Genomic DNA, 144,179 nt, shown 5'->3' on the forward strand with positions numbered 1-144,179 from the left:
CACTGACCAGAAAGCAAGAAGGAGGGTGGTGGGGCCATGCCTTCTAAGAGATCTGCCTGAGGTTTAAGGCATTTGGAAAAGTGCAACTTATCCTCCATCCCTAGACCATATTGACGTGTGATCTAGGGCAATGAAACAATGAGAAAAGGTCTGATGAAGACTTCTGAAAATGAAACTTTACTAATTGTCCAAAAGATCTATCAGAAGAGATGTTCTTTGTCACTGGATGTGAACAAGCAAGCATGTGACCCTTGGATTATTGGCAGACATTCAATGATGAGAAAAGCTTGCTGAGATTACAGCTAACACAGGAAAGAGGAGGTGAGGAATCATCACAAGATCCCAGCCACTGGCTCAAACTATACCAGCACCAGTCAGCCTACCTCTGGATTTCTCAACCTGCAAACCAATAAATTTACTCTATTCTTTAACTCATCTTCAAGTTCCCCAACAGTAAAATGGCATTAATGATCCTAGAATCTACCTCATGACAATGTTTTTTTTTATTTTTATTTTTATTTTATTTTGGTATCATTAATCTACAATTACAGAAAGAACATTATGTTTACTAGGTTCCCCCCTTCACGAAGTCCCCCCCACATACCCCTTCACAGCATGACAATGTTTTGAGACTAAATTGTCAGTGTATCCCATACACTGGAAGTGTCCCATGTCTGTTAGTGACTCATGGCTTTCAAATCCCGTGGCTGATTTACATAATGGACGATAATGTGGTTTCCCTTACCACGTTCCTCAAAGGTACAAAGGTCTTTACAGGACAACTTCTGGGACTTTCCTTCAACCTGTAGTTTGATCTTGATCCAGAGCTGAGATTTAAAATATTTAAGCAGTGCCATTTTTTATAAAATGGAATCTCATGTGGAAACCATAGATATGTATAGGCATGATAATAATCTAAAACATGTGTTGGGCACTTGCTGTGTGGAAGGTTCTGTGCTTAGCACTTTACTTTTAGGTTATATATGAGTACTTGTGTTATATATGAATTCACAGAAACCTCCCAACAACCCTATGAGATATGCATTATTATCTCTTATACTTCTTGGGAAACCTCTCAAGTGCATTCACAGCAGTACAGAGAATGTTGGAATTTCATAACTATGACCCTTTATTTATTCTGAATAATGGTGCTTTGAATGCAGTTTTGGGTCACAAGACTTTTTTTTTTAAAGCAGGAAATACAATATAGGTAACACAAATACTCTACAGTAATAACTGCACACACACAAATATATTCATTTCAGGCTTTAGCTGGGTGTGTGTAGCAGAGAGCAATTGTTGAGAAATGCAGCAGTTCAGTCACAGGCTTGTTCATACTCCAAACAGGCCTGAGAAAACAATTTGAAAGGAGAAAGGGGAGGGGAAGGCAGATTAAGGAGAGGAATGAATACTGCCTTATATAGAAATGTGAAATTTTATATTCACTGGGGATAGCTAACTGTAAAAATTATAGGGTGTGTTAGGAAAATGTTTTGTTTCCTTTTTTTGAGTTTAGACTCCACTGTCTGAGTGTTAATGTCTGTCTTTGGGACACTGTTTGTGTGTTTGTGTATGCATGACCCTTAAGTTCCCTGATGGGCAACTAGGAAATTATGAGTTGTATCTCCAGCTCTGCTGGTAGGGAAATTTGAATTTCAAGGTTAGGACTGAGGCACCTATGTCCATACTGAACTCTTGGAAGGGACTTGGAATACCAAAACGTTCAAGAACTTTCCTGACATCCGTGACTCCAAGGCATTGATCCAGGGCAATTAAGTCAGCCTCGAGGCTGTATACCACTCAGGGAGGAACACTGATGAGGACCCCAGAGTAAGTCCTATTGGGTCTTGAACAAGCAGAAGAGCTATATAAGGCAGAGAAAGAGAATATTTTATGGAGAGTGGAAGATCAGTTGGTGAAGGCAAATTTAGGAACTGGGGTGTACCAAAAAGAAACCCCAGTGAAGAATTGAATGTTTTGGAAAGTTTTTCGAGTTAGAGGAAAATTCGTATAGAGTCTCATTTTAAATTGCCTCCTTCTTATGTTTCACATGTGGTGTGAGTACTCCTCAGCCATGTAATGAAATCTGATACATCTGCAAACCTTGTGCATGATGGTGATTTGTGGGGGACAGGACATGGGGGAAAGGCTGCAAAGGGTGTGGTGGTCCAAGGCAGAGCAAGGAGGGACAGGTCCCTTGGGCCTAGGGTCTGGTAGGGTCCATGGGGTGGATGTCCAGAACTTATTGAGTGCCCTGAAAGAAAATGCTGGCCCTTAGGGGTCCAGAAAACTGACCCTTGAGTTTTAAATGGGGTCCAATAAGTTTCTTTCCTTAACAGAGAGTAATCACAAGTCCATTCCAAACATTTCTCTACAGAATTGAATATACTTGTTCAATATTTCTTGTGGTGAAAATGTAAAATCAAGTTAGCCATTGATCAAAAACGCATGTAAACTGCATATTTCTTAAAGAAAGAAATTCCTACATGCAGGCCTAACATCACTCTCTGGGGAGAGTTCTTTACAAAAGTACCCCAGGTCTACGAAATCCATGTACATTTTTTATCAGATATTGCTGCATAGCAGAACATCTGGGTAGGAAGAAAGGCCAGTGGTGTGGGGTGGGAAGCCAAGAGCTCCAGCTTCAACCTGCTATCAACCAATGGGGCAACCTCAGGCACATCACCTTGGCCTCTCAGAATCTCATATTTCTCTTCTTAAAAATGAGAGGTCTGCAAGTTCCACAATTAGAGATTCATTCTTTTGGCCTGAAGTGTTTCCTCCTGCTGAAGCACAGATACCTTGGGGTTTTGTCAGAAACCATAATTAGGTATTTATGCTAAAGTAAATTTTTCAAGGACAGTCTTTGATGGAGGAGAAAGGAGATACTTGGAAGGGATCACTGAGGTAGAGATACATCATAGAAAGGGAGATTGCATTTGATATTTTTGATTAGAGCTAATCAGCCTAAGGGAAGAAAACTGAAGAGTTGACAGTGTTGCCCTGTCAAGGTAAGAGGGAAGTACAAGCCATACATGTCATCACAGTAAGTTTTGCTAAACACTGGATTTTACCAAACATTTGTTCCATTGATAAACAATTGTTAGCAGTCCTAGTTAAAACCCCAAAGTACAAAATCATCACCTTTGGGTTTCTTCCTGGGTTGTGGTGTGATTGCCAGGTATACTCCAGAATGGGAAAATTAATCCCTTTCTTACAGATTTCCCTTCTAAAATGGATGTCTGGTGATCAATTTCTAATTAAATCATTTGTTGAGAAGGTCAGAAAATTCTACTCTGTTTAATCAACTCCAAAATAAAAGATTGGTCAATGATTTTAGACAAAACGAGAGCATTGGAAGACAGAAGACAATAACTTAGGTTTCTTCCAGCTCTGAAATCTTTTGGATGTGTGTCTTCCTTGCTTCCTGAAAGTGAAGGAGTTTGAAGGAAGCCCGTGCCCATAGGACCCAAGTAAAGGAGAAGGCACCATGCTCAGGGCTGGCCAATCTGGCTGACTCATGGAGAGCAGAAACGGACCATGTTGGCATTTGTTGAACAATTTTTTTAAAGAGCTGTGTCTTGCAGCTTGTGGCATCTCATAATTTCTCCCAGAAGTTCAGCAGACACTATGAATTAAAGATGAAACTGATGTCATTTTCTACATAGAAGTCAAGCTGAACAACTCATTGCAGGGCCAGAATAAACAACTCTCTTTAGAAGCAGCAAAGGACATGGTCTTAACAGCTACAGCTTGCTTGGAAGGCTGAGAACAAACTCTTAGCTCCATCATTTGACCCTTACAATTCAAAAACAAAATAAAAATGTTTCTTTCCACACCATTTTAATTTTTAATGAGGTCCTGAATAAGGACTATGTAAGTGGCAGGAGAAAAATATAAAAGGCATTTCATTCTGAAATAAGTTTTCTTCCTCAGAGAAACAAACATAGTGACTGGGCACATTTCCTCCTAATGCTTCCTTAGGGACAGATGAGCCTGGGATCTTTGATCCTGGTGGTATGTGGTGCTTCAGTCTCTATCTACAGCTATCTTTTTAACTGTCTGAAGATGATTTGCCAATACAGGCTGTTCCATGCAAAATGGATTTCTTCTCTGAGAATTTTATCTATCCACTTGCTGTCTGATGATGTATTCTGAAGCACTTGAAACATTACTGGTTCCTTGGGGGGTGGTTTGAATTCACTTAACAGAACTTAGGCTCCTTTGTGAGCTAGAATTTCAGGATCTATAACTTGACAAAGGTGGTTATAGCTTTTATGAATGTTGGAAAGTAGGAGCTTCAGTGGGTTCAATTTCACTGAAAACTTGCTGGAGATTTGTACCCAACATTCAGTGATTTATTAATAAAATGGAAGGCTGTTTAAGGTATTAGAGCAGAATTCAAATTCCTAAGCAAATTTGCCAAGTAAATGACAACTTCAACTGCATAATTATTAGGTCAGTTCAGTGTATATGACATAAAGTCTCAATGTAGACATAAAAGTGAGAGCTTCATGGGTATATTTTCTTAATGTTGATATTTTCTATAAATGTATTTTTAAGTGCTGAAATCTAATCTGGAGTTTCATTCATGCACTCATGCAGAAGAATTTAAGTTGAGTTCAAACATTCTCTTACTCTATCAAGACAGGTCTATCTCTTGGGACTTTGGTCTTAGAGTAGGGAAAAAGAGAACAACAATAAACTCTGATGAGAAACACAGGAAATGAGACTTTTTGTGAGAAAATTCTTCCAGCCTCTGCATGTTAAGTCATTGAGGGCTGAGACTGCAGCAAAACAGGAACTGTTTAGCTGAACACTTTCCACTGAAGGGGGTCTCAAGAATGCCTTTATTTTTGGTTTCAGACAGACTGATTCACCTTAGGTATGGGTGCTGCTGGGTGTGATAGGCCATCCAGCAGGATTCCCAAGTTAGGAGAGAAGTAGTTCATTATTTATGTTGCCTTTGATTTGTTTCAAATCTACAAGTTCCTTAAAAGTCTCCAAATGTTCTTATTTGTGGAAAAATTGGGTTGTCATTGTAACTATGGGAATTACTGTAATGATGGGAAGAAAAAGGAGCTAAGAAGAGAAAAAGGGGAACAAAGGGGCTTACTCCAGATAGGATGGTCAGGGGAGGCCTCTCTGAATGGACAATAATTAGCAAAGATCCAAAGGAAGAGAAAGATTCAGCATAAAAAAAGTAGGGAACAGCTCCTAGGAAGAGGGAACAGCATATGCAAAGGCCCTGAGACTGGAGAGGGCTGCTGTGGTGTGCTGAAACAAAATGAGCTTGGGAAGGTAGGTAGGAGCCAAGTCCTATAGCAGATTAGAGGGCTCTGCAAATGTACATTTAATTCTAAGTGTAGTAGGAATCCAGTGAAGGATGTTAAGTAGACTGTCGTATGATCAGATTTTTATTTTAGATCAACCTATTTTCTGTGTAGAGAATGGGTTGGATAGAGCAAGGAGACTGGGTGGTAATGGAGATGGGCAGGTTTGAAATGGGCTTTAGAGATAAAATCAACAGCAGTTCTGGTGAACTGCATCAGAGTGAGGGAAAGGATGAATCAAGGTAAAATGAAGTTTCCCCTCAGAGTGACTAAGTGAGAAGTGTACCATTTACAAAATAGGTAAGGATTGGGGTGGGGCAACAGATTTGGAAGCTGAAGAACCAGGAGTATCAGGAGATACACTGTGATGTCTGTGAAATTGCCTAGGGGGGGATATCAAGAAGGCATTTGCATATGGGAGTCTTGAGTTCCAGGAAGAAATCAAGGCTAAAAATATTAATGTTGCCTATTGGTGTGTAGATGGTATCGGAGCCATGTGTTTGGATAAGGTTATGCAGAAGGCGTGGGAAGACAAGAGACAAAACGGTCAGGATCCCCAGCACGTGGAGTTTGGATAGTAGAAACAAAACTTACACAGTTGGCAAACAAGGAGAACAGTATCCCACAAACCAGAGGGAGAGTGTTTCCAGGAACAGTAGGGTGGGCAAGTGGGTCAGCAATGCTTAGAGAGCAAGAAGCACAAAAACAGAAAAATGTCCAACAAGGTTTGGGCAACATGGAGGTCGTTATTCACCATGTGGAAGCAGGTTTGATGAAATGGTGGAGGCAAAAACCAGGCCAGAGGGAAATGGGAGAGGTGAAGAAGTACAGGCAGCATTTAGACGGCATTCTTCCAAGAAATTTAGCTATGATGAAAGCAGTCAAAAAACTCCACTTCCCTATGTGTTGTGAAAGAACAAAGCGCTAAGGTTCTTGTCATATTACAGTCTGGTTTTCCCTTCCTGTTTTGATTGCAAAGTTCTCTTTGCTTCAGTTTTCAATTGGCACTAACTGGAAAATCACCTCTTTTCATCCCAACATGAAACCTGGACATTATTGTTCGGTAAAGTAACTATTAATTACATTGGCAAAGTAAACTTCCTGTAAGACTGTGTCCTTTCTGAATAAAGATATCATTTAAGCGACCCTGATTTCTTGTTAGGAGCTGAAAATATCCTTGTACCTTCATAAAACCAATTAGTTTATTCAGGAGAAACATTCCCCTTCCAGTTCAGCTAAGAAGTTGAAAGTAACCTTTTAAGGGCAGGATCAGCTTGTTTACCATTAGTTTGTGCAGGAATAACTTTGGGAGAGGAGAAATTGGTCTGTTTTTCATCTCACCTCAGTTCCATGTCTTACCTTTAGCGAGATGTGTCAGGGACTATCAGCTCTCAAGACTTTCTATCCCATTCCCAGCTATGGGACCCATATTATTGCTTGACTTTTCCTTAAGATGCTCCTGGCTCCAATACTTCATACCTCCTTAGTCTCTTCTTTTCTCCACTTGCCATTATATTTTCTTTGGCTTAATTGAGTTCAGTTTCCAAAATGGCCTCAGTGATTCCCCACCTCCTACCATTCATGACCTTGTGGAGTCCCCACTCACTGAATCAGCTGACCTCTGTGACCAGTGGGCTATTACAGAAATGACAGAGGATGACTTCTGAGGCTAGTCACAAAAACACTGTGTCTTCCACCTTGCTCTCTCTTGCTTTGCTCTCTCTGGGCAAAGCAGCCACCATGTCATATGAACAGCAAAGCAATTCATGGAGAGGTCCTCATGGGAAGGATCTGAAGGTTCCTGTCTGTAACTAGAACTATGTGAGTGTGTTGTCTTGCAAATGGGTCTTCAAGCCTTCAGTTGATTACAGCCCCAGATGATAGCTTGCTGCAGCCTCCTGAGAGACCTGGGACCAGAACCACTCACCTAAGCTGATTCTAAATTCCTGGTCCACAGAAACTATGGTATGAAATGTTTATTGTTTTATGACACTGAGTTTTGAAGTTACATAACACCGAGATTGAATTATTGGGAGCAGTTCCACAACCTCCCAGAAAAGTTTACAACATATTCTAAAGAGGGTTGTTTTAAACTCAAATCTGTAATTGACAAACTTCGGAAATTAGACAAAGTTCAATTAAAGATTCAAGGCAGGGAATAAGGAAAGGAGACAGTTTTTCTGTGCACATGTGTGTTTTAGAAAGTAGGAGAGAGCAGAAGATGCTAAGATATAGTTGAGCAAGTTCTGATAACCTGCCTTAAGATCAAATCCTTCCTAAGCCTGTACTTCCCTTTAAAAAAACTATTCCTTAAAAAAAAAGAAAAAACTATTCCTTTAAAGTAGGTTGTCATGGTAGATTTAAAAGAGCCACTGGTGGGGAAGCCAGACACCATGTAAGGTGTCTGACTGTCCATAGACCACCACGCAGGGAGGAAGCCCAGGCTAGCCACCTGGAGAGGTACGTGAAAAGAGAGATGCCCGACCAACCCCCCTAGCTGGTAAGAAACCCTGAGCCAAACCTCCCAACTGAGCCCAGTCAGCCAACAGAACTGAGAAAGACATTGAAATAGTTGTTTTAAGCCACTAAATTTTGGAATGGTTTGTTCTGCAGGAAAAATAATCGGAACAATGAAAGAGGGAATATTTAGGGAGAACACTAGGAATCCTTGTTAAGGCTAGTGATCATCAGTTTGCAATGGAGCCACAGGTCTGGCAGTGTGACTTTCTATAGCTCAGCTTCTCAGATTTAGGAACAGAGGCAATGAACAGCAGGGCTTATGCAAGTTTATTATTTGGCCACATGGCATGAAGAGACATCAAATGCTCAAGGGGTAATAAATGGGCATTAAATGAGACGGGGTTTGATTTAAAAAGGAGAAAATGAATCCAGAAAATGCAGGTGTGGTTCCAAAAACTTGTTATCTAGGACCCATGTTTTTCAAAGAGTTATGTTGTTAAAAAAAAAAACAGAACCCTAATGGTTGACTATTAACATTTTCCCTTCTGAGCTCTTGGCTGCTTTGTTTTATGCATACTTTTGTATCTTCTGTTGTACTAACTTAGGCACTTCCCAGTAAGTGCTATTTCCAGCTATGAGTTGATGATACCCAATAGGTCAAGGGCCATCTTATTCCTTTAAACAACCCCTTAGCCCCCTTTACTTCAAACAGGCCTTCAATAAAAGTTTGTAGTGCTGCTAGGTATTTCATTTTTAAGAAAAAGCATCAACAGCCTTGTTACATTTTTCTTTATTGTGCAGCAGAGTGCTGGAAACTTCAAAACCACTGGAAATATGCCTCCCATCACTGTCTCCAGTCCCTTTGATGGCTCTTCTTGGTCAGATCAGCCTCCTCACTCCTGGGGTACCTCTTGAGTTTGGTGAAGGCTTCCAAAGGAAAATTCTTCAGACTCAGATGCTAAGGCTACCACTGAATAATGAAAGTGCTTATTCTTCAGGGTAAGGCAAGATGATTTTTTTTTCCATTATGAGCCTTGGGCAGGTGCTCTGGCTGGCCATGAGATGGCATCTGAGAGATTAGAGAGGGGGCTTTGGGGCTGAGAGTCCCTAGTCTTATCAGGTGGATGATTTCTAGTAGATAGTCCAGAATAAGGGGATTTATTTTCAGAAAACAGAGACATGCTGGTAAGTGTCAGTAAGACCCAAGTTGATTCTCTTGACTTGCACTACCCGCAATTTTGAAGCTGTTCTTGGAGAACAAAGTATGAAATTTGCCGCCTGGCATTTCTGTAGACACAGCCTCAGTCAGTTTTATGAATGACAAACTCCACAACAACCGCTCCCGGACCATTAAAACAGGCCTGAACCTGTCCTGTTTTGTAAGTAGGTACAATTTCACAAAATATAAGTGAGAAAAGTAAATACAGATAGAGTCCAAGATTTCATCTCATGATGGTGTTGACTGGGCATGGAATTGGTAATACACAGATGTCTACAGAACTGGGTTTTTAATCTCACTAAAAATCCAGAAATTCTCAAAAGATTTATAACAGAGACAATCAGATGTAAATACTCTACCACATCACGCCAAAGCCTAAGGACTTAGGAATAGGAAACACTGGCTTCCATTTTTCTATGTAAATGGAAATGTTATGACAAATGTTATTTTCTACCTACCTTGAAAAAATTTTTTTAAATGACTTAATATCTTGAAGATCAAAGTAGCTGTAATTCTGTAATTTTGCTACATCAAATAAATGCATAGGATATTTTATGAACCTATTATTGGACTTGGAAAACTTTCTTTCTGATTTAAAAGACACTTTAAAGAGGGACCAGTATGTCTCTTCCATATTTATTTTGTTAGCAGCTTTTAATCCTTTTGTTATTAAAAAATGTGGTATCATGAAATTAAAACAGGTAGATTTTTATGGCAATAAGCACAAAGCAGCTAAATATCTTTGGAAGGTAAAAATCCATATTAAGTAAAATGAATTTTTAAAGTTATGAACTAAGTGTTCTGATAAACTTTCACCTAATTATATTTCCATTTGTTTGATTGATAACATTAATATATCACATTGCAGTTGTTTGAATTCTAAGCTGTACCACACATATTTAATACAAATGGCTATTTTTAGCAACTGAGACTGGAAATGAGGGGACATTTTTTCCCCAATAATCAAGTTGTATGGGATCTACAGTAAGCTCAAAAGAAAGATCTGTGTAGGTGAAAATGATAATTTACTTCAGCTTAACACCTACTTAACTTGGGAAATATACAGAGTTTATCTCTGTATTTATGACTTCCGCATCTAGCTTTTACCAAAAAAAAATTTTTCTTTTTTGGAGAGAAATCACCCAGTGCACATTTCCACAGCATCGCTGGTGGGTTGTAAATATTATTTTCTTTGCTTACTAGCCGTGGAAATAGCACGACAATTTAAGTGATTTATCTGAGGCCTCCACAAATGTGGTGTGGAAGGGTAAATGAAATAGGAACCAGCGATGTTAAATATATTCTTGATGTTTGACATTTGCCTTCTGTGTAAATATTTTTCCACTTTTGGTTTGCTTTCATGAGTCATTATGTAAAAGCTACAGCACTATTACAGGGTGTGGATTATCAGCTGGCCTCAGCTTGCAGGGGAAGCAATTTAAACCCAGGACTGCAGCACCAGGTCTTGTACAGTGAATTGTGCTTTTTGTTAAAGAGGTGACCCTATGATTTTTCTAGTGCCGTGTAGTTTTTGATGACCTGGTTTGGCATCACCTTGAAGTTTGGTTAGTGTTCCACTATCTCGAGCTACTGAAAAATATGATCTAACCCAAGAACAAGGTGAGAGTTGGAGCACAGCTGTCAAAGTCCTATGAAATGATGAACTCTTTGAGCTTTGCTCCGCTGTGGCTGAACTGTGGTGTGCCTAGCCACTCAAAGCCTTGCTATCCAAAGAGATTGATAGCATCAGTGTCACCTATGAACTTGTTAGAAGTTTAGAATCTTTGGCCTGGGACCTGCTAAATCAGAATCTGCACATTAACAAGAACCCCCAGTGATTTGAGGGTAAGTTAAAGTTTGAGAGGCACTGATCTAAGCCTAGATTCCAGGGCATTCCATAGTTGTATTTTATTTCTGCAAATAATACAAATGACCCATGACACCTCTCTCCCTCTCCCTTCTACCCACATCTCTCCTCCTCTTTCCTTTCCTTTCTCCTCCCTCCATCCCCTTTCTCCTCTCACCTTTAGAATATATGCAAGGCAAATAGAGACCTTCAAGTCATACATGTATTTGCACTGTCAAAACCAAGTGAGTCTACCTACATGGAGCATAAAGCTGTAAAGGAGCTGAGACTGGTTATGGAATGGCTGTGGATAATGTATAGTTCTTTCCACAGAATTTGAGCTGCTCTCTCTTCAATGCAGCAAAGCAAGAAGGAGAGATGGCAGGTAAAACCCGAAGGTGCGTGTTTTGCCTCCCGGTCTCCTAGTCTGAGGTTGGTCACTGAGTTCTCATCACTTACTGAAGCTGTTGAAGAGGAAGCAAGGCATTTTTACTCTGCCCCTTGCTTTCTTTTGTTACCATTTTATTTTGAAATAATTTCAAACTTAAAGAAAATTGCAAAAATAATGCCAAGAACTCCTGTATCCAGCCTTTATCCAGATTGACCATTTTTAACATTTTGCTATATTTGCTCACTCTCTTTTTCTCTCTGTACACATATACAGGCAAATTACTAATTATCTGAACCATTTATGAGAAGGCTATATCCATCAGTCAGCTTACTCTCCTCCCCTTTTAAATGTGTGTGTGGGGGGGAGGATGATACAATATTTTCTCAAACTTATGCTTTGAGTCTTATGATTCTGGAGATTATATTGATTGCTTAATAAGAAAAAAGAAATTCAAAATTTTCAATATTAAAGATCTTGCCTTGTCTGTGAATTCCACCCTTAGATTTAATTAGGGTTTTGTTTTGCTTTTTTTTCTGTGCCTGCTTAAATACTCTGTCATCCTTGGGAATGAATGGCCATATTTCAATATCTTCTAGTTATTTTTTATGTATGACTATTTTTTTATATGTCTGTAGAAATAACTGACAAGGGCTAACCACCTTTTGAGTTTAAGTACAGGTTTTTTTGCCCAGCCTTACTGAGATACAATTGACATACAGCATTGTGTAAGTTTAAGGTGCCCAGTGCATTGATTTGACACATTTATATATTGTGAAATGATTATCACCTCCCTCCTGTCACTATGCCATTTCTTTTTTGTTATGAGAACATTAAAGATCTACTCTCTTAGCAAATTTCAAGTGTACAGTACAGTATTATTAGCTATAATTATCATGCTACACACTAGATCCCCATGTACATCAGATCTTATAACTGCAAGTTTGTACACTTTGACGAATATCTTTCCATTTCCCCCACTCCCTAGCCCCTGATAACTACCACCCTACTTTTTGTTTCTCTGAGCTTGAATACCCCTTACCCATAATACTTCAATGTATATGTCCTGAGACCAAGGATATTCTCTTATGAAATCACAGTGTAGTTGTCAAATTCAGAAACATAACATTGATATACTACCATATCTAATCTACAGTCCATATTATAGTTTCATCAATTGCCCCCAAATGTCTTTACAGGAATTTTTTTCTGGTAGAAGAGCCAATCCCAGGGCACATGCTCTATTTAATTGTCATGGCTTGTTAGTCTCCTTTAATTTGGAACAGTTCCTCAGCTTTCCTTTGTCTTCCAAAGACAAAGAAAGGTGGAGAGACATTTTGGAACAGTATAGGCCAATCATTATTTTTTAAATTATTAGATTAGATTATCCATTTTTGGCTTGAATACTCCATGTACTGTTGTGCCCTTCTGCCTTTGTTTTCTACAGTACCATTGGTGAGTTTTAGAAAGCTCATGCAAGAAATGTTTTGCCAGGATTGAGACTAAGGGCCCAGTATAAAAATTTCTGATTCTCCATCCCAATACTCTTTCTCTTATAGGTTAAAATATGTTCATAAATTTGTATGGTGGAAACAGTGTGTAATGGTGCAGTTGTGCATCTCATCCCAGCTCAGCATTCAGTGATGTCACTTTCCTAACTGAAAAAGGGCCACAGGGGGAGTATTTATACCATGGAAATGGGCAAATGCTACAAATCACATTTTTTTTCCTGGAGAACCAATTGTTAAATGTTTACCATCATGCCATGAACTTACACATTTTTTAGTTGGCTTTCTCCCTTCCCTGTCCCCTTTCCCACTCTCTCACCACACTCTATGAGATCATCATGCAAATAAACTATGTGTACACAAATCTTTGTCTCAGAGTCTGTTTTTGGAGAAAGGCAAACTAAAATAATAGGAAAGAAAAATCTGATTGTTCCAAGTGGGCGCTACTGCTCAATTAGCTGCAGCCAGGGAAGCTGGGCTTCTCAGCACACAGCTAGCCACCGAGTAACCACCCTTACAGACAAGTGCAGCTTCCAAGCAACGAGGAACTGTCACTGCAAATCCATAGTCACCGCAAGGGAAGTGTGAGGGAACTCTCAGCCTGCTGAAAATTTATATGGAAGGAGACATTTGGGGGAGAAGAAGCCATAGATAAAGAATTCATTAGAGAAAGGAACTGAACCTCCTATTCATTGTAGCTGAATATATGTGTGAAACTTGGCTTTGGCACATTTTAGGTCAGTGGTTATAAGACTTTAAGAAACTTCGACCTGACAAAGTGAATTTTTTAAATTCTGGGTCTAGACATAGAATTGCCAGCTTTTAATTTTGCCAAACAGAATTTTATAAAACATCTCCCATTTACTAGCTGTGTGACCTTAACCTCTCTGTGCCTCTGTTTCCATCGCCATAAACTGGTAGGAACAATTTATCATTGGTACAAGAAAAAAAAAATATTATAAAACAAAGCAAAGTCCTGTTGTTTCAAATTTAATGGCTATTTTAACCTTTAAAAAGTAGAAATAAATGGGATTCAGAATCATACGGCATCTTTTTATGGGATACTTTTGGCTTCATGGAGATTTATGACATTTCCTTGGTACTTCTTATTTTTCTTCTGGCTGGCCAATGTGTTCTTCAGGAATCACCACCCTGCACACTGACTTTGGGGATCTCACTCTTCTTGGCTGGGGTTCTAATGGTTTCACAGTATATAAAGAGAAAGCCTCCCACTTGAAAAAAAAAGAAGGGAAAGAATAGTTTGATGGAAGAGATACAGTGGGGACCACATTCTCCATCTTTCAGATTGTTCTCTCTGCTTCCCTCTGTACATCTGCTCTGCCTGTCTCATCCTGTTCCTATTGCCTCTCCTCATCTTGGACTCGGCTTGATTATTTTACAACACCCTGGGCTGAATACATAGCAGTTACTGAAGACATCCTTTTCAGTATCTGCTATGGCATGAACTGTGTTCTGCAAAAAGACATGTTCAAGTCCAACCTGCATAACTGTGAACATGACCTTATTTGCAAACAAGGTCTTTGCAGATATGATGAAGTTAAGATGAGGTCATTAGGGTGGACACTAACTGATGCAATATAATTGGGTCCTTAGAGGAAGAGAAGAAACAGAGGGACACACACACACACGACAATGTGAAGACAGACACACACAGAGAATACTATGTGAGGATAGAGCCAGAGATATGAGTGATGCACCTGCAAGTCAAGGACAGTCAAGGATTGCTGGCAATACCAGAAGCTAAGAGAAAGGCAGCTGCAGATCCTCTCCCGGTGCCTTCAGAGAGAGCATGGCTCTCCTGGCACCTTGATTTTGTATTGCCGGCCTTCAGAACTGTAACTATATAAATTTCTGTTGTTTTAAGCCACTAAGTTTGTGGTATTTTGTTATAGGACTCCTAGGAACCTAACACAGGATCCTAGTTGAAGTTGCTGAAAGAAGCTGATTAGGCTCGGACCCACTGGAGAAAGGCCAGTGAGCGTTCCCACTGGCTTGAACACACAGACGGGAAAGCAGGACTCTAACCTTCAACCCCACATTGTGTCGAAGCTTGACTTTCAGGAGGGCACAACAAACCTCAGCAAAAAGTTTTCCATTTCTTCAACCCTAATGAGGGAGCCTTGATAGTTTATCACAGAGGAAAGAGAAGATTTCCAGGGTCAGACACTAACCACTGAACTAATGTTGACCAACACTGCCTGCCTTATTTCTTAATGTCTCCATGCCAGCCATTCTGGCAAGATACGGTTCCTCAGGAGAAGCAACACTGGCTGGTTAATGAACTAGTTACTCTGAGGCACAAGTATGCCATACAAAAAGGGCTACTCATAAAATCATTCATCTGGGCCCTTAATGACAGCAACAGGCAGAATAGAAATTCGAAGAAAAAAAAAAAGCCCACATCAATACCCAAAGATGTTATATGTAGTATGTTGTGTTGCCCTAATCAGATTGAAATAGCTGAAGAGGGAAAATGCTGTATTGGGGCTTTTTTTTTGCCATTCTTAAAATTCCTTCACGCTGCAGCTGGGAAAATAGACCTCATGACATACACAGCCAAGCTATGAATCATTCTCCCTAAATAAATAAATAAAACCTGGATTTGAGCCAAACCAGTAAATCCATTCTCTCTCCAGCTAGGGGCTGTGGTGTGCTGGTGAACTGCTAACAACCAGCTCTCCAAGGGGAATGTCCCTGATCTGCATCATTAGCTGGATTCTGACTCCTACTGCGGCTAATTGCAAATCACCAAGCAGAGGATGATGAAGTTGGGAGGAGACGTACCTAAGCCAAATGCGAGCTAGTTCCAGTATGCTGTTGTTTAGGACTTTTATATTTGTACTTGACATCTGCAGAGAACTTAGAAAAAAAAAGAGTTTTCTTTATACCAGATGTTTCACATAAGACCTCTTTCACAGCTGACATTCTTTTTTAATCCTTACCCTTGACGAGGTTGATACTATCTTAGTTTTATAGGCCATAAAATTGAGAGCCTCAGAGATGAGTAGCTTGCCTACATCAGGTAGTGGAACTGAACTAGGCCAGTTAAGCTTGGCAGCCCCTGTTTCCTTTTCGGCAAAGTGGGTAAAAAATGGTCCAAAGATGGTGGGAGGATTTAATAAGATGATGTATGTAAAATTCTTATCACCTTGCCTGGTATGCAGTTATTTTCTATTTCAAATGCAAATATTCATTGTAGAACAGAAACTACCAGTATGCAAAAGAAGAAGAAAATTTTAAATACTAACTGCAAACAATCTTAGTGCAAAATTCTGGTTCTGGCTAAATATGACTTACGAAGGGTAGCCCAAGCATCTGAAATATTTTTTCAGTGATGAAGCATTTGAGCAATTCTCGAGTGCAGTTCTATTTGGATCATGATGGAAGCTTAGGTTGCATAGTGATATATGCAAATTACTTTAAAAAATAAATTAGAGCAGGAATAATAATGTCATTGCCACTCTGAGTATGCTATGATGTTCTCTCTGGAGTGGGAGTCCTAAGAAGGAGATGCAGACAAGGCTCAGGGCCTTTAATAACCATGAATGGGATGCCCCTGGGGACATGTGATATCTGTAAATTTTATTCCTCATATATGCTTCAAGAGAGATGGGGAGAGAACTGAATTTGACAGGTTCACAAATAGGGAGAGCTCACATTTTTCTTCCATTCCCAGTTATTGGGGAGTACCCCCTGGACCACAGTGTTACAAAGGACAGTGGGGCCTCTTCTCTGGGGGTGCAGTGGGTCTGAGTGTACATCAGGTCCACCATGGGCAAAGAAGGGGAGTGCTGGTTTGCATGCCAAGTACATGCTATTTTCAGTAGATGGCAGTTCTCTACCTGATTTGACTGAGGATTTTTAGTGGAAATAAGCAATGCTTTTGATCCAAAAATTTCCTGTACTTTTGTTTTATTTTTGTTTCCTTTGTTACCATAATTCGGTATTCATTAGATGGGCTTGCAGTTTAGTTTACTTAAATAGGAAAAATCTTTTCTATTGTTCTCAGGCCCAGTTAAAAAAATAATATTCACATGGAATATTTGAAAAACTGATAAAAACACAAAAAAGCCACATCTTTGCATACCCCCCCATGTTTTTGTGAATTTCTTCATCCTTTTAAAAAAATGCCATACCAACATGTATTGTTATAAATATATATATATATATCAACATATACTTTTTAAAAAGTGGGATCATATTATACACTCTTATCATTTGCATTTTTCCTTACCAATAGGTACATAAAGTATAATCAGTCTTAGTGGCTGTGTATTTTGCTTGTAAGTAAATGAGCATCATTTATGTAACCATTGTCAAACTTCCCATTGAGGAGTGCTTATTTTGTCTCTACTTTTTAATTTTGTTTTTGTTTTCTTGCCAATTTCAAGCTATGCTACATGAATATTCTTGGTATATCTTTATGCACCTGTATTAGTATTTCTGAAATATAAATTTCTAGAAGTACAATTTCTGTTGAAGGGTTGAAGGCTATGCACACTTAAATTTTTCACTATGATGGAAATATTCTCCAAGAGTGTTATCAATGAACAAACATCCTTAAGATTAACATGCCAGATAATTCATTTCCTCACATCCTTTCAATCCCGGGTGCTACAAATCCTTGCTTTTATCATTGATAAGTTTCTATGGTTTCCTTCTTGGTAGGAATCCTGGGAAACCATGGAGGTTAAAGGCCACAGAACTGGAGAGATGGTGGAGCTGATTGCTCTGGTGACTGTGAGGAGACATCTTTGGAGCTGCAGTCAAAGGGAACCATCCTGGGATCAGGGCAGGAAAAGACCCATGCTTGCTCTCAGACCTGAAGGACAAAAGCATAAGCCTGCAGTGGCAGTAGGGTAGTGTAGTAAGACTGCAGGCCACTTCTTTTTGACTCAGGACAGCATCCTTTGTACTGGCACCAGCATAGTTCAGTGTAAGGAGTTTAGGGCCCAGCCCTATGCCATATTTAAATTATCATGAGAGATAAAAGGATTAGTGATTCTGAAATCTCTTCAAACTCTACTAAAGATGAAATGATGATCTTTCAGGAGGCTGAACTGAATTACAAGAGAGGATGGGTTTTAGAAGTCAATCCTTCACTTTTTAGGCAACAGAATTTATCAAGTCCATTTTACAGCCATTGTACTAGATACTGGGACTTCAAAACAGAAATAAGATTCATGACTTCAAGGAGTTTACAATCTAGTTGGGGAAGCTGGGGGAAATTGAAAACCAGAAAACAATACCTTGTGCTGGCCATTTGCCTATGCAAATTTTCCCACATAATTTTTGTTATGCCCACAAAGGAAAAGCTAAGAAGGGAGAAAGGTGTTTTTGTAAGGCAATGCTTCCAAGATGAGTTGCAGATTACTTGATTGCTGCTTGGAGCTAATTTTACAAGTGGCTGGGTGGGTGGCCAGTGAAGAAGGGTCTTCTAAAGCAGATCTCAAACTTGGTGTCCACATGAATCTTAAGAAATCTTGTTAAAATGCAGATTTTGGCTTTGCAGGTCTACAGTGATTCAGTATTCGTACCAAGGTCCCATGGCATGCCAATGCTGTTGGTTTCAAGGACTCCGTCTGGAACTTTGAGTGGCAAAGTCCCTCAGTATGGCTGGGAAGGAAGAGTATGGCTTGAGCAAGAGATAAAGTTTGAAAGGTAGGTGAGACCCAGTTAATGAATAATTATCTAAATACGGAGAGCCATTGGGATACTAAAAAGAGGAGTCGTTAAATGGGGGAGGTGGTGGAATCTAATCCAGAGAGGCAGACTGTGGAGAAAAACCTTCTACCCACTCCCTTTCCTCTTCCCCTACCCCTTTCTCCCCCTTCCTCCTCCTTTTGTATTTAAGCCATGAAAGTGGAGAATTAGGCCATGGAAGTGGAGAATTTGAAGCAAGCAAAGGTGAAGACTTCTAAAACTATAGATTCATAATATAGTTTATGACATGAACTTGGCATTTAGAACACAGACAACGTAACACCAATGGTATTTAAATGAAGAGGTGAAAAAAGAGATATCCTTGAGGAAATCTTGGTTTGGCTGAGTTTGGCATACAGTAGAATCAAGCCCTGGTGGGAAGTGTTAAAAACAAAACTCACTCAGGTAAATTTGAATCTAATTGGTTTTATTAATGAATCAGACAGCACCCCCTCCAGCAAGCAGAGAGATACCCTGATGGGCAACAGAAAGAGAGGTTTTTAAAGGTAGGTTGAGGAAGAAACAGAAAAAGGGGATTATTTTGGGTGAGGTCACTTTCATCTGGGGACAAAAGGGTCATGTTAGGTGAATTCTTTTGGGGGATGGAGAGGACACATGTGACATTATCTTATCAGTGCTGACCAGATTATTCCTATGTTTCTGGGGGAGGTTGAAACTGCATTAAATTAGGTGTTAAGCCCCAGTTTGGTGACCTGGCCCAGCAGGAGTGACATCATGTTGGGACTGTGTCTTTCTTTTTAACAGACCTTTGAAGTAATCACTGGTTTTAATGATGTATTTTATCAGACTGTGATGCCATTTACCTATAGAACTTTTCTGTAATAAACTCCCTACCTGGAACTTCTCTCCCTAATCCTTGTGAAGTAACTGTGTCTAAAACCAATTAATTTGTTGATTTATCGATGCTCCTGTCTATGGTTGGCTGGGAAATAAAATAACTTGGGAGATAATTTCTGAAGGGCTTTGGTTGACTACACACACTATAATGTAGCCCTCTAGCCACGAATCATAGATATGTTTGTATTAAACAAAAGAAGGCCACTTATTCAGATTTTTAAAAAAATGCCTAGTAGCTAGTTAAATCTGGAGAAAAAAATATGGCCTCAGAATTCTAACTGCTCTCACTTCCATGGGTCCTTAGGGTTTTCTTCCTTTCCTTTGGGAAAACATTTTGATTATTTTAATTTGTGATGTCTTAGCATTTTTATATATAGTCATATGATTTGATTGCATGGTAATGTTGATGAATCCTAAGTGGTCTGGGGGTAAGACTCACATCTCTTTCAGCAGGAAAATTCAGTAAGGAACATAGCCAAGGCATCAGCCTATTTTTATGAATGGAAGATAATGTTCCCTTTAATCCAGCAAAGCCAGGATAATTGGGAATTTGTTCTGTTGTCCTGGAACTAATCCAGAGGCTTAGCTGGGCCAGGCAAGACATATGCTATGTATGATTAGGACAATGAGTAAGTAACGGAGTGGTGGGGCTCTGTGTTGGGTAAGGGTGCATTCAAAATTAAAATAAAAAAAAATCACTGTGTGGGTCATATCCCATGGCAATGGGTGAGATACATCATCTGACGACATGTCATCGTTGATAATCAGAGCAGTACTCTTACAGGACAAGATGATGTGGGTACAGGGGAAACCATGCAATGGAACCCACAGCAGTTGAATCCCTGCTTCTCTAATAGGTATACACAGCATCATTTATTATTAAATATTGAAATCTAGAAGTGACACACTTAATACAGTTTCCTGAAAATTTCAGTGATTTCTATAAGAATGTTTATACCTGCTATGTGCCAGGCACTATGCTAGGATGTGAAGATCAAGAATACATAGTCCTTGCTCCTGGGGCCTGATTATAGGAAGACCAAAAAAGAGACAGAACAGATACAAAGCAACCAAGTGCTAGCTCTCACTCTCATTTTCATTCTATAAGTAAAATAACAAAGGTATGATGTGAGCCAGCAAATCAAGAATAGAAGAAAGAGCAGAATCATTGCCTCTAACCTCTCCACCTAAATCATTCACATAGTAAATGCACCACCATTGCCAAGAACTTCTGCCTTCCTGACTCCAGTTTCAGCTCGCTTTGGCCCTCTGCCAGCCTGGAGTGAACAGCTGGGTTTTTGAGACTTCTATATGGTAGCACTGTTCTTAAGAGTTCATTTGTTCAGAGTAAGGATCTGCCCTGAGAACAGCAGCTCGTTCTGCAGACAGTCATCAATACTTTTGCTAAAATGATAGCCAGACAATTGTGGAATAACTTGAGCAGTAAACGGAACTCCCTTGGGGGATTCATTTTAATACAGAATGCACAAGACCGAGAGGCATTTGGAAAGACAAAAAATAAAGACAACAGGCTGAAAACAAAATGGCTCAGTTCCCTGTTTGCTGATATACCTTTGCTTCTTAGTTGTACAAGGTTTTTACTCCTAAAGATCCCATGGGACAGATTCCTTCCTGAGCTGCCATCATGTTAAATCATGTTAGAGGTGGTAGTTTTTCTCTAGAGATCACTTCGTGCTATTAGTTTCACAAATACACTAGTCGTTTACAGATGGACTCTTACTACTCAAATATGAGAATTTGAACTAATACTTATATAGGGCTGGTGGTCCACAAATGACTTATTTATAGATGAAGAGTTTCATTAATCAAAATCGAAAAAATTTTCCCAATCATGAAAAATGGTTATTCTACTCTCCCTTTTTTTGTGGGGAAGAAAACTCTATATAGAAATTGATAAATCTTTCTAGATTATTCTATTAAATGAAAAAAATGTTCGAAGCACTCCCTTTTTGATTATATAGATTTAAAATATGAGTAAGGGAATCTCATAGGTAAATAACCTGTATGTTATCTATCTTTTCAATTAGCTTAATTGTCACAATTCTGTAAGTTAGGGTGGGTATTACTTAATTTCACCCTTCCTAAGGTCCCCTTTTTAAAATGTTAACCCCTTGGAAACCTTTGATTTCGGGCAGCAGCTCTGACATACTTTTCATCCCCTGGGATAACACTTGAATGTGGTTGTTTTCTTTGCGGCATGACCAATGGCTTCAACCCCTGGGTATTTCAGTGGACAGACCATTTGCATCATTTCATTATGGAGTAGGAGTCTTGTCTGTTGTCTGTAGACCTTTGTTGACATCTTCTCTTAGGACCAAAAATAGCAATGACATCCAACTTGCCCAACTACTATTGGTGGCTTGGAAAAAATCTTGGGGATAATCCCTGAGCATTTAAAAAGGTGTGGCACCACTAGTGTTATTGAACAACATTGTTTAGAAAAACAAGGACATTGCAATATGATTTAGGGTTCAACTGTAAATTCTGAAAAAGTTTGAGGACAACCTAAGTAATCCATTTCACTTATATTTTCCTTTTCACATATGCACAAGAATGATATATAACAAAATGTATGTCTAAGTAGGTGTAAAAGAATGCTTTCAATAAGTAAAACGAAACATTCTAAATTGTAAGAAAGAATTATGACATAAAGGGCAGCATTTTTTTTTTACTTATTTTTATTAAGGTATGATTGATATACACTCTTATGAAGATTTCACATGAAAACAATGTGGTTACTACATTTACCCATATTATCAAGTCCCCACCCATACCCCAATGCAGTCACTGTCCATCAGTGTAGTAAGATGCCAGAGATCCACTATGTGCCTTCTCTGTGCTACACTGTTCTCCACGTGATGATCCCCCACACCATGTGTACTAAACATAATACCCCTCAATCCCCTTCTCCCTCCCTCCCCACCTGCCCTCCCACACCCCTTCTCTTTGGTAACCAATATTTCATTCTTGGAGTCTCCAAGTCTGCTGCTATTTTGTTCCTTTAGTTTTGCCTTGCTGTTACACTCCACAAATGAGAGAAATCATTGGCACTTGTCTTTCTCTGCCTGGCTTATTTCACTGAGCATAATATCCTCCAGATCCATCCATGTTGTTGCAAATGGTAGGATTTGTTTCTTTCTTATGGCCGAATAGTATTCCATTGTGTATATGTACCACCTCTTCTTTATCCATTCATCTATTGATGGATACTTAGGTTACCGCCATATCTTGGCTATTGTAAAAAGTGCTGCGATAAACACAGGGGAGCATATGTCTTTTTGAATCTGAGAAGTTGTATTCTTTGGGTAAATTCCAAGGAGTGGGATTCCTGGGTCAAATGGTATTTCTATTTTTAGTTTTTTGAGGAACCTCCATATTGCTTTCCACAATGGTTGAACTAGCTTACATTCCCACCAGCAGTGTAGGAGGGTTCCTAAAGGCAGCATTTTTTGATTCTTAGTATTGTCTTGTAATTAACTTCGCAGCTTTGATGAAATGGGTAGTTCCTTCATTGAACTGAGGTTCAGAAAAGGCCTGGGAGGGATGGCAGCATTAGGCAGCAGCAGATACTGTGTTTGGTTGGGTGCCTTCTCACACTTCATCTGAAATAACCTGTAGTATTTAAATTCTCACTCCACTGATGAAGAAACAGGTTGAAGAAGACATTTGACCTTAGCATTTGAAACATTTTTGTTTCAGACATTTTAATCCTATGATACATCCAAGAGCTTGGAAAGCAGTACCTCAGAAAAGCTGTAGCCATTTGAAACTGGTTTAAAATTTCACATTTGAGGCACCTAAATAGCTTTGGAAATCATTGTTTCCTTGGTTTCCTCCACATAGGGTTGATCTTTATATGAAAGAAAAATCAATAGCAAAAACTAAACTATAACAATTTTGTCAGCTGCAAGAAGAAAAGTAGTGCCTATTGCAATTTGGAAAGCTGTTCATGGACTTGTGCAGAGGAAAGAAAAGGCATAGATAGTACATTTCAAGAGCAGGGCCTCCAGCAAGGTGAATGAAACACACAAAATTGATAGTGTTTTGAGTGTCATAAAAGATTCTAATAGTAGAGCGATTGTGGAATATCTCAGGAAGATATTCCCAATATTTTCATGGGTTGATTAAAAGATTAGTACAAACAGTCAGTCTTTTATCCAAGTCATAATGAATATTTCTGGGAGAAGAACCAGCAAAAAACAAAGCAGGTAGTTAAAACTGCCGAGGTAAAATGTACTATGACCTAAAAATTGTTGAATTAATTCTTTCTTTGTGACAAAATATAGATTTGCAGAATTAGAGTTGGTAAAATAATGGCCACAAAAGAAACCTCAATGGTAGAAGCAGTTAGTTTAAAAAAATGATATCAACATAAAGCAATATTTTTGTAGTAAAATGCATAAGAAAAAATTGAGTCCAATAAAAATAAGTTTAGTAAAATAAAAAATAAAATAACAACAGCTTAACTGTACCATCTAGAAAAATTCATTAGAGAATTTTCTCCTGAAATAAAGTCTCAACATTCATCAAAAGCAGTAACATTTTAACCAAATATTTACATTAAAAATGTCAGAGATAGCGTGGGGTAAGATTCAAATACAGGTCTGGCTCTTACATTTAGAGATTTTTCCATCAATACCATTACCACCTTAAAAAAAAGAAGGTTTAAAGTGAGATCATAGAGCACTGATTTCAGACAAATAAGATAACATAGTTCATTCTTTAATCAAATAAGATAATTCAATTCATATGGAGCCCTTTTGGAAATAATAAATATACGATGTAATCTAAAATATGTTGTGCTATCAAAGTGTTTCTAAGCAGGGCTGTGCAAAATGGCATCTCCAAGAGTAGTTCTTTCCCTGTTTCTGGGTCCAGGTTTCTCCATTCTCATTTTTTTTTCTAATCATATAATGCTGCTTGATAGAATCTGGACCTGAGTACTACCTTTCAAATAAGCTCACCCATCATCTTAAAGAGACCTAGGTTTCATCTTACCTAGGCTACAAGCATCTTACCTAGGACACGTCAGCAAGCCACAAGCCCACCTTTCCTCTGACCCCTCCCCTCAAAAACCCTCTGAAAGCCCTGGCCATAAAAAGCCTCTTGACCTGTTAGGGCCCCTTTTTTTCCTTCCTTCTGCTGGCAGGAACCAAGGGGTCCCTCTCAGGTTTGGCAATAAACCTGCTTGGACTGTTGAGTTCGCACCCCCCTTTTTCTCTTTCATCTATCCCCTCTTTTTCTTCTTTCACTACTGGCTTGTTTCATATCTTATAGAAATTCCTCAATTTCTGGCCCACAAATAGTATCTTTCTAATATATATATATATATATATAAAATTTCTTTATTGTATATATATTATTTTTATATATATAAATTTTTTTATATATATAAAGATTTTTGTATATGTATATACAAAATATATTTGTTGTATTTATTAATACATTTATTGTATATATATATATAAAGATATATATATATCTTTATATATATATTATTATATATATATATAGTTCTTCTGTCATTTTAGTAGGGTTTAGAGAAGGTCCATCAACTTGAACTGTAAGTCAATAGCTTGACTAAGTGATGATTACAGGAAAATAAAGTTCTACTATAAACATTTAAAGGAAGCAGACTCATAAAAAGAAATCCATCACTGAAGTGCAGCTAACAGCAGAGGGATGAAATAAACTCCAAGTTATTAGGAAATGTACAACAGCAGGCTTTAGCAGATAATGGTACATAATCACAAGGAAATTTGGGGTTAAAAGGAATGCCATCAAAAAGCCATTGCATCTTGTGCCTAGCACAAAGCAGGCACTTAATAATTATTTATTAACGGAATGAATGACATCATCAGAAATACCCTGGGATCTAATCCAAGCTCACATATCAAATGTGGTTGTGAACAATCTGGTATCTAAAACTAGAAGCTCTTTCTAAAGCTTGAGTTTATCTATTTCAAATGCTTTTTCAGTAGGTCCATTTCAACCAGCTTGCAACTAGAACTTTCTCCTTCAACGTCTGCTAAAAAATTGGTTCTTTTTAGTTTTCAGTATCTCACTTGATTTAAATCTGGTAACATAATTTCACATTGAAGGTTAACCAGAGGTTAACCTTGATGATGCAAAGTTTAAGTTAGGTAAGTGGCAACTGCTGATTAATTTTTTCTGGGACCATCAAAGGAGAATAAAAATAGGGCCGATTTTGCAGAATATAAAAGACTACAGCTTTTGTAGAGAGGGCTTATCTCTCAGAAAAGTCCTTTCAAATTTAAAGTGTATACAGATAACGTGGGGATCTCATTACATGAAGATTTGATTAGGCAAATATGAGATGGTCCTGAGAACGCAATTCTGACAGCTCCCCGGTGGTGCTGCTGCGGTCTGGACACCTTTGCTCAGCAAAGGTATGAAACTGAGGTCTGAGGCCACCTAATTCTCGTTTTCAACTGTGAAGATTTGATCCACGTGTACGTGTTGTTTTGTAATTAAGAAAGTTTACATAAAACATTAGGCTTGTTACTTTCCCTCGTTTTCGAATGGGAAAAAGTACAATCCAGAACTGCAGCTCCAGCCTCCACACCTCTCCTAAGGCGGCTTTGGGGACCACAGTATGCGCCTCTAAACCCAGGCCAGATATCCCCGGCCACCCGCTGCGGCTCCGGGTGTGCGGGAAAGGCGGACCGCGGGGACCCGGGGAATGCCCGGCAGCTCTCCGCCGCCGACGCGAGCCCTTTCCAGGAATGCGCGAGCCCGCCCGCTGCTCGCGGCCTCCGATTGGCCGGGCCGGCGCCGGGCGTGACGTAAGGCCCCGCCCCTCCGGCCCTCCGGCCCCGCCTCGCGGGGTGGTCGGGCGGTTTGTTCTGGAGCAGCTGAAACCGGTTTGAGCGGAGCCGCTTCCTGCCGCTCGGCGCCGCTGCGGGCTTCCTCGGGGAACGCTGGCGAGGCGCCGACGGCGGCCGCCCGGCACCTCGGCCCCCGGCCCTTATTCTCGGGCGCGGCGGCGGCATCGCGGACCGCGGATTTGCGGACCCTGTCGGTGAGGCGTGCGGCCGGGCGCTCGGTGCGGGGGCCGCGGGGGCCGCTCACGTGGCGGCTGAGCTGTCAGGGCAGCCGGGCCAGGGACGCGGCGGGGCCGAGGCGCGCGGGCAGGGTCCCCCATCTCGGCCGGCACTGCCCGTCGGGGAAGCAGCGACCTGGACGTTCGCTCCGGTAAGTCGGCAGGTAGCAGCTATTCAATTAGATTTTTGTTGTTTGCCTCCACGCTTCCACTGGGCTGCCTGATGGTTAGTTCCCTCCTTAAAAATTTTGTAAAGTATTTTCGACATATCAGACTGCGTAGAGCTTTGGACCACCACGAGTGTGCGAAGTTCAGGAACGAAGAAACAAAAAATGCAGCCCAAGTCCTCTGTCCCCCTAACCCACGCATGCCCCTCGCCGCCACCACTCTCGATCTGTCTGTAAGTAATTCATGGTATTTTGACAACTGCTGGTGTGCCGAAATTGCCTAACCACGGAGTCTAGGGCATGCTTGTATAATTCAGTTATTCCCAGAAACCAAAGTGCCTTTTTCTAGAAAAAGGTTGCAGGAATAGACATCACTGACCACCATACAGTTTTAAGACGACAGCCTGCCGCTCAGCAAAGCCCGACTTTTCCCAAAGACCTTCCAATTGCTTTGATAACTTCTGGGGGAGAGCCTCAATCAGTAAGAAGCTTCGCCAGCCCCCTTTTGCACCACTGCCCGGTTATAAAGGAAATCAGGCACGAATTCCATCTTGAATTGCAGAGAATTCTTTCACCTTGAGGCAGCTGTCCAGTCCGATGTAGCACCAACCTAAAAGAACCTTATCAAACCAAGCAAAATGTTTGGACCTGATGTTTTCTTCCTACTCTTTCTGTGGCCCTCTCTCTCTCTTCCCAGCTCCTACCTACTCCTTTACCCCTTCATGTTTCTCCATCTTGCTACATTTCTGACAATTGCAACTTAAACCTAACTAGTAAATACAAGCTGCCAGTCCTTTTTCTAACTCCTAACGTTCTGGGTATAAAAAACACAAGATAGAGCAAACAGATAAAACTGCAGTTGGCCCAGTCCATTCTTGATGTAAGAACTAGGGAGAACCAGTATTCTCAACGAAGTAAGACCTAAGAAAGTTGGAATCAGAAATAATAACCACAAAAGAAACCTTTTGTGGCTTAGAGTAAGTAGAATTTGATATGTACAAGAAGTAGGTCGAGGAATCAAATCTTTATGTATGACTTAACCAGGATAAATACATATGAAAATAATATCAACATGAAGTGGGAAATATTTGGAAAATTTTTACTGCATTGTTTAGAAAGTTGCCCAAGGAATTAATTTGTGTAATGAAATCTCCAGAAATGCTTTCTTAATAAACATCCATTCTTGTCTGCAGACATTTGATTAAAATATTGGCTCGAAGTATACTAGGGTCAGGATAGTGGGGTCATGATGATCCTCCAGCATGATGAACAGAAATTAATTTAGGAAAATGTAGACATTTCATATGTTATTTTCTTACAGCCATTTATGAAGATCAGAGCTGTTAGAGTCTAGAAGACAGCAAGGAAAATTTCCTTCAAAAAACTTGGGAAAAACAGAGATGTTCTTTTTGGCCAGAAATACACATTTTAACTAAAAATATCTGTGACCTCAATTTAGCTCTAAACCAAATGTTCCTGTACCTTGGTTCCTGTACCCTTTTGTCCCCAAGCTGGTAAACCATTAAGGTCATGTGTTAGGATAATTTCTTTGACAAAAAGAACAGAGTAAAATTAATTTTGCCAGGTAGTGTAAACTCTGAAATATTTTAAATACATAAATAACAGTGTCATATTTTGTTAATTGCTTAAGCCTTTTTAAAAAAAAGTGTTAAAACAGTGTTAACTGTTACTCGAAACCTCAGAAGAGAATGGCTGTTTAATATTTATCTTGAAAAAGTGCAGAGGAGAGGCTATATTTAAAAACCAAACAAAACCAAACCAAAACCCATCTCAAGAAATGTAGTACTGAGGTAGTAGGTGAGTTGGTTAAGTTACATTTACAGTCAGCTTAGGTACATAAAAATGACTAGCATTTTTCATCTTAATCTTGATTTATGTTTATCTGGAAGACCTCCTCCTTCCAAATTGGGACTTCTTTTTTTTGCTTGTTTTCAAGAAGACAAAGTGTTGGCGGGTGTGTAAGTTTTGTGTTCCACACAGAACGGTATTTTATTTTGTCACTGCTGTTTTGGTAGCTGGGTGCCAAAATTGTACACTTCAATCCTGCACCAAAATTTTGGCCTCTGTCCACGAGCAAGTAAACTACTGTCAGCTCCCCAGGCTTTTACTTGGTACAGTATTACATTTGGGGGTGGGAGAGGAGCAAGAGTGGAAACTAAATCAGATTATGACTGTTGGCAATCCAAGAGGAGGATGACTCTTTGACATCTGGGGAGGTGGTAGTGTGTGTGTGTGTCTATATAGAGCTTTGCATAGTACATTTACTGTAGCTGTTTACAGCCATGTTACTAGAGCCACTCTTACAAGCAACCTTAAGAATGAAAAGCTCCATTTTAATCATCAGTTTTCCCTTTTATTAAATTTACAGAAGTTCCCCATTTTTACAGTAGGAATTTAGAGAGAATTTTGTACCAGTTGATTTTAATACATAAGAATAATTGCATCTGGTTTCTCTAAAAATTGGTTCAAATGGTTACTTAAAATTGATGAACAAGTATTTGAGTACCAGCTATGTATTTATGTAGATGAGACTGCCCTCAGTAGAGACCTGTGGCAGTAAACGCAGGTTGGTCATACTGACAAGTTACCGGGTGAGACTGAGATTGGTTATTCAGCAGTTTTACTGCAGATGATGGGGCTCTTTGTTGCGTCTCAGCATTAATTCAGTAACTTAAAAGCCAAGCTTTTTCCAGCCTTAAGATTTCTTCTTGGGAAATAGGTAAATGTAAGATTGCAGTGCTTCCATGACCATTTATTAGAAAAGAAAATATTTGTACACTTAAGAGTTATACTCAGATTTATATCCAATGGCACATTAAAAGACAACTGTTAAGATTTGGATAATAGTTTAATGGGGGGTAAAAATCTAGAGCTATTTTTAGATTTAGAACATTGAGTGGCAGTGCTAGAACTGAATGTATATTCTTTAAATAGATCATGTTTCCTCTTAGACCCAGAAAGTAGATGGAAGTATCTTAGAAATTACTTTGTTCTGGGACAAGTCTGTTTTCCAGTACAGTGTTTTGGGTTTTCAAACTGAAATTGTAGAGTTGCCAAATAGGGAATCCTTTTTCAAGTGATATGAAACCACATTGACTGGTTGCTTAATACATGTATTCAATCTTAACATTTTATAATTGATGTAAGTGGCATGATACAGAGGTGAGAGCTAACAATCGTGGGCTCCTGACCCTCATAGCAGGCCCCTAGGGATAGATATTAGAGATCAGGTTTCTCAACGTCAGCCCTATTGATATTTGGAACCAGGCACTTGTTTGTGGAGAGCGTTCTGGGCATCGCATGGTGTTCAGCAGTACTCCACGCTTCTCCCTGCTAGATGCTAAGAGCATTGCCCCCAAGTTGTAATAACTAAAAATGTCTCTTGACATTTCCAAACATCCCTTGGAGCAAAATTGCCTCCCAAGAGAACCATTGATACAGATTTGTGTACCTTGACTCAGAAGTGTGATTAACTATAGGTAGCAGTGTTGAGTGAATGACCATCGCAGAGTTGGGGGTGTGTTTCCAGGAAGGGGAAGGGAGCAAAGGGAAAATAGAATGAATAGCTATGAAAGGCACATTTTTAAAAAGAGTGTTTCGATGCAAATAAAATTTAAACTGGTAAATTAATGGAAATGCTTCTGAGTAAAGACATGATCGGCATTCTTTAGGAACATCAGTGGATTGTGGTGCAAAAGTTTTTGGGGTATTGAAGAAGTTGTGTAGAATGTGATGTATCTTTGTGTGGAATCTGTATCCTTTATATTTAAGTTACATAACCTTCCTGAGAATTGCCATTGTATTTTTTTTTTAATCTATTTCCTATCTTCCCTCAGGTATTTAAATTAGGGGATTGTAAACATTGTTTTGGCTGGGAAAAACAATGAAGAAATGAAAAATCAGCTAGAGAGTAAATGTGGATAAGCAGCAAAGGACAGCAAAGGCTTAGGGGTTTAGATATCTATGAGTAATCAAAGTGATCCAATCAGGGGTGTGAGGAAGAATATTCTAATTGGCATAAAATGTATTATTGGGAAGACATTTAGAAGCCAAAATACAGGTAGGATACTGAGGATTTTGAATGGAGTTCAAGCCTTAGGAAGACAGGCATATATATTAAGATCAGTTAGAATCAACAGGGTTTAGTAATAGATTACAGAGTGGTGATTCAAAATCTGAGTGTAGAGAATTAGAATAATGATGGTCCTATGGTTAAAGAGAAAATCTGGAAAAAGTGATTTGTATTTTTTTTTTTAAAGTAATCAGTTATGTTACTTAGATTCTCAGACTTATTGCAGAACACAAGTAATTTGTTTCAGCGGGTGATACCTAAGTTCTTTCATTGTTACCTTGTTATTAAAGTTGAAACCTTATTGCTAAAGTAGAAATCCTCCAGTGAGCCAAGCTTTTTTCTGTGTAGTTTTTTTTTTTTTTTTCCTTCCTTCTTCCACCATAACATCAGCCTGGTCAGGAAAGATAGGCTGAGTTCAGAACAGCTGCTTATCAGAAGGGAAAGTATGTAACAAGACAATCTTGAACTCTTAAAAAAAAAAAAAAAAAGAGTTTGGATACATTTGTCTTGTAATTTTTCAGGTCCCTACAATCTTGCAGAATAGATTTGTAAAATTAGCCCCTAAAACTTGCCTGGGTACTTCTTAATTATATTTCTTTACATAAGGCCTATGACATCTTTTGCTCACAGTTGAGATTCATTTTTGTTCTTTTGCTTTTTAACTTGTTTCTTGGTAGTAGCTACCTAGAGCTAATATTTTCACATATTATTAATGACATCTCTTTTTCTTCCTAGCACGACCTCCTAAAATAAATCCATCAGAATGACACCATCTCAGATTACCTTTGAAATAAGAGGAACCCTTTTACCAGGTACTGTAAGATTTTACTTTAAAACAATTTCTTAAATTAAGAGACTTTTTCTTACCTAGATTATCTTAAATATGGAGTTATTATTAGAGTGGGCCCAATCTTTAGATGAAAATATCTTTAGGGCTTGCTTAATATCAGAAATGTGATTGGGGCATAGTAAACTCAAGAAAGAAAGAAAGAAGGAAGGAAGGGAGGAAGGGAGGGAGGACAGAAGGACATATTGTCCAAGAAAGCTGTGAATTTATATAATTTTGTGCAGGAAAAAGGTAGTTGGGCTATGATTTTTAAATAGCATGAAAGGGAAAATATGCTAGTGCATGAAGTTGGTGAAATACTTGGCTAAGGTAACCTTGTTTCCTGTTTGTTTTGTTTGTTGGTTTGTTTGTTCCTTCAAGTATTTTTTGCTGTCTACTGAAGCAGTGTGAAATAATTTTAGTGTAAGAAAGCATGTGAAAACAGTGTCACACCTGGGTTATATAACTCCATGGTTAATACACTCGTGACTGTACTGGCCAGTTCCTTGCTTCTGCTGCATTCCTTCTTTCCCTCCTAGGGACTATCCAAATTGTTTCCTCTGCCCAGATGTGTCCTCCCTACCCCTTTGACAACATACTCTGTCAACTGCTGTGATGGCTGCTGGAACAAAGATGCTGGATATACAGAGCAAATCATTTATTCATCTATCCCTGGTCTGAGCCAGGCACTATACTAGCTACAGGAATTCAGCATTACATGACAAAGTCACATTTTGTAGAGCTTACATTCTATACACAAACAAAATTACTCAAATAATTCTGTAAAATCTGTAAGGGTTACTGCAAAAATCAAGAAGTTCTAGAACCTTGAATTTCACAGGGACCCTAACCTAGCTGAATGTGGGATGTTGGGATAAGGAGAGTAAAAGGGGTAGGGAGGACACAGATCTGGGCAGAGGAAACAATTTGAATAGTCCCTAAGGAAGATCTGGTACAGCCGTACCCTGGCAAGATTCTGCAGATTGAAGATTGCTAGTCAGCTGATGGTTTGGCTCCCTGGGATTAAGTGCTTGCCTCCAGTACAGTGTGTATCCTCCTTTGTGAATAGAAGACTGTAGAACTATATTGTACCCTTTTAAGCAGTTGCACACAGGCAGTTTAAGCTAGAAATGCTGGCCACTTCAGGCAAATGGACTGACTGCAGAATTAGCCATAGAAGGGTCAGCTTGATGAGGGGGGATTCATTCTCAAGGACTAGAGGGAAGGTAATGTAGATGAATCTGTAGGTGGGAAGGAGAGGAGGTAGAGGGACAGACTTTCCCTCCCCCAAGTCCCTCATCACCTTGATTTCTTCACCCATGCAGGAAGAAGTGTTCTCTGCTGAATGGAGAGAGTGGGGAATGCAGTCGGATGATGTTAGAGGGAAGAACAACAACAGAATATGTGGGGGTGCTTTTTGCAAATTCTTTAGCATTCCAGTCTTTATAATCTTTATAAATGAAAGCCGACTTAAAAGAGGTCTGTTTTTCTAGTAATAAGTTTCCCTTTTTGTCCTGTTAGAGCCATATTCAAAGGCAATCAGCAGAAAGAAATAGTAACATTGCAGGGGGGAATTGGTAAAATGCATGAGCACATACAGGAGGAAAGTGACCCACCCAGTGCCCAAGTTTCACTTTCTCCATGTGGTGTACATGTTCTTTCTGGAGCAAAGAGTAGCTGCTGTTTTGTATGGGGGTAGGTCCCTGAAAGTTTTAACAAGACTTGTTTGTAAAGGAGCTGTAATGGACCTGAGTCAGTGATTTTATCATCATCTGTACTTTGAGCTGGGATCCATAGCCAATGTTATGCATATGCATAGCCACATATACTATCTTGGGAATGAATATTTGTGCCCCATATTTAGCAACGGTGCTTAAACTTTTTTTAATCCAAAAAGGCGCTGATAACCTAAGTTAATTGCAAAAAATCTGGTTACTTTTAATATTTTGACATGAAATCTCTATATGTAACCACCCTATGCTTTATGTACATGTATTTAGAACCCTGAAAACTCCTGAATGGCTATCACACTTGGAATTTTAGTTAAGTTATATACAGCCCAAGCTCACAGAATGTTTAAGCAGGTGGCTGAAGCCAACTATAATTTTAGTCTTACTAGAGTAGTGCCTAAAGTTTAGTGCCTAAAGCTAGAAGCCAAACTGCTCTCAGAATTTGGAGGACTTTGTCTTGAACTTTGTTCATTTGGGCTCAGTTCATTATCTTTTCTTTATGAACTTTAATTATAAAAATTCAGGATATGCTGATAGACAAGTCAAAGGCTTCTATATACTTAACATCCAAGAAATTGAAGACTTTTGCTAAATATACAAGATGTAGCAAATATAGGTGGTAACTATGTTTTGGTTTACCTCTTAAGTACGAGAAGCATTCAGATGAGAATGTAGGTATTATTTTGGTAAAGAATATTAGATTTTTCACTGTGTAAGATTTTTCACTCTTTGTTTTATGAATTTTTGTTGTGGTGATGGTTACATTGCTTCTGTCCTACTGAAATTTTTCTTGATCTTTAGCTTGTTAATAGCTGTTGTTTGAATTCCTGGGAAATACTGGTTAATATTTCTCTAAAATGCTTATATGCATTTAGTGTTTGTCCCTTTAAATTGGAAGCTGCCCTGAAAGCAGGGACTGTGTTTGATCACTGTCTTCTTGGTGTTTATTATTGACTCAATAAATAGACTCGAACAATGAAGAGAAGTTATCCCTACACATCCTTCCTTTTCACTGCCTCTGGTTCTGTAGAGGCAAGCCAGGTTAATAATGCAGGTTCTGGTGTGGTATCTGATCTACACCCATGTCTCTGGTGAGGCTCCTCCCATCTCTGCTGAGGGAATCCTGCATCTGGTTGAACTAGTGCAACTGACCGCTCTTTTCTTGCTTCCTAAAACTAAAATTTGAAACTTTCCTACTTATCCTGCTGTAACTAGCTGTGCTATTTCTTTAGGAGAAGTTTTTGCAATATGTGGAAGCTCTGATGCTTTGGGAAACTGGAATCCTCAAAATGCTGTGGCTCTGCTGCCAGAAAATGAGACAGGTGAAAGGTAAGCTTGGAAGTGTCAGGGTATAGAATAATTGTGACATTCAGATTATAAACTTGGGGGAATTCTAAGCTACCTTGGTATGCTTTTCTTCTTTTAGTTGTGTCAGATTACCATATGTGCATAATAAAGAATGAAATCGTTTTACAGAGCTTATTGTGGAAAAAAACAAGTTCCTCTATTGCTAAGTTTCCACCTTTCAAGCAACCATTTTCAACTCTTGGCTGGTTCTTTTGGTACTTACCACCATATTTCTAAGTAACAGGCTATATTGCTATTTCTTAATTTAAAGAGCTTTTTTAGGCATTATCTTTTGGCTTCTCAGTACATATTCTTAATTGAAGATCTTATTTTTGCTTTAGCCTATAAAATAATTTTCTTGGCATATACAGCATTAATTAAAAGTAGCAGAGAGTGGGACACGTACTTAGATGTCTTAGCTAATGTTATGAAGTGAGTTCAGAGCACTAAACTTAGTTTGGGTGTATTAATGCATGGGACCAGGGAAAGGAGGCCGCAGGAGGTACCAGTTTCAATTCTGCAGTTAACTGGGATCTTGGGCAGATCTAACATTTCTAGGTCTCAGTTACCTCATCTACATGGTAAAGGGGTTAGGTTAGAATCAGTGATGTCAACAAAGGTGGTACTCTTCCCCTTGGGGGATATTTGGAAGTATTACGGGTTGTCAAGATGTATGTGTGGAGTGTAAGGAAAGATGAGATTCTTAATAGTGTATGTAATACACACACACATACACACACAACACACACACACACACACACGGCCCATAGTGTATGTAATACACACACACATACACACACAACGCACACACACACACACACACACGGCCCTGTGGAGAGCTGGTCATTAAGTTAAATTCTGTTTTCCTGTGGAGCAGTGCCTCTAAAAACGTGGCTGTGGACAGTGCTAGACAAAAAACTTTTATCAATGTGTGGTGTGAGAAATACAGAAATTGAGAGCAAGCATTTAGAATGCTTGTAACAATTTGACATTCCTGGGACATCCACACATGTGATCATAGACTCATTTCATTAAACTCCATATCTAGAAGTATTGGCCTCAGGACAGGATGGGTAAAACAAACAAGAAAACAAAACCAAGTCCTTCCCAGCAGATAGTTTGAGGGGCACTGATGGCAAAGCAAAGGAAGATTACAAAGAAAATAAAACAATACCATAATGCAAACTGAGCAAAACAACACAACGAAACACCCTTTTCCCAATTTGTCGCTGGTGTGACCCCTTTTCTTAGCCAATTCTCAGCTATTTTTATAAGTAAAGTTGTATTGATAAATGATGTTGGAATCACAGAAGAATGTGATGTCTGTTTCACATCAGCCACTCCTGACTGAGGTGAAACCTCATGTCTTTCTGAACTTGTTGCTAAAATGCACCTCTCTGCTTTGAACTCTTGAGCTGCCTTGTCACCTCACCTGTCTCAAGTCTATTTCAGCCAGCCTGGTCAAAGTGATGAGAACAGAATGAGGGAACACTTAACTACTTAACTCTAAGGGACCAGCCATTTCTACATTGCCATGTCTTCACATATGGCAGAGAAGCAGTGTTCAAAGGAGAAAGGAAGATGATACAAAAGGCAGTTTGCCTTTGGATACCATTCTTGTGTTTTAGAATTGTGTTTCTTTGGAATTTCAGTGTGCTCTGCATTTAAGTCTCTGTACTGCTTTTTCAGAGTCTCTTAAGCCTCTCCATACCCGCAAGGCTTGTGAGGATGAGCTCTGTTGGAATTGTTTTCTACTTAGAGATAGTTTTACGGTCGTGGTATTATTCCCTTATAATGCAAAAGATACAGATTACTTGGGGTTTTATTTGCTCCTCTTGTAGATTTTATGGTATTTTGGAGGAGAAATGAGGCTGACTGAGTAAGGCAGGTGCACTAAACCTCACTGCCTCTCTCTCTGGGTTTTGCTTGAATTTCATCAGGCTGTAAATTCATTCTTGAAATCACTGAAGAGTTCTGCTTCATTTTTCACTTTGCAACATTTGCTTAGAGAAGAGAACTATAAAGGCATGGCTTTGCTCTCTCTCTCCATCTTTTCTCTTGATTAGTGGTTCTAACCAGGAGTGCACATTGCAATCACTTGTGAGAGCCTTAAAATAAATAAATAAATAAATAAATAAATGAAATATATATATGTATGCCTGGATCCTACTCGTGGAGACTGAGAAATAGTACATGAGAGACGGGCCCCAGCACATTTTTCAAAGCTTCCCACTAGTTCTGCTGTGCCCATGTGGGGCTAGTTTCACATATTCTGGCGGCAGTTTTGTGAATGAAATGAGTACTGGAAATTTGACTTGTTTTTGGTAACAGACATGGGAAATAAATTCCACTTCTGGGTTGGTAGAGTCTGCCTGCAGCCCTGTGTTGAAAAGGATTCTGAGGCTTACCAGGGAAAAGTGGTGGACACACAAGCCAAGTGTTTGCCCGCCTTACTTTACCACAGTGATTCTCAATCAGCCATTTACATCCTGACGCTCTGGTGAAGTTGTGTCAAACTCCACATGACCAGCTTCCACCCAGACCTATGAAGTCTGCGTCCTGGGGTGGAGCCAGGGCATTATTTATTTTACTACTACCAGATTAATCTGATAGTTGAAGCTAGGACTGTAGGTGAAAGCTGGCAGTAGACATCTTGTTAGGAGCCAGGATTGAGTCAGGGTGAGTCAAAGCCCATCGTGGCAGGGCCAGGTGGGGAGCAGTGCTAGCCATCTGGTATCATGGATAAAGATTTGGAGTTGCCTTTTATTCACTGAACTACTCATGCTGAATTAATATCTGGGTAATGGTCTGTGACAGTGGCTTTCAAACTTAAGTATTCATCATCAGGGTCACCTGAAGGATTGTTAAATTACAGATTACTGGGCCTCACCCTGGAGTTTCTAATTAGATAGGTGTGGGTGTGGCCTGATATCTGGTGTTATGACACACTCCAAGGTGATACAGGTAGTCCAGGGACCATGCTTTGGATACCACTGGTCTATGATCTGAAGCTAAATATCAGTTACAGTCATGAACTGTAGTGCCTTCTTTGTCTAATGACATAGCATTGGAATATGTTGGAATAGCAGAGTTCATGCTTGGCTGGGGTAAAAGCCACAGGCTGCATGGGACAGCTAGAACAAGGGACAATTGGGAACATGAGTGTAACTTGCCAACCTTGGCTCCAAAGCCGTGTAACATCCCTAGCTAAGGGGGAAGTCAGAGAAAATTCTGACCGGCTTACACTGCTTGCTTTTTGTGTTTGGAATACATCTCCTGGCTCTTTATATGGCTGGTTCCTTACTACCCATTAGGCCTCAGCTCAGACAGTTCTTCCTCATTGAGGCCTCCCCTGCAAACCTTGTTATCAGGTTGGAAAGGGCAAATAGCCCTTGGCATGTTATTCCGTTGGTTGGTTGTCTACCCACGCGGGAAAGCAGTCTCCTTGCAGATGGGGCTCCTTCTGCCTCATTGCTTACTGTAACTCCAAGGGGAAAATACGTTCCCAGCCCAGGGCAAATGACATTTGAAGCCGAAATCAGTGAAAGGGAGACATAAAGTGGGAGAAATCCATTCATTGCTAATAAACAATTGTCCACTTCTGCTTGCCCATGTCTCTTGCAACCTGGCTATAAAAAGGGACCCCACCAAACCTCTCTGGTCCAGGTATGCCCTTGCTCCCCCAACCCTTGTAATCACCTGTTGATATGGAGATAGACTACTTCTCTCCACCCTTTAGAAACACCTATCAATATGGAGATAACTAAGTCTAGGCTAGAGATTCTGGAAATATTGCAATTTTACCCACACTTACTGTGCTTCCAGTGCCTGGTGCAGGTTAGGCCTACAGTAAAAGTTTGTGTGGGAATAAATAAGTGGTACTGGTCAGAGATCTGACTCGAAGGGTTGTATAAATTATGAAGTCTTTATGCAGTTTAGTTTGATATTGATGCTGTCCCTTTCTTTTTCCTTACAGTTTGTTATCGAAAGCCACCATTATACTCAGTAGAGGAGTATCAGTTCAGTATCGCTACTTCAGAGGGTGCTTTTTAGAACCAAAGGTACGTTTTCTTTATCTAGTTTCCAGTTTCTTTAGTAAACTTCTTTCAAAAGCAACGACTTAAGTGTGGAAACACTGAAAGTAAAATGAGTTTGTCTTGATGAAGTAAGGCAAACAGAACTCTAGATTAATAACATTTTGTTACCAAAAAGCAAGGAAGTAGCCACTTCTGAGGCAGACTATGTCTGCCATGGAATTTTAAAAGACTAATAGTAAGTATGTTCTGCAATATTCTTATCAAGGAAGTGGTTTTAATAAATAGATGTTCTGGGTAGGTGTGCATTTTCTGTAACTTTTCTAAACCAGTTAGTAACAGTTGCAAGGGTTTTTCTTTTTGTTTTGTATTTTACTCCTTATGTGGTATAAATACATCTACACTATGAGCCAGCTTTAAGTGAGTAATTGTTTTTAAACATTACTTCACAGCAGCCGTCTCTTAGTGGCTGCATTGCTTAACTCCTATCAAAACTGAAGTCCTTTCTCTTAGATTTTTTTTCTCAACGATGTTGTTGATAGACCAGGATCTTTTCTGAAGGCCTTTGGAGTATCTGTTAAATATAAATCTGCTTGCCTTACAGTGATTTATTGTTTGGGGATTATTTTCATATTTAGAAAAGAAAAAAAAAGTTGATTCTTTCCCTCTATTTTAAAGATACTTATTTCCTGAAAGGATTTTCTTCCTTCAGATTTTTACCTTTGAGCACACTTGTGCTGCATGTGAACAAGGGCTTAGGTAGGAGTCTAGGAAGCTAAACATGGGTTAAACCTTTTAAAAAAAGTGTATTTCCCTTTGGGGTCTTTGAATACTTGTTAAATATGAAGAATGCAAGCAGCCACTGTTACCTCATTCTCTTAGCCACCATTATAAAAAAGAAAAAACTGATGAACTTCAGCTGTCTTTTGCACCTATTACGTTTCTTATTCCAAGAATATATTGTTAATACTCAGTAATTAAACTGAAATTATATTATGGTTGATCATTGTGTTGACTTATCTTGACAATAGTCTCACTTTAATGACTTAAGATCATTAATTTGGCATAGGGGTTATGTATCATGGCAAAGTTCTTTAGTATAAATTGAGCAATTGTGCATAGGTATGTAGGTCATAACACACATGACATCGAAAGCTTATTTGAGGCTCCTTGTATATGAAATTTATAGCATGAAATCAACTAAATTTTACTTTAAGGGGCATTTAGATAAGAAAAACATAATGAGTCCTTTGGACATAGTTCTCCAAAGTAAGACTATTGTCAACACAGGTCAAATTAAGCCAGCCTACAGTATTTTTCCATCTTCATTGAAAATGTACCCAAAAGCAGCAAATCAGTCCAAAGTGCCTTTCTGAAAAAATTGGCAAGAAGTCTGCTTACAATAAAAAACAAGTTTTTCCCCTTGTAATACTTGCAAAAGTTTACAGTATGTGTTGGTGAGTGTGTTTCTTTAAGTAGGTGCTCTGTATCGTGTACACATGTACCGTGTGATGCAGGGGCTGCCATGGTAAGTATGTTTTTCATGGACTAGAGTAAATAGCTACATAAAATTCCCATGCATATAGCTAGGGGTTTTTGTGGGGTTTTTTTGCCCATGCCAGCTTCAAGTGACACTTCTTTTAAAAGTTGGTGGCACTTTTTAAATGAAACATCATTTTTAATAGAAAAAGTTATGAAACTTTGTCTCGATGCATTGTCAAGTGATGGAACTAATGTTCAAGGAATCTTAAATTGTGAAATGATGTAAATTACTGGTATATATATGTTTTGTGTATATAAAGGCAGGAAAACAAAGTAATTATGAGAGCCTTGAAAAGCTGAAATGGGTAGTAAGATTAATTTTACTGGGTCAAAAGTTTTAGGAGGCAGTCTCCCCAAGCAGTTGTAGAGCCTAAGCTAAAAATCTGGTGATCCTGTCACTTGACCTTCAGACCTCAGCTTCCTCATCTATAAAATGAAGGATTTGAACTATAAATTTCTTGGTTTCTTTCCATTACAAAAATTTTATTGTAAGTAAATAAAATTTTACCATTTTATTTGTCTTCCATATTTTGCTTTTTAACTTATTCCTTTTAGAGTCTTGAAGTCCTTTTTCTCATAATTTTTCATAGCTATTCTCTGAAACCTTGTAGAATCAGAGTAAGGTATTAATATGTTGAATTTTAAAATAATTTTGCAGGTTACAAATCAAACTATTATCTTATTTATGTATGGCAAACAAAGGTAGTAGATATTTCTAGAATGAAAACATTGGAATGAGCCTGCAGATAGTCCACTAATTTCAAATCTTCACCAAAGATAATTTTTAGTTAGCATGTAATTTAAACTTAGAAAGAAAATCCATGTCCACCTTTCTACTTGTGGCTGGAATTAACGATGTTACCTCATACTGAAGTGTTGATCAATTTTAAAATATATTGTCTTTGAAATTTTTCCTTCATTTCAGTGGAAATAGCTCTTTATTTTTCAGTAACATCTGTTTCTGATTTTTATAGGTGTTAGCATTCACTCATAATTGCAAACTCATATACTTGTTTAGTTTCCCTTGATTTTTGCTTAAATCCTCTAATAAAGGAATCAATCACGTGGGATAGGCATATAATTATTTTCAGAATAGTCCAGATTGTCATTTTGTACAATGGTTTCTTAATAATAAAATTGTTGATGCTCTTAACTTCACATTTGAGCCATCTCAGAGATAGATGTCTGTCCAGCTACCTTTCTTTGCTGTACTCTTTACTCATTCCTAATTGATCATTTTTCCTATTGGTCTTATTAAAAATAGTGATCTTTAAATAACTGTGGGTCTGGCCTCTGACATAGGTAAAAATTTCTTAGAGCCCTTTACATGCACATTTTTTTAAAAATTGTGGAAAGACAACAATCAGTAAAATTTTTAAAGCATTTACATTTTTCATAATATTTAAAAAGCAGTGGTAATTCACAACTAGTTGATAATTTTCTTGGTGGTTTGTTAAAAAAAGAAACGCGGTCTGCATGTTGGATAATCTTGTTTATTTCAGTGCTTGATGTTACTGAGTGATGTCAGTAACTTTAAGAAAGCAATTATTACGACTTTTTTTTACAGAAACATAGGTTTTTTGGGGGGTATTTTTGTTAATACGCCCGTTTGAAAACTTTCTACCAATTATCTGATTTAATACATGTGAAATTGTGAAATAACTCTACTTGGTACTGCTAATGGAATACTACTGTCTTGGACTGATATTGTTACTTTTTTCTCCAAAGATCCACCTTCCACTTCACTCCCAAAATATTTAAAATTGTGGCAGCCTTTTACAGAATGGAACTGTTCTTTTGTTTAAGATCTTGAAGAATGAGTTATTATATTTGGCATGTTCAAAAGGATTGCATGTTTTGGAGTCATCTCTGAGATTTTTAATTTCCCAATGCTCAGGTCTTAATTTTTTCATTTTTTCAAGAACTTTAGTAAGCTAAAATTTAAGATTACCTTCTAAAGTTTAATAAAATAGTCAAAATAATTTTGGAAATTCAGTGTATTTTAAAACTTGGTTCATTTTTCAGTATTATAACACTGTATCAATCAACATGGATTTGTAGTGTGAATGCTAGTAGACAGAATTATAAGTCATGTGTTGAATTGTCCCTTTGGACTGCTCCTCAAATAATACCATTCTCTTCAAGCCTTGGTTGTTTATGCTGTAAGTAATGGGTTTGTTACTAAAATAGATGAAGGTAGTTAAAAATTACACTAAAATGTGTTTCCTATCAAATATTTAATCCAAAGAGCTGTTCTTCCTATGATTAAGTGTAGATACTGCAGTCTACACTTTGTAAAGTTCTGCTAACACCTGAATTAAAACAAAAACAAACAAAAACTCTCTCTTTTCCTCTACCCCCTTTTTACTCCTGCCAATGTTTAGTTAATATTCATGGCACCCCTTCAAGTCATTTTTGATTAGTAACTTTTATTAAGAATACATAAGCATACCATCTTTGTAACAAGGAGGATTTTTGTGTGTGTTGGGTAGGGGAGGGTATGGGAGACATGGGAGCAGTAGAAGAAGGGAATAGGTTACTTCTTTCTGGCTGCTTATTATTGCTAAGACATATTATTCCTATTTTTAATGTTAAGACATTTGCATCATTTGGGGATCAGAAAATTTGATGTTTAAGAAACAAATTGAGAAAAACATGACAAGAAAAAGTTGTAGGAAAAACATCCAGCATATGTAGGATTAAATGTGACTTTTTTAGTGTAATGGAAATTAAATTCACCGTATGTTAAGATGGGCAATTTCACATTCACATTTTTAAAAATCATCTTAATTTGCCAATTCATCAGTGAACCCATATAACAAGGAGGTATTCAGCCAGAGAAAATGAGCATTTCCTATATTATCCCAAGATTAATGATTGAATGAATATCTAATGCTATTTTAGTTTTCAAACTTCCAAAGTTTGCAAGTTTAAAAAAAGGTTTTAGCCTCTGGTTATTTTAAGTGGCAGAATTATCTCTTATGTGTAATTAATAATGGACCTATGTTGATACATACTTATTTATCATTTGATACACTTATTATTAGATATAATCAATGTCGAAATCTGTAAAATGTTAGAGAATAGTAATAACTGCCATCTCAAGATGTACAATATACAGAAGTTTATATGTTCCAGGCCTAGAAAAGGGCTTGACTATTGTATGTGAAACATTAAGTGATTAGCCTGAATGGTGTAATAATGGGTGATTTTTGTCTTTCTTTTTCGCTTCTCTGTATTTCACTGAAACTTTGCTTTTAAAATGTGTACCTAAGGTTTTATTTTGGCACATACGTTTTTTCTTTTTTTAAATTAGAAGACTTAGAAAGCATTTAATACATAAGTCTTTTACGTATATGCAGGGAATCTTTGTTGGTAGTTCATCCTTCTTAAGTTGCTGTAGACATTATCAACAATGATACATAAAGCACATTTATTTTCTCTTTTAGTAAGAAACCTTGATAAGAAAAAATGTTAGGAATTGCCATATTGTATGAATTTATAAACTTTTAAGGCAAAAAGGGTAAAACTGCATGTTCCCCTTTTCTCAAACTTGTTTTTCAAATTTACCCATGCATGTGTCCTATTTTTTAGACTATCCTGTGCTCTTCAGAAACACTGGTTACTGTGAGAATGAGAAATCTGATGTTCTTCCTGTCATCTACTTACTTTTCTTAAATACATATAAAAAAGAACCTTATTATGCCCCTAGTTACTTGAGTAACTTGTGATAATTGATTTGGAAGTATTTGTTCCTACTATTCCAATGATCACAGTTTAGGCTTTTTCCAAAAACTTGGAGTTACTTAGGGTGAAATACTTTATTCAGTAATACCGCATTGACTACTGACATACCAAGCATAAAGTATATTGGTATTAACCTTAACTTAGGATAGAATATCAGTGAAAGATTAGAATTGCTTTGAAAAAAATTGAGTATTGTAGGCAGATTTAAGAATGAGTTTAAGACGGCTTTATGTGCCAGATCATCTCATTTTTCTTTGTTTACTGCCTCACCTTATTTTCTTCCAGCGCTCATCATGTTTTATGACCTGGTACATTCCTGATTTTTTTGGCATATAATATTGATGATTAACACGATGAATCTCTTGGTTTCATATTTAGTATAAGACTTAGACCACAAACTCTAATGGAATCATGGGTAGAAAATAAGATATAAGAAATTATTGCAGACGTTTAACTTTTAAATTGCAGACTATCGGTGGTCCATGCCAAGTCATAGTTCACAAGTGGGAGACTCATCTACAACCACGATCAATAACCCCTTTAGGTATGGGCATTAACTGCATCTGTTTGAGGCATATGCATAAAGTTACTAATATGCTGCACAATGGCTTAGTGTGGGATTTAATAACTTTGTATTCTAAAGTTCAAGGTCAATGCACTGTCAGTACTACAGATTTCACTTAGCATATTGTGGCTCTTTTAAAACTAAACAGTTCTCAATTCTTTATAAGCTTTGTTAGAAATGCTTGCCTAGTCATTTTTATTTCTTGGGCTAGATTAATTTATTGTGGAATATTTCATTTGGAGCAGTTATAAAGTTTATAAAGTACATCTTTTTGACTGAGCATCCATTGTTTTATTTGATTACTTGCTCACAGAACTTGAACAGTTGGAGAAAGAATCTGAAACAGATTCTTAAATTTTTAACTTTGAATAATAAGAGTAATAGAATAACTTTCTATTCTGTTTTTTTAGAACTAGCAAATACTTGGATAAACTTGTATGAATGAATTCATATTTCTTGGTTGTAGCAGATGTTATCTTCCTCCTAATTTACTTAAGTACTGGTGGCTATGTTAAAATTAATATACAGATAGTTTCTTTTAAAAAATTAGTTTTCTTATGCCTAAAAATGGCATTTCTCTTCATATAAGTATTTTTAAATTTCCTTTTCTATACTGAGATTAAAATTGAAAGTTCATTTCACATACGTTAAATTACTCACTTGGATTCATCTATAAATTGACTCTGCTGAGAAATGTATCTTTTAGTTTCTAGAGAAAATCAGAACTTAAAGATTATAAATGGCTTGGTAGTTGAGATAAGAAAGTAGTAGGAGATTCTGCTTTACCCTGCAGCAAGGACACATCTTGTTTATACAGATATCTCATTCCATCCTCTTTATTGGATCTTCTTTTGATATGTTTGTTTTAATACATTATTGATAGTATATTTAGATTTTTATGATAGTGTACTGTAGAATTATAACAGTCCGACACTGAGGTTGGAAATTATTAGGTATTAAACATTTAAAAAGTAATTTGTGTTTTGAGGTATCTTCCAGTTAAATATATTTTCTTATTCTGAGAAGCGAGATGATTTTGTTTCTGGCCTTTTAAAAAGAAATTTATACTTTTGGAAAATATAACTTCTAAACTGAGACTGCATGAAATCTATCAGAATCTTTTTTGAGAACTATCACACTTAAACTTTGACAAAGATTTCAGTCTTATGTTTAAAGCAAACTGGGAAAGTAAGTCACAAAGAAGAAAATAAGTCATTTTTTCAGAGGGTGGTGCTTAACAGCTGTTCTCATTGAGCTGAAATTTCTGTTTGAAGGGAATGTGCTAGTACTTACTCTTTTGGTAGCTCTTCACAGCTCTGTGTATACAGGTAAGTTTATGCTATTTGTAAAGCTTTTAGCTGGCTATGGAGAATAGTTGGGATTGGAGGAGAATTACATTTTAGATAAGCTCAGAATATGCACTACTTAAGAATAAGCATTTTAATTGTGCCAAGACCTTTGTTGAAAAATCAACCAGGAGATTGTGTCCAGCAGGTTGTCAGTCTCACATATTAGTGGAGAAGTTTGTCCCAGTGCCTTTAGAGCACCTCTCTGAGGAGTTTTCTTTCTCTTCTGTAACATCATGAATAATCACCAAGTCTGTAGAGAATACCACTGTTTGATAGCCTGCTTGAAAGGGAATTCTTTATTGAGGGCTACAATAAATATGCTTATTCACTTTGGGCTGCTTTTAAATTTTAGATTAACTATTTTAAGTCTTCAAGGTGGGTAATTTCTCAATTGTTCATTCTGTATACATCATGAATTTTAACTAGTTTCCTATTTTCCTTCAATTCTAGAAAGTGAAATTATTATTGATGATGGACAATTTGGAATCCACAGTAAGTGTTGCCTTACATTTCACTAGAAATAGCACAGAGAAATACGACAGAGTATAACACTGAAAAAGAAACTAGATCCAAGAAACATAACATACTGTTAGGAAAGTTTCCAGTACAATTCTTATACTTAAAATTTGTATCCTTGGTTTTTGACTGGTGATTTCAGATATGTGCATTAGTATAGATATAAAAGTATTATACTTAACTGTTAATATATCATTACTTTTTAACACCATTATGTTTAGAAATACTAACAGTTCTAAACATTTAATGTGTGAAACACTACTTAACATTGATTTAATGTTAAGGTCTCATGTTAGTAAGACAAACATACCTTAAATCTCTTAAGTTATGTTTGTATATTTTGTGTGTCTGTATATGCATTTACAGTACTGAGCAGATTAAGCGGAATGTGCTAGTACTGTGGCTGAGTCTTTAACAAGTAGAGAGAAAATCCTTTTATTTCTGAATATGTTGAAAGTGTTAGACATTCCTCTGCCACCCTGCCTCAGTAAATATCTTATCTTGAGGATTCAAGTTTTCTTCAAAGAATGGAAGTCTCACAGCGTATCAGCATTATCATGTTAAACTGCATTTTCTCTGTAGATAATATACTATAGGAATCAAAAGGCGTAAAGGGGGTGGACAGAATGTGTCCTTGCACTGACTGTAAGCCAGACATAATTGCTGATAACCAGTTCACTTTCCTGTCGAGTACAGGAAGGAACAAGGCCTGAATGTTTTGGTTGTGGTTTTCCTAGGTACCTATGTTTATGCAACTTTAGAAATGTACCTGCTTTAGCAGTGTTTGGGTAGGAATTTAACTTACTTTCATTGATTTTGTTGGGTGTTATTTATTTTAAATCATAAGGCTGTCTAAAATAATTTGAATAGCTCTGCTGTTTTAGAATCTTACCTTTTTTTTTTTTTTCAAAAGATGACATTTATGCTACATGTTTTGGAGTTTTCTGTATAGAGGAGTAGTTCTCTCATTTCTTCAGTTGTAATGTATGACACTGTATCCCCTCTGTTATATGTTAATTATTATGTATGGTTATAAATGTATGTTTTTTTCTTCGTGGTGGTGGTTATTGTCCTAGTTCAAAATTCATCTTTAGTTACTTTCAGGATGGAAAGCCATTTCCCAACTTTGTCCGTTTCTTAATTTTCTTAAAATTAAGAGATGACAGTAGTTTCTCTTTATTTTTAAAACTTAATGGACTGACTGTAATGGGGTGTGTGGTGGGGACTTGATAATGGGGGGAATCTAGTAACCACAATGTCGCTCTTGTGATTTTATATTAATGATACCAAACTTTAAAAATGCAAAAGAAAAAAACTTAATAATTATTAAATGTTTTTAAGTTATAAAACTTAAGGTTATAAAACTAAGGAGAAAAGTTTCTTGTTTTTTTTTTTATAAATGTCTGAAGATGAAAAACTTAGAGGTCTAAAACAGTTGTCAGCTTTCTGGCATTTATGAAAATTTTATTACCTATATGTTAGAGTAGGAAACTACAAATTAAAAAATGTTAACACAGTGTTATCACAATCATGCAGTTTATTTTTTATGTGAGGACACAGAATTGAATCACAGTTTTGTTTTTACCTCTTGTATCTCAGCCCCCAAGCATTGTGGCATAAGTAATCTCAGCTGAGTAGCTCATCTGAAGCTTTGGAATTGTGATAGGCATTCCCAGTGGAACTTTTGGGCTAGAAGCTATCTTGGAACATGTACTCTTTCTGGAATAGATTTGTATTATTTCAGTAATGGATTCAATAAGAATATTTTAATTTACTGAAGTTGTTAAAGTATGGCTAATTATTAACACTCATTTAACATTTTCCCCCTACTTAATATAAAAGTTCTTTTTCAATGACAAATTTAAGGCTACTTATATATTTGCTTTGGAGAGAAATAGCATTGATATATAGACTGAATGCACTTAAATATTAATGTTAGCTAGAATTGTCAGTGTATACTATACTTACTGGATTGTTTAAAAAAATGTATAGTAATTATTGCTCTTCATGTTTACTTTGTCAGATGGTGTTGAGACTCTGGATTCTGGATGGCTGACATGTCAGACTGAAATAAGATTACGTTTGCATTATTCTGAAAAACCTCCCGTCTCAATAACCAAGAAAAATTTAAAAAAATCCAGATTTAGGTATGACCATAAGTGTTTTGTTACGCTATTTATTTTCACTCATGCTGTGGATTTCTAACCTATTTGGTTTTAGGTTTTAGCCTTTAAAAGTATATAAAACCAAGAAAATAACACACTTACAGATAATGTCACATTTTCTTGTAATTACAGGGTCTTGTGAGAGTGAACTGCCACTCCACCTCAGATTGCTAGTTACATGTATTTATGTTAATCTCTAAACTTGAAACCAGAAAACTGTTTCTATATAAATAAGAGATTTCCAGGCTTACATATTTTTGTAGTTTCCACCATTTAAAATTCTTTTAGTATAGTAATAGTTTGTTTTAAAATTTATATAATGGAAATGATTTTGTGCTAAATGAAAGGAAAATGGCATAAACAGAGAAAAATGATTGTTGGAAATACCCTTCAGTGTCCTAAATTTTCCTGTGGCTTGAAAATAAAAAAATAAAAAAACTTTCCATGAAGAAAGGTAGCAGTTATCGCAGCAGTTACAGATTAATTTCTTCTTAATCCTAAATTAATTTAAGAACTAGTTGTCATGCTTTGTGTAAATAGTAAATGGTAACTTAATTTTTCTGTACTATCATCATATAAATCTTTGTGCTTCTCAATGATCCACACAGCCTTATCATTTGAATTTTTGTAACTTCGGGACTTAAGAGTTACACTTCTTGATATGCAATGTAACCTTTTCTGACAAAATGTCAAGGCTGGGCTGAAAGGGCCATTCAGTAACTGAAGTAATTAATAATACAATATCTATTATTGTCATAATAAAATTCACAATGATACTGGAGTTTGTAAATCCATATATGTTTTATAGTAGCTGCTATAAATATTACAGTAGTTAACTTATCCTAGTCATAAAATACATAAAGGAAAGAGTGGATAATACTTCACAGTCCTGTGCATTGGCTGTTCTGAAAGAGAGTAGGGTTTTGAGTGTACCCTGTCTCTGTGCATTAGCTTTTCTAAACCTCTACTTCACTTTTGAAAAACCAAGGTAATTGGGCCACATGGTTGATCTACAAAATCCATTTAACTGCACAGATTCTGTACCCAGTCATACATAATTGAATATTTTATTTACATGTTAAAAGCTAATAAATTGTTACAGCTGTTGACAGCTGTGTCTTACTAACATGAGACCTTGAAATAAAGATAGCAGTAGAAGATTAGGTAGTTGGTTGGGCTTATGTGAATTTTTTTTCCCCTTGATGTTAGTTAAGAAATTAATAGATGACCAATGGTTGGGGTTCTGATTGGATTGCATACTGAATATTATACTGGTCTTGTTTATATAGGAATTATTTTGAGTGTTTGTACATATTATTGTGTTGCTTAGGCTTAAACTGGAATAATTTTGTATAGCCATACTTAGTTGGGCTGTGCCAATTACATAACTGTTTCTTATTGAAGTAACTGCACATAGCTAGAAATTGTTGTTCTGACAGGTTTTTTTTCCCAAATTCATGTTAATATTAGACTGAACTTTCATGGTTTAGGAAATAAATTTATATTTAAGGATATCAGGACTTCAAAAACTTTGCAACAGCTTATGCATTTTAAGTTGAATACTAGACATGCTGTTCTATCTCTTTAACACCAAGTTTTAAACCAAAGTTTCTCTTTCAGTTGGCTCTGCCAGTAAGTGGAAAGCAAGGTTTCTTCTTGATGATAGACTATAACATTGAAATAGCTATTTGAAGAAAGCTTTAACATAAATGACCTGACTTCTTTCATGGATACCTTTAAATTTGATTTTTTTTTCCTTTGGTAGATGAACATTGGTATTGGTATTGGCAGAATAGCCATTTTTATCTTCCATGCTTTTCTTGCCTGTTCATTCCTGTCCATTTGTGATCTCTTCATATGCCCAGTAGAGAATGTTTGTTCCTTCAGACTTACCAGCAGAATCAATTCTGCTATTCCTAAGAGTGTGATTTCTGAGAAGAGCTGATGAGTTTTGTTTGGATTATTGAAGTGTTACTTTTGATTTTATAGTGTGGTTACAGAACAATATTACTAGCTGAATAGTCTGTGTAGATGTTCCCTCTGGGTGACCTCAGAATGTGGCTGTAAGACAAGCCTCAGCAGTGGTTGGAGGCAGGAGGTAATGAAGAGAGAGGAGGCCCCTCTAATACCATTCCTGATTTGTATTATCAATCAGATCCCATTTAGAATGAAAAGTTTTTGTAGCTCAACTGTTAGCTCTGTGCAGTAACATTGTTTCCTACATTAATAGTATTGAAATTGTTTAATATGTACTCATTTCAGTTGGTGCAAGAAATTTTCTGGAATTGAGTTGACTTCTTGGCATTACAAGTGCTCTGAAAGTAATTGCTTCTCATTGAGAGTAGAATAATCTGTGGCCCTATGGCTTGGGTAGCTGCTCTTTGTTTTCACTGCTGTGAAGTTTTAGACCCTTGGTTATTTTTCTGTTCATTTGTTTCACTGAAAAGGTACATTTATATAGGTATATATGCATACATAAAAAATATGCATAAAAGTAAATATATTTAATACAGTATTTTTTGCTTAATAATATGCTTTTGACAAAGTACCTGGATTCACTGTAGTAAGGTAGAAGAAAGGAGAAAATTTTAAATTTACAGCCTCCAACTCTTAACATTCTTTTAATGCACAGTAACAGAAATGTGGTTCGGTTTTGTGCTTGTTTTATATATATATACACTTGTGAACTTCTCAAAAGAAATTGAGATAACCAGTTTTAAATGGGATTTTAGTAAATACCTCTTTAGGTTCATTTAAAAAATAACAAAGAATTAATTAAAATAACCTTAGGCATAATGAGCATTTGTCTCATTTTAGTACTTAGCAGAAATATATGCAGATTTTTATAAATCAGTGTGTTTTAAACATAATCAATGCAATAACCTCTAGTATGTGTGGTCTTTATATTATATATTTTTGTTATTTGAAGATAGTCAGGGAGCACTTTTAAATTCAGCAGTTAGGTAATACTTATATGAGTTTTCCTTCTGTTCTCCTTTTTGCATGTCATTATTTTGTCCTTTCTTGTAGGGTAAAGCTGACACTGGAGGGTCTGGAGGAAGATGACGATGATAGAGTGTCTCCCACTGTTCTCCACAAAATGTCCAATAGCCTGGAGATATCCTTAATAAGCGACCATGAGTTCAAGTGCAGGCATTCACAGCCAGAGTGCGGATATGGCTTACAGCCTGATCGTTGGACAGAATATAGCATACAGACAATGGAACCAGATAACCTGGAACTAATTTTTGATTTTTTTGAGGTGAGTAGTTTCATGGAAGGGGTTGAGGAAAAATGCAGGCATGAGCACATTTTTACATACACTTTGATTTTTATGTTAGTCTAATTTGTGTAAACCTGCAGCTCATACAGCTTTGTAGATGTTTACTCCTCTGTACATTTTAGCAGACTTAAAAAGCTTGGAGTTGGCAGACTCGAGTACAGTTAAGAATGGAATTAAGAGAACTTAAGCAGAATTGATGTATTACATCAAGACCAGATGGCATGATGTCTGTGTCTGTTCTAAGCATAGGTAGGTAGTATCCAAAGGGGCCTCCAAGGATAAACAAGGGGTGGGCAGGCTGTACAACCCTTGGTGGGCAGCCTGATGTAAGGAGCTTGCAGGAGCCCTCTTAATGGCTGAAGTCTGTGGTTTTTCAAGGCATTTTATTGTAAGAACTCATTGTAACACTGGACTCATTTTTGAAACTTTACTTGATAATTATAAATTTGTAATGAAAAATTGTTGCTGTGAACATTGTGCCAGGCTATTCAGAGTTGAAGCTGCCAGCTTCCCAGAGCTCCTTGTCACTCTTACACTAGAGCTCTTGGCTTACTATTCAGGGGCTCCCCGTGAGTGGGTCCTCCCCTGGGGTCCTGGCCCTGTTGTGCCAGGCTCAGTGGCTCATGGGTGCTGTCTTAGGCCCTCGCCTGTTGGCACTTTCACTTCCATTTCCACTAGGTTAGAGTTTAAATCTTTGAGAATAAGGACTATGCAGTAGCACCTAGCCAGTTTCTTTGAAATAGCTAAATTCAAGATGGATTTAAACCCAGTGAGTGACACTTGTTACACATAATTAAAATTATATTCTTTGAATTGTTTAATTTGTTGACATGTTTAGACATAGCCTTTGTGACTAGCTTTTTGGCTATCTTGCATTATGTGGAATTTAAAGATTTCCTTTAAAAAAGCTGTGATTAAAAACTTTATTGTTAAAAGCCCCACAATTAGGTCTTACCTAAGTAATAAGACCTATGGGACTTTATTATAAAAATGTGAGGTTTCCTTATTCCTGAAAGACCTGCCTTTTAATTATCTTTCAAACAGCTTAACTTCCCTTTCCTTTGGTTAGCAGTTTGGGAAATATTATTTTACCTATAGACGAGGCTGATAAAATCCAGTATGATCTAAAATGAGCTTTCAGTTTCCTGGAGAGTTACTGTCCCTCTATGTCACCTGTGTAGACACATTTCTAGAGAACATAATAGACTTAAGAGCTCACCACAGGTATATTTTAGTCTTTGAGTATAGAAGCACTTAGAAACTTTCAGTCAGTGCTTTAACTTCACCTAATACATGTTAGAGGATCAAAAGTGCAAGTCCACAGTTATGATTAATAAAGTATTATAGAAAATCTTAAAATATGATATACTGTATATCATTGTTACAAAGACGCTATCTAAATTACCTGAATATAAATTTGGTTGTGTTTCTTACTGATCTTCCCTGTCAATTCTGAGTTGACTTTAGGAGAGTTTTTTATCTTTAAATGGAAAATATTGAAGCCTAAGAATGTGGATCACTGTGAACCTCATCTTTTTCAGGAAGACCTCAGTGAACATGTAGTTCAGGGGGACGCCTTCCCTGGACACGTGGGTACAGCATGCCTCTTATCATCTACCATTGCTGAGAGTGGGAAGAGTGCTGGAATCCTCACTCTCCCCATCATGAGCAGAAATTCCAGAAAAACAATAGGCAAAGTGAGAGGTGAGCCTGGAGAAGCAGGGTAGCCTAGACACGTAAGCAAAGGTTAGAATAGAATTTCAGTTACTTTCAAATTGAGCTTTTGAGAATGGCAAAGATAAAGTTAATGATTTGTTTTAGAATATTAGCTAACATAGTAGCAGTAAGGGACATACCAAATTTCCTGGAAGCTCTACTTTGAGTCAGTTTTGACTTGTTGCTTTTTTCTATTTGATGGAGATTGATGAAGCTGGTTTGAGTGGTACTTAAATATAGCTGAGCTGATCATGATCTTTTTAATAATCTTTATTTTTGTCCCTCCCCCTTTTTTCCTGCAAAAGTTGACTATATAGTTATTAAGCCATTACCAGGGTACAGTTGTGACATGAAATCTTCATTTTCCAAGTACTGGAAGCCAAGAACACCACTGGATGTTGGACATCGAGGTGCAGGGAATTCTACAACAACTGCTCAGTAAGTTGACTGTTTGAGTGGTGTCAGCATTTGGTAGTTTATGCTTGGTAGGGCTACATTGGTTTGGCCCACCAAAAGCTGAATGATCCTCTTATTATTACCTGGGATTAAATGTAATTTGGTGTTTGAGGTTCCCAATTCATATTAATTAGAGACTAACTCCTGAGATTGCGGTCAGTCTTTCTAATATTCTTCTGAACTGATGATGAGAGAGACATTGAAAGTAGAAAGCCAGGGGGAAAAAGCTTGATGCAGCGTCAGCCTGGTGACCCTCGTATGTCTGTTGTGTTCCTGACTTTCACATGTTGCCCTCTCTGGTCTTGGCTTCCTCACCTGTTCTCCGTTTGGTTTCAGTACTTCTACCCTGCTGGTGTGTCAGCCTTTTCCCATCCCCCAGTACTAAGTCATCTGAGGTTTCATTGCAAGGAACAAGTTTCTCTGTCTCTACTACTTCATGCCATTGCAAAGGATTGTTTCCTGTAATTGGTCACCTCACTTGGAGAAGTGTGTGTGTTGGTGTAAAATATGTTTATATATTCAGCTAGTAAAGCCCTGTAATTGTTAGAGCTTACATTTATGGAATAAATCACATTTGTTTTCTTTTCTGTAGTATATAATAATTATATTTCTATGTATTTCTTCTCTTTCAGGCTTGCTAAAGTTCAAGAAAATACTATTGCATCTTTAAGAAATGCTGCTAGTCATGTAAGTGAGCCTCTTTTGAAACAATTTTGGACTTCTGGTCCAAAGGTAAAACAGTAGAGAAATGTGGGTCTGGGGAGTCTCTCCCAGTCTGCATTAATAGGTTAAATAGGTTAAAAATTTATGCTTCCTATAGTATGTTTCTAAGTGAAGGTGAAGTATTTGTAGGCATTTGTATTTAGAACCTAGGAGAAGATTGGGATGAAAACAATAGAATCATAAGCATCCTTTTTTTTGAGATAAATTTTGAGTGACTGAGGCAAGAAAAATGTTCCCCATGAAGCCCTGGTTTTCTGATCATTCAGGTAGTCCTTTGGAGATGTTTATAGGAGGATTTGATAGTGATTTTATATAATGCTTAAAAACAAAGTTTGTCGATGAGAGGGGAAGATGGCGGCGTAAGTAGTTCAGAGGAAATCTCCTCCCCAAAACATATATATTTATGAAAGTACAATAAATACAACTATTCCTAAAAGAGACACCAGTGGATGCAGTACAACAGCCAGGATACATCTACATCTACATCTGCAAGAACTCAGCAGCACATGAAGGGGGTAAGATACAAGCCGCAGCCAGGTGGGACCCGAACGCTCCCCCACCCCAAAACCCGGCGGGAAGAAAGGAGTCGGAACAGGGAGGGAGTGAAAGCCCAGGACTCCTAAACAACCAGCTCTAGAAATCCGCACCTGGAACGCAGACACAAGGTGCACGGGGTGCTGGATATTACAGAAACGGAAAAGCAAAACCTGTGGGCAGGTCCCCGCAACCAGCACCCCTGAGACAAAAGAAAAGCGAGTGCTTTCTGAAAGTCTTAAAGAGACAGGGACTCCATAGCTGGACGAAGTTGTCCCGGCAGCTGGGAATACCAGGGAAACTTAGGCGCCCTAAACGGAGGCAGTGCAGCTCTGAAGCCCCTCACGGCACTAAGCAGACTGCCAGTCGTTCCTCCAACTGGCACGGACTCCGACACACGGGCCCAGTAGCAGGAGAGTGGCAGCGTGTGCCGGGGACGGCAGCGCCGGAAGGAACCGAGAGCAGATACGTGCGCCGCAGGAGAGGCTTGTGCTAGCCCGCAGCGGTGCGACCGAACAGTCCGGGCGTAGCTCGCACCCACCGGTGGCAGTGGAGCCAGAGCCCGGTAAAAGCCTGCACAGAAGAGCCCCACACGCACCTGCAGTGGAGCCAGAGGGAGCAGGCGCACTCCCAGCAGCCGACCGGAATCCCAGTCCAATGCACAGCCGCCCAGGCCAGACCCAAAGGCCACTGCTGTCACACAGCTGCCCAGCAGGGTCGCCGCTAGCACAGAAGAGCGCACACGGTGTGCCTGCCACTCCCCGCGGGGCTACGCGCTGCTCTGACAGACACCCCGCCCACAGCAGCTTAGGGGACTAATGCGGTGGCTGCTCCAGGAGTGCAGGTAACCATCACAGGCAGCGGAGAAGGGCAAGGCATCCAGCAAGCAGAAAAGGACTTTCTTCTCCCAGCTGACACACCCGCAACCTGCCTACAGCCACTGCTATCACCATGAAAAGGCAAAAAAATCTGGTCCAGTCCAAGATAGTTACACTTGAGAAAGGATCTGCAGAGGCAGACCTAACCAGTCTTCCTGAAAAAGAATTCAAAATAAAAATCATAAACATGCTGACAGAGCTGCAGAGAAATATGCAAGAGCGAAGGGATGAAGTCTGGAGGGAGATTACAGATGTCCGGAGGGAGATTACAGAAGTGAAACAAACTCTGGAAGGATTTATAAGCAGAATGGATAAGATGCAAGAGGCCATTGATGGAATAGAAACCAGAGAACAGGAACGCATAGAAGCTGATGCAGAGAGAGATAAAAGGATCTCCAGGAATGAAACAATATTAAGAGAACTGTGTGACCAATACAAAAGGAACAATATCTGCATTATAGGGTTACCAGAGGAAGAAGAGAGAGAAAAAGGGATAGAGAGTGTCTTTGAAGAAATAATTGCTGAGAACTTCCCCAAACTGGGGGAGGAAATAGTTGCTCAGACTACGGAGGCACACAGAACTCCCGAGAGATGGGACCCAAAGAGGACAACACCAAGACACATAATAATTAAAATGGCAAACATCAAGCACAAGGACAGAGTATTAAAGACAGCCAAAGAGAGAAAAAAGTTCACCTACAAAGGAAAACCCATCAGGCTATCATCAGACTTCTCAACAGAAACCTTACAGGCCAGAAGAGAATGGCATGATATATTTAAGGCAATGAAACAGAAGGGCCTTGAACAAAGGTTACTGTATCCAGCACGATTATCATTTAAAAATGAAGGAGGAATTAAACAATTCCCAGACAAGCAAAAGTTCAGGGAATTTGCCTCCCACAAACCACCTCTACAGGGTATCTTAGAGGGACTGCTCTAGATGGGAGCACTCCTAAAAAGAGCACAGAACAAAACACCCAACATATGAAGAATGGAGGAGGAGGAAAAAGAAGGGAAAGAAATAATCATCAGACTGTGTTTATAACAGCTCAATAAGCGAGTGAGGTCAGACAGTAAGGTAGTAAACAAGCTAACCTTGAACCTTTGGTAACCACAAATCTAAAGCCTGCAATGGCAATAAGTACATATCTTTCAATAATCACCCTAAATGTAAATGGACTAAATGCACCAATCAAAAGACACAGAGTAATAGAATGGATAAAAAAGCAGGACCCATCTATATAGTGCTTACAAGAGACTCACCTCAAACCCAAAGACATGCACAGATTAAAAATCAAGGGATGGAGAAAGGTATTTCATGCAAACAACAGAGAGAAAAAAGTAGGTGTTGCAGTATTAGTATCAGACAAAAGAGACTTCAAAACAAAGAAAGTCACAAGAGATAAAGAGGGACATTACATAATGATAAAGGGCTCAGTCCAACAAGAGGATATAACCATTATAAACATATATGCACCCAATACAGGAGCACCAGCATATGTGAAATGAATACTAACAGAATTCAAGGAGGAAATAGAATGCAATGCATTCATTTTGGGAGACTTTAACACACCACTCACTCCAAAGGACAGATCCACCAGACAGAAAATAAGTAAGGACACAGAGGCACTGAACAACACGCTAGAACAAATGGACCTAATAGACATCTATAGAACTCTACATCCAAAAGCAACAGGATACACATTCTTCTCAAGTGCACAAGGAACATTCTCCAGAATAGACCACATACTAGGCCACAAAAAGAACCTCAGTAAATTCTAAAAGATTGAAATCCTACCAGCCAACTTTTCAGACCACAAAGGTATAAAACTAGAAATAAATTGTACCAAGAAAGCAAAAAGGCTCACAAACACATGGAGGCTTAACAACATGCTCCTAAATAATCAATGGATCAATGACCAAATTAAAATGGAGATCCAGCAATATATGGAAAGAAATGACAACAACAACACAAAGCCCCAACTTTTGTGGGACGCAGCAAAAGCAGTCTTAAGAGGAAAGTATATAGCAATCCAGGCATATGTAAAGAAGGAAGAACAATCCCAAATAATGTCACAATTATCAAAATTGGAAAAAGAAGAACAAATGAGGCCTAAGGTCATCAGATGGAGGGACATAATAAAGATCAGAGAATAAATAAATAAAATTGAGAAGAATAAAACAATAGAAAAAATCAATGAAACCAAGAGCTGGTTCCTCAAGAAAATAAACAAAATAGATAAGACTCTAGCCAGACTTATTAAGAAGAAAAGAGAGTCAACACAAATCAACAGTATCAGAAATGAGAAAGGAAAAATCACGACGGACCCCACAGAAATACAAAGAATTATTAGAGAATACTATGAAAACCTATATGCTACCAAGCTGGGAAACCGAGGAGAAATGGACAACTTCCTAGAAAAATACAACCTTCCAAGACTGACCCAGAAAGAAACAGAAAATCTAAACAGACCAATTACCAGCAACGAAATTGAAGCAGTAATCAAAAAACTACCAAAGAACAAAACCCCCGGGCCAGATGGATTTACCTCGGAATTTTATCAGACATACAGGGAAGACATAGTACCCATTCTCCTTAAAGTTTTCCAAAAAATAGAGGAGGAGGGGATACTCCCAAACTCATTCTATGAAGCTAACATCACCCTAATACCAAAACCAGGCAAAGACCCCACCAAAAAAGAAAACTACAGACCAATATCCCTGATGAACGTAGATGCAAAAATACTCAACAAAATATTAGCAAACCGAATTCAAAAATACATCAAGAGGATCATACACCAGGACCAAGTGGGATTCATCCCAGGGATGCAAGGATGGTACAACATTTGAAAATCCATCAACATCATCCACCACATCAACAAAAAGAAAGACAAAAACCACATCATCATCTCCATAGATGCTGAAAAAGCATTCGACAAAATTCAACATCCATTCCTGATAAAAACTCTCAACAAAATGGGCATAGAGGGCAAGTACCTCAACATAATAAAGGCCATATATGATAAACCCACAACTAACATCATACTGAACAGCGAGAGACTGAAACCTTTTCCTCTGAGATCGGGAACAAGACAGGGATGCCCACTCTCCCCACTGTTACTGAACGTGGTACTGGAGGTCCTAGCCACAGCAATCAGACAAAACAAAGAAATACAAGGAATCCAGATAAATTCTGGTAAAGAAGAAGTCAAACTGTCACTATTTGCAGATGACATGATATTGTACATAAAAAACCCTAAAGTCTCGACTGCAAAACTACTAGGACTAATATCAAAATTCAGCAAAGTTGCAGGATACAAAAGTAACACACAGAAATCTGTGGCTCTCCTATACACTAACAATGAACTAACAGAAAGAGAAATCAGGAAAACAATTCCATTTCACAATAGCATCCAAAAGAGTGAAAGACCTATACCCTGAAAACTACAAGACACTCTTAAGAGAAATTAAAGAGGTCACTAACAAATGGAAACTCATCCCATGCTCCTGTCTAGGAAGAATTGATATCGTCAAAATGGCCATCCTGCCCAAAGCAATATACAGATTCGATGGAATCCCTATCAGATTACCAACAGCATTCTTCAATGAACTGGAACAAATAGTTCAAAAATTCATATGGAACCATCAAAGACCCCGAATAGCCAAAGCAATCCTGAGAAGGAAGAAAAAGTGGGGGGGATCTCACTCCCCAACTTCAAGCTCTACTACAAAGCCACAGTAATCAAGACAACTTGGTACTGTCACAAGAACAGGGCCACAGACCAGTGGAACAGAATAGAGACTCCAGACATTAACCCAAACATATATGGCCAATTAATATACGATAAAGAAGCCATGAACATACAATGGGGAAATGACAGTCTCTTCAACAGATGGTGCTGGCAAAAGTGGACAGCTACATGTAAGAGAATGAAACTGGATCACTGTCTAACCTCATACACAAAAGTAAACTCCAAGTGGATCAAAGACCTGAATGTAAGTCATGAAACCATAAAACTCTTAGAAAAAAAACATAGGCAAAAATCTCATGGACATAAACATGCGTGACTTCTTCATGAACATATCTCCCCGGGCAAGGGAAACAAAGGCAAAAATGAACAAGTGGAACTATATCAAGCTAAAAAGCTTCTGTACAGCAAAGGACACCATCAATAGAACAAAAAGGTGTCCTACAATATGGGAGAACATATTCATAAATGACAGATCCAATAAAGGATTGACATCCAAAATATATAAGGAGCTCACACACCTCAACAAACAAAAAGCAAATAATCCATTTAAGAAATGGGCAGAGGAGCTGAATAGACAGTTCTCTAAAGAAGAAATCCAGATGGCCAACAGGCACATGAAAAGATGCTCCACATCACTAATCATCAGAGAAATGCAAATTAAAACCACAATGAGATATCACCTCACACCAGTAAGGATCGCCATCATCGAAAAGACAGACAACAACAAATGTTGGTGAGGTTGTGGAGAAAGGGGAACCCTCCTACACTGTTGGTGGGAATGTAAACTAGTTCAACCATTGTGGAAAGCAGTATGGAGGTTCCTCAGAATGCTCAAAATAGAAATAACCATTTGACCCAGGAATTCCACTTCTAGGAATTTACCCTAAGAATGCAGCACTCCAATTTGAAAAAGACACATGCACCCCTATGTGTATCGCTGCACTGTTTACAATAGCCAAGGTATGGAAGCAACCTAAATGTCCATCAGTAGGTGAATGGATAAAGAAGGAGTGGTACATATACACAATGGAATATTACGCAGCCATAAGAAAAAAACATCCTACCATTTGCAACAACGTGGATGGAGCTACAGGGTAGTATTATGCTCAGTGAAATAAGCCAGGCGGAGAAGGACAAGTACCAAATGATTTCACTCATATGTGGAGTATAAGAACAAAGGAAAACTGAAGGAACAAAACAGCAGCAGAATCACAGAACCCAAGAATGGACTAATAGTTACCAAAGGGAAAGCGACTGGGAACGATGGGTGGGAAGGGAGGGATAAGGGCGGGGAAAAAGAAAGAGGGCATTATGATTAGCATGTATAGTGCGTAGGGGGCACGGGGAGGGCTGCGCAACACAGAGAAGACAAGTAGTGATTTTACAGCATCTTACTACGCAGATGGACAGTGACTGTCAAGGGGTATGTCGGGGGGACTTGGTGAAGGGGGGAACCTAGTAAACATAATGTTCTTTCTGTAATTGTAGATTAATGATACCAAATAAAAAAAATAAAAAAACAAAGTTTGTCAGTTTACATCCTATATCCCAACTTGATTTTGTTCAGGTTCTGAACTTCTTTCATCTAATTATAAAGGGTTAGTCTGTATTTTAGTTTTTTCAGCAACTGCAACTTGACATTTTTAATCAAGGACCTGAGACTGTACCCTCCCAACTCCCATCCCCCTACACCCCTGCCAAATTCCTGTGAACCTGAATGAAAAGCTTCATGTTGCAAAATTAACCTAAGGGGAAAATGAAGGAACATCTCATCCTCTTATTTCCACTTTTTCCAGTGCCTTCCACATGCCTTAAACTTTGCCATTTAAAAAACAGTTCAGCAAGTAAACTTGATAGTCAGATATTTATCAACTTACAGTGAGTGAACATCTATGCGAAGACATACTTTTTTCATGTTTTAACATCTCTAAAATTGGGATTGGTCTTACAGCTTTTCTTAGCTTTGTGCCATGGTTTGATGGGCACCATTTCCCCCTCCGCTTAGTTGGTATATAAAATGATGCATTTTATAATTCATGACATCTGAGATTATCGTAATTATTTATTGTAATGTTTAAAAATATTAATAGTTTTGTCTTTGTGTTCAAAGGATGATATTAAGGCTATAGGTATGTTTGGCTATAATTCATTATTTGAAACCAGTTTTAGTCCATTATTGCTAACTACTATAAACATTTTATTAGTGTAAACACATGAGGATCCCCATTAAGGAACTTTCAGGGTTTCTGTGCTTTTTGAGAGAGGATATCATTAAGCAATTTTCTTCCACATTCTGATGAAAACCTTTGTAATTCATATGGATCATATTTTTAAAAGTCTTACATTAGTTATTAATGGCTAGTTTGTTTTAATGTTGAAACATATCTTCCAAGATATTTTGGTCTGTTGGCTTATTTCTTAAACCTCACAAATAAATTTTGGGATCAAGTTTTATCTCTTAGTAAGATGATCTTCCTAAAGGATGATAACAATGTAAAATTAAACATTTTAAACTAAAAAACTATAATTTCTTATGCTTAGTCATTATAATAAGGGGTGTTAGGGTTTTTTCTGTTCCCTAGAAATGGTTTGCTTTATTGTTTTATGTCTAGCTACAATAATAGAAGTAGCTAAGCTTATTTCCTCTTCAGAAATCAAGGAAGTAGGCTCCTTTGGGTCTAGTTTGTGATCCATGTGTACTCACAATCATCGAGCACCATGCTGTGACTCAGGATAAGGCGTGGAAACATATCTATCCATTACAGAATCCTCAGGCCTTGTTTCCACTCTCTCAGCTGGCTTGCTTTCAATGAGTGCACAAATGTCCATGTCAGTTTATGTTCTGTCTTTATTTGGATTAATTCATGTCCGAATGGATCTGACTTAAAAATATACCCTTGACTGTAGTTCTTGTCCTTCTCCTGTTGAGGCTTCTGTCAGGAAATTGGGCATGTGCATTGCCATTCTTGTTGCTCATTTTCGCTTTGTCTGTCTTTACAGCAGCAGTTGTAGTTTCCTCTTTGATCTGATCACTCAGGGTTTGCGAAGAAAAGCTGAAAAGGGCGCTGCTCAAGTGCACCAGGGAGCAGACTGCAGCTTACTCTTTCTACCACCTCCTCTTTGAGGTTCAGCTGTCCCACTCAGATGTGCAGGGCAACGGTTGTGAGGTAGCCCTGTGCTCCAGGCTCCTGTTAGGCTCTGTGTCTCCTAACAGCAGTAGTGGACATGACACCTGTGCAGGCTGTCCATTATGGAGTGGCCCCGGGGTGTGCTCAAGTAGATTTCTTTTTTTGGCCAGGAAATAATTGTGGTGCTATTGCAATAAAGAGAAATATTTGTAATTGCTTTGAGGGAAGAAATTACTTTTTTGAAAAAGCTTAAAGTGTTGCATTAAATCATGAAGTTTTATGGTTTTGTAGATAAGTCTATGATTTTACAGTGATCAATAAATTTCTTATGTCCTTATAGTTTTAGGTATATTGTGACCCAGATTAATGTTTTTCAAATGCTTGTTTCCTTCATTCCTGTCAAGGGTGCAGCCTTTGTAGAATTTGATGTGCATCTTTCAAAAGATTTTGTGCCTGTAGTATATCATGATCTCACCTGCTGTTTGACTATGAAAAAGGTATGTTGAAGTTCCTTCATTTTAGACTCTCATGGTTAGGTAGAAGGTTTAAAAACTATGAAGTTTGTTTTATATGTATGTGTGTAAGATTATTTATTAAATAGAGGTGGTCAATTCACTTTCTTGGTGAATTACTGACAATCCTTTCCTCTCTCAAGATCCTATAACACTGAGAGAGTGTGAAGATGGAGATAGTAATAATTTCCTGGAGTAAGGTCTCTATGGCTGAACTTGCTATTTTATATTATTTAGCAAACAGACATTCCAAGTCGTTTCCATGTCAGTCTGTCACCATCTCTGTTGAGGCAGGAGAGGAAACTCATCGTGTTTGTTTTCTAGCTCCCTTCTATTTCTGCTTCAAGCTTTTTCATCAACTAATAGGCTACTATGATTTGGCTAAAGCAGGAAAAGCCACCATGAAAAATAAAATTGGAAAAATTCTTTGGAGCCAGGGAATGGATGGCCTCAGTGAAGGGGTTTCAGTGTAGGAGCTGGGGAGATAGGAAAGACATTTAAGCCAAGAAGCAATGTTAAGAACTAAGCTTCTAGATCAATACTTTGGTACCTGATGCAATGGGGATTTAAGAAAATAGAGACTAGAGGCAAGGGGACTGGTAATGTGGGCCAAAGGTGAGGTAAGCCTGAACTGGAGTGGAAGTTGGTGAGAATGCAGAGGTAAGCATGATAGAGGGGAAAGTCCAGGAAAATGCATATTGTATCTTAAAAATTGTAATTATTCTTCAAACATAATTCTGATGAGTTATGTAGTGTTTAACTTCTGTATGAAGGTTAACCAGCTGGTTTCTCAGATGCTTAAGTTAGGAGGTTTTTTTTTGGCATTTTCTTTAAAACTGTGTTAGGTGTCATTTTCCACTGAGTTGATTTAAAGCTAAGGCTGGTTTGCTAACATGTATAACCCTGTATCACACAACATTCTCTGGTGTGAAAATATGGTAAGGCCCCTGGCTCTGCCTGCTAGTGGATTCTAATCAGTCACATGGGTTCGGATTACTGTGTACAGAAAAGGGCTGTTCCAGCTCTGTGAAATGGTCAGGAAAGGTGACGGAGGAGATGTACCTAGTTAGAAGATGGAGGTAGAATAACTAATTAGAAGCGGGCAGGTTGGTTTTGCTGTGAGGAAACATGATACAAAGAGAAACAAGGAGGAGGAGTGGTAAAGGGTCTTATTAACCAAGATTGAGGTTAATGGCTCTAATTGTCACTTCTAAAAATCTGTGAGTTAGTTGAAGAATGTTACTGATCTCCCATTTTCACCAGACTTTGTCTTACTCTTAAGTTGAACTCTAGTGAGTTAATTGGGGGATGAAAGTGACAAATTGTATGTATTTTCAGTTTTCATTTTTAAGCTAGTAAAATCAATTCATGTTCATTATAAAACTGTAAGTAGTTCAGAAAATTATGAAATAAGAAATAAATCTTCCTTTCCTATTCTTCTTGTTCACTCTTGAAGTGTTTCTTAATAGTTTCTTATGTATCCTTCCCAAGAAACTGCATATACAGGCTTATACCACATGTATGTGAATGAATATAAATGTAATAGATTTTAGTATATTTGTTGGATTGATAATGTGTTGGTGGTACATTAACTCATTTCTTTAAGATAGTGGTGCCCAAACAGTATGGCATTTGCTATGGCATTAAAATCTAATAAAACAGGTTTGCTCATGGGTAAAAATATTTATGCTAGAGGAGTCCCCGTTAAGTACAGTTTATAACTAATGAGACAGTTTTCTCATGTCTTCGGTGGCTGTTTTTATCCAAATTTAAGTTTAAAGGGTTTAGGAAGTTATTGACAGATATAAGTCCTCACATAATCTTGCATGTTGATTTCTTTGTCATTTAGCATAGATAATATTGTCAAGTAAAATGTGTACAACAGGGTAAGAAATAGGGAAAATGACTGCTTTGCTCTCAGTGTGTCTTAGTGCCACAGCCTCCTCCCAGCTGTTTTTTTTCTTCCAGGCATTAAAAACATTCTTTCACCTACAGTAAAAACAAAACAAAAGAATTTAAGAGCTGGGAAGTGGTGTTAGGTAAGAAGGGCTGTCTTGCATGGGCTCACTGTGGCCACCAAACAGTTGTTTTTATCCTTCAGTAAATTGATATATTAGGCCTGTTTAGGTAAAGTGTTCAGGAATAATTTGGGATGCATTTTTTTTTCTTTATTTACTTTCTAGAAATTTGATGCTGATCCAGTTGAATTATTTGAAATTCCAGTAAAGGAATTAACATTTGACCAACTCCAGTTGTTAAAGGTAATAATAATAGGAAAAATGTAAATTATCAGTTTTAGAACTGTTCATATTTGTGTATGTATGGTATTATATTCTCTTTGCATATGGAAATGACTGTATATTAAGCATACAAAGAGCGTGTGCTTTTGTTTTCTGTTCTGTTAGGAAGAATGGGTCTATGCTAATCCATCTTGGCTTCTCAACAGTTTCCTTGGACCCCATTGGTTTTTGCATATGCGAAGAGGCTAGGCTATAAGTTTGTGTAGGCCTTAGGAGCCAGCCTTTCTCATCCATAATCTTATGTTGCCTCTCGATCTGCTTGAGCCCTTCTTTATATAACTGTCACAGTTTTACAATTGGCATTTTATGCTATTATTGGTTTTTATACTGATGTTACTATCTAAGACCTTTGTATATTTTGTTGTATCATGTAATTTTACATGATCTTTCTTCCTGTTCCCATAAATGATCGGTTGAATATAAATGGTTTCCTAACTTAAGAATTCATATTCTTCTTCCTACTTGGGTATTTATCATGCATGATCTTATGTATATGTCTGCACATATAAAATATATACAGTTGTTAGTGCTTATTCTTATGAAACTGATAATTCTAAACTTTATAGTTTTCTCTAGGTTTCTAGCTTTCAGGTTACAGTTCTTAAATTAACCTTATCATCATAAACTAAAAGTATTTTTTTTCTGATTGCATTTTGTGTATGTGTTTTACAGCTCGCTCATGTGACTGCACTAAAATCTAAAGGTCTGAAAGGTATGTACCAACATGGAAGCACTGTTTTCATTTTGTAGTTAGCATACCTGGAGTTTTTCCTTATTTTAACATACTCTTAGTCATATTAATGAATATTAGTACTGGCTAAACGTAATTTTATAGACATGAAGGCTTTATATTAATTTTAAAATGTGTATGTCATGTGTATAATAACCCTGATTTTTTACTTCTGTGAGTTTTTTTAGCTTGATGATCAAAGTACCCATCAGTCCTTTCAAACTTTCTTAACCATTACAAAGTAGAGAATATATTAACTGTAGAATCTGACCGCAGATCCAGGCATTTGAATCCCCATTGGCATTCACCAGCAATTACCTTCGGCATGTTGTCCTTAAGTACTCTGTGCCTCAGTTTGCCCAGCATATAAAATGTCTTTGTAAGTCCAGTATACTTTCTCCTTGTATGGAACTTCAGAGTCTGTGCCATTCATTTGATGTTTAATGTATCCCCTTTTGAGCCCCTTATGTCTGTATATAGCCTGTCTCTTCAACTAGAATGCAAACCTCTCAAGTTTAAGGAAAGTATTTTTATATTCCACAAGACACTTAAAGTATTCTGCACATAAAGGTACTCATGAGATGTTTATCTGCAGTTGTGACAACAGGATAGTTGGAAGGTCTTTATGGGGAAATTGTAAAGTGCTAAACATTCCAAAGATTATCCTCACAGCATAAATATGATTTTATGTGCTTACAAATATTTCATGATTGTTAATAGTAAAATGAATTTTACCTCCAACTTATTCAACTGGAAAATTTTATATGATTTTGGTCTTTGAATTTTAAACATACAGGGCTTTGTTTTTCTTTTTTAAGAAAAGAAAAGCCTGATACTCATTTTTTTCCCTTTTGGATAAAAATTCTTGTATGTACCAAGATACCTGTTCTGTATTAAATGGTAATGACAGCAGACGCACAGTAGCAGCTATGAATTCTCATAATTCTAACTTCTGAGTTGACTTTGATATGTAAGTAGAAATCTTAAGATGACACAGCTTCTCATTCCACTGAGAAATAACAAATCACTGCTTGTGACTACTTTTTAAAAAGCAGTGTTACTGTTTTTATAAGAAAATAATCACTGTTGGGGCCACAGACTGTAGTGTTTATATTAAATGTTGCAAACTAGTCTTCATAAAGGGTGCTTATTACAAAAATGGGAGTTTTAAATATAAGAACCTTAAAAAAACACTACATATGAAAGGATCTCATAATTACTTCAGCATCTCTTTTTTTGCCCTAAGAATTTAGGAAAAGATCTTAGTGATAAAATGGTATTTCATCTTCTGAGTTCTTTTAATTTAAAATTTCAGAATCTGTGGTTGAGGAAGAAAGTTCCTTTTCTGAAAATCAGCCCTTTCCTTCTCTTAAGATGGTAAGTTCCTTAGGAAAACTAAGGCAAGGCTATGTCATTAATTCTGTTATATCTGAATAATTTATTTTGGTCTCTCAAGTGGGTACTAATCTGCTGTGACACATCCGCTGGACAACAGTAATATAAACTGATGCTTTTTAGAGAAGATACATTTTTGTGTAGTTTACCTGTGAAACTTTTTTTTTTAAAGACTAACTTAACTGTTCAAATGAATAAAAATTCCTACTTCAGTGGGTTAATGTGTTAAGAATAGGAAGCTGGCATAATTCTGTGTATAAACAGGAAAGAGAGGGCACAGAAAATGGCATGGAGAGAGATGCAGTGGTGGTGTAGCATTTTTACAGTATTGAAGACTGTTCCTCAGCTTTGGACAGAAACAAGATCTCTAACCAAAGACAATATAGGTATGTTGGTTACTTAAAATGAGATGCAAAGTTCAAGAATTCACTCTGAGAAAATACAACAAAAACTAGCATGAGGCTTTAAAACCTAGACACAGTTCATTCAGGAATCTGCTTGACAACATCAGGCACGCCTATGTGGTCACCAGCTCCTCTCTGTGACCATACAGGGGCTGCTTGTGCTTCTGCTGGTTCCATTTCCTAACTTGTGCTCTCTCCATTGCCTTTTTCTGGTGATGTCAGATGCAGTAGATTGCTTAGCCAAAAGTGGGTAATTTCAGTTTATCATGATTACTCACTCCACAGAAAGGAAGCTACAGAAAAGCTCCTAATATGGACATTGTCCTAGTGCTTCAAACAGGAATTGAATGATTTTTCAAGTATTTCTGAAGCCCAGCTAAGTAGTCATTTCTTCTAGTCCAAAATTCTGAAATTATTTGGTTTTTAGAAATCTCACAATTTCTAAGAACAGAAATATAATTTAAAGAAAATGTGTATCAAATGTGTAATAGTGTGTACTGAGTCAAATAAGTTAAACACACTCTCATTTATTCACTCACTTTACCATCACTGTAATCACAAAAAATTTTTAAACCAAAAATCACCCAAATACAGTTTCAGTGTAAAGGAGAATCTTTCTGTGAATTTGATGTCAGCAATCTCAATAGTAATATATGCTATTGTCCTTATTTTTCAACTTTTGCATCAGTCCAATAAAAATGTGACAGATACGTTAAATAAGTTTAAAGGTACCAGAAGAAGGTCAAAAGCCCCACATGAAATTGAGTACGACCATTTTAGGTAATGTACTTTCCATGCATCTGGTTAGTGTAGACCCAAGACTAGATACCAGGTCACCAAACTCTCAAGTTATGTTCTTGCCATTATGTTATTCTGCTAGTATGCTTTTATTAGCTGTTTCATAAAATGAAATGCCATATATACCACACATATTAAATGATTTCTAAACTTGTCAAATAAATTGAAGTTAAAAACATAATCTGTTTCAGATTTTCCCCTGAGTATACCTATGTATTTGCCTGGCCTTCATGTTTGTTTAAAGACTAAACAAGTCAGTCTTTATAGGTTAATAACCAATCTTCATATATATTCAATTTAATTTTCTAGTTATACTGCTAAAATAGTCTTATTTCCAAGTGCCTAGATAATTTGGTGCAGATAATGACAGGCTTTGGCATATTCTTTCATTTGGAGATAATGTCTCTTCAGGGGGTTCCCAGCATGGTATTTTTTAGGCATTGGCACCTTCAAAACAAGCTAGAAATCATAATTTTTCATGTAATCATATCTTAGTATAAGAGATTGACATACATGAATGCAATTCCAAAAACGACACGCGTTTTCTTAAATTCATGGGTTGCCTTTCTTACATGAGCTCACTTGGATGTCCAGTAGTGATGGTGAAAAGGATTGTAGGTTAAGGATCCATCTTTGTGGTGTAGTCATCAGTTGTCAGAATTGTTGCCTAAGACTACTGCTTTTGCTGTTCAGTCTCTTTCAACTTTCTTATTTGACTTAATCATCAACCAGATTGTCAGTTTGAGTTTGAGAAAAGATGGTTATGCCAAAGGCACAAAACATTTTATCCTTACTGTGGTATGTTGTCTTACAGATTACTTTTTGTAATAATTCTGTTTTCCTTTTTTTCTCCTATTCTCCCATTCATCTCACCAAAAATAAAACAAAATTCACCACAACCAAACAAAACTCTAGGTTTTAGAGTCTTTGCCAGAAGATGTAGGTTTCAACATAGAAATAAAGTGGATCTGCCAACAAAGGGTACGTAATCCGCTGTGACACATTCTTGTTCCCCACCGTCCCATTTCCTTAAATGCCTTTGTTCTTCTTTGTTTTAATGGAGTAAATGAACTGAAATATTACAGCTTCTTCCAGCAAGCACAGTGCTTATTGGACCTTTTTAACAAAGCATATTTTGCACTTAACACTAATATGTCAGTACTTAAAAGTGATGAGTGTATTATACTATAAATTTCAGTTCATATGTGTCTTATGTGTACATTATTATGGATGGTGTCTAGGCATACTTACAAAGTGAGCAGTGAGAACTTGAACAGACAGAACATTATAACTCTTGTTTTTGTTCCCTTCCCCATTGAAGCATATATTTTTAATAATTTTCTAAGCAGTTTTTGTAAAGTGGCAATAAGTAGTAATAACCAGGAAAAGAAATTTCTTCAAAATGTGTTTTAAATCAGTCTCAGATTTAAGCGTTCTTTTGTTCAACAATTATATATTGAAATGCTGCTATTGGCCTGGCAGTTTCTGGGTGCTGGAGTCAAGTAGTGAACAAAATGGAATAAAGCCTTGCCTTCCTGGAACTTAAGTTCCAGCTGAGGAGAACAACTGACTGTTGAATTTTACTGATGAGGGCATGTGTAAATGAAGGGGATGCATTGTTGGAAGTGGTTCATTCAGGTGTAATGTTGGCAACTGGAGCAGTGCTCTGGAATTTGTTTTGGTCAGAATAGTCTATAACTGCCTTAAATCATGTCTTCTAAGTAGCTATTTATCATAAACTAGCTGGTCCTGGTTAGTGCAGTGAGTGCTCAGCAAAATTTTTCTTAATAAGTGACTATTAGTTTTCTGAGCTTTTAGAATTATTATGATTTTTTTTTTGGTATCATTAATCTACAATTACATGAGGAACATTATGTTTACTAGGCTCTCCCCTGCCCCAAGTCCCCCCCACAAACACCATTACAGTCACTGTCCATCAGCATAGTAAGATGCTGTAGAATCACTACTTGTCTTCTCCATGTTGCACAGCCCTCCCCTTTGCCCCACCCCCCACATTATACATGCTGATCATAATACACCCTTTCTTCTTCCCCACCCTTATCCCTCCCTACCCTCCCATTCTCCCCAGTCTCTTTCCCTTTGCTAACTGTTAGTCCATTCTTGGGTTCTGTGATTCTGCTTTTGTTTTGCTCCTTCAGTTTTTCTTTTGTTATGCTCCACGGATGAGTGAAATCATTTGGTATTTGTCTTTCTCCGCTTGGCTTATTTCACTGAGCATAATACCCTCTAGCTCCATCCATGTTGTTGCAAATTGTAGGATTTGTTTTCTTCTTATGGCTGAATAATATTCCATTGTGTATATGTACCACCTCTTCTTTATCCATTCATCTACTGATGGACACTTAGGTTGCTTCCATTTCTTGGCTGTTGTAAATAGTGCTGCGATAAACATAGGGGTGCATCTGTCTTTTTCAAACTGGGCTGCTGTATTCTTAGGGTAAATTCCTAGAAGTGGAAATCCTGGGTCAAATGGTATTTCTATTTTGAGCTTTCTGAGGAACCTCCATACTGCTTTCCACAATGGTTGAACTAGTTTACATTCCCACCAGCAGTGTAGGAGGGTTCCCCTTTCTCCGCAACCTCGCCAACATTTGTTGTTTGTCTTTTGGATGGTGGCGATCCTTACTGGTGTGAGGTGATATCTCATTGTGGTTTTAATTTGCATTTCTCTGATGACTAGCAATGTGGAGCATTTTTTCATGTGTCTGTTGGCCATATGAATTTCTTCTTTGGAGAACTGTCTGTTCAGCCCCTCTGCCCATTTTTTTTTTTGTATCATTAATCTACAGTTACATAAAGAACATTATGTTTACTAGGTTACCCCCTTCACCAAGTCCCCCCCACATACCTCTTCACAGTCACTGTCCATCTGCATAGTAAGATGCTGTAAAATCACTACTTGTCTTCTCTGTGTTGCGCAGCCCTCCCGTGCCCCCCACGCACTATACATGCTATCGTAATGCCCTCTTTTTCCCTGCCCTTATCCCTCCCTTCCCACCCATCGTCCCCATTTCCTTTCCCTATGGTAACTATTAGTCCATTCTTGGGTTCTGTGATTCTGCTGCTGTTTTGTTCCTTCATTTTTTTCTTTGTTCTTATACTCCACATATGAGTGAAATCATTTGGTACTTGTCCTTTTCCGCTTGGCTTATTTCACTGAGCATAATACCCTCTAGCTCCATCCATGTTGTTGCGAATGGTGGGATGTTTTTTTCTTATGGCTGCGTAATATTCCATTGTGTATATGTACCACTCCTTCTTTATCCATTCACCTACTGATGGACATTTAGGTTACTTCCATACCTTGGCTATTGTAAACAGTGCAGCGATACACATATAGGGGTGCATCTGTCTTTTTCAAACTGGGCTGCTGTATTCTTAGGGTAAATTCCTAGAAGTGGAATTCCTGGGTCAAATGGTATTTCTATTTTGAGCATTCTGAGGAACCTCCATACTGCTTTCCACAATGGTTGAACTAGTTTACATTCCCACCAGCAGTGTAGGAGGGTTCCCCTTTCTCCACAACCTCGCCAACATTTGTTGTTGTTTGTCTTTTCGATGATGGCGATCCTTACTGGTGTGAGGTGATATCTCATTTTGGTTTTAATTTGTATTTCTCTGATGACTAGCGATGTGGAGCATCTTTTCATGTGCCTGTTGGCCATCTGGATTTCTTCTTTAGAGAATGGTCTATTCAGCTCCTCTGCCCATTTCTTAAATGGATTATTTGCTTTTGGTTTGTTGAGGTGTGTGAGCTCTTTATATATTTTGGATGTCAACCCTTTATCAGATCTTTCATTTATGAATATATTCTCCCATACGGTAGGATGCCTTTTTGTTCTACTGGTGGTGTCCTTTGCTGTACAGAAGCTTTTCAGCTTGATATAGTCCCATTTGTTCATTTTTGCTTTTGTTTCCCTTGCCCGGGGAGATATGTTCATGAAGAAGTCACTCATGTTTATGTCCAGGAGATTTTTGCCTATGTTTTTTTCTAAGAGTTTTATGGTTTCATGACTTACATTCAGGTCTTTGATCCATTTCAAATTGTATGGGGTTAGACAATGATCCACTTTCATTCTCTTACATGTAGTTGTCCAGTTTTGCCAACACCAACTGTTGAAGAGGCTGTCATTTCCCCATTGTATGCCCATGGCTCCTTTATCATATATTAATTGACCATCTATGTTTGGGTTAATGTCTGGAATCTGTTCTCTTACACTGCTCTGTGGGTCTGTTCTTGTGCCAGTACCAAATTATCTTGATTATTGTGGCTTTGTAGTAGAGCTTGAAGTTGTGGAGTGAGATACCCCCCACGTTATTCTTCTTTCTCAGGATTGCTTTGGCTATTCAGGGTCTTTGGTGTTTCCATATGAATTTTTGAACTATTTGTTGCAGTTCATTGAAGAATGCTGTTGGTAATTTGGTAGGGATTGCATTGAATCTGTATATTGCTTTGGGCAGGGTGGCCATTTTGACAACATTAATTCTTCCTAGCCAGGAGCATGGGATGAGTTTCCATTTGTTAGTGACCTCTTTAATTTCTCTTAAAGAGTGTCTTGCAGTTTTCAGGGTATAGGCCTTTCACTTCCTTGGTTAGGTTTATTCCTAGGTATTCTATTCTTTTTGATGCAATTGTGAATGGAATTGTTTTCCTGATTTCTCTTTCTGTTAGTTCATTGTTAGCATATAGGAAAGCCACAGATTTCTGTGTATTAATTTTGTATCCTGCAACTTTGCTGAATTCCAATATTAGTTCTAGTAGTTTTGGAGTGGAGTCTTTAGGGTTTTTTATGTACAATATCATGTCATCTGCAAATATTGACAGTTTGACTTCTTCTTTACCAATCTGGATTCCTTGTATGTTTTTGTTTTGTCTAATTGCTGTGGCTAGGACCTCCAGTGCTATGTTGAATAACAGTGGGGAGAGTGGGCGTCCCTGTCTTGTTCCCGATCTCAGAGGAAAAGCTTTCAGCTTCTTGTTTGTTAAGTATGATGTTGGCTGTGGGTTTATCATATATGGCCTTTATTATGTTGAGGTACGTGCCCTCTATACCCATTTTGTTGAGAGTTTTTATCATGAATGGATGTTGAATTTTGTCAAATGCTTTTTCAGCATCTATGCAGATGATCATGTGGTTTTTGTCTTTCTTTTTGTTGATGTGGTAGATGATGTTAATGGATTTTCGCATGTTGTACCATCCTTGCATCCCCGAGATGGATGGATCCCACTTGGTCATGGTGTATGATCCATTTGATGTATTTTTGAATTTGGTTTGCTAATATTTTGTTGAGTATTTTTGCATCTACGTTCATTAGGGATATTGGTCTGTAATTTTCTCTTTTGGTGGGGTCTTTGCCTGGTTTTGGTATTAGAGTGATGCTGGCTTCATAGAATGAGTTTGGGAGTGTTCCCTCCTCTTCTATTTTTTGGAAAACTTTAAGGAGAATGGGTATTATGTCTTCTCTGTATGTCTGATAAAATTCTGCGGTAAATCCATCTGGCCCGGGGATTTTGCTCTTGGGTAGTTTTTTGATTACCGCTTCAATTTTGTAGCTGGTAATTGGTCTGTTTAGATTTTCTGTTTCTTCCTTGGTCAGTCTTGGAAGGTTGTATTTTTCTAGGAAGTTGTCTATTTCTCCTCGGTTTTCCAGCTTGTTAGCATATAGGTTTTCATAGTATTCTCTTTTCTTTTGTCCCAAGGGTGTTGGCTGCGGCGACTCGCTCGCAGGTTTTACTGTTCCGTTTCCCTAGTATCCAGCACACCACACACTGTGTGTCTGTGCTCCTGGTGAGGATGTCTAGGGCTGGGTATTTAGCAGTCCTGGGCTCCCTCTCCCTCACAGCTCCGACTCCTCTCCTCCCGCCGGGGAGCTAGGGTAGGGCGGGTGCTTGGGTCCTGCTGGGCCGCAACTTGTATCTTGCCTCCTTTGTGAGGTGCTGGGTTCTCGCAGGTGTAGATGTAGCCTGGCTGTTGTACTGTATCTTCTGGTCTCTCTTTTAGGAATAGTTGTATTTGTTTTATTTTCAAAAATATATATGGTTTTGGGAGGAGATTTCCATTGCCCTACTCATGCCGCCGTCTTGGCTCCTCCTCTCTAGAATTATTTTAATGACTAGTATTTAAAACGTTTAACACATTTGAATATCAACAGGGCTCTTGATATCTTAGCTGTAATTTAGAGAGTTATTTTTATTATCTGTTGAGGGTACTTGATATGCCTAAGACCTGAGGAATGAGATTTTTAACTGGCAACTCATAATTGCCAGGGTTTTTTTTTTAATGAGTTAGCAAATGAAGTCTTCTTGTCCTATTATTTATGAAGATTATATAAAAATATTGTAAAGTCGTAATAGATTGCAAATTTCCATATTTTACTAAAGCAAAATTCTAGTGATGGTATAATTGCTTTGCATATGAGTATCTCTACGTGTATTGGTACAGCTGCGCCATCACTTGGTAGCTGTGTGGAAAGTCACTTAATCTTTTTAGGCCTTTGCTTTCCTCATCTTTAAGAGTTGGACCAACACTGATTCTAGGGTATTTTAATGGCTTTTGTTTTCCTATTTATTTCTTCCACAAAGGATGGAATGTGGGATGGTAACTTATCAACATACTTTGACATGAATCTGTTTTTGGATATAATTTTAAAAACTGTCTTAGAACATTCTGGGAAGAGGAGAATAGTGTTTTCTTCATTTGATGCAGATGTTTGCACCATGTGAGTAATACTCAGTTTTTTTGTCCTGTATTCTTAGACTGTAGCTGGGGCTTAGGGTACAAAACTGTGGTTGGAGGAGGGGAAGCTGCCCAGACCTCTCCCTTGATTAGTCCTCTCAGTCAGGGTACATGTATTCTCACACCCTTCAGGGCTCCCTGCTGGGATGCACTCCATGCCCACTCAGTCCCAGTACCTCATGCCCTGCGTTTCATTTTGCAGGTGTGTAATGTTCTACTTAAAATTGTAGGCCCTCGAGGGCTTTCATCTTGCCCATTTCTGAGAATATTTTAGCTCTTATATAGAATAATTAAAAATTCTTCTGTTTTTGACTAAATGGTGCAATGCATGTTAATGGTGGTTATATCTTAGTGATGGGATTAGCTCCTTTTCTTTCTTTCTTTATATTTTTAGTATTTTCTGTAATTACCTCCCTGTTGAGCAGTTTTAAAATTGTCTTTTTTAGGGTTCGGCAAAAGCAGAACAAATATCCCATATTATTTTTGACTCAAGGAAGATCTGATATTTACCCTGAACTCATGGACCTCAGATCTCGAACAACCCCCATTGCAATGAGCTTTGCACAGTTTGAAAATTTGCTGGTAAGTTATGTTTGCATTTTTTTATTTCAATTTTTTAAGAAATGTTTTAGAGCAGTAGTAAGATTTCATGATTACTTTGTACAGCTAATTACTAGTTTTACATGTATCACAAGCATAGGTTAAAATGAAGATACTAGATCTCAGAATGAGAAGCAATTAAATGAACAACATAAAATATTTTCTTGCAGGCCTCTGTTAAGTAAGTTTTGTAGCTTAGTTTTCTGAATGGCTTTTATGAATCATCTAAAATGATTAGACTGTAAACTAGTTTGATAAAATAAATTTTAAGAAAAAAATTCTAACATTTTCTTTCCCTGCCTGCTCTCCTTTGGAGAGCACTGATATAGAGTTATAACTATTTCATATTTGCAGTTAATAAGTTAACCTTTCCTGAGTAACTTATTTTTCTTCTTTTAGGGGATAAATGCACACAGTGAAGACCTGCTCAGAAATCCATCTTATATTCAAGAGGCAAAAGCTAAGGGACTAGTCATATTTTGCTGGGGTGATGACACCAATGATCCTGAAAACAGAAAGAAATTGAAGGAATTTGGAGTTAATGGTCTAATTTATGATAGGTATTTGTTTTTCATGAAAAATTTTCATGGATTGTTAGGAAAAAAGTAGCTTTCATCTGATAAAATTGTAAATAACATGAAGCTTAGTTAAGCGAAAATTTTGTAGTTCAGCCTGAGGTTTATCTTAACATTTATCAGTGGAATGTTTTGAACTTCGGAGTATGCTACGGTCACTGGGAGTCTTGTTTAAAATTCGGGTGACTGAGCCCTAACCTAGATTACTAAGTCATCTTGGGGTAGGGGTGGCTATCTGCCCCAGACCTCTTCTCTTATATACTAGCTTTCTTTGTGATCTCATCCAATTCCATGACGTTCCATACTTTTATATGTAGTCCCAAATTTTTAGGTCTCCCACTCAGACTTTTCCCCTGACTTGTAAGCTTTTATATCCAGCTATCAAGGGCTGTTCTATAGACTTCCTAATTTCAATAAATGGCAACTTTTTCCATTTACTCAGGCCAAATCCTCCAAGTCTTTTATGACTGCTACTTACTCATACCCTAAGTCCATGCAAAATCTTCTTAATTGTTTTCAGAATATACCTGGAATCCCTGTATACACTAGGATTCTTACTATTGTCACTCTCCACTGAGCCCCCTCATTTCGCATGTGGATCACTGAAGGAGCCTGCTCCCTGGTGACTGCCTCCACCGCGGCCTCCCTGCTGTCTGTCGTAAGCTCGGCAGCCTGAGGGAAACCAACTCTGATGATGTTACTACTTAAAACTCTCCAGGATTTTGTCTCACCTAGAGTAAAATCCAAGGTCCTTAATAAGGCCCTATGAGAGCTGATTGCCATCCCCGTCACCCTCTTCTCCTCGCTGACCTGTTCTCTGGCACCCTCTTCCCACTGGCCCCCTGAGAAAGATTCTAGAATGACTGAAACGTTACCTTCTCAGTAAAGCCTTCCCTGAACATCCTAATTCAAATAACAACCTCCACTCAGTGGTGCACTTCCTGACTTTTCTCCACAGCATTTGTTACCATCTGATGAACCTGCGTACCTAATAAATGTTCTTGTTTCTTTTCTCCTGGACCTTCTTTCCCAATCCACCCCACCCCACCCCCAGTACACTCACACAAACGTAAGTTCCTTGAGGGCAAGTCTCTTTGCCTGTTTTGTTCACTGCTGTATCTGCAGGGGTTAGAACAATGTGTTATAAATAGTAGGAACTCAAATATTTGTTCAACATCTTTTTCTTTTTTTATAAGCTCCCTGGATGTTTATGATACAAGTTTAATAGTCGCTAATCTGAGAGATGAAAAGGGTGTTTAATATAAAAAATTTGGGGTTAGAAGGGATATTGTTTACTCTGCTTAGGACTTGCAGGCTTGCTAATAATACTTGAGCAACATTATACAGAATAAGTGATGAAATACCAGCCTGCTTTTAAAAATACTTCCCTTGGATTTAATTCATTTTACTGTTTGTCCTATGAAGTTATATCACTTTCTTAATTAAGCTTTTCCCCCCACTATTTTGTCTAAATAAGTTTGGTTTTAACATTGCAGCCCAGGTAATAACCGACTTCTTTTTTAAACTATTCGGTTTATTTTACATTAAGCAGCATAATTTATAACTCTTTTGAGTAGACATTTCCAACTGTAGTATTAAAGGAAAATTAAAATTTTGAATCAACAATTTGAAGGAAGTGCTGGCTTTAGCAAAATTTTGAAGGCTACATTCTCTTTTTGAGGAGGACGAAAGAATGACTGCAAATAGTTTTAGGCAAGAAAAATGTATTGTGAGATTATACATGTCCAGCTTTCTAGGGTAAACAAATATTAGGCAGAGCCCTCAGCTCAAGGGCTTTACCTGGTTGGAGCCAAATATGACATGTACCTCAGAACAGGAAGATACTATGTGATACAAAAGGTTCTAAAGAAAGTGCATTCGGTGCAGGCCCAGGGTCAATCATAATAGTTTTAAAGTGGAAGCATTGATAGGGATTTGGGGGATGGTTAAATTTGCTTCAACAGGGCTTGCATTTTAAAGTCCGGAGCGTAGATCAGGCAGGACTGTGTTGAAGGTGTGGAGGGTATTCAGGAGATAGCCTGGTCCTGGACTCCTGCTGGGGTCTCATGGGGGACAGGGTGGATTGTGTCAGAATTGATTTTCACCTGTGAAAGTTCTTTGTTTTAATTTTAAGTTTTATTATGTATATATGTAGCTCTACAAGGCTTACAACAAAACCCAGCAATCCCCTTCCTCTATCCCTTTCATTGTCTCTAGGTGGGTTCCTGTACCCTAATTCTTTAAAGCTGTTTTTTCTTGTACTTAATGTGCATTTACTATTATTTTTCCATTATCAAATTTAGACAGTATGTAGCAAGTTTCAGTTAGTGATTTGGAGCCTTTGATTCATTTTACTTTGGGGAGAGTTGTGATAAAGGTGGGTGTTTTTTTAATCAAAATGAATTTGTTCTCTTGTACAAAAGGCATTAACACTCGGTAGACTTTATTTACATTTAATCATGGTTTTGTGATATATTACCACATATAAACTGCTATGTTTGATTTGCTGATATTTGAGATATTTGCATTTGTGATAAGTAAGATGGCCTTTACCTTTCTCAAATGGTTTTGTCTGATTTTGATACAGGGATAATACTTGACTCAGAGTAAATTGTGCAATATTCCCTTTTTTTTTTACAGTAAATTACTGTGTCTGCTCAAACGATTTTATAAAGTACAGTAACAGACATCCATATTTAAACACTGTCTTTAGACTTAAAAGTTCCTTTGAGTGCCTCTTCCTAATTCTATTCCCTTATCTCCTGCTATAACTGTTTATCAAAATGTTATTCTCTTCTAGAGTTTTTAAACTTTTTAGTTCTATCGCTAAATATGTACCATTTAGTTTTGCATGCCTTTAAACTTTATTTGTACTTTTTCCCCACTTGTTATGTTCTTAAACTTAATCCATTTGTTGTACCTCACTGTAATTTATCTATCTTCATGGCTGTCTTGTCTCTACCATGGTTTATTCTATTTGAGACATTCAGGTGATTGCCAAATTTTTGCTTCTGCAATGTTTGCTGTAAACATTGTTCACCAAATCTCCTAGAATATGTGTGTAAAATGTCTCTAGGGCAATGACTTTCATAGCTTTTTGAATTCAAACCAGTTAGAAATGGATTTCACATTACAACTCACTGCACACATAGCAATGTGTATCGGTAAGTGTGTCCCTGAAACAAAATTTTAAAGATAATGCCCCTTGGGTATTTCCTTTTCATGTGTGTACTTTTTAAATTCTTGTCTATTGTGCCACTGGCCCACACCTTTTTAAATGATAGTCTTATATCTTTCTGAAGTGATATTGCAACCCACCAGGCCTGTAGCTCAGCATGTTAAAACATCTGTCTGAGTGTCAGGCATTAGAATTAGAAGTACAGCAGGATTGTGGTCACATGGTGAGCCGTTCTGTTTTCAGGCTCTGTGCTCATTGTAGCCTGTTACCAATTCTCAGGAGTAGGCCAGTGCACATAATAAACCTATCAGGTAGAATAGAAATTTAAATTTCTTCAACAGGTGGCTAAGACAAACTATGTGACTCTGGTTCAGGTTCACTAGGGCACTCTGTGCCTGAGTTAAAAAGCTGGTAGAGTGGCAGTGGCCAGCTTGAAGTGATAACCCTTAACATGCCTTCTTTTTCACGTGGACTGCTCCAGTGTAGTTTGGTTGACATCCTGAGTGATGGCTGTGCCCTGCCAGTTCCTGTGTCAGAGCTCCTGCTCCTGTAGTCCAAATCTTTTTCTCTGTAGCCTAATTGTCATTTTTACAGACCATATCTTTCAGTATCTTTCTGAGAAAGGACCACATGGAAATTAAATGCTTTTGAGATCTTGCATGTCTGGAAGTATTGTGGCCAGGTATAAAATTCCACATTAGAAATCATTTTCCTTTAGAAATTTAAAAGCATTTCTTTGTCATCGTCCCAATTCCAGTGTTGTGTTGAGAGGTGTGAAACCGTGTTGATTCCTGTTGCCTCATACCTTATTTCTTTGTTTCCTTTCTGGAAGCTTGGAGAGCCTTCTTTTCATCACCAGTGTTGTAAAATTTCACAGAGAAGGGTCTTGTGGTTCTGGTTTCACCCATTGTGCTGGACATACTGGTAGCCCTTTTAGTCTGGTGATACATGTCCTTGAAGATGCAGAAAACTTCATCAGTTATTTCTTCAGTTTTTGACTCTTCTGTTTTTGTGATGTTTTTGTCAGAATTTCTATTTCTTTTATAGAAATTCTTTTGTTTGCATATTATACACTCTTGAACCAGACTTCTAATTCTTACCTTTTCTCCTGTTTTCTGTGTCATTTTGCTCCACTCTGAAAGATTTTCTCAACCTTATCTTCCACCCATTCTACTGAATTTTTTATGTCTACTATTGTGTTTTTAATTTCCAAGAACTATCTTTTTTCTGAACACTTTTATATGTAAATATGCAAAAAAAATCCTGTTTTCATTTGATGAAAGTACCATTTATCTGAAGACATTAAGGACTTTTTTTCTGTCTTGGAATTTTCTTCTTTGCTTACCATCTTAATATGTTAGAAGCTTTCCTCAAATAATTTGAGTAGCCTTGGCTGCTGCTTGTGAAAAGAACTTGGGATCTAAAAGGCATGTTGGAAGCTCTGAGTGTGTGAATGGGGCTTATTGACTTGGATTTCACTCTGGGGTGATCTGGGAGTTCTGTTTCATCATAACCTTTGATGTCAGGAGATTAGAGCTCTATTTTTTTGGTTGATCAGATTTCTCATAGTAGAACCTCTATAAACGACCTGGAAGATCCAGGTGTGGCTGCCAGGGTTCTTGGAGCCAAGTGAGCGAAGAGAGCTGGGAGGGAGGGCATGTCTCTCCCAGTGTGTCTATACTGTCTCTGATTCCCCAGTTGCTGGTGGCTTTTCTGAGATGCCCAAACCCTTCCCTGGTCATCTCATCTCCCATTCCAGGAGATTTTCTGTGTAATTCTTGAAATCTGCCTAGGTCCAGGCAGGGAAGGGGCAGCTTCCTCAGCAGGGAAAGAGGAGAAGGGGAGAAGCTTGCTGTCTTTCACAGCCTCTGCCTCATCCTCCCTGTTGCAGCCCCTTTCCCTCCCAGTTCCAGAGGAATTTGGCGCTTTTAACACAGGCTAGTTCATTTTTTATACTACTGACTTATGATTGGCCTTTTCTGTTCTGCTGACTGGAACACTTTGTGATTATTTGCCCATCTGCTTTCCAGCTTAATGAATTCTGTTGCTGAATCTCCCTGGTTTTTCCCATACTCATGGATTTTTAAAGTATTCCTTTATTTTATTTTTAATGGGCTAAAGGGGAGAGTGAAGTTAGATGCTTCTGTTCAGTTTGATATCGTGACCTGGGGGTCACTTTCCATTTTCTTACATATGTCCTTAATTAACAGAAAGTCTTTGTTTTAATAGAGTCAGATATTTAAATAGAGTGGATAAGTATTTTTAGCTTATTTAAGAAATTCTTCTTTACTGTGATGTCATAAAGATTGTGTTCTATCTTTAGAATATGAGTTGCTCGGCTTTCCCATTTAGGCACAAAAGGCCATCCTGCCTCTGCTGATGGGCAGTGCCAGTGTTGCCATCGTCACATGGGGCTTTTTCTGGCTTCTTCTCGACTCGGGGTACGTCTGCCAGTACTACGCAGCTCTAGGATAGCTCTCATATTGGTGAGCTGTCCTTCTCACCTTGATCTTTAGTGCTTTGAAGTCAACAGTGTATAATTCCAGCTCTGCCTCAGTAGCTTCCCATCTGTAAAATAAGGCATTACCCATAGATTGACTTGGAGAGAAGATACTTGAAGAATCACTAGAAAACTGCAGATTTCATTTACTGATTCAGTTGCTTCATAATCTGCTCTTGCATTGAACACAAAAGACACTCTTCCAGATTACTAGACTGAGGGGACTAGAAACATTTTAAAATAGAACTGATGCTTATGCCTTTAAAAAAAAGACTTATAATATGGATGTTCTAGCCAGCCTATAAACAGATTCTCCTGAAAAGGTTAATAAGTTAGATAGGTCTTAAGTAAACCACAAAATTGCACTATTTTATGTGTTTTGTGTTTGTTTCATCATAGGATATATGATTGGATGCCTGAACAGCCAAATATATTCCAAGTGGAGCAGTTGGAACGCCTGAAGCAAGAATTGCCAGAGCTTAAGAGCTGTTTGTGTCCCACTGTTAACCGCTTTGTTCCCTCATCTCTGTGTGGGGAGCCTGGTATCCAGGTGGATGCCAACGGCATCGATAATGTGGAGAGAGCTTAGATTGTATTGGGCAGAGGCCATTTGGGGGCATGCACCACTGTTCCCTTTTCATCACTGAGCATTGTTTATCTATGCCTTTTAGGTTTCTCAGTCCAATGAAGCAATAATGAAGTATTTTACTACAGTTCTTGCTAGGATTTCAAGTATGCTATTTAAATCACTTGGCCAGGTATAATTACCAGTCAGTCTCTTTACAATGAGAAAATTTATTGATTGGTAAATATTTTAAAACTAAGTGTGTAAACGTATAATGTTAAACAAATGCTTATTAAAAGCATAGCACTTTGAAATTAACTACATAAAATGTCTCATATTTACACTTCTTACAGCTTTCATTTGATCAGGTCTGAAATATTTAGTACTTGAGGAACATGACTATGCATAATTATACCTGACCATTGGAAAAAATAAGTACCTCAAATGCATGCATTTGCACTGGTGAGCCGAACTGCACACATCTTTGTGCCATCTGTGTATATATGTATTTTTTACATGAATTGACATGCAAATAGACCATTTTCATTCAGTATGAACCTTGAGGCTGCTGCCATTCTCCCACTTAACCAAACCAATGCTTGTGTAAACAGCCTGGAGGTGATCCTTGAAAATTTCTTTCCTAAGTCTTTCAAAAGCTGTTTTGCATAAATGTTAAAATTTCAAAATGCTGCAGGGTAATTTAATGTATAAAATATTAGAAGTATGTATTGCATACTTAAAGTAGATCATAATGTATAAATTCTATTCGGTGCATGCTTTAGTTTTTAAGCATGAGATTGTATACGTTTACTGTTAAGTCCTTGCATCCGTGGTGCTAGGTGAGAGTGAGAAGGTGTCAAGGACTGAAGATCTTTTGTTGCCTAAAAAAAAAAAGCCTGTTTGTAGGTATTTTAAATATGCTTATTTTAAGTGTCTCTCACTACCTATTACACACTTGCTTTGTGAGTTTTGTGTCTCTGTGTGTGTGTGTTTCTATAAGTTGTACAGTAGTTAAGTCTCCATGCAGACAATTCTCCTATTGGAATTCTTTATTGGTTATTGTATTTCATGCATGTATTTAGAAATGTAGAAGATCCTACTAAATGTATATGCATGTTTTTAGGATTATATTAAGGTTTCTTTCATTAGAAGCAGATTGTTTGGCATAACTGTAACTTAAGAATGAATGTTAAATAAAATACACAGATTTATTTTCTTCATTATAAAATGAAATTTTAAGAAGGTGTTACTTTTATAGAATTGGTTCTATAATATTATGAGAAATTGGAGTTTCATGTCTACCCTAAAAGGGTGGCTTGTTTGCGTCTACCTTTGAGTGCATGTTCTTCATTAGGCAGTTTATTCATGTATTGACATATTTTGGTAGCAGCTAAGAACCTAAGACTTGGAATTATACGCTCTATCTTTTTATTTTTTAAGCCAAACAATGCAATGTTTGTCTACTCTGAATTATGTGAAGATAAGCTTTGAAATCTATAGTATTGTGTTTGTAACACTGATATTTAATGGAAAATAGTTTAGGAAATGGAGTCTTCTGCAAGGGTTCTGTAACTTTTCCCACATTGAATGAGATTTCCAATACTTTGATATGAATTAGGCACTTTTAGAACACTCCTAAAAAAGAATTTGTTTACTTCATCTGCAGGTCTTTGTAGAATACAGTTATCATTACTTTTTGGTAACTTGATTAGCCATAGGTGTGCATTTCTAATCCTGTTCATTTGTTCTTCCCCTATGCCTTTCCAGTCCAGCTTCATTTTGAAGACTCACAGATCATAAGGGAAAGGAGAAGAGAAGGAAAGGAGGTGATGGGCGGTTTGGGGTTTTCCTAAACAGTGTGATTTGCTGAGAAGAGCTCATAGTGACTGCCTATGACATGGACAGAACCTCACTGCTCACTTTCTCTCCTGTCTCCTCCTAACCTTATAAACCAGGGCTGGTAGATGATTAAAGCATAGCAAGCAGTGGCTCCCTGTTTTTATAGGACTAAATCTAGGCTTCCATATCACTAGCTATTGCTATGTACACTCCTCTCTAGCCACACAATTCCTGTGGTAGGTCCTGGCCGCACCACGCTCCTAGACGCCCTGTCTGTAGCCTTGTGCCCTCTGCCAGGAAGCCCTCTCCTCCTCACAGACACTTTCTCCCTGCCAAGCTCATTTCTCCCTGAGCCACTGACCTCTTCCCCCTGAGCCCTTGCCAAACTCCTTGAGAAGGTCTTTTCTTCTCCATAGCCGGGTGTCCATGCCTTTGATCATGCCATGCACCGTGGTACATTCTAGGTGGGCATGGTTGATGTTTGTCTCACCAGGCTACGGGCTCTTCAAGGGCAGGGACCTTGTCTTAATGCATTTTTTACACAGTGCATGAAACGTAGTAGAAAATAAATGTTGGGATCATTGGGATAATATAATTTGTATCAAATGTCCTTCTGAATTAAGAGATTTAGTTGTTTACTAAGAGTATAAATGGAATTGGTTTACATTTTGACATTTGGAACAGTATTGATGTCAGTTTTAAATGTAGAAATATAATGTTAAATTAATTTATATTTTCTGGAAATTGAGTGAAATGTTTGATAAAATGCCACCATTGTTCTCTGGTATTTTCTACTCTTTGAAATTATGTACTGTAACTTACTGGATGTAAATGTGAGGAACACAGCTCATTCCTGTGTCAGTAGTGCCTGAGGGCTTCCACAGCCACCCATTTACCTCACTCCCATTGTTCCTGTCCTCCCTCCGAGCCCCATGCTTACGCCTACCTCAGTGCCACTTTCCTTGTCTGAAATGCCTTCTCTGTCTTCCTTCACTGCCCTGCTCAGGTGCCACCTTCCTCAGCTTTTGATCAGAATCATGATGCAAACAAATGCAGACAGCCTCTAAATGTCACTACTTTATTTTGCAGCTGGGATAGTAAGCCCAGAGAAGTTAACAGACTTACAAGTTGGGACTAGAACTGGGTTTTGTGACTCCTGATCCCTTAAACTGTGCTGCCTTCTGAATTGTGACATTTGTTAGCATGTGCTCTTAGAGTCTTTTTACGTGCCTGTTATATTTCCCTAATAAGATTGTAAGCCCCAAAGGGGCAGGGACTTCTTTGCATTCCTAACACTACTATAGTGTTCTATACTTAAGTTATGAACTAGATAAATAAATGGTGGTGGCAACAATTCCAGTTTCCTAACTCAGATTGTTTCACAGTATACATGCAAATCTGTACGGCATGCATGGCCCTATCGTCTGGAGTGTGAGTGCTCATCACGTGTGCATGTACATTTGCATGTTTACACATGGAGTTCTCATTCTGCCCCAGTTGCTTGGAGTCACATCTTTGGTGGGTTACCATAAGCCAGTTTTCTACTCTATGCTGAATGAAGACAGTATGGGCATAAGTGGAATAAGGTACAGTTTTTCTCCAGTCCTGGTTGCCTCTTCCTGGGGTAGCACACCCAAATCCTGCAGCTGGTGGCCTGGTAGTTAAGAAGGGGCTGCTTTCAGTAGGTCTTCTGTACCAGGGGATGCCTGACCCTCTCTTCTGGGTGGACCATCACTGCCCTTTGTGCCCTGGCTCCTGTCACTTCACAGTTCAACTGCATTTTGTCCTTCACATTATTACTGGTTTAGTGCTGTTGGTTGATGGTGGAGTCCTGTTGTTTTAGATTTTGTACAGTTGAGTTACTTTGCACTTTAGATTTGGATCATGTACTTTTGGGATAGAAAGCAAAGTATGCATATTAGAAATACAGTGTTTGGTGTTCGCAAGCTTGAAATTCATTCAAATTAGTTTTTTAATGGGTTTATATAGTTTGAGAAATAGATTTGAAATGTTTAAAATGCAAGGGAGCTTATGATTAAGACCATATGAGTATATCCTAGAGGTAAGGGAGGATAGGATTGGAGCAAAGATTTCATCATGCTGTTAAGCCCTTAAAGAATGGGGTACAGGTCAGGGTAGTTGTGAGGTTCGGGGCAGTCTGTAAACTCAAGAGGCCAGAGTGATATTCCTGGTGTTTTCAAGAAAAATGAAGGAGCCATCCTGACAGTTTAGAGGATATTTTGAATGTCGGAGGCTTTGCATCCTTATGGAAAATAAAAGTTTGTTCATCGTTTTAAAGGGAAATAACATTAAAATGAAATGTAGTTTAAAATAATACAGGAATTATAGGAACAATAAAAATAGAAATTTGTCTAAACCTCTGCTAAGTTTATCTAAACACATTTCTGCCCATTTCCTCAGAAAACAGAAATGTGGGTGGGCTTCTGAAACTTACCTGCAAAGCCAAAGCCAAACTGTATAACTTCACAGGAAGAAAACTGAAGCTAAGGAAAAGTTCTGTGGCATCCCATGATTTCAGATATATCACTACAGCCCAGTCCTCTCCCCTGAGCTCCACCTTCCACATCCAACTCTCTGCCTCCATCTGCACTTGAAGGTCTAATGGGTATCTCACGTTTCATGTACCTCAACAAAGCTCTTCCTCCTCCCACCAAACTGCTCCTGTCCCACCGCCTTGTATCCTATGTCTCAGGAAATGGCACCTAAGAGTCTTCCATTATTTTTCTCTTAATAAAATCTTGCAATTAGTGTAACGTTATATTCTGTGATAGGTTAGTTGCCCATTTCTTCCTTTTCAGTTAAAAAATATATATATATTCTTTTGTTAAATAGCATGAGAAACACCTTACCAAGTGCCAGAAAAGGAATTTTGATGAGTTTTGGGTTAATTTTCTAGGTTACTATGAGGGAAGGATTAGCATTTTTAAAGCAAGTTTTTCCATCCAGAACACTGTGTGTCTCCATTCATTAATCTCCATTAATTTTACATCCTCCAGTAAAATGAGTTATTTCATGTTAGGCATTGAATACTTTTTAAAGTTTATTCATGTATTTTTAAAACTGCTTATGAATTGATTTTTTAAAAATTCTACTGTATTTCCCGCAATACATTGTTCAGTAATATGAAGTTGTTTTTTGTCTATTTGTAGCTACTTTGCTGAATTCAATTAGTCAAAGTATTTTGTTATTTAAGTCTCTGGGATTTTCTAGTTAGTTGATCATAGTATCTGCAAATGCATTTTGATTTTTAATAAAAGTTCTTTATCCTCTCTTATTTCTGTAAGCTAATAACAATTGTAGGCATCCTTGTTTCTTTCCTGGCATGGAAAAGCATAGTGGATGCTGAAGTTTCTCGTAGATGACCTTTATCAAATTAAGGGAATTTCCTTTTCTTCTTGGTTTCCTAAATGGTCACTTCCCCCTACCCCCACCCTCCCAAGGGTTAGGTTTTGAAATTATCCGATGAGTTTTTGAAGAGTTAGAAAATAGTAGTTTTTCATTTATCTTTTAATGGAGTGAATATTGCTAATGCCTTTTCTAATGTTGAATTACCTTAACCAGTATAAACCCTATTTTTGGTTGTTCTTTTAACATTAATTTGTTAATTCGTTTAATATATCTATATTCATAAGTGAGATTGCCTTAGATTTCTTAGGCTGTTTATGTCTAGTTTTAGAGACTAATAGGATAGTCTTATAAACTGAGCTGAGTAGGTTTTTCTATCTTGTGGAACAGTTTATATAAGAGAATTATCTGTTCATTGATGGTTTGATAAACACTCCTATAAAATTATACATATTTTCAAGTATTTTTTTACTGCTCTTACAGTTTCTTTTATTAGTTATAACCTATAATAATTCTCTACTTTTTTTATTATGTTTGTATTTCTTTGGGAAAATCATCCAGTTTTATTGCATTTTTAAAATATTACTGGCATACAAAGCTATGTGTTTAGTGAGAGAATGTGTGTGTGTGTGTGTGTGTGTGTGTGTGTGTGTATTATGTAAAATCTCCCTAGATGTGATCACTTTTTTTGTTCTTAATATGTTTTGGGGGCTTGGGAGGGTGTATTATCCTTGATAAGATTGCAAAAGATCTGGATCTTTTTTTTTAAAAAACTGGGCTTTGGTAGAACTGAGCAGTGTTTTTACTATCTCATTAATTACTGGTCTTAAATTTAGATTTTAAAATTCTACCTAATTGGAAATTAATTTTGTATCTGTTCTTGTTTATTGAGTTGTATCTACCTCGATACTAAATATAGTTATAATTCTGTAACAATGGCATAATAGCATTAACCTTGGATACATATAGTTTTAATAGAAGTGGAAGATGAACTTTAACTTAAAAAGAAAAAATATGCTTTTTTAAAAGCTATATAATAATGGAACTACACAATATATAAAGTATAAACCTTGTTTTTTAGTTTCTATCTAGTTTGAGCTGAATTTCCTTATGTTGTAATTCATTAAAGCATAACCAAAATCAAATATTTGCTGAGGGCTTGAATAGGAGAATAAAGCAGCTTCTGTCCTCAACATGCTTGTTATTTAGTTGAGGTAATTAATAGTGTTTTAAAAAATGCAGAATTGTAGCAGTTGTCCAAAACAAGACTGCAATAGAAGGAAAGTCACTGAGGTATACCCCAATGCTCATTTAATAACACAGATCCATTCTTTCACCTCCACTTCAACCAGAATGGCTCTCTTTGATGTGTTTTGTTTCTCCTAGTAGAGATGTGATTTAAAGATGAGGTTCTTTACCTAAAAATACTTGAGATGCCTATTAGATGTGTAAGTGGAGGGGTGGGGGCTTGCCTGTTGGATGATTTCCTCAGTATTGTCTTCCAATTTCCTTATTCACAGTTCAACTATATCCAGCTCACTTTATTGATATTATTTATCCTTTCTGTTTTTATTAAATAATTTACAGTTCTTTTTATGGAAGTATAACTTCCATTTACCTCTTTAAACATTCTCAAGCCATTTTATTATTTCAGTTTATCTTATTCTTTCCAGGCTGTTCTGGAATGAATTCCTATTCTAATTTTGTTGCTGTCTTTCTTAACATTGTTTCCTTATGTGTTTTGGAGTTTTGGTATGCAAGATCATGTTTTTGTTTCTTTCCTTCTTTCTTGTCCTACAGTTGCTACCCTTAGGAGTTCCAGGACCTCATCTAAATCCAAGTATATGATCGCACTTGATAATTAATGCCCCTAAGGACTCTGAAGACATTGCACCCCACCCAGAGTTATAAGATGGCATCATTTTGATTTCTGGTCCAAGGACATTTTTATGTTTTATCCTTTTTTTGATTTCTCTTTTTGTAGTTTGCCCATTATTCCTGTGTGTTTGGAGCAAAGATCTGTTTGATGTTTTAGTTTTGGCATAAACTCACCAAATCATCACACAGTGTTAAAAATCCCCATCGTCCCAGAGGGCTGTGATGTAGGTTCCCCCTCCCCAGAGGGGACCAGAGTTAATGTAGTTAGGTACAGTGGAGGTTTGTGGTTCCAAAGCTGCCCAATTCCTACCTCCTACTTTTGGAAGCATCATTTCATTTTTGGGAATTCTACTTCTCCTGTTGGGTACAGTCTTGGGGGCCTGTAAAATAAATTATCCTCCTTTCCCCCAGCCAAGGACTAGGTGCATGAACAAAGCCAGACCAACAGGACTCTTCAGACCCTCTCCCAGATCACTGAATATTGATCAGAGCAGCCAGAGTATCAAACAAGTTTTTAGATTCCCCAGTCCAGGGCATCCTAAGTGGTTCCTATAGGGAAGCCCATAGAATCTTCCTGATTCTTGTTCTTTCTGACCTGGCTGTTTGGCCTTCCCTTCAATTCTGTGAGATCCCCTACATTGTTCTAGTAAATTCCTTTCTTATACTAGAGGCAGATTTCATTACACCCAGGAAAACTTGACTGGTAGAATATTTACCCTTAAAAATATGTGTGCATCTACAAGCATGTAAATGTTCAAATACAATTTTTACATACTATGCTTGCAGTTCAGCAGCTTGCAGTTTCTTCACACATCAGATACTTCATGTACTCAACATGAAACAAGAAGTAATTCAATTTGGTTCTAATCCAGCTTAGAATGGGGATAAATGAACAACTGGTGGAGTATATCTCAGTTAACCAAGCAGGTGTCTTAGTGAATTAAGAGCCCAGCCTGGGCTTTTGCTGTCTTGTGAACAGTGTGGCTAGAGTGGCTCCATCCTCCCTCCAATATTTACTTCTGTTGTTTCCCAGCCTTGTCTCCCACCGTCCTCATTCCAAGCTCTCCTCTCATGTCATACTCTTCTACTCTGTCTTAGAAGGCCCTAAGACTCTCCCTGGCATCTTTGTTTTTGCCATTTTTCTATAATTTCTCCTTTCTGCAAGACCAGATTCCTGAAGGCTTTTATGAATACCCCGGCCTACAGGACTATGCCCTTCCTTTCCCCACTGAATTCCCAGAGTAGCTGATTACTGTTCACTTGACAGTTGCTTGCTTTGTTACTTATTACAGAGTTTACTTAACTCTAGGATATAAAGAACAGTTAGATACTGCTTTAATGACATGTCAGAGAGGCTTGTCTCAGTGTTTGAGATACATAAAACTTGTCTTCTGTCTTTTGGGTGCTCATGATGGCATTATATCTGTGCCATTAAGTGAACAGATCCCACACTCAAAAAAGAAATTTATTTCATTACCCAGCACTAAAGATAGGGAAAAAGCCAGTTGCTCAAAAAGGGATTTGACTCAACTTCCACCTCAGAAACCTAGCATGTAACTGTCTTCCCCATATTACTCACCTCTTCCTCCACTGTGACATGAGTTCCCTCACCTCTAGGCCAGTGTTTGTCTTCCCGCTGCTCCCTGGCACTGGCACTCTGTTGCCCCGCCAGTAGCTGATGATTAGAGAGGGGACAATACTCCTCTATCTTGGACTGGCCAATGGTTAATGACCAGTGACCAATTTCCTCCATGGCTGGTTCTGTTAGCTTTCAGAAACCTTGGGAATTGCATATTGGAGAGACCAAGGTCCTGCATGTCCTCAGTCACTGGCGCCAGGACTTCTGGTCACAGATCTGACCCTATAGGTGCCCCATAGGAATGCCTTGGTTATGGCACACATAGAGAACTTTTAAATAATAAATTTCTTGTTTTGGTAACAGAGTCAGATATTTTAATTTATGAGAACTAAAATCTAACGTCAGCCTATGTCAATCAGAGGTGATAAGAGTCTCTTGAAAATCGATTTCTCAGATGGCCAGGAGCCCAGCAATGTGTAGATATTTAAATATTTAGTACCTTTTATTACAGATGAAATGGTTTCATAATGTCACTTCAGTTAATATCCACAGGAAATGAACTGAGCTGAATGAAGAGAAGAGTCTGTAATACTCTGAAGATGAGAATGGTAAATGGCTGTTTTCTATCTACTAAAGGCCAGCGAAGAAGAAAAGATGCAAAGATTTGGGGGCAGGATTTATGTTGACAGTAAGGAAGGGTCTCCCCCTGTAAGTTTTTAAACATGAGCAGGTAGTAGTTTTGTTTTGTTTTTTAATTAGTGGGCTACTCTGGGATGAAATGGACTACAGTTTCTCATGACCCACAAAAAGAACGAACAATTAACTTCATTTTTTTCTGACCTTATGTGGGAGCCATTTTCACAGTTCTTTAGAAGTTAAGTATACACCTATCATACATCCAGCCATTCTGCTCTTCATTTTTTACCCAGGAAAAATGAAAGCCTATGTCGACATAAAGACTTGAACATGCATGTTCATGGTGGTGTATCTATAAGCCCCAAACTGGAAACAACCTATATGTCCACTAAGAAGTGAATGGATACAAAAATTGTGGTTTATCTGTATAATTATTTTCATTAGTAAAAAAGGAATAAATCAATACAGCACTGTAGATGGATCTCAGTAATTTTACTGAGTGTACGACATGACAAAAATTTCATGCCATATGAGTCCATTATATAAAATCCTAGAAAATGAAATTAATCCAGTAACAGTAGATCAGTAATTGCAGAGGCTTTTAGTGGGGAGGAGGAATGGACTACAGAGGCATGAGGAACTTGGGGGCGTGATGGATATGTTAAGTGCTGAAAATGCTTGTTAAAAAAAATACTTCATTCTTATACCCCAGCCCCATTTTTCTTAAGCTAGATGTAGTGTTTGGGAGATAAGCCAGAAATCAAGAAAAGCTTTTAGAACTTATCCCCAGACCAGAACATGTTGCTGTAGGGTAGCAGAGTATATGCTTTGACTTTTCTTTCCCCAACACCATTTTTTAAATTAAGGTATTATTGATATACACTCTTATCAAGGTTTCACTTGAAAAAACAATGTGGTTACTGCATTTACCCATATTATCAAGTCCCCACCCATACCCCATTGCAGTCACTGTCCATCAGTGCAGCAAGATGCCACATATTCACTGTTTGCCTTCTCTGTGCTTCACTGTTTTCCCCGTGATCCCCCACACCATGTGTACTAAACATAATACCCCTCAATCCCCTTCTCCCTCCCTCCCGACCTTCCCTCCCACACCCCTCCCCTTTGGTAACCATTAGTCTCTTCTGTGGTCAGGAGTCTGTGAGTCTGCTGCTATTTTGTTCCTTCAGTTTTGCTTTGTTGTTATACTCCACATATGAGTGAAATCATCTGGTACTTGTCTTTCTCCGCCTGGCTTACTTCACTGAGCATAATGTCTTCCAGCTCCATCCATGTTGTTGCAAATGGTAGGATTGGTTTCTTTCTTATGGCTGAATAGTATTCCATGTACCACATCTTCTTTATCCATTCATCTACTGATGGCCACTTAGGTTGCTTCCATATCTTGGCTATTGTAACTAGTGCTGCGATAAACATAGGGGTGCATATGTCTTTTTGAGTCTGAGAAGTTGTATTCTTTGGGTAAATTCCAAGGAGTGGGATTCCTGGGTCAAATGGTATGTCTGTTTTTAGTGTTTTGAGGACCCTCCATATTACTTTCCACAATGGTTGAACTAGCTTACATTCCCACCAGCAGTGTAGGAGGGTTCCCCTTTCTCTGCATCCTCGCCAGCATTTGTTGTTCTTCGTCTTTTCGATGCTGGCCATCCTAACTGGTGTGAGGTGGTATCTCATTGTGGTTTTAATTTGCATTTCCCTGACAATTAGTGATGTGGAGCATCTTTTCATGTTGTCTGTTGGCCTCTGAATTTCTTCTTTGGAGAACTGTCTCTTCATATCCTCTGCCCATTTTTTAATAGGGTTATTTGCTTTTGGGGTGTTGAGGCATGTAAGTTCTTTATATATTTTGGATGTTAACCCCTTGTCAGATATGTCATTTACGAATATATTCTCCCATACTGTAGGATGCCTTTTTGTTCTGTTGATGGTGTCCTTTGCTGTACAGAAACTTTTTTAAGTTTGATATAGTCCCATGAGTTCATTTTTGCTTTTGTTTCCCTTGCTTGAGGATATGCATTCAGGAAGAAGTTACTCATGTTTATATTCAGGGGATTTTTGCCTATGTTGTTTTATTCTAAGAGTTTTATGGTTTCATGACTTACATTCAGGTATTTGATCTATTTCGAGTTTACTTTTGTGTATGGGGTTAGACAGTGATCCAGTTTCATTCTCTTGCATGTAGCTAAAGGAAGGTTTCTTAAACCGAAAGGAAATGGTAAGAGAAGAAATGTTGGAACACCAGGGAAGAAAAAAGAACATGATAGTAGGAAAAAAAAAGGCAAATACAATCGGATTTCCTTTCCCTATTAACGTTTTCTAAACTGTTTAATACTTGAAAAAAAAATGTACCAAAAGGCATGTGTTAGAAAAGAGAAAAGGCTCACATCAATAACCTAAAGCCAGAGTAAGCAGGAAGAAGGAAAACATTAAGAGTATAATCAGTAATTTGAAAACAAAAAGAATAGAAAGAGTCAGTGAAACAAGAAGCTGGTTATTTTAAAAGGCCAATAAAATTGACAGACCTTTAGCAAAACTTATGAAAAAAGAGAAAAATTATTAATATCAGGATCGGATAATATCAAAAGGATAACAAGGCTACTATGAAAAAATCTACACATAAATTTGACTATGTTGATGAAATGGGCCAATTCCTTGAAAGGCACAAGCAAGCACAACTCAGCCCAGAATGAAGCAGATCATTTGAATAACCCTGTAACTATGAAGGAAATGAAATTTTAAAACCTGAAAAATCTCCAGGCTCAGATGTTTCCAATGGAGAATTCTACCAAATAGTAAAGAATTAGGACTAAAATCTGTTCTACTAAAAATAAAAGAGGAGACCCTTCCCAATTCATTCTAGGAAGCCAGTTATTACCCTGATAACAAAACCAGATGAAGAGAGTACCAAAATAAAAAAATCAAAAAACCAAACCTACAGTCCTAATGAGTACAGATGCAAAAATTCTTTTAAAAAATTAGCAAATAGAATGCAGCAATAGATAATAAGAATTATATACCATGAAAAAAAATTTGTTTTAGGGATACAAGACTGATGTAATATTAGAAAATCACACCGTGTAATTCAGGCTGAAAGAAAAATCACATGAGCATACCAGTAGATGCAGAAAAAAGCACTTAACAGAATTACACACCCGTTTATGATAAAAACTCTAAAAAGAAAGGGAATAGAGGAGAACGTCCTTAAACTGATAAAGAATATCTACAAAAAAAAGACCCCTACAACTAAAATCATACTTTATGGTGAAAGATTGAATGTTTTCCCCCAAATCAGGGAACAGGGCAATGATGCCTACCAGCCAATGTCAGTCAACTAGTACTGGAAGTTCTAACCAGTGCCATAGATTAAAAAAAAGAAAAAGCATATAGATTGGAAAGGAAGAAATAAAACTGTTATTTGCAGTTGACATGATGGTCTATGCAGAAAAATCCTAAGGAATATAAAGCAACCTACTAGAACAAGATCACAGGATCACGTGAAAAAATCAAAAATCTACACAGAAAGCGAACTGCATTTCTATATAATAGCAATGTACATGTGCACACTAAAATTAAAAATGCAATACCATTTACAATTGCTAAAAAACTTAGGTGCAAATGTCACAAAAACACGGGGCTTGTATACTGAAAGCTACCTAACATTGTTTAAAGAAAATAAAAGATCTAAATAAATGGGATGTATTCCAGCTTATGGATTGGAGGACTCAACATAGTAAACATAATAAAGGTCGATTTTCCCCACATTGATACATAGTTTTATTATAATCGCAGCAAAACGTTTTGTAGATAGACACAAGGTTATTCTAAAATTTATACAGAAAGGCAAAAGACCTCAAGTAGCTAAAAACAATTTTGAAAAAAATTTAAGTGAGAGGAGTCACTACAGATTTCAAAACTTATGTAGCTGCAGGAATCAACACTGTGTGGTAGTTTGGAAGTATAGAGAATCCACACAAACATAACTGACTGGTTTTTTTACAAGGGTACAAAAGCAATCAATGAAGGACTGCCTTCTCAACAAATGTTGCAGGAGCAATTGGACATCCGTAGGCCAAAAAAAAGAACCTCGACCTCATTTCACATCTTATGCAAAAAGTAACTCAAAATGGATCATCAGAGATTAAAATACAGAACTCTAAATCTTTCAGAAGATAACAGGAAAAAATCTTCAGGACCTAGGACTTGGTGAAGAGTTCTTAGAACATGACACGAAAAGCATGATCAATAAGTTTTTTTTTTAATGTTAAGCTATACTTTTATCAAAATTAAAAACTTGTTCTGCAAAAGAGGATAAAAAATCAGGTGATAGACTAGGAGAAAACATTTTCAAACTACATATCTGACAACTTTATTATATAAAATTCAATTGAGGTGAGAAATTGGGGATCAACAGAGGTGAGGCTTAGAACCTCACCCCCCCTGTTCTGAGAGAAATCTTCTGCATATGTGGATGTTTTATTGCCCTTGTCTAGCTTGGATTAACACATAGTCTACAGGCACACACCTGATCATCTACATTTGCTCTCTTACAACACTAAACTATGTTTTCTACCTTTATGTTGTATCTACCTACCACTTCAGCATCTTATTAAAAATAATAAAGAGAGAAATGTGGTATCCACATATAAATCAAGTATAAAAATCAAATGTGTATTCATATTTGAACTGACTATTTATAGTTCATAATGCATGAGCAAAACCAAAAGTTTCTGTGATGACTGCCCTTGTACTGTTCACCATGTAACTTATTCATTATGTAAGAATTTGTTCTACATGTAAGAACTTGTTTGTTATGCCTCAGAAGATTGGAGACTGACGAAAATTAGGCTTGGGGTGGATTAATGATTGTGCATTGAGCATTGACTCCCCTATACAGAATTTTATTGTTGTTAACAACCATTTGATCAATAAATATGAGAGATGCCCTAACAACAACAACCAAGAAAAAGTACACACTTCCAATTGTAAAATAAATAAGCAACCGGGATGTAATGTATAGCATAAGGAATATAGTCAAAATATTGTAACAACTTGGTATGGTGATAGCTGGTACTTAGAATTATCATGTATATAAATGTTGAATCACTGTGTTGTACACCTGAAACTAATGTAATGTAATACTGTGTGTCAACTACCCTTCAATAAAAAATAATTATCTAAAAAAAAAAATAAATAAAATAAAATAAAATTCAATTGGAAAACAGACAAAAGACATGAAGAGACATTACACTGAAGAGGATATATGAGTAGCAAATAACTACGTGAAAAGACGTTGAACATTACAGCCATTAAGGACATGCAAAGTTAAGACCACAATGAGATATCCCTACCTACTTATTAGAAGAGCTACAATACAAAATAATGACAATACCAAGTGCTGGTGGAGATGTGGAGAAAGTAGATTTTTCATACTGGTGGGAGTGTGAAATGGTACATCCACTCTAAAAAATAGTTTGACAGTTTCTTACAAACTAAATATACACTTAACATATGACCCAGCCATTACACTCCTGGGCATTTATCCTAGAGAAATAAAAATTTCTCTCTCTCCCAAAACCTATACACAACTGTTTATAGCAGCTTTATCTGTAATACCCCAAAATTGGAAACAACCAAAATGTTCCTGAAGATGTGAATGGTTAAACAAATGATACCTCCAAACCATTAAAACTCCTCAGCAGTAAAAAGAAATGAACTTGATTCAGGCAACCATTGGGATGGCTTAGAGGGGCATTAAGCTGAGCAAAAAAAGCCAATATTAAAAGCTCGTACATAGTATGATTCCATTTGTACAACATTCTTGAGATGACAAACTTAGGTGGAAAACAGATCGGTGGTTGCCAGGCGGCATGCGTGGTGGGAGGAGGCTGGGAAGGAAGATCTTTGCAGTGAGGGAGTAGTTAGTTCTGTGTCTTGACTGTGGTGGTGGTTACATGTGTTTAAACACCCCACACCCTGAACTATACACACCCACTGTACTACTGCCAATCTCCAGGTTTACCAAGATGTAATCATTGGTAGAAACTAGATGAAGGGTGTGAGGAACCTCTGTATTTTCTTTGCAACATCCTGTGAGACTCTGTTTCAAAATAAAAAGTGTATATATATATATATATATATACACACACACACACACATTGTACAATGTATATACATTGTAAATATACAATGAAAACTTCCCATGTCACTCCCTAATATTTTACAACTTCATTTAATCGTTGCACAGGGACCCTGACACTTTTGATCCTGATTTTAAGACATTTTAGTGTTATACTAACTTTTAGTGGCTCAGTCACTCTAGCCAGCAATTCATCTCAGGAAAAGCTGGACTCTGAGGGATATCTGAAGCCTCCAGGGAGAAATCGGCCCCCCAAGTCCTAAGTTCTCCTTGGCCCCGGGGGAGTGACTCCTCCCTCCTCAGTCGCTCAGGGCCCTGGATGGCTCAGGCCAGGCTTTACTCCTGGAAAGACCATCCTTGGGAGGTTAAAAATAGGAGGGCTGCATTTCCCGCCTGGTATTTGGCTGGTAGGAGGCATGGCTAAAAAGAAAGAAAAATGTATTTACATATTCATTCATGTGAATAAAATGAATTACAATTTAAAATACAAACTTCAGAAACATAAAAAATAGAAATGATTATAAATTGCACATATAAATGAATTTTATGGGCACATGGCCAGCTGCACAGGCAGGTGTTGTTTGAAAAACTAACCGTGGGCTGCAGTCACTTATTTCCCCACTCTTGCTGCCTCTCTGAGTCATTACCACACCGTTCATGTGATGCCTTTCCCAAAAATGTTGAAGGAGTGGGAAGGGACAAAAACTGGGGACTGCCTCCTTCTCCCCTGGCATACGCATTCTTTTGTCTTTGCTGAGGTCAGTTACCAAAGTCCCAGCAATTCTGAAGTTACAGGAGGAAGATGTCTGTGTCCCTCTCCTGTCTCTCAGCGCTTCACCTCCTCCTTATTCACTGAATTAATGTGAAATGTCATGGCAGCTGGGCAGCTGCCTCTGGGTTAGACCTACTTCTCTTGAAGGGATCCAGATCTGAGCTGAGTGGTCTCTACTGCCTTTGTTGCTGGAGAGAGTGGCCTCTCCACACTGCCCAAAGGGGCTGTGTCTGTCCCCACCCGCTCCCACCCAACCAGCTGGCTGCCCCTGGAAGCCAATTCCAGGGAAGTGGGATTCTGTCCTCTTTCAAAAGTACCATTGTCTTTGGTAGAGACGGAAAGAGCTGGTTGTGTTTCACAAGAGTTCCCGGACATTCACCTGGCACCGTGCTGCACCAGATCCTGGGCCATGCTGGGGACTCACAGGGGACTTAAGCCAGCCCCTGCTCAGGACACACAGGGTCACGTGGGGCCCGGGCTCCTTAAACAGCCCCAGGTGGACTGCTGTGTGCCCCATGCACCCCCTTGGAATGAAGCAGTTGGTCTGATATCAGAGATGCCAGACGCCACCAATCTCCCATCCCCCAGCCTTGAAAAATGATTGTTTTCATTTGTTTGATTGATTTAGGCAACCAGGTTCACACACACAAAATAATAATAAAAACAATAAATTCCTCTGGATCAAAAAGAAGCAAGCATGTAGTAATTTACTAGCATCAAATAAGTAGGCTTAAGATACAGAATTTTTCTATAGAAAACCAAATTGAAATGAGTTCTAAAGCTGGTCTTTTACCTGACATATTTTTCTGTTTTTTTTTTTTTTTTGGTGATACATGCAATAGAAAATTCAAATGTAGAAGTTTTTAATAGGACTAGCGTTTGGAATTACAAAGCTAGGCATTTTTCTTTGCCTCAGAAATCATCTGTCCTGACAGCCATTCTGCCCCCTTCAGTTGGCCTTTAGCCTGTCTGCTTCTGCAGTTTGGGCCTTAGGTAAGACTCAGGCCACTGGGGAAGGAAACACAGGGAATTCTTTTCCCCACAAGATAGGGAAGTAAGAGGAAGCGCTCCAAGTCTGCCAAGTGTGGGAGAAGAGGGAGGAGAACCAGGAGCAGGGGACTTCCAGGGCCCTCGAGCCCTGCTCTTGATGTCGAGGCACAGCTGGGAGCGTTGCTGCTCAGGCCCCCAGGGAAGTAGGGAGACTGCAGAACACTAGAGGCGCCATCAGTGCACAGAAATGGGGTTGGGGCAGGTTGCACAGCACCAGTGCAGGGGAGTGGGTGACAGTAGGGGCTTCAATAGATAGCTGCAGGTTGGGGAGGGGACAGTGAGGTCCAGGGAGCAGCGGAAGCCTGGACTGTTAGAAGGTGACTAATGATGGGGGCACCTCATCAACAAGCCCAAATGCCGACGCCATTCCCTCCCCAAAGGCCGAGTGGGGCACACATGCAAGTGTCCCTGGGATAAATCCCTAGAATGGAATTCTTAGTCAAAAGCCATGTGGAATCTGTGGCTTTGTTGACAAGGTTCTTGCCTGTTAGACAATGTGGTAATTACATGTAAAATGATACGATGTCAGGAGTTTGCTTTAAAATAGTAATCTAGCCAAAAATTAAGAAGGGCATGTTGGGGAGGTGATGGTATAAAACCAGATGGCAGAATGTTAGTGATTGTTGAAGCTGCCAGATGGCGACGGTGTCGGTTAGGGCACCACAGTGAAGTACCACTGGCAGGGGTGGGGGGGGTGGGGGGCTGGGGATGGGGACTCAAACAGCAAACATTTATTTTCTCACAGTTCTGGAGGCTAGAAGTCCAAGATCAAGGGTTGGGTTGGTTTATTCATTTGTTTGTTCCTCAGAAGGAAGCTTCCTCTTCCAGCAGTATGGCAGAATTACTTACACACACTGAAACAGCTTCCCACCACAAAGCAAATACTTGTTTAAAATAATAGACAAACTCTCAAGAAAGCAAGAAAACTCCACAAAAGACCAAAACCAAAATGGAGGCCACAGCTACCCTGGAGAGTCTGCTACTTCAGAAAAGCAGCGACTGGATCTCAAAGGCCAAGTGGAAGGACAGGAGGCAACGTCTTTGGCCTTTGCAAGGCTGGGGGAATGGAGCTGGGACCCTGTATGTGACAGGGAACACATAAAGGCGACCGGGATCTAGGGGGAAAAAATGACTACCAGCAAGCCACTCAGTCTGTCTCAGGCCTCTGCTCAAGGTTAAGGGGGAAATAGTCTCCCCTAAAATCTTGAATCATAAGTCTATTGTCACACAGGTTCTAGATTTGTATTTACACTACCTCATGATCAAGAAAATGCTAGGCAAATGCCTCCTGGCTGGCCCTACCCTGTGGCACCTGGCGGAAGCAAATGCAAATGCCACTGGAAGAATTCGCTCTTCCCCAGGTTCCTGAGAAGTCCTTCAAATCAAGGGAAGCTAAATATCAGTGTTCAATAAAGGGTTACCAAACATATAAGCACACCACTCCAGTGAGTCAGCAGGAATGTCGCACCCCCAATGACTCCAGACAATAGATTTACTCTCCTGGTTGGCCCTGAAGTAGGTAGAGATGGTGACAGAGATGAGGAGGTAAAGATGGTAGAGGCAGGAAGCTGAGTTGGGGCTGACCCAGCAGCTCTGATTCCTTGCTTCTTTGGAGCCCACGTTGAATGCATTGAGACCAACCTGTCCACTGCTTAGCAGATATGACCCCTTCGTCCCATCTTTCCTCCATGAACTCCTTCCCAGTTTCCTTGGAGTGAGTTGGGCACTGGCTTCCTCCCTTGTGTCTCCCTCCCATGGTTCCCATATACATGTTTACTTCCATACCTGGGACTTGTTATCTCATGACTTTTCATGTGTTCCATCTGCTAGGCCAGAAACCACTCTGTGAATGAGCACCAAGAACTGATCTGGAAATAATGATGCACACAGGTAGTAAACGTTTACTGACTAGGTGGATATTCAGTAGAGAGAAAGGAGATTGCTGTTCTGTATTTGTATGTGTTTATTCTTCACAGCCACCCAGAGGCAGCCACCCAGTTCTCACTGCCATTGTCCAGAGCAGATGAGACTGCAGGTCAGTCAGGAGGGAAGTGTGAAGTCCTCCGTGACAGCATGGCAGGGGCCCGCCTTGAGAGGCACTGAGCAGTAGAATCTGTAGGACTGGGTTGGGGTGCACGGCTCAAGGGAAAGGGAGGTGTTGATCATGATTCTGAAGTTTTTGACTTTGGCAGCAGAGTGGACAATACTGCCATGTGCTGACATGAGGGAATATAGTGATTTCCCCTTTAGGCCTGTTGGTCTGAAGTGTCAGAGACATGCAAGGGGAAGTCCCATGGGCAGCTGGATATATTGGTCTCAACTGAGCTGGATGTCTGGGTGGAGAACTTGGAGTCCTCCCCATGTGGGTCTGCCTGCCACTGTTTCCCTGTTACACACACACGCACACACGTGCACGTGCACCAGGAAAGTTCCTTTTCACTTTGTTACACAGTCAGAAATTCCAACAGTTAGCAGTTTATCAGAGTCACAGACGTTTTTTAAAAATGCAAAAACTTCAGGACAAGATTTCCATCATGTCTGCTATGGAATTCTGGAGCCAAAGGTAAGATGTGAGAGGGTTCTTTGTAGGTTGAAGGTTAAGGGGATGTTCCCACCCCACAGCTTCAGAAATTCTGACCGACAGCATATCAGAAACTGTGGAGTCAGTAATGAAGAAATATGTTTAACTTGCATATCATTTGTCTACAAACTCCTTTTTTGGGGAAACACTGCTGTAGGAAGATTTCTATTCAATCAGTCACTTACATATCAGTGTGGATTAATTTCCACCTGCAGGTGCTGAGAGAATGGATGTTCTGATGGGCAAGGAGGGCAGGCAGATAATTTTGGAGCACAGGATATTTGGGCCTTGCCCTGCCCTCCAGAATATTGGTGTGCAAGACAGTGTTGGGGACAAGAGCCAGGGAAACAAAGAACGCACCGCATGATGCAAGAGGATGCCAAAGAAACAGGAAGCTAATAAACAGCATTTGCCTAGCATGGGCCTGCACCAGGAGAGACAAACCTCTTATCTTCCTCTGCCCTCTTGTCCCCAGGACCAGAAACCCAGGCCAACTATGTGCACTGCAGGTCAGCAACAGACAACTGTGCTGGGCTAGCCTGGGACTCTCCACTGCCTTTTAGAACATGCTCAACAGGTAAACAGCATCCAGCCGTTTAAGAACCAATTTGTAATTGATCTTCAACAATAGAGCTTCTTGTGTCAACAGTGTGTCTATTCCAGATGCTATGGAGGGTCTGTCTCCCTTGACTTTTAGCAAGACTGTTCTAAGGAGGGGACAAGGTTTGGGGAGTCAGCATGATGAAGGGATTCCAGGCTTGGTGTTGGGAGGGGGGTGGAGGTCACGGGGGTATCGGTGGAGCGGGACCCAGGCTCCAGGAAGGTTTTCATGGCTCTGCCGGAAGTACAGGATTTGTGCACCATGAGTCAACACTCTGCAAGGATCCACTTCTCAACTCCCAGGAGGAGCCACTGAGCAGGGTGAGCACCAGCATCTGTGAGCACCATAGTCACCCCAAAGGCATTTCATGGTTGTCACAAAAGTGTTTGGAGTCCAGACCCAACAACTCTAACAGCACATCGATAAACTTTGAATGAGGCTCAACATCTACATCTATGCCCCGGAATCCTGGCTCTGCCCATGTGAATAAGCCCCAGTCTCCTTGTCTGGAGAATGGGGTGATGGTTGCAGGCAGGCAGAGTATGGTGTGGGTTACAGTGTGTAGCACATAGCCCAATGCTAGATAGTCGTTAGAGGTCGCTGTTGTATTATCTGCTGGTGGAAATTATTTAGGGCTGAGACCTAGGAAGCTCCCATGGAGCCTCTGGGATGGTGAGGCCCTGTCCTGGGGTGAGTGCGAGGCCATGAGGCTGCTCAGACGCCAGTCACTGGCTGCTGGTGCTGGGTCCTACCCAGGAAAAGTGAAGGGTGGGGGTTCTCCTCTTCATCCTAAGAACAACAGTCCTGAGTTATTCTTACCCTTATTTTACCCAGACCAGTTCTCTTAAGCCACACCAACCTATTTCTCCAGCCAGATTGCTTCTGTGCTGGTGAAAGTGTAGTTGGTACCACACAAGAATGATCAAAGCCCTACGCACAGATGCTCCCGCCCTTCCACCCTTCATCCCCACCCAGTTTCTCGCAGCCTTCCCTGCACCCTCTGGCCTCCCGTTCCAGGCCCCGCCCCAGGACACTGAGCAGCCTGCAGAAGAGTAAGGGTTTATCTGAAACTTTCTGGTGTCATCACCCCACCTGCAGCACTTGGCACATTGCTCTGTGTATTTATGTGTATGTTATCTTACTCCACTCAGGCTGCTATAATAAAACACCACAGACTGGGCAGCATAAGGAGCAGAAATTGATTTCTCCAGGTTCTGGAGTCTAGAAGTCTGAGGTCAGGGTGCCAGCCCGGGCGGTTCCTGGAAGGCTGTCTTCCCACTGTGTCCTCATGTGGCCTTTTCCTCACTGTATGCACACAGAAAGAAAACAATCTTTCCCTCTTCCTCTTATAAAGGTTGACTCCCATCATGAAGGTCCTACCCCATGACCATGATCATCTCCACCTAAGCACCTCCCAAATGTCTCACTGCAAAATGTAGTCCCAATAGAGACTTGGACGAGTGAATTAAAATGATCAAAGTGTAACACTTCAGCAGGGTCAGGCCAGGTCCCCCATGCTCCCGAACGCCTGGAGTGAGTCCCAGAGAGCCTGGCAAGGCAGAGTGGCTGGATCAGGGCTCCTTCCCAGGTGCCTCAGAAAAACACTCTCAAGCACATGCCCTGGGATGGATGGCACTTGCTGAGGTGCACTCTCATTTTCTTTCTCCTCCTAAAAATATCTTTTGATTTGCAAGCTTTATTACTCTATGGACATTTAAAATACAGATAGGCAAAAATCTAAAAAATAAAATAAAGGCCACACACAATCCCTGAGAGATCACATTGTTCAGTTAGGCTATCTCAGACCCTCCTGTGCACCTAAGTGTGTGCACACTGGTGCGGTATATATTGCCTGTCCTCTCTGCCTATTCCCACTGAATTGTTCATGTTGGGAAAAATTTACCCACTTCAGTAGCCTCTTCAGCACAGTTAAAAAGGCCGCCTGGCTCTGGGCCTTTGTTGCTTCGGACAGAGGGCTTCTCCCAGGGGCTGCCTGGCCACCTGGCCTCTGATGGGGCAAGGGCCCTGCTGCCCTCAGAGCTGACAGTGTGCTGGGCCCTGGGAGAGGCGCAAGGATGGAGTGTGCATGATGCTGCCTCAGCGTCCTCTGCTCTGCAGGGTCTGCAGCATCAGCTTGGGACCCTCCAGGCCACTCCGTGACTCTAATCCGGAAGAAAGGCGTCCGCTCCCCCGAGCAGCAAGGACAGCTCTCCACAGTCTTGAAATAATTCCATTCAGAGCCGCTCCCGCAGCACAAAGCAAAGTGCTGTGTGCGGAAGAAGCAAGGTCTGGGGAAGACCACTTAGGGGAGGAAGTGACAGACGCGGCTTCTCTTTGTCCGCTTTGTCTGAAGGCCCCAGATGAGGCTGCAAGCAGTTAGAGGCCACACGGGTGGGGGAAGCTTTTAGGATAAAATTAAAGGTCCAGGGACACTTTCCTGACATTCTTACTGGGAAGAGTATCTCCAGCAACTGCATCTACCAAGAAAAGACATTGTTAATCCAATCATTCATTTATTCCACAAACCCTGACTGGGTTCCTACTATGTGTCAGGCACCATGGAGTAAACACATTTCATCTATATTTTAAGAGTCCTTAACCATCAGAACAGTTTAAACTTGAGCTACCTTAGGAGAACTGAGGGCCCCCTTCCTTGTCATGAGATGGGATGGTGTCACCAGCTACTTCTTGAATGAGATGACTTTCGAAGCCAATATTGAAGTTCAATGAGCGTTTGTTGTAAACACTCATTGGCTCGGTCTGACCCTATCATATGGCCAACTTCACCCATGGTGTCATGACTTTCCTCCAACATGAGCTGAGGGCTCTTGGAAGGCAGGAGAGGGAGGGAAAGGAGCTTATCAGTCTAGAACCATCTTCCTAGAAGGTCTGGTGGTGTCACTCACATCCCGTGACCACCCCTGTGCTGAGTCACCACTGGGATGTCCCAGGCCTGCCTGCTGGGCTCTCATGGGCCACAACCCCACACCTCTTGCCTAACTCCAAGTTCTGCCCATCCTTCTAAGCCAAGCCTGCCAGGCTCCATCAGTGGCTGTGTCCTGGCTCCCTCAGTTACACTCAGCTGGGGCGGTGATGGGCTGATGCCATTTGGAGATACAGATATTCTGATATGCAGATGACCAAGGATGTAATCGGAGACCTGAGCCGTCTCAGAACACAATGTTTCACCGCCACTTCCTCATGCTGATAAAGCACTGGTCTCTCAGCTTGTTCAGTTGAACTTTGAGCTACTGTATGAACATTAGGTAATTTTGCTCCACCCTTGGGCCTCACCCTGCCCCACACCCCCTCCCCTCTGCTTCCCCATCTTCCCTGATGCCCCCCTCACCCACCAGTGAGACCCACTCCTTCCCTGAGCCTCCCTCCAGCTCTGAGCTTCTCTCTGTTCCTGCTCCTACCCCTGCTCCTCGCCCTGAGTCTCACCTTATCTCTCACCCTCAGAGATGGAGGAAGAGCCAGAAGTGGAGAGTGGTAGGCGAGAATTCGTTCTCTGAATCTTGGATGTCCAAATGTCCATCCCAGAACCCCCTGTGGCTGAGCTATCCACCCTGGGGCGAAGGGCCCCAGTGTTTGGAGAGGATGGGGGAAAGGAATGCCTGAACCCAAACCGGATTCTTTCAAGGGCTGACTTGCACCTCCAGAATGTTCCACTTTCTCCCCTTTCCTTCTGCTCTTGCCTAGGTGGTTATGAAGCAACCATGTTAAGAGAAAGAGCAACACAAAAAGCAAAGCCTGAGATCTGGGCATGCAAAGGGTTCCAAAGGCCTTAGAAGAAAGGGGCCATATCAACTCCAGAGTATAATTTTCAAGGTGTCTTGTGAAGTAAAAAGTTGACTTAGGACAGCTTTTAGTGAGCATGACTGTCAGCCAGAGGAAAGGCCCAGATAGCCCTGAGGCTTATTACCTTATGTTCACATACCAGCAGCGATGTCACACCAGTCCCTCTGCCCCAGCAGAAATAGATTTTAACAGTCTAGGGCGAGGCACAAAGGAGACATGCATGGGACATCTTACTATGCCAAAAGCAAGGACAGTGTCAACGAGTAATGGAATGAAGTCAGTGGGAAGGGACTTTCACTCACCTAAGATTGAGCAGTTTTGACACCAAAGGGATAATGCCTACAATGGACTGAAACGTGTCATAGTGAAACAAGAACAAAATAAAACAACAAAAACCCTGCACTTCTCACCACTAGACGTCTCCAGGGCACCGCCCAGTTCTCCAATTGATAAATGAAAGGACACTATCAAGGGTTTATCCTGCCTTTACTGAATCAGCTGTATTTCAAGAAAATCAAGTAGTTGATAAGGAAAAGTTTCCTTTATAGAAGAATTCCAACGAATAGAGGCAAAAAGAATGATAGAATTACAAAAACCATCATCTCATAAGCATTAATGAGACAATGAATGTATTTAACATTTACCATGAGATGCTAGAAACACAATATGAAAGTTGATGGGTAATTTAAAACAGAGGGATCAGGCGAACACCTCCTGAATTCTGTCTTAGCATCACCAAAAGTAACCAGAAGCTATTATATGCACCCCCTGGCCCCCACAAATGGATAGCCATAGCAACTGCACAGTACCTCTCAACTCTTCTTCCCTGAAAAGCCGAATCTGAATCTGAGCAAGTCTCTAGACCTGACTTCCAGAACAGAAGAGCACCATGGGACATGGGTGACACCATAGGAAGCAAATGAGGCAAACCCAGAACATGGAACATTCTAGAAGACAACTGATCCATTGTCTCTAAGAAATCAATGGCATTAAAACAAGGAGATAAGATCGCTCTAGACAAGCAGGGACTTAAGAGACATATAAACAAATGCAAAGATTGGACCTTTTTAATACAACTATGTAAAGACACCTTTGAGACAATCAGGAAAATGAATATGGACAGGTACTAGATAGTATTAAAGGAATTATTGTTAATTTATTGACTGTTGAATGGTATTTTTAAAAATATTCTAATAAATAAAGCAAGCTAAAATAGTTACAAGAGAAATGACTAGTACCTTGGATTTGCTTTAAAACAACCCAGTACAAATGGAAGGAGGGTAGATACAACAGGACTGGCTAAACGTTGATAATTGTTCTAGCTGAGAGATGAGAGTATATGAGTTCATTATGCTATTCTGTCTACTCTTGTATACATTTTGAATTCTCTGTGACAAAAAGTTACAAGAGAAGGCAGGAAAGGGAGGTTGGGCTCTGGCTGGATTCTGTTACTAACCAGTTGTCAATTTGAGCAAGTCAGCCCCCTTCCTGGGCTTCAGTTTCCGTATCAGCAAAATCAGTGAATTGAAACGGTGAACTTCTGCGGTTTTTAGCCCCTCTCTGACCAAGGAGCCATTTTTAGATGCCTTCTCAGTTTCGTCCACCAGGAGGCCATCCGTAGTCCGGGCTGGGTGGAAAGCGTGCGGGTTCCAGAAAGAAGTGGGCTGCAAAAACATTACCTAATGTTCATACAGTTCAACCAATCAAGGTGATAATCAGGAGTTTGTGTTTTCTTTTAGCTAACCCAGGAAGTACAAAAGGGAAGACAGATTCATCTGATGAAATTTCCTTCTCTTTTTGTGCAGTGTATGCTGTTGGTTAATTTCCCTGCCGAACAACTCTCTATGCTGGGGGTCTAGACAAGAGAATTGCTTGTCCACAGTTGCCTAATGCAGAGGAAATGGCTTTCTTCAGCTGGGGTGATGTGGCAGCTGATTCAGCTCAAAAGATTCTTACCCTACATTTTATTTTTTATAACAACATTCCAGGTATATAAGGAAATGTTTGCAATAAGGCAGGAGCAGCTTGTGAGGAGGGTGAGCAGAGCGTAGGAAGTTCTTGATGAGTAGCTATGAAATGTAGAAGCACCAGTCTGGCTTCTGGACCCTTCTACTCTCTACCAGCTGCTATATGTTCAGGGTGATTTTAGATTGAGCCACATGTCGATGGGAGTGCAAAACAAGACTGCAAAAGAAAAAAAATGAATGGGAAGTTATACCATGGTTATTCAGTAAACTACAAACAACTAGCCATTCTCTTCATCATCTTTCTCTAAGCCAGCCCTGTCCAACAGAAAGGTAATGCTTTGCTAGGAGTCACATGAAAATAATAATATATGTTTTATCTAACAATAGATACAACGTGCAAATCATGTTTTATGTAGCCTAATATATTTCAACATGCAAAAAAAGTAAGACTATTAATGAGATATTGTATTTCCCTTTTCCCCATACTGCCTGAAATCTGGTGTGTATTTTATACTTAGAGTTTACCTCAATTTGGATTTCAAGAGTTAAGATGAAGTGTCAACCTACCAAAATAACAGAGCTGTGTTCAACAGAAAAATATTTTATACTGCTTCGATTTTTAACTTAATGGAATTAAATTCAATAAAAAATTCAGTTCCTCAGTTGCAGCCCCCACCCACCCACCCACCCATTTCAAGTGCTCAGTAGCCACATCTGGTGGCTGCCATATTGGACTGTGCAGGTCTGAGTGGCCCCTCGCCTCTCCTGCTCTCTGAAGGCATGGGAGTTTTCTAGACTTTTTGTGTATCTATAGGCCTGAAGGTGAGGTAGATGTCTTCCTCAACATGCATTGCAGCTTTCCTGGAAGATTCTCCCTCCTTCCCACCACAGACTATTTCTGCCAGCATTCTTGGAGGTAGTTATGTACCAAAACTGGGTACATGAATTTAGTTCTTGAAGATTTCAACTCCTGGCCCACTGTCACTTTGTCTAACACTCTCCAGTCATGATCCTTGGTAATATCAACATCTTTGTGAATAATATTTCCAACATACTGGATCTCAGTTCTCCACCAGTGATCCTGTCTCCTCAGCTGCTCATTCCCTTGGTCATAGCTTAGTCCTGCCCAGTATTGACACCATTCAAAACAGAAATTTCATGCATCCCACTCTCCTATCACTGCTCAGTCCCTCTGGTACCCTCCCCTCAGCAAAACCACAAATACATTGACCGATGTCTTTGGCTATAGCCCACCTCTCCCATGCTCTCACTTCTGCCCTCACCCAGCTTCATTAGAAGACCAGTTGTTGGAATCCCTCCAGGCCTCTGCCCCGTCTTGCTTCCTCACACCCCTCTGATTATGTCCACCTCACCTTCAAGCCTGCATCTGCAACCACACAACTGAAAACGGCTGGAGGAAAGCAAGTGGCACTTATAACTGGCCTCACTGCATTTGTGGCCTCTAACTACCCTCCATTGATTTGCAGGGCTGTCCTGAAATCTTTGACAGTTCTTGTCCATTCAAATTCCCATTCTCCAAGTTATTTTACTGTCCTTATAAAGGCACAAAAGACTTCCACTTAGCTAAATTAATTTTTCCCTCTAGATATATAATGTAGGAAAGTTGCATGATACCTCATTTTCTTAATTTGAAAAGAGAGGTAATTCCCAACCTACAGGGTTAATACGAAGCCTTTATATAACTTATATAAACTCATATATCAAAAGTGTGCATGTCACAAATTAGAGATGTTATTTTTAGTGAAAACCTGCATGCCAAATATGCTCTGGTAGAATTTGGCATTTTCTTTCTTTTTAAATTGAGATATAATTGACATATAACATTGTGTAAGTTTAAGGTGTACCAGTGTGTTGATTTGATACACTTACATATGGCAAAATGATTACCACTGTAGGGTCAGCTAATACCTCCATCACCTCACATAATTATGTTTGTTTTTCATGATGAGGACACTTAAGTTCTAGTCTCTTAGCAATTTTCAAGTACATAATGCAATATTAACTCTAGGCACAGTGTTGTGCATTAGATGGATTTGGCATTAAAAAAATAAAAAGACAGGGGCTCCTGACTTCCTATTTACATCGTCCCAAACTGTTGTTTTCTCTCCCTTCCCACCGAGAGATAACCATCCATTTCACCTGCCCCCTGCCCAGTACCAAATTAGCATGTGTCTGGATGTGTGCCATGCAAAGTCAGTTCTATGTGCTTACCCTTGATAAGCCACTTCTAGGAGTCATTTGTCAACTGACGGCATTTTGCATATCAATAGAATTTTAGTCCTACAATTATTGAAGTGAAAAGTGCCCACGTAAAGAATATTATAAATCTTTTTCTTAATGATAAACTGCTAGTTACTATTATCAGTATTCCAAGCTAAGGGATATTCCCAATTGGTGTTAGATTGAACATATCCATGATCATATTAGTTACAAAATATTTTTGATTGGAAGAGAAAGAAGCCTCCAGTTGAGAGTATGTATCCCAGACCAGCAATTATGAAGCAGTAAAAGCTTAGGCATGAGCGCCACCTAGAGGAAACCCAGTGCACTGGGGAAGTGTTGGGAGTCAGCCTGGCCGGGTTACGCTCTTTAACTAGCTCTGTGCCATTACCAAGGTTCCTAATGGCTCTAATCCTAACGTTTCCCCTCTCTAAAATGAGAATAATAATTGCTACTCCAGATGACTGCAGTAAAGTTTAATGCATAATGCATATCAGGCATTGTCAATATGCCCAGCATCTGGCTAAATTCTCAGTAAATGAACAGTAGCAATTATGAGATGCAAAGGTAGTGTCTGGCACAGCCAAGAACTCAGTCAGGCAGGAAACCTGTGCTGAACTGGTTCTTTTATCAAGTATCATTAATTTCTGACTTCTGGTGCAAGATACATACTCTTTACCAAATGGTGAAGAATTCTACTCCATGATCTCTTGTTATCCTTTGAATCTATGTACCTACCCTAGGAATTATTCATGTGTTTGCAACACATTATCATAAGTACATGCTGTGTCATAAATCTGTAAGTGTAGGGTGTTCCAGGACAGCAGGGGGCTTTACAGCCTAACTAGGTTGTTCTCTGGGTGCAGAAGCTTTACAAGCTGGGTACATGTGCTGCCATCTTGTGGGACTTTGGGGACACGTCTCTGCTGTACTTGAGCTGTTTTCTGAGAAAGGTGAGTTCCCTCCTAGAATTGCACATTGCATGTTACTTACATATGCATATACATAGATGCCCATAACTCCACGCACAAAACAATGTGTTCCACAAAGTGGGTCACTTCACCCATGAAATTATTCACAGGCTTTTCTAAATGTAGGAGAACAAATGACAAGGCACATCTCTGCCAAAGAAAGAAAAGCACATGCCCTTCCACAGGCCAGGGAGGCTGCCCTGTTGAGTCTGTGTTTTAAGTGCTTTGGACTGACACAGATATGGGAACCCTAAGGTCTTGAGATGTGGTTCAATATTTGCCAACTCTAGACTGAGCCATTCAGTTCTGCTAATGTGTTGTCACTGTGCTCCCTCAGCCCCTCAACATACCCCCTAACTCTGTCCCAATCATGTGCCCATTCTCTAGAAAATCCCAATGAGTGAAAGCAAGTCTGAACTTCTGCAGCATCTGCCCTCAAACCGCTTTGGACATTTACCCACTGAAAGGCATCTGGGTTGTGTCCAGGTTGGGACTATTATGAATAAAGCGACTATAAACATTTGTGTGTAGGTTTTTGTATGAACATGAGTTCCCGTTTCTTTTGGATAATGCCCAGGACTGTAATTACGGGTTCATATGGTAGTTGCTTATTTAGTTTTTTAAGGAAATCATCAAACCATTTTCCAGAGTGACTGGACCATTTTACATTCCTAGCAGCAATGTAGCAGAAATCCATTTGCTCTGCAACCTTGTCAGCACTTGAGACTGTCATATTTTTTATTTTAGCTATTCTGATAGGTATACAGTGATATCTCATTGTGGTCTTTATTTACCTTTCCCTAAATGACTCATAATGTTGGACATCTTCTTATTTTCAATATGCCACCTGTTTATCTTCTTCAGTGAATGTCTCTTCTGCCCTTTTCCCAATTGTCTGTTTGTTTCAAACCACTGAGATTTAAGTGTTCTTTATATAGTCATTTGTTAGATGTATAGTTTGCAAATATTTTCTCCCAGTCTGGAGACACTCATCTTCTTAAAAGTATCTCTTGCACAGGAAGTTTTTAGTTCTGATGAGGTTTAATTTATCATTTTTTCCCCTTTCATTTAATCAGGATTTTGGTATAAAGTTTAACAACTCTTTCCTAGCCTTAGTGTATAAATATTTTCTCCCGCATTTTTTTCTGAAAGTTTCATAGTTTTGCATTTTATATTAAAAGTTTTGATCCATTTTGAGTTAATTGTTGTACAAAGTGTGACACTTGGGTTGAGGTTCATTCTTTGCCTATTGTTGTCCAATTGCTCCATCACCGTTTGTTGGAAAGGCTGTCCTTCCTCCATCGAACTGATTTTGCACCCTTGTTAAAAATGAATTCACTGTACTTGTGTGGAGCTATTTCTGGATTTTCTATTCTGTTCTTTTGATTTATTTCTATCCTCTGCCAATACCACACAGTCTTGAATATAGCTATACAACAAGTCTTAAAATCAGATTGATTCCTCCCACTTTATTCTTATTTTTCAAGTTATTTTAACTATTATAGTTTCCTTGCCTTTCCATATAAATTTTATAATAATCTTGCCTAAATCTACAAAAAAAAATCTTGCTGAGGTATAAATTGTGTTAAACCTGTATACCAATTGGGGGAAAATTGACCTCTTTGCTATACTGGGTCTTCGACCTGTGAACATGGTATGTAACATGTTACATTTGCATGTAAGTTATTTTTAAGCAATTTTAAACGATATTGTATTCTCCATTTTAGTGTCTGCATGTTCGTTGTTAGTGTATGTTGATCTTGCATGCCAGACTCATTTATTAGTTCTTGTCTTTATTTCTCATTTATTAGATCTAGGAGGTCCTTTTCTTTTCTTTTTTTTTTAAGATTCCTCTGGACTTTCTAGATAGACCATCATGTCATCCGCAAAGAGGGATAGTTTTATCTCTTTCTTTCCAAACTGTATGCCTTTTCTTGTCTTGTTGAGTTGGCTAGAACTGTCAGTATTATGATGACGAGTATTGCATGGTGTTCATTCTTGCCCTGTTCCCAGTTGTAGGGAGAAAACATTCAGTCTTTAAACATTAAGTATGATGTTGTAGGCTTTTATGAAGTTGAGGAAGTTTCCGTCTATTTCTATTTTGCTGAGAAATTTTTGATATGCTCATGGAATTTTCTCTTCTTTAGGCTGTTAATATGATGGATTACATTGACAGACTGGCTTTCAAATATTTAACCAATCTTGCATTCCTGGAACCAGCCCTACTTGTCCATGATATATAATTCTTTTTATATGTTGCTGAATTCTATTTGTCCATCTTTTGTTAAGAATTTTTCCATCTATACTCAATACTTAAGGGTAATGTTGGTCTGTAGTTTCCTTTTTTTCTAATACTGTCTTTATCTGGTTTTGCTATCAGAGTAATATTGGTTTCTTAGAATGAGTTGGGAAGGGTTCCCTCCTCTTACTCTATTCTGAAAGATTTTTCATAGCGTTGGTCTTAATTCTGTAAGTGCTTGGTAGAATTCTTCAGTGAAACCATTTGGTTGAAGATTTCTTTGCCAGGAGGTTAATTACAAATTCAGTCTCCTTAATAGCTATCTGGCTCCTCAAATTATCTATTTCAATTGCATGAATTGTGGTAGTTTGTGCTTTTCAAGGAACCAGCCATTTCATCTAAGTTGTCAAGTTTATGTGTGTAGAGTTGTGTATAGAATTCCATTATTATCCTTTTGATGTTTTCAGCATCTGTAGTAATTCTGAGACAGTGACTGTGGGTTTAGACAGAGTAGGGTGAGGGTCTCCCAAACTCCATGTTAAACAATTTAGCAAAGCCAGAGTCACATTAATTCTCTAAAGTAAAATATCAAACTAGGAATATAAGCATTCTTCTGTGAGATGAATTAAAACTAAAAAGCCTCCAGGAGTAAGTTGGCCTGGAATATTTGAATATTTCCCAGATAAGAAAACACCTCAGCATAGCCCATGTCTTCATTGTGTCAATTAAATCAGGCTATTTTAAGATTTACTTCAGCCTGCTAGAAGGTCCAGCTTATTTTCTTTAACTTTACCCAGATGCTGCTTTTCTTCCTCCAGTCCTAAACCAAATAATTTACAACCTGGGCAATTAATATGGCAAGCCCAGTCATTAACAAAATAGTAAAAATAGGAAGAACTCCATCTTAAAGATAAGACTGCATTTTAAAACCCAAGAAATCAAAAAGTAATTTTCTTAATATAACAGACAATAACTCAGCCCACCTTGGGAGCAGGACAGTCTTGACTGTCTTGACTGATGTGCTCCCAGACCAAGAAGGTGCTATCCTGGGAAAGAATCTGCTCCCAAACCAAGAGGCTGCTATTTGGGGAAAGAATCAAAGCAGTAAATCTCTCGTGTTAACTTTGCAAAATAATTTGGAAGACTGATAAGAAACTTAGTGTCTCTTCAAAAATAAGCATTTAGGAACCATTTAGCGGGTCTGCATCCCTAGCCCTTTGTCTCTCAATCACCTATAAATCCCTGAGACAACACACCACCTTGGGCTCTCTTGTCCCCTCCTGTTGTGAGCTAGGAGCTCTATTTTCTCACTTTATCTCTAAATAAAAGCTTCTCACTTGCTCTTCCACTTTGAGTGTTTGTGAAGTTCTTTCTTCAACTCCATGAACAAGAACCCAAGCATGAATACCTTCTGTTTCACTCCTGATACTAGTAATTTGTGTATTATGATCTCTAAGATTTTTTATCTAAGAGATATTAGCAGTCTTTTTTTCCCTTTGTCTGTCTTGCCAGAGGTCTGTCCATTTTACCTATCTCCTCAAAGAACAATCTCTTTGCTCCACTTCTCTATTTTTCTTTTTTCAATTTCATTGATTTGTGTTTTTTATTATTTCCTTTCTTGTACTTTGAATTAATTTTTCTCTTGTTTTTCTAGGTCCATGAGGGAGAGATTAGGTTACTAATTTGAGGTATTTCCTCCTTTCTAATGTATGCGTTTAGTGCTTTAGATGTCCCTCTTAACCAGCTTTAACTGTGCCACAGAAATTTTGGTATGTTGTGTTTTCATTGTTATTCATTTCATTCTATTTTTTGTTTGTTTGTTTCCCCTGAAACTTCCTTTTTGATCCATAGATTATTTAGAATGTGTGGTTTAGTTTCCAAGTGCTTTGGAGATTGTCTTATCTTTCTGTTAGGGATTTCTGGTTTGGTTGCTGGGCAACCAGCTTTCTATTCCTTCCTGGGCCCTCTGGCCTATCCCAGCTCCCCTCCTGCTGTGTGGGTGGGTGTCACAATGGAACACTCACCACATCACTACCCCTCCCCTGTTACTTAATTCTGGGCATTGCCTGTCAACTTGCCCCAGCTCAATTCCAGTCTCAGAGGGACTCATGCAGCAAAGGTCTTTCCCTTCTCCAGTTCCTGCCTCCTGCTCGCTCCAGTCCACCCCATCTGTCCACAGTGAAGTCAGTTACACACCCTAGGTTTGGCCAAGAAAAAAAATAACTGAAGTTCAGTGCAGATGTGCAGCTGCTACGAGCGGAAACACAGAGAGACAGAGCACCCAGGTGAGGCGGGCCTTGGGGCACCCAGGTGAGGCAGGCCTCAGAGCACCCAGGGGAGACACTGAACCCTGGAGCCTTGGACCTGGGGATCAGGGAGTGTAGGAACCAAGGCCTCAGCAGCCTAAATTGGGGAACTTGGGTGGAGGTTTGGTTAAGGGGTTTCAGATGTTCCTGGGTCCTTGGTGGCCTATGCTAGGATCAGCTGAGGAAGACACACAGCAACAGGTAGCTCTGTCTGTGGAAGACCCTGGGGCTGGAGGGGTTGTCCTGGAAGGGACCCTGCTGGCAAGAAGGCGGGTCTCCCGTTCTGGTGCTCAGCCCGCAGAGGCCTACCACACCTTCAGGCCCCCCCCTGGGAAGGGGGGGTCAGCACTGTGCAATGCCCAGGAGAGAGGCTGTTTCATATTCTTTTCTTTTTTTAAAACCAAACTCACTCATCCACATAGACTAAATCACTTCTAAGGGGTTTTATTTCAGGAAAGAGCAACCTCTTTCCCTGGCCTGCCCACACTGCCTGCCCCCCAGGAAGCCATTTCCTCTTCTTTGAGCCATGCAGATCTTTCTGTCCTATCCCCCCCTCTCCCCATGCTCCCAGTGGGGCCAGCGCCAGTCCCTGGTGTCCTGTGGCCCCCCTCTGTTCTGTGAGTGTTGAGCGCTCACCAGGGCTGAACCGCAATTTGTTGCAACAGTTTGGGTCATAGCTGCCTTTGCTCCAAGGTGAAGTCCTTCTGGCGAGTGTTCTCAGGAAGCCTCGCGTTGCCTTTTCTTTCCCATTCTTCTTTTTGTAGTTTTTTGATACTTCTCTCCAGTTCTTTTCTGCTTATTTTTGAATGAGGTAAATTCTTCCCAAACTGGTCTTTAGCAGAAAGTTCCTGCAGAGGAAGATTGAGCACTGTGGTCCAGATTCTCATAAATTATCATTGAAGCCAGGGTTTTTGTGTATGGGTGTTTTATTCATCTTTTAAAACAAAATGAAGTAGCCAATGTGAAAGAACTTATAAACTGCATATGTACAGTAGGGGGAGAACTAATCAGAGAATCTCTCCCAGTGTGGCTCTCCCTGAGCTCCAGAAATGCCCCTGATGGTGATTTCTGCAGGGCCCCACGCACACACACCAGTCACATCCTTGGAAAAACCATGCTCTGGAATTTTATGGTTCTAATCAGTTGCCTTTCTCTGTAGCTTGATTACTCTTCTTGGTATATTTGCAAGAACGCATTCAAGAGTTCTGCATGTCTTTGTATACCATGTTATTCTCCCTGATTCTGTTTGTGACTTCCTTGCATAGCGGGGCGTTGAGAGGTCATTTGCACATTTTTTATGTCTGCGAAGCCTCCCATTGCAGTGGCTCTACCACAGTTTATTTCTCCAAACTTCTGTCAATGTTCATTTGGGTTGTTTTTCATTTTGCTTCTTTGAACAAGATTTACCATGCTCTGGACATATGTGTAAAGCTTTATCCAGTAGTGGAATTGCAGGGCCAGTGCTGCACATTCAGCCTCACTGGAGAAGGCCCAGTTCTTCCCAAAGCAGGTGTACCAATCCCAGTATGAACAAATTCCTCCTTTTCTATTCCTTGCAAATTCATTAACTTTTGCATTCAATGTTAACCTTTCACTTTCTACCCAGCTGACAGTGCCAGGTAACTGTAAGGGTATTCACAAAAATAAGTCCTCTTCCTCCTCCATCAAAGTGTTTTCAGTCATAGGGATTTTCACCACCCAACATCACTCTATTAATTATGGTTCTTTACCCCTTCCTCTTAAAATGTAAGTTCCAGGAAGCAGGGATTTCTTCTGTCTTTTCAGAGCTGTTCCTCAGGGTCTAGAACAGTTAAGGCACATAGTAGGTACTCAATAAATACTTATTCAATGATTGAATAAAAGTATGAAACAAATCAGAATTATTAAGGTAAAAACACTAAAATATATACAACCTTAAATTTACCCAAATACTTGTGACAATGCCTAGCATCAAAAAGCAATCTGCAGAATTGCCTGGAAAGTGTTTGTTTCCCTCCCTTTTACATGGTTTAAGTTCTCTGTTTAGGAACTTTTTATTGGCCATGGACTGACAGTTTTTGGTCACTTATTTTTTTCATCCCTCTCTACCCATTTTTCATTCCCTCTTCCATTCCCAGGCAAATTTCTAAAGACTAGACTTAGCAAACTGCATAGTTCCAGCCCAATCCTAGCTGACGTCAGACCCCGCCACTCCATCCCGACCCTTCTCCCACAGTCACCAGGTCTCTGCTCCTCATTTAACCCCACCTCTGGACAGGGTGCTCTGGGCCGACCACTCAGTTCTTGACCCCTGTTTGCTCTGAGCCTCAGTGCCACACATTCCTTCAGTTCCAGCTTCACACGACAGTTTTCCCTCATTGGATTTTTCCCTCAACTGTCTTTAGGATTGTAGAAGCAGAGCCCGGGTGCAGGACTCATGAACGTGACTCACTGGGGACTGCTCCCAGGAGAAAATGTGATGGAGTGAGCCGGGGTCCCGCCTGCTGTGGGTGTGGTGGAATCTAGCCTCTGCCTGACCCTGGGTGCGGTGGAGTGTGAATTGCATTGTAATGTCTGTCCTGTCTCCAGACAAGGGAGCCCGGCTCTTGTTCCCCCTCACTCCAGGAGGCCAGGGGCAGCTGACTGGCATGACTTCCAGAAGAGGCAGGAGGGGTGACTCACCAGGCCAAGCCCCCTCAGCCCAGGGGGGTGGACACACCAAGAAAAACTGATCAATAGGATCCCAGGGGTTCTGGATGGTTTTACCGAACTCTCTCCTCCGCAAGCCCGGGAGCATCTGTAGGATCAGCCCCAGATTTTCTCCCCATTTCCTACAATCCCACTGAACAAACATATCCCCAGCCTTGGCTTCAATTGCCATCTATACACCAGTCACTCCTAAATGCTTTCCTTTCATCTATATCTTTCTTGAGTTCCAGACCTGAAAAGTGAGCTGCTCTTATCCATCTCCTCTTAATGTGTATTGAGCATCTCAAAGTCACACTCCCAAATATCTTATTTTTTGGCCTTTTTAATGTCTGCTGCAGTGAAAGGGGGCAGTGGGCCCTGTCTGTGGCCTGAGCACAGTGCCTAGCTTGGTAGGCTTGAGCACATATGTGGACGAGGGGGAAGAATAAACCCATGAGCTGAAAGGTTGGAGAGGGTAGGGTCACACTTCAGTGAGGGGAGAACCAGCTCCTGTGAAAGAACAGCAAGCCGGCCTTCAGGGAGTCTCAGGGAAGTTGCTTCAAGAAATATGTGGTGAATGTACACCCAAAAATCCCTTAGCTTTGAGTGGGGTTTCTGGGATTGGAGATGGAACAGCTACAGAGGCTCAGGGAAGAATTTGGGATTAGGATGCTGTTGGTAAGGAAGAAGGGGATTGGGGAGGATACATGGGGGGATCGGTGGAGGAATTGTTAGGCTTTGGTGCAAAGAAACAGGTGGGTTGGTGTGACTGAGGCAGGGAATTCTTGAGGGACACCAAGCACTCTGATGGAGAGGTGTCAGGTGGGGATGAGGTCCCAGGTAGAAGGGCTGGTGCTGTGGTCCTCAGCTATGGCTCTCCATAGAATAACCTGCGTGTTGGGACAACTGGATAGGCACAGGCAAAATAATCAGATTGGATCCTACCTCACACCATATACCAGAATTAATTCAAAATGGGTCAAAGACTTAACTGTAAGAGCTAAGCTATAAAACTTATAGAAGACACATGAGTAAATCTTTGTGACCTTAGATTAGGCAATGATTCTTTAAATATGATGCCCAAAACACAAGTGACTAAAGAAAAAAAATTGGAATTCATAAAAATAAAAAATTTTTGATTCAGAGGATACCAAGTAAGTGAAAAGACAACTCACAGAATGTTAGTAAATATTTGCAAATTATGCATCTGATATCTAGAACACATAAAGAACGCTTACAACTCAACAAAAAGAGTAAAACCCAACTAAAATATGAGCTAAGTATTTGAAAAGATGTTTCTCCAAAGATCATATGCAAATGGCTGATAGCACATAAAAAGATGTTCAATGCCATTAGTCATTAGGGAAATGCAAATCAAAAGCACAATGAGATAACAGTTCAGTAGGATGAAAGATACCATCCCAATAGGAGGACTATAATAAAAAAGACAGAAAATAAGAGGTATTACAACAGGGAAAAAATGGAACCCTGATTATCTGGCTGGTGAGAATCCAAAATGGTGCAGGTTCTTTAAAAAAGTTTGGCAGGAGATGGGATTAAAGATGGTGGCATGAGAGGTAAGACAGAGGCTTCCTCCAAAAACTGCATACAATATGAATATATAATTAGTACAACTAATCCTGAAAGAGCAACAGGAAAAAGGACTGTGCCAGACTGCATACACCTGGAGAAAAGAGCAGACCTCATGGAACAGGATAACGTACCAAAGCTGTGGCCCAGTGGGACCCAAGCCCTTCCCCCATACCAGCTCACTGACGGGAGGAAGAGAAATGGAGCAGGGAGGGAGTGAAGGCCTGGGACTGCTGAATACCTAACTCTGGAGATCTGCTCTGGGAGCACAAACCTACATTTCATGGTGCTTGCATGGTACTCTTGTGATTAGGGGGTTGGAAAGCTAAGACAGGCAGAATTCCTGGAGAGACTGAGATTCCAGCTGCTTGTAGAAAACAGGGATCCATATCCAGCTGCTCTGGGACAAAAGAAAGGTGGGCAGTCTGAGAGACTTCCTAACAAGGAAGCCCTTAGCAAGAGGGCTGCTAAAGGGGCAAGGATTGCACAGAGCTTACTGCTCAGGAGAAAGAACAGGTAGACAAAACTGTCTGGGTGCACTCTGCCCAGCAGGTTGTGAGCTTTCACGATTTTCAAGTGCTCCAGCTCCCTGGCTGGCTACACAGCTCCAAGGACCCCCTCCGTGATAGGCAGCCTACTGCGCCTTTCTCCAGGCCAGCCCCACCTGGCTCACAAACCGCAAACCCTACCCTGGCGTTAGGCCAGCCAGAGGGAAGATCTGTCTACAGCAACTACAAATGCAGAGCATAGAGGCTTATACCTGTGTGCTCAGCCCACTGGTTCAGGCTGTGGAGATGGGCATAGCAGCTGGGAAGCAGGAAACAGCTCTTTCCTCCCCAAAGGCACCAATACCGCTCCCTTGCAACCCTCAACATTGCTTCAGGGGCTCAGCAGCTCCAGGAAGTAGAGCTTCTGGACAATAGAAGGTGCCATATGCAAATATGAAATGCCAATGGAACCTGGTTCAAAGTAAAATTATTAATGCAACTCCTGAGAAAGATTTAATTGTCATCGACCTCATGAATTTTCCTGAAAGGATGTTCAAAATAAAAATGATTAACATGCTCACGGAGGTACGGAAAGATGTTCAAGAACTCAGGAATGAATTCCGGTCAGAGATCCAATCGTTGAAGAGCATGATGGAGGGTATTAAAGGCAGATTAGATACAGTGGAGGAGACGATAAATGAAATAGAAATTAGAGAAGAGGAATACAAAGAAACTAAGGCACACAGAGAAGAAAAAAGAATCTCTAAGAATGAAAATATATTGAGAGAACTGTGTGACCAATCCAAATGGAACAATATTCATATTATAGGAGTACCTGAAGAAATAGAGAGAGAAAAAGGGATAGAAAGTGTCTTTGAGGAGGTAATTGCTGAAAACTTCCCCAATCTGGGGAAGGAGGAGATCCACAGATCTCCCAACACAAGGGACCCAAGGAAGAAAACACCAAGACATATAGTAATTAAAATGGCAAAGATCAAGAATAAGGACAGATTATTAAAAGCAGACACAGAGAGAAATAGGATCACATAGAAAGGAGAGCCCATCAGGCTATCATCAGACTTCTTAGCAGAAACCTTACAGGCCAGAAGGGAGTGGCATGGTGTATGTAATGTAATGAAGCAGAAGGGTCTGGAACCAAGATTACTTTATCCAGCAAGATTATCATTTAAACTTGAAGGAGGGATTAAATAATTTCCAGATAAGCAAAAGCTGAGAGAATTTACCTCCCACAAACCATCCCTACAGTGTATTTTGAAGGGACTGCTATAGATGGAAGGGTTCCTAAGGTTTAATAGCTGTCACCAGAGGTAATAAAACCACAGGAAATAAAGTAGAACAGCTAATTACTAAGCAAATGCAAAATTAAATCAACTATCCCCAAAGTCAATAAAGAGATAGACAAAGAATACAGAATATGATACCTAATATATAAAGAATGGAGGATGAAGAAAAAGGATGAGAAAAAGAAAAGAACCTTTAGATTGTGTTTGTAATAGCATAGTAAGTGAGTTAAGTTAGACTCTTAGATATTAAGGAAGTTAACCTTGAACCTTTGGTAACCATGAATCTAAAGTCTGCAATGGCAATAAGTTCATACCTATCAATAATCACCCTAAATGTAAATGGACTGAATGCACCAATCAAAAGACATAGAGTCACTGAATGGATAAAAATACAAGATCCATCTATATGGTGCCTAGAAGAGACTCACTTTAAACCCAAAGACATGCACAGACTAAAAGTGAAGGGATGGAAAAAGATATTTCATGCAACTAATAGAAAAAAGCAGGAATTGCAGTACTTGTATCAGACAAAATTGACTTCAAAACAGAGAAAGTCACAAGAGACAAAGAAGGACATTACATAATGATAAAGGGTCAATCCAACAAGAAGATATAACCATTATAAATATCTATGCGCCCAACACAGGAGCACCTACATATGTGAAAAAAATACTAACAGAATTAAAAGGGGAAATAGAATGCAATGCATTCATTCTGGGAGACTTCAACACTCCACTCACTCCAAAGGACAGATCAACCAGACAGAAAATAAGTAAGGACACAGAGGCACTGAACAACACATTAAAACAGATGGACCTAACAGACATCTACAAAACTCTACACCCAAAAGCAGCAGAATACACATTCTTCTCAAGTACACATGGAACATTTTCAAGAATAGATCATATACTAGGCCACAAAAAGAGCCTCAGTAAATTCAAAAAGATTGAAATTGTACCAACCAGTTTCTGAGACCACAAAGGTATGAAACTAGAAATAAATTATGCAAAGAAAATGAAAAAAACAAAAAACACATGGAGGCTTCACAACATGCTCCTAAATAACCAATGGATCAACGACCAAATAAAATCAGAGATCAAGCAATATATGGAGGCAAATGACAACAATAATTCAGCACCACAAAAACCTGTGGGATGCAGCTAAGGCCATGCTAAAAATAAAGTATATTGCAATACAGGCCTACTTCAGGAAAGAAGAACAATCCCAAATGAGCAGTCTAAACTCATAATTAATGAAACTAGAAAAAGAAGAACAAATGAGGACCAAAGTTAGTAGAAGGAAGGACATAATAAAGATTAGAGCAGAAATAAATAAAATCAAGAAGAATAAAACAATAGAAAGAATCAATGAAAGCAAGAGCTGGTTCTTTGAGAAAATAAACAAAATATATAAACCCCTAACCAGACTTAATCAAGAAAAAAAGAGAGCCTACTCACATAAACAGAATTAGAAATGAGAGAGGAAAAATCACTACAGACACCACAGAAATACAAAGAATTATTAGAGAATACTATGAAAAATTATATGTTAGCAAACTGGATAACCTAGAAGAAATGGACAACTTTCTAGAAAAATACAACCTTCCAAGGCTAACCAAGGAAGAAACAGAAAATATGAACAGACCATTTACCAGCAACAAAATTGAACTGGTAATCAAATACCTACATAAGAACAAAATCCTTGGACCAGATGGCTTCACTGCTGAATTTAATCAAACATTTAGTGAAGATCTAATACCCATTCTCCTTACAGTTTTCCAAAGAGTAGAGGAAGAGGGAATACTTCCAAACTCATCCTATGAGGCCAGCATCACTGTAATACCAAAACCAGACAAAGACACCACAAAAAAAGAAAATTACAGACCAATATCCCTGATGAACATAGATGCAAAAATACCCAACAAAATATTAGCAATCTGAATTCAAAAATACATCAAAAAGATCATCCAGCATGATCAAGTAGGATTTATTCCAGAGATGCAAGGATGGTACAACATTCGAAAATCCATCAACATCATCCACCACATCAACAAAAAGGACAAAAACCACATGATCATCTCCATAGATGCTGAAAAAGCATTCAACAAAATTCAACATCCATTCATGATAAAAACTCTCAACAAAATGGGTATAGAGGGCAAGTAACTCAACATAATAAAGGCCATATATGACAAACCCACAGCCAATATTATACTTAAAAGCGAGAAGCTGAAAGCTTTTCCTTTAAGATTGGGAACAAGACAAGGATTCCCACTCTCCCCACTTCTATTCAACATAGTACTGGAGGTCCTAGCCACAGCAATCAGACAAAACAAAGAAATAAAAGGCATCCAGATTGGCAAGGAAGAAGTTAAACTGTCCCTGTCTGCAGCTGACATGATATTGTACATAAAAAACCCTAAAGAATCCACTCCAAAACTAATAGATCTAATATCTGAATTCAGCAAAGTGGCAGGATACAAAATTAACACACAGAAATCTGTGGCATTCTTATACACTAACAATGAACTAGCAGAGAGAGAAATCAGGAAAACAATTCCATACACAGGTGCAACAAAAAGAATAAAATACCTAGGAATAAACCTAACCAAGGAAGTAAAAGACCTATACTCTGAAAACTACAAGACACTCATGAGAGAAATTAAAGAAGATACCAATAAATGGGAACACATCCCATGCTCATGGATAGGAAGAAGTAATATTGTCAAAATAGCCATCCTGCCTAAAGCAATCAACAGATTCAATGCAATTCCTATCAAAATACCAACAGCATCTTTCAATGAACTACAGAATATCATTCTAAAATTCAAATGGAACCACAAAAGACCCCGAATAGCCAAAGCAATCCTGAGAAGGGAGAATAAAGTTGGGGGGATGATGCTCCCCAACTTCAAGCTCTACTACAAAGCCACAGTAATCAAGACAATTTGGTACTGGCACAAGAACAGACCCATAGACCAATGGAACAGACTAGAGAGCCCTGATATAAACCCAACCCTATATGGTCATGATAAAGGACCCCATGGACATACAATGGGGAAATGACAGCCTCTTTAACAACTGGTGTTGGTACAACTGGACAGCTACATGCAAGAGAATGAAACTGGATTATTGTTTAACCCCATACACAAAAGTAAACTCGAAATGGATCAAAGACCTGAATGTAAGTCATGAAACCATAAAACTCTTAGAAGACAACATAGGCAAAAATCTCCTGAATATAAGCATGAGCAACTTCTTCCTGAATGCATCTCCTCGAGCAAGGGAAACAAAAGCAAAAATGAACTCATGGGACTACATCAAACTAAAAAGTTTCTGTATGGCAAAGGAAACCATCAACAGAACAAAAAGGCATCCTACAGTATGGGAGAATATATTTGTAAATGACTTATCAGACAAAGGGTTAACATCCAAAATATATAAAGAACTTACATGCCTCAACACCCAAAAACCAAATAACCCTATTAAAAATGGGCAGAGGATATGAACAGACACTTCTCCAAAGAAGAAATTCAGATGGCCAACAGACACATGAAAAGATGCTCCACATAACTAATCATCACAGAAATGCGAGATATAACCTCACACCAAAAAGGATGGCCAGCATAGAAAACATTAAGAACAACAAATGCTGGCGAGGATGTGGAGAAAGGGGAACCCTCCTACACTGCTGGTGGGAATGTAAGCTAGTTCAACCATTGTGGAAAGAAATATGGAGGTTCCCCAAAAAACTAAAAATAGAAATACCGTTTGACCCGTTTCCACTCCTTGGAATTTACCCAAAGAATACTTCTCAGATTCAAAAAGACGTATGTACCCCTATGTTTATCTCAACACTTTTTACAGTAGCCAAGATGTGGAAGCAACCTAAGTGTCCACCAGTAGATGAATGAATAAAGAAGATGTGGTACATATACACAATAGAATACTATTCAGCCATAAGAAAGAAATCCTACCATTTGCAACAACATGGATGGAGCTGGAGGACATTATGCTCAGTGAAATAAGCCAGGCAGAGAAAGACAAATGCCAAATGATTTCCCTCATTTGTGGAGTATAACAATGAAGCAAAACTGAATGAACAAAATCGCAGCTGACTCGGAGACTCCAAGAAGGAACTAGTGGTTACCAAAGGGGAGGGTTGTGAGAGGGAAATGGGATTGAGGGGTATTATGTTTAGTACACATGTTGTGGGGGGTCATGGGGAAAACACTGTAGAACAGAGAAGGCACACAGTGGATCTGCAGCATCTTACTACATTGATGGACAGTATAGTGTCAGACATTGGGGTATGGGTGGGGACTTGATAATATGGGTAAATGTAGTAACCACATTGTTTTTCCATATGAAACCTTCATAAGAGTGTAGTAACACCTTAATAAAAATTTAAAGAAATAATGAAAAGTAAAAAATAAAAGGTTTGGCAGTTCCTCACAAAATTGAACATGGACTTATACTTTGACCCAGAAATTTTACTCCTATGTATATACTCGAGACAAATGAAAACCTGTATCTGCACAAAACTTTACATAAATGTTCATAATAGAAAAGAGGGGAAATCAGTCCAAATGCCCACCCACCCATGAAAGGACTAATGCAATATGGTTTACACATACAATGGAATATTTCCCAGCAACAAAGGAATGGAGTTTAGTATGAGTCATTAAAGACAAACTTTGAAAACATACTAAGTGAAAGAGGCTAGTCACAAAAAAACCACAAGTTGTATGATTCCGTTTACATGAAATGTCCAAATTGGCATATCTATGCAGTCAAGAGTGGATTAGTAGCTGTCTAGGACTGGACTGAGTGAGTGGTGGTGAATAGAGATGAGTTTTCCCTTGGGAGGACAAAAATGATGGTGAGGAGGCCAAACTCAGTGATTATCCCAAAAACAAGTATACATTTTAAATGGAATTGTGCAGTAAGTCAAAGACAGATATCTCAATAAATAAGTTAAAAAACAAAAAGGGCCCCAAAGAGCCTGACAGGGAGCCCCCAGGCACCCCACCCAGCCACCACCCCCACCCCCACCCCCACCCCCACCCCCCTACCCTGCTGTCCGACCCCCACCTGGCAGCCCCTCCAGCCCCCCGGGGGTCCGACCCTCTGACAATTGGCTGGTCATTCACTTGGTCACGAGGGCCGTGCAGTGCAGCCAATCAGGGTCATCCGGCAGTTGGTTCCTTGGAGACAGTTAAACCGACAGGCCTCTGTCGGGCCGTCCAGGGTCTCAGTGAGTCGGGACCATTCGTGATGCAGGCTCCATCCGTCCAAAAAGAATTTGTTGCTCAATGAAAGAATCACAGGGCATTAGTGGGAAAAAATGCAGATCTTTATTTTTCAGTACCCACAGGAGATTAGGTGTCTCAGTCGGCTCAGGCTGCAATAAAGAAATACCAAAGACTGGGGGACTTACACAGCAGAAACCTATTTCTCACAGTTCTAGAGGCTGAAAAGTCTAAGATCAAAGTCTGGTAGGATTCCGTTTCTGATGAGGAATCTCTTCCTGGCTTGAAGACAGCCCTTCTCATTGGATCCTCACCTGACAGAGACAGAAACCTCTCTGGTGTTTCTACTTATTGGGGCCTGAATCCCAATCTCATAACTTGGTCTCAACCTAAGGCTCTAACTCCAAATGCCAATGTGAGGTAGGGTTTCAACATGTAAATCTGGGGGGACACATTCACTCTCCCCTCAGCCAAGCTTTGGGTGTTCCCCTAGGGAGCTGCCATGCAGCTTGGGCTTCTGGGAGCAGGAGAGAAATGGGATTTAGGGAGTTTTATTCTGACACCTTCCTGAGAGTCTCTGGGAATGGGGGCTCATGACATCTTTCAGGTCTCAGATGGGCATCTTTGAGAGCTGGATGACTACTATGTGTCCTCTCCTCCCATGACAGTGACTATATTCTAAGGGAATTCATGGACTCAGGGCTCCACATTGAGGAACCCTGCAGGAAAGCTCTGACTCTCAGCACTGCAGGGCCCCAAGAGAAGAGCATGGCGGGCCGAGCTCCGAGGGTGGCTGAGCCTGAGGGTGAGCCCCTAGGCACCCCACCCAGCCCCCAGCTGGCAGCCCTTCCAGCCGTGCAGCGCAGCCAATCAGGGTCAACCGGCAGTTGGTTCCTTGGAGACAGTCAGCTAAACCGACAGGCCTCTGTTGGGCCGTCCAGGGTCTCAGTGAGTCGGGACCATTCGTGATGCAGGCTCCATCCGTCGGCGGGCCGTTGCTGGGATGTTCATGGTCAAGGAGGTGGTGAACCGTCAGCAGGGAAGTGAGGTCTGGCCAGACTGCAGACACCCGGAGCCCTGGAGAAGCAGACGCCTGGCTGCTCATGGGCGGGCAGAGGAGCTGCGAGGGTGGCGAATGTCACCCTCTCCCTGGTAGGAGGTGACGGCTCATGGCAGGGCCTGGAAGGACGAGCCCTCCTGGGCCAGGCTCACTCCCAGGGGAGGCCTCCCTCCTCTGACCAGAGCGCAGGCTCCCTTCAGAGCACACTGGGCGCAGGCTGGTCATCTGGGAAGAGGCAGGAGCAGCTCTGGGCCTGGAATTAGGGCAGGGTCCTGGGATCTGAGCTGCTGGGGTTGAGAGGGGGCCACCTGTCCCCTGAAGGGAGAAAGCACCCCCGTGGTTGATGGTGGGGAGTGCAGGCTGAGCCCTGGTTCTGTTTTACCGTATCCCTCCTGGTGGGCACAGGTGGCGGTGCTCAGAGAGCCATGGCCTGGAAGGGAGGGCACCTGGTGCTGAGCTCAGCTCCGGCCTGAAGTGCCCCTGAATTGCAAAAGGTGCCCTTTGGGGGTGTGCTGCAGGGGCTCTGAAGCACCAGGACCACACCCCGGATCACACATGATGACAAAGCCACCCAGTACAGGTGACATCACCACTCTGTGCCCTGGTGCCTGATGTCCAAAGGGCTGCTGTGTGGTGCCCAGGAGGACTCTGTCCTCCCCTGACAGCCCGAGTCCCCATCACCTCCAGGATCTGGGGGTGACTGTAGCTCAGACAGGTTCCCTAGGGCTTCCTCCTCATTCTTCAGGCTGTCACCCAGGTGTTCTGTTTTGTTTTGAATTTACCAGAGAAATACATGTAAGACAGAAAACAGGATCACTTCTACCATTTCTTTCAATGGGAAGAAAAACCAACACAGTTGGGTGTTTTGGTCAGGAAGCACCTCCCGCCAGCTCCAGGAGCTCCAGGTCCTGGAGACTCTCTACGCTAAGAACCGGGTCTGGGAGGCGGGTAGGGCTCTGGGGATGCGGGAAGATGGAAGTGAGGACTTGGGCAGAGGTGTGAAATCGAGGTGCCTCTACCCACCCTTGCCCCAGCCACCAGACTGATTGGGGTACTGACAGGGCCCAAATGGGCTCTCCCTGCTCTTGAAATGGCTGCAACGGTCCACATGGGGGGCAAGGGAACACGGGGTGGGGAAGTGAGGTCTGGCCAGACTGCCGAGTCCCAACACCAGCTCCCTCCCGCCAGACCCTGTGGCCCTGGATGCCAACGTCACTTCTCTGGGCTTCCATTTCCTCCCCTGTGAAGCGGGGGTGATGCTAGCGTCTCTGCCTGGGAGTGAGTCAGAGCCCTGGAGCTCATCGATGTGAAGGGCTTAGAGCACTGCCAGCCCCAGGAAGCAGCCCACACGTGTCAGGAGGTGACGTCAAGGAATGAAGCACAGGAATTAACCGTCCTGCTAGCGAAGCAGACACACATCAATCAGTGGTGACCTGGGAGCCATCCCTGGACATAGAGATACTGGGCTCTGTCCTCTGTGCAGGGAGTCGCCTTCTGAAATGCCTTCAGGCAAAGCGGGAGCAGGAAGGGAGCAGGACCACGAGCAGGATGCCCTAAGCCCCGGGGGCCCCGATACTTACCTGGTTCATGATAATGTCTCAAATTATTTTAAAATCAGGAGGAATAAAATGGACTTCTACGTGGATGCGACTGCTTTTATATATAATATTAGTATATTTATATTTATACCGAGGTTTGGAATCAATTTTTAAGTTTGTTTCTTTTTTTTTTTTTAATTAAGGCACAAGACAGGCACAAGAGCCCAGGAACCACCCGGATCATAGCACGGCCCCCTCGTTGGCATCACTCAACTGGTTGTGACTTAGGTGAGATTTGACGGAATAAGCGGGCTCTGCTATGGGATTTTCAATCGTCACTCAGCTGCCCGGTGTAGACACTCAGCAGGGGTACAGATGGCTTCTCAAGGGTGAACTTCAGTTGGGAAGACTGAATGGCTGGCATGCAAAGGAGGTTCCCAACCAACGCTGCTCCCCCAAAGGGGCTGGTTTCACTCTCCTCACCCAGATATTCCTTGTAGAGACCAGGACCTCACAGTCAAAGCAAAGAATAAATGTTAAGATTTGATTGGAAATATTTACAGAATTTGGCACAGGATGGAGGTAGAGATGGGGAAGTGTCTCCTGGAATCAAATTTGGTCACTGCTCAGTGTGGCTCCGGATCTTTCTTGTCCTTGGGAAAAGTGATCATAGGAAATCGCCCGGCACCCACATTTTCTTCCAGAGTCTGGCTGAAGGGAGGGACCCTCTGGGCATGCCTTAAAGGGGGCTTTCTGCTGAGCATGTAGTCACACCGATGCAAGCATACAAACAAGGGACACAGCGAGACCCGCCCACATCAGACACAACCCTGCTTGCCTCCCTGCCACATGTGCAGGGGTCCTGCATGGAGCTATCCAGGGGGAATGTTCCAGAGGACCTCCCTGTCAAGACACCTCCCTTCTCAGGCCATGTGACCTCATGGGAGCTGAGCAATGGTGTGTGTGTGGGCGGGGCAGGAGGAGTTGCAGGGAGACAAAGGGGTGTGGGCTGGGTGACAAGAAGGAGACACCCGGGACCACATAAGGGGATGAGAGATGGAGGGGAGGCGACCTCCTTGCGCAAAAGGGGCTCACATGCCACCGCACTGCAGACCTGGCAATAGTAAAATGGAAATACTGCCAGGTCCTGAGTTGGGGCTCACACATGCTGCACAGCTAACCTATGTCTTCTGCTCCCGTCTGAGCTGCAGGTGTAGAGTAATGTCGTGTTTCTCTTTTCTCTAGTAATTCGCCATGTCTCTCTTTGCATTGCCGTCCCTCCCAGCCTAGAGCCTATCACCTGCTGCCTCGGGCTGCAGCCCTTGCTCGTGGCATTTGGAGTGGCAAACACCACGCCCCCACCCCTGGGATGAGGACAGGGGACCAGCACCCTGCACCTCTCAGCTCAGCACACAGGACAGAGGCCCAATTCCACAACTAATGAAGGGACCACACCCATGTGGAGAGCCAGACACACCCACAGCAGTGGCTTGGGACTGAGAGGCCCGGAGGAGGCAACAGGACTGAGGGACTGGCTGGGTCCATTTCCTGGGCTCTTGGGCCTCAGCCTCTCCTTGTCCTGGAGCAGTGAGGCCCAGGGACAGGGTGCAAGCAGGGCAGAGAGCTGGGAGGGCAAGAAGCCCAAGGAGCCAGGATTTACCAGATGATGCCCATCAGCTGCCTGAGCTCAAAGGCCAGCTGGCCCCCCTGCTGGCTGTGCTCTTGGGCAAGTGTAATTAACCTCTCTGTGCCTTTGTTCTCCTACCATGGTGATACTAGGAGAACTGGCTCCATTGCAGGGCTGGGGGGTGAGGGGGGTTAGGGGGTTGGGAGTGCTCTGATGATCACTGCAGATCTGCGGGCTGCATCTGTGGCTCTGGGTGAGGGCTACTCCCCCTCGGTTTGTTGGCAACAGAAATTTGGAGAAGTATGACTTCTCAGAGCCTGGCCATCCTGGTAAGCTCATGCCTTGGTTTTGAGGGGCAAGCGACTTAAGGGTCAAGGGCTTTCAACAGCCACCCAGCTGGGCACGTGAAATCTCCTCCAGACTCTCAACGCCAGAGTCCTTCAGATGTGGCCGGTGGGTGCATCTCCCAAGTGACACTCTCCAGGCGAGCGGATTGGTGTGCTCCTCAGCTTTGCTTCTAATGACAGAAAACAAGAGACTGTGAGTGTGCATACATAGCCCTCAAGTTCTAATCAAGTCCTAATCGCCTGGGGGTGAAGTGGTGAAGCCCTCTTGAAAGCCAAGTTCAACTCTGAGCCCCTCTGTCCCATGGGAAGGGGAGAGGTCATTGCAGGTGGGGCCTGGGGGCGTGGGGTCTCGCCACGCTCAGTGCTTGGCCCAGGTGGTGCTTTTGGGTTGGAGGACCTCTCTCTGGAAGGATTTCATGACCAGATCGTCCTGGCCATGGGAGCACAGGCTTTGGTCTTTGAGCGAGTTCTCTTGCTGGACCGTGGCTTTCATCTCAGTCATTCTCTGTTCTCTTCCATCCCTGGTGTTTTTCTGGGCTTATCTCCTGGTTGTTCGCAGGCTCTTACGGAGCGATTGTCTCCTGGTGGCCCCTCCCAGAGGCTTACGCTTGCCTCCCCGCATTCTGGAATCTGCTTCTTTGGATGAGCCATGCTGGTGTTTTCAAAAGGTTCCTTGCTGGTTTGTACTTTTTCATAATCAGATAATATTTTATCCTTTTTTAAAATTTATGTGGTGACATCTTTGAGCTTCTCTCAAATGCGTTGTTGATTCCCTGTTGCATGTGTGTGGAGTGTGCCAAGTGGAAGACATTTGTTCATGATAGACTCCCCAGAGACTTCAAACAGAACTGGCGCAGGTCTGGGTGCCTCGGGTGGTGTAACCAATACCAACCCAATCTTATGGCCTCTGCAGCTTTAGACATGAGAGTTCTCCTGAGCTCATGGTGCAGCATTAGCATTTCTGGTTCCAGGGGGTCCAATGAGTCTGCATTAGGCTGGACTTGGCCCCGGAAGACTCATTTTCTCAAGTCCCATGTCTCTCCAGGAGGAATGGACCTTGTTCATTACAGGTGCTGATGTTCCAGGGCTCTCTGCTCAGCACCTTTTTAGGGAGGGTCACTAGTTGTCACCCAAGGTCCAAGGAGTGGCCCTGATGTGTGAACCTCCCCTGAAGCAGTTTTGTACCTGGTTTGTTGGGCTTCATGCTGAGGCACTGGCCTGCCACCGTCCTCATCCCCGTGGCATCTCATCTGGAATCAGCCATTCCCTCCCTGCCTAGCCAGGCCTCCCGGAGCCTGGTCACCCCGCTGTATGCAACAGAAGAGCCCCATTTGTAGGAGTACTGTAAAGGAACTTAGAAGTTCATACTCTGGACAGTCTGTCTCGGTGCCAAGACTTTCTGCCTTGTCCCAAGGCCTGGCAACCAAGACTTCTATCCTCTCTCAGTGACTGCCTGGCCAACAGCCAGCTCCTGCTCAGACTGGGTCTCAGCGAGGCCTTTACATCCAGCTACTCCTTCTCTCTCTGACTCACCCACAGATGTTTGCCTGGATCTGCCTGTGCTCTGAGTCCCTGCTGCAGAGGGAACCCCCATGAAATGTTCCTTATCTTCTACCAGCTCAGCCTGTCGGTCTCTCCATCCCACCCGCTCACTGTCCCCTATGGAGTTGGGAAATGTCCCAAACTTTAGAGGTAAACAAAACAAAACAAAACAAAACGTTGTGCTCAGGGAGGGTGGGCTTCTCAAGTCAAAGGGAATTGGCAGTGTGGTAAGCCCTTGAATACAGGGCTCATTTACATGGGGCTGCTGCCTACAGATTCCTAATATCCAAGAGTCCCAATGAGCTGGGATGATCTTGGGGCCCAAGAAGAGCTGTCTGACCCTGGCACCGACAAAGCCCCAGCCAGTGCACATGGCCTGCGGTGTCCATGGGGTTGGTAAATGAACGTCCCCTGCTGCTGCTTCCAGTACTGCCTTGTCCCCTCCATCCTGTTCCATGCTGAATGTCTAGGTGTGGTCTATAGAATCAAGGGCGAATGGAACCCTAAGGTCGGGGGCCAGACCCTGGGAGTGGCAGCACTGGAGTCAGAAGGAGCTGGGGGTTTCTGAAGCTCTGAGTTTAGGGGCATCCGACCTTGGGAGCAGAGCAGCAACACCCAGGAAAATGGGGGGTTGGGCACCAAGTTTACACTAGGTAACAAGAACGTAGGCATGGTTCAGAGAATCCTGCTGTTCATGGGGTCCCAGCGTATAGTTACAACCGACCGCAAAGTGACAGGGTGGCAGAACTTTGTCCAAGAACAAGGCCGACGCCTGGATCAGTGGGTCCCTCAGGCACTGGAGGCCCAAGACTTCTGCAGGGATGTTTCCAAGGGACTCAAACATGGTGTAGGCATAGGAAAAAGTGTTTTTTTATCATTTCTCAAAGTCCAAGTGACAAATTCATGTGCTTTTAAAAAGTCAAACCGCTCTACATGGGGCACAAAGACCTGCCCCCTACCTCACTCCACACCCTCTGCTTTCAGACTAAAGTATTGTCAATAATTTGAACTTAAAAATAAAATCTCCTTCTGCTCTCTTTTCATCTTATCCTTTACCCCTGATAATTCTCCCTTATCTCTTGTACCTCTACATTTGCCTCTTGCTTTTTAGAGGTGATTTCTTCATTAACCCTATAATTTGGTCATATTTTCATTTGCCTTGTGGCAACCTTTTGGGGTGGGGGATGACTTTCCTGTCTTTTTTCTGGTCTCATTTTTGGATTTTGTGTGCAGCATTTTTTTGATCACACGTATTTCAATGAGTTGAGTTTACCTTTACGAAATTTTCATGAAAGTTTCATGTGGGCTGTATCTCAGGCTCTAAAATGCTTTACATTGTGATTCAGGGTTTTGTGTGGTTATTTTTACCCATCTGATGGAAAATATATAGTATATATGAGAGATTTTATAATATGTAGAGTAAGGTACAATGAGTACTAATAAAATGAACTGTATGTCTATTTCTCAACTTTTTTCATGTAAGTAAATTCCATGTAAATTTAAATGTAAATAAACCACCATTATCTTTGAGGTCCTCTGTGTGTCACCAAATCTCTTATCTCCCTCCGTTAAACCTAGGGTAACCACTATTCTGAATTTTATGTTTATCAGTCACTTGTTTTTTATAGTTTTACTACATTTTTTGTATATTCACAGGATTCATTAACAGTGTTTCCATCTCCTAGTATATTATAAACAAATCATTTTAGTCTGTATGTCTGTCTGATGTAACTGTTGCTCAGTAATGCTACATAACACGATCCTAAATCTCAGTGGGATGCCACAATAGACCTTTATTTCATGACTGTGAGACCGGAGTCAGTGGGGCTAAGATGGGCTTGGATCCAGGATCCAGGCTATTTCCACATCTGGTCTACACATCTCTGATCTGTCTGAACCTACGGGCTCCCTGAGTCATGGTCTTCAGGTGGCAAGAAGCAGCAAACACACAAGTCATTTTAGCTTTCATGTGTCATGTGTTCTAATCATGTTGGCCAAAGCAAGAAAAATTACCTAGCCAAAAGTCATATAGTGTCAAAATTGCATCGTGGAATTATTCCATGTTGGAATGTGTAGCCGTAGGTTGCTTTTCTTGATGAGCAACATTTTACTGTAAAGGCTAGTTTTCCATTGCTCTCAAACATTTGAGTGCTTTCCTGATTTTGCTCATGAAGACAATGCTGTTTTGAACAGTCTTGCAAATGTGTCCTGGGGCAGGTGTGCAAGAATTGCTTTGGATTATGTAATGATTTAGCAAATCTGTCCAAAATTTTGAAGTATAAAAATGATTTGTAGCATTTTATGCAGTCTCTTGAAAGTCATCTAACTCTCATGGACTGAAACTTTGTTGACTTACCTCTGTAGCTAAGTGGAGCTCTAATATTTTATAACTCCCTAGTGTGAGAGGTTAACTTGTAGAAAACTGGTTAGGTGTGTTGATTTTTAAATTTTTCAGTAAAGGAGATAAACAAAAGTTTACAGTATTATTGCTTTATGGGCCAATAATCAAGTCTGTGTCAAATTTAGCCATTTTATTTCAGCATTTCTTTTCCATAGATTATATAAAAATATTCACATCCTCATTGAATTAATTTTGCATCATGCTGATTCCTTTCTTAATGAGTTAAATTAAATCTTGACACCTGCTTGCCATTTATGTGAGAATTGTTTTTAACAATTTGACAATGACACTTTTATATATCTACGAGTAGAATTGCTGGTTGACAGGAGAGATCCACATTTAATTTTACTCAAGAACAAACTGGTTTCAAAAGGGACTGGATCAATATACACCCCCAATTCCAGAGTAACACACCTTGCCAAGAGTGACAGGCAGCTGCCAGCCTGTTTTAATAAGCTGCCCCTTTTCACTCATCAAACAAACTGCTTCCTGCAAACAGGGCTCATTCGGCTCCTCACGCTTCTCTTTCTCAGGAGGAAATCAGGTCTGGGAAGTTCCTATCACACTCGTGCACCTCATGCACCATCTTACAAAGAAGGTGTTTGGCGTCGCCACTGGGGATGCCTCCCTCTACTTGGAGGGGTGCCTTTTGCAAGCTCTTCTGCAGCCTGTGTCCTTGAGCATCTTCTGTGCTCAGTCTCTACAGTTTGGCTCCTCTACCACTTATTCTGTGGTTTGGCCTTTCCGTCTTCATTGTAGGCTTTCTGAAAATGGATTCGTCAGAGCCCTCGGCTGGTTTCTGCAGTGACGACAGCGCACACTCACACCCGCGGACTGACTGCTGTTTGGGGAATGGGTGGGATGGAAGAGGCTATTGATTCCCTTGAGTCCTTCCTGCCTCTGGAGTTCCCCAAGCCACCACATTCCTGTGCCCACCACCTGCTTTGTCCTCTTTCTTGGATTTTTAGTTCACTTCTGTCCCATCTTGTCTGGCCCTATTCTTTTCTAAGACACATCAGCAAACATTTGCAGGGCATTATCCACACTCCAGAGGCGACTGAGGCCCGAGGCCTGCCCTGAGTGATGGCCTCCCGTGCCCCTCCGCCCGGCCTCAAGTCCACTGCCATATCCTCCCTCCCCTCGAGCTCAGCTCTCTCGGGACCCTCACCAGCACAGGGACCATCCATGGTCCCCTGGCCTTTACAGCATAAATCAGGCCTAAATTTCTTGCTGTTGGCAACAATGACTTGAAGCCAGGAATTTGATCAGAAAGGTCATGATTTCTAGTCTCCATCTGCTCACTAATCCTTCTGCCCTTAACCCCCTTCTGTTCATTCACAGGGCTGTACTGGTTTTCTGAGCTCTGAGTATGATGTATGATGTCTCTTATCCTTGGGCCCATGCTGAAAATGGAATGGCTGTTGTAATAGAGGCCAGGATAATTCTTTGGGAGTAGTTCTCACCCTTTCTAGATGAAAATGTAGGACATCCCAGCTTGGATTTTGATCACCCATCTAAAACCAGATACTATTCCTCTCTTACAGCTGGTGTTGTATAAACATTTACACTGTGATTTATCCAGGCACTTTTAGGAAGATACACTTTTTAAAAGATCAAAAATCTGAAGTGGGTTCTTCCTCCATCTTGGCTGCTCAATGGTGGCATAAAAGAGACTTACGATTAAGGTACAGACTCATGATCATAAACTATGATCCTTGCTATACACTGATGACTCCCCAATTTCTGTTTCTAGCCCTGACTGCACTCCTGACCCTAGATTTACTCTGCTAGCTACCTAGAGGAGATCTCTACTTGGTTGTCTAGTGAGCAGATGTCACGTGTTTCGGTTTATTCTTTGTCAAGTTACCAGATATCAAGGGGCATCAGTTTTCTCATCTGAAATGGGATCCACAAAACCATCTATATCATAGGATTAAAAGGACAAAGAAAATGCTTGCAACATGATTACAAAGAGGCTAAGCATATAGTCAATATTTATAACAGTCAAAGTCCAATCAAGAGACAGAAACCACACAGTGATTTAAATAGGGGATGATTAATATAAAGAATAATTAAGCTATGATGAAATGATAAGATATAAAGGGAACTCTATAGGGCGGGGCTGAGGAAGGGTACCCAAGGGAGGACATACCCATGCCACTGACCAGTTTTCTACCACCAGAAATATCAGCAAATATTAGTTCCTAAAAATATCAGCAATGTTTAAGTGAAAATTAATCTCACTTAATCTGCAAGGAGATGGTTATTACACATACAGAAAACTGGGTTAGGTATCAAACTGTGATTACTAAATTGTTGCAACAAATTAAAAATGCAGGAATCATGCACAGATCTAAGGGCTCACAGGTCGCCAGCGCACCATGAGAATGGCAGTGTGGGAGAAGATGTGACCTTGCACAAAGAGTAGAAATCCTTTTCTGAGGGGCAGGCAATGGGGAAAGGGGGAAGGACAGGTTTTCTGTTTCCTGCAATAAGGCACTTTAGGTGTTACATGACATTTCCTTCATTAGTTCCATGTAAATGTATAACTTTGATTTTTTTAAAAACAGAAGAGAGCCTCTACCGACTATTCTCAATGCCCCTGCCTGCTCCCTTCTGGGACAATCCCACCAGCAAGAAAGTCTTAGGGCTTCCAACAAGAAGAACTTCCTAGCACACTAGTGGGTGTTCCTTACCTGACCCTAGCTTTGGACACCAGGGGCGTAGGAACCTCTGGCCGGCTCAGCCACACTTCCTCCTGCTGTCCTCATCCCTGCACCCGAGAGCCTGTGATTGGCGTCCGCCCACCAGAGCGTGATTGACGGTGGCTGCCCACTGCACTCCATCTCCACCCAGGCATTTGCCATGAAGCATGCCTCCCTGCCGGCCCTTGTCCCATGACTGCGTGTGGTTGAAACCCCAAGTCAGACTTCTTGCCCAGAGACCCAGAACCTCTGTTGGCTTTGAATCAAAGACTCCCAATACGCTCTGCCAGACTTTTCGTAGACGGAAATGCAGTGAAGGGCACTCCCACCCTTCTTCCCCTCTCTGCCCATTGGGGGTGAGACTCATGTCGGGGCCTGATGGCTCTCCCAGCCCTTCAGAGCGCCCTCATTTTCTTTTCACACACGTATGTCCCCTAATACAAATTCTTGCAAGTTTAGCCTGTTCCTGGTGTCTGCTTCTCAGAGACGCCAACCCTCTCTTCTCCTCTGTCTTGGTTGACAGTGGCTGACCACAGAGCCACACCTCCCCCTTCCTAAAGCCAGGATCCCACCTTAGGGCCGCTCATTACCTCGGCGTCCCTGCTCAATACCCCTGCAGGCCCCGACTGTCATTCTTGATGACAAAGTTAGAATGGGGGGCCAGTGGGATCATGGTAGAGGTGGACCAGCAGGGGCTTGTTTTGTGTCACTAGGGACACCCCAGTCATCCGGACAGAGCTGGAAGCTGTTTTAAAACAGCAGGGTCACATGTTCAAGGGGCGGGGTCCCAAGAGAGGAGGCTGGGCCAACTCGTTCCCCACCACCTCACCCCAGCGTGGGGCAGCCTAGTGCTGCACTCCTAACGCTGGCCCGGACGGAGTCCTAATGGGAGAGCCCGGGGTTCAGCGGCTTGAGGCATGCAGCCCGATGAACTGAAGTGAGAATATCACCCTAACTCCATTTTTTTTTCTCTCCTGTACACTTGCGACCTATCCTAGTGACACTGGACAGATGGGGGTGGGACATGGTAAAAGCTGGCACGAGCTGGAAACAAGGACTGTGACTGGGTGGGTCCTCCTGGGTCGCGAAGTAGGGCAGGGCCAGCTCTGGGGGCATTTCGCAGGAAGGAACGTGGGGCTGGGCTGCAGGAGCGTCACAGTGGGTCCGTTAGTGCCCCTCCCGCCAGCGGAGCGGGGCTTTGTCTCCGCGAGCGAAGGGGGAGAGTCCTTCAGTGACATGGCGCCCCGGCCCCTGCTCGTCCTGCCAGCCCCGCTGGCGCACCGGTGGCTCTAGCGGATCCCGGGCCAGGGTGGGGCTGCTGCACCGTGCGAGGGACACGCGAGGGGCCCTGACTCGGGGGCAGAGCCACTGGCGGGCCTCCGCACCTCCCGCGCGGCTGAGGATGCAGCAGCCATGGCGCATCCTCTGGGGACCTCCGCCCAGGCTCACTGTCCAGGTGTTGCCCTCCTCCAGCTTCTCTCCTCGCGTAAGTTCTGCTCTGGGGTTTCTTTAAAAATTCCCCTGCCTTCAGGCTCCCCTTTTGACTTTCTTGCTGATCAGTTCCTGGGTGTGCACGTTGCCTGGGGTCACTCAGGCCGCCTCAAAGTCGAGATGACCACGATGGGGATGGTGCAGGGCAGAAACGCACCCCGTCGGAGGGAAAGGGCTGGTCTCATTGTCCGCGTCAATTTGAAGATGGGGCGCAGGACACATGCTCCTTAAATCCAGTCTATGAGGGTCCCACGAAGACTATACTCCGCTTCTAGCAGAGAAGTTGCAATCGTTTGACAGGCCTCAAAAGCATGGCCCCATCTTCTGGCGCCCTAGCGATGCTCCCTGGCCCCCAGGTGTGTCCAAAGAGCCTCCCGGCCTGTTGCTGCACCACTCCTCAGATGGCAGATGGCAGGTCTATGGGCTTCTGCCTCCATCACGGGTGCCCACCTGGGGAATCCCCAAGAACTGCTCTGCAAAGGTGCAATTGAATGAATGGTGGGCATTCTGTCTGTCCCCTTATTGCACTTCTTAAGTCATCACTAATCAAACACTAAAAATCGACCTGTCCACTGTGTGTGGCATCCTATATGTCAAAGGATGAAAACCAAAGGTAAGATTCTGTTCCTTTCTTTTCGGAGCTCACAGTTCATTCGATAAGTCAGAGAAGGAAGCAGTTGACTCTAAGCAGAGACAGAGTGTGGCAAAGAGGGGGCAGAGGGGTGGGCACACGGGTAAGGAGTCCAGAGGAGAGGGCAGCACTGACTGCTGAAGCCGATGCAGGCTTCCTGGGGGGACATAAGTGAGCTGAGCTTTGGAGGAGAAACAAGATTTTCAAAGGTGCTGGAGAGAAGAGTGTTCATGTAGCCAGTGGCTCTCTTCCCTGCACCCATTCCCTTCCACCTCTCTCCTTGCTCAGTACAGCCACAGGACTCCATAAATCGTGGTGCTCAAAACTCCTGCTTCTAAAATAAATCATCACGGTTGGAGCCTCTGCTACTTCTGACTCGACCTCCCTTCTCTGCTTCTTTCTGGGGCTCATGTTCTTTCCACCTACTCAACCCCCCACTCTCCTAAGACAGCAGATGAGAAATTGCGTTGCTGAAATCCCCATTTGCTTGGGCGTGATTTGAGTCAGTGTGGTGAACGTAGTTCTCAAGCTTCACTATGAGGAATTCAGTCTAAATCAGACTTAAGCATAAATTGACCTACAAGGAGAAAAGAAAGACAATCACCCATCCCTTTTGACGACTGAATTTCCATATGTACCCTTTGACACATATTCAAACTTACATAAAGTAACATTTTGATTTCCACCAAACAAAATACAAAAGTCTCTCAATATCTGAAGATGTTCTCAACCTCCTCTGCAAACAAGGAGATGCGCAGTTCCAACAGTCATTGTATACATCACTGACTATATTATCAAAATTCCTCAGGGTTCCACTGAATATTCTGTTACCTGAAGACTAAATTATAAAATTAATCTCCAACAATTTGTATATAAAATAATGGAAGGAGAGAAAAGGTCAAAATAGTGAGCATATACTATAAACATATACATATTACAAGAAAAAAATATGCAAAGCTGCTGTCATTCTTGTTTCTGCAAGTTGTCATGTGGTTGTGATTGAAGCCTGTGGCTTCCTTTTTTCACAATTCATTCCATATTTCCCCTGCCTTCCCCCAGAACCTCAGTTAGTCTCAGCTCTGCATCTAGAAGAGTGACCCAAACTCCATCCCCAAAGGGTTTGAGTCATCAACCATCCTGCTGCCTTTTAGTTGCAGGATTCTGTTAACCTTTAACCTTGAGCAGGAAAGCATGAGGAGGCACCCCAGAGAATCCCCTGTGGTCCTAACATGGCCCGCCTTTCCCCCACTGGGTAGCAGCAGCGCCATTACTGCTTGGAAATCAGGGTCAGTCACACTAGATGATAAAGTAATCCCTTTTTGTCTGTTGGTTTAATGGAATAAGGTGCCAGCTCCCTGTGGTCTTTGTCACACACAGAAGACACCAAAATGAAAGGGGCCCATGACTGTAACCCAGACTAGGGGATACCCACTGCTGAGGATCCACTTCTAGACCACAGCTGAGCAGTTTTTTATTTTTATTTTTTTTGTTATCATTAATCTACAATTACATGAAGAACATTACGTTTACTAGGCTCCCCCCTTCACCAATTCCCCCCCATTACATTCACTGTCTCTCAGTGCAGTAAGATGCTGTAGAATCAATACTTGTCTTCACTGTGTTGCACAGCCCTCCCCGTGCCCCCACCTACATGGTAATTACATATGTTAATTGTAATACCTCCTTTCTTTTTCCCCCTGCCATTCTCACCCATCCTCCCTAGTCCCTTTCCCTTTGGTAACTGTTAGTCCATTCTTGGGTTCTGTGATTCTGCTGCTGTTTTGTTCCTTCAGTTTTTCTTTATTCTTATACTCCACATATGAGTGAAATCATTTGATACTTGTCTTTCTCCATCTGGCTTATTTCACTGGGCATAATACCCTCTAGCTCCATCCACGTTGTTGCAAATGGTAGGATTTTTTTCTTCTTATGGCTGAATAATATTCCATTGTGTGTATGAACCACCTCTTCTTTATCCATTCATCTACTGGTGAAAACTTAGGTTGCTTCCATTTCTTGGCTATTGTAAATAGTTCTACGATAAACATAGCGGTGCATCTGTCTTTTTCAAACTGGGCTGCTGCATTCTTAGGGTAAATTCCTAGAAGTGGAATTCCTGGGTCAAATGGTATTTCTATTTTGAGCTTTTTGAGGAACCTCCATACTGCTTTCCACAATGGTTGAACTAATTTACATTCCCACCAGCAGTGTAGGATGGTTCCCCTTTCTCCACAACCTCGCCAACATTTGTTGTTGTTTGTCTTTTG

General features: G+C 40.2%; 1 protein-coding gene across 5 annotated transcripts; it reads left to right on the forward strand.

Moving 5' to 3' along the window:
- The first annotated feature begins 26,221 nt into the window (after positions 1 to 26,221).
- Positions 26,222 to 93,059, forward strand: GPCPD1 (glycerophosphocholine phosphodiesterase 1). Of its 5 annotated transcripts, none has more exons than XR_005024742.2 (21): positions 26,222 to 26,572; positions 31,416 to 31,492; positions 34,469 to 34,565; positions 38,560 to 38,644; positions 44,375 to 44,450; positions 46,271 to 46,312; positions 48,360 to 48,483; positions 51,532 to 51,763; positions 53,326 to 53,488; positions 53,806 to 53,938; positions 54,589 to 54,643; positions 63,376 to 63,468; positions 65,667 to 65,744; positions 66,456 to 66,495; positions 67,829 to 67,890; positions 70,026 to 70,091; positions 75,715 to 75,851; positions 76,315 to 76,450; positions 76,868 to 77,028; positions 83,121 to 85,112; positions 87,547 to 93,059. XR_005024742.2 is itself a non-coding variant. In XM_036885114.2 (20 exons), exons 2-20 carry the CDS (start codon positions 31,444 to 31,446, stop codon positions 83,308 to 83,310), a joined length of 2,019 nt encoding a protein of 672 aa, XP_036741009.1. In that variant the 5' UTR covers positions 26,222 to 26,572; positions 31,416 to 31,443; the 3' UTR covers positions 83,311 to 87,899. The 5 variants fall into 5 exon arrangements, 2 of the variants coding, with proteins under 2 accessions (XP_036741009.1, XP_036741013.1); XR_005024743.2 differs by lacking the exon at positions 87,547 to 93,059 and adding an exon at positions 82,574 to 82,662 and having other exon boundaries at positions 83,121 to 83,252; XR_008997896.1 differs by lacking the exon at positions 87,547 to 93,059 and adding an exon at positions 78,002 to 78,112 and having other exon boundaries at positions 83,121 to 83,233.
- Positions 93,060 to 144,179: the final 51,120 nt, after the last annotated feature.

Source organism: Manis pentadactyla, chromosome 5, assembly GCF_030020395.1.
Source record: "Manis pentadactyla isolate mManPen7 chromosome 5, mManPen7.hap1, whole genome shotgun sequence".
In the NCBI taxonomy this organism is placed as follows: Eukaryota; Metazoa; Chordata; class Mammalia; order Pholidota; family Manidae; genus Manis; species Manis pentadactyla.

Coding starts and splice junctions, on each gene's coding strand:
- GPCPD1 (XM_036885114.2), top strand. CDS start 31,444: ATGACACCATCTCAGATTACCTTTGAAATAAGAGGAACCCTTTTACCA. Junction 48,484..51,531: donor TTAAAAAAATCCAGATTTAG/GTATGACCATAA, acceptor CCTTTCTTGTAG/GGTAAAGCTGACACTGGAGG. Junction 53,489..53,805: donor AACAATAGGCAAAGTGAGAG/GTGAGCCTGGAG, acceptor TTCCTGCAAAAG/TTGACTATATAGTTATTAAG.